The following is a 134,742-nucleotide window of genomic DNA, read 5'->3' as shown; positions in this document are numbered from 1 at the left end:
TTCAGAATTTTAATGTATTTCCACGCTGCTTCCCCTGACTTCTATTGTCATGGGTTAGGGAAGGAAGAAAAGAGAGAAAAAAAAAAATAATAAAGAGATGACTTTGAAAATGGGAAAAAAGAACTGCTTAGGAGCCTGAAGCAAGATGGAGGGAATGCAGTGCTCAGTTGTTTGCATTTCTGTCTGGGGTAGAGAGTGAGAGCAGGAAAATAGGCTGGGCCCAAAAACACAGGAAGGAGAGTGGAAATACCCAAATGACAGGAACAGGTGACAACTTCAGGCAAAACATTTTGTCTTGTTTTGATGAAGCAGGCATTGAGATTCAGACAGAATTTGGGCCATCAGAACTTGGCTGGAAGCTACACATTCTCTCTGTTCTTTCCTTTCCTTTGTATTTGTCAGATCTGCAATCAAATGAAAAAAAAAAAATCCAGTTTTAAATTCCTTAACACTTGGGCATACACAAGCAGGTTTTACCTCCTTTATATCCCTGCAGTCTTGCTAATATTTCAGCCCATGAGAATCTGAGGTCATACTTTGGCTTCAAGGAAATTCAATGTACTGAAGTACACTAAGGACATAACACCATCTTCTCTCACCACTGGAGGGAACATTTTTGTCCTAGCTTGACAAAGAACTTGGGTGTCATTAAGATAAAATAGATTATGGAGAATTTGATATACGTGTAAATGCTCCCAGATATTTAATCAATGGGGAAGCAGTGGAACAGGTTTAGGCAGCCTACAGGTTGATGACCTGTTCTGATAAAACCTGGCTGGACTATTGAAGTCATTCAATATCCATCCCTGCTGCAGTTTCTCATGGCCAGACACTCACATGGAGCACAGATTCCTGATTTTATTACCTTTTAACTTGCCACCCTCATACAGGTTATTGGAACAGGATATAAGAAAGTAATCTGAAAGCAACACTGAAGTTTTACCTATCCAAAAAGACCCTCAAAAAACCTCAACAATAAAGAACCCCCCAAAAATGCTCAAAAATCCCCCAACAACATAACCAAACTATTATACATGTCCAGATTGGGATGGAGAGGAGGAAACTGTAGGAAATATTGGCTATGAGTCTTACTATATGCATCAACATGAAATCTTGGCTGCCCACTCTATGAGCTAAAAGGTTGGATAGTAACAGTGCTCTAGAAAAGATTGAACCCTGGGGCTTACTGTGAGGCAGTGATGGATTTAATGAGCTGGGTGTGTCTAGAGGGAATGAAGGAGATTCTTCTCAGGACGTGCCTGCACTTGAAACTGTGTGGGGCTTGTGCATCTGTGTTAAATGATTTGAAAAAAACTATTGTGTGATCAATGACACACACACACACCTCCTCACAACACTGCCCTGCATGCATGATATTCTTATTTCTGTCATTACAATTCCTCCTTCAATCACAACAGGCTTCTTAGAAGCTTAGTTTAATTTCTCAACTTGTTTAAACTCCTTTAGTGTTTTGTGTTCTTTACCACATGTTCAGCTGTGAACCATTTCAACCCTTTCCTGTTACAAATAGAAAGAAACCTGGCAGATTAGTATGTAACTAAAACAAAAATGCCCAGTGAAAAGGCTAATGCTATGGCTTTGCCTCTGAGCAGCAGGCTGCATTAAAAAGCACATTTCCATTTACGCAATAGAAGATTTTGTTAGTCAATAAATCCCTGCAATCTCAGAGGAAAGAATTAATCTTACATAATTGGAGTTTTGTTTCAGGAAATGAATTTATACTAAGAGATTCAATCTCTTAATTAAAAAGATTTAGTGTGTTTGTGTTCCACTTAGCAGTTTTATTTGTTCTTTAATTTGCAGGAGTCCATACTGGGAAATAATTGAATGAAAATGCCAAGAGGAAAGGGATGTGCATACCAGGTCTGTGTGCAGACAAGAACCAGAATCTCTTGAGCTTGCTACTAGTTTTGACTCTTAAAGACCTCAGAAAATCTCTGTACACTTCAGTTCTCTGTTTGTAAAATGAAATTCAGCAGTGGGTTACCTCACAAGGCTGCTGTTAGTGCTGGAATCCAAAGAACGAGCAGTTGGTAAATGCACTACTGGTATTACCAATGTAACAAAATCAAAGAGAACAGGATAAGATTTCATGGATGGGAAACACTGCCTTAACAAGAGCCTTTTTCAAATGTCTTCCCCTCCTGACAAAAGATGAGGAAATTACTTGTAATGCATTAAATTGTTTTATATGAGGGAAAAAAAATCAAGCTGCCACCTTTCTATTTTGCCAGGAGGAGAAAACTAGCATCGAGCTGTACTAGGTACAAACTGTATATTGAGAGTAATCCTGTATCGAGTTTGTGTCCCAGTGTGGGAATTTTGTTTGCAAAAGAGCTGCTGGGATTGTTCTGCAAAGAGCATCCAAGCCTCCGGAGCCCCCTGCCCTTCCCAGGAACTCTGGCTGCTTGGCTTACTCTTTGTGGCTGGCAAGTCTGAAAAGAGTTCACAGAGGAGCAACAGGATCAGAATTCCCCTCTCACCTTTTGTTGCAGAAAAAGAAAAGGGTTTGAACCAGTCCTCTAAAAACTGAACTGAACTACAAACAAGCCTGTTACACTCACAGAGCTATTACCTTCCTAACTACCGGAATAAAAAAATTTTAAACTTGCTGTTTTCAACTAAATATAGCCGAATATCTTTTAGACCTAATTAAAAATTACTCTGGAACTATCATTTGCTATGACATAAATAAGTGTTCCATAGGTTTGACTTTAGCTGCCATTGAAAACTGATGTAAGGAACCCTCACCCATGGACACAGGCACATATTTCATCCAACCCACCACTACCAGTTCCAGATCATGCTGATTAATGCTTTTCACATAAACACACTTCTTATTTCAAATGTTAATACCTTCTTAGTGCAAGGTGAAAGTCTATCCAACGATAGAATCCCTTAAGAGTGTTAATTAAACAGGACAATAATAATCCACTGGTGATTTATAGTGAGGTGGATTACCAGAGCATAGTGGTTGGTCTGATAGGCATTTATTGCCTACTTAACCATTTAAGGATAACAAAAAAAAAATCATTGTGGGACAAAAGGTGATGAATGTTTCTGCTAAAACAGTCCATTAAGATGATTCATTAACATTACAAAGAGGTCTGCAGCCTGTGTGCCACTTGGAGCCTTTAAAAGTCTGGGAAAGTGAGAGGCATTACCATAGGAAATGCTTTATGCTAAATGTGCGCTGATAGAATCTAAAGTCCACTTTCTGCAGATAACATCACTTTTTACATTTTGCACTACAAGGTCTGAGGATGCTTTGTACTTCTCAATTCCTCGAGAATGTATCTTCCCAACAGAGGAGAGGAGCAATAAAAGTCCCAATGCTCTGGCATACATTCGAGTCCCTCACACTTCCCTTTGAACTAATGGGCCTGGAATGCTGAATCGCTAGTTGCACCACTGCGGAATGACATGGGAGCCATGAGTTATAGTCACAACAGCTTCAGCTTTATTAAATGCACACCAAATAAAGCTCCTATAATGATCTTTTCAGGTCAAATAACAGCAGATGCCTGCTGTGCAACTGCAAGGCGGTGTACCAGCCCCGACTGCTACAGGAATTGTAGGAGGGTTAAATCAGCGTGTAAATGTATCCAAAACAGCAAAAGAAAGTCTTCAGTATTTTCCTAACAAATTATTCCCTGAAAGTGGAGCTAATGAAGCTTGGTTCTTCATGGATTTATGTTGCAGCTCTTACATCTCCCTCTTGGAATAACCCCACTTGTTCTCCACCATATCCCTCCAGCCCCCTTCATCCCTCACCTCCCCCCTGCAAGAACATATGCAGGCTCCCTTATTCCCCGGGGAATACCGTAGCATGCCTTGGCATCTTCTCCCAGGCATTCCTTGAGTTTTGTTTTTGATTTGGCAGCTGAATGAAGCAGTGTTTTCACCAAGGAATATCAGAGCAATGTGCAAATCAGTCGAGAATCTTGCTGCTGTCAAACACAATGAACAATTGCTAAACTTTCCCTTCTCCCTCAGTGGGAGAATTAATAAGGATTCCTTCCTCTCCTTAGATGCTAATTCTTGCAAAACTGGTAAGGACAACTGGTAAGTGTCTCCAAATCATCTACATAACCTGTGACAAATGTGTCAACATCTTGGAAACTGGGTCAGACAAATAATTAGATTGTGTAAGTGATTTCCCTAGGGAACCAGACTAAGAGGTGTGATAGGATCTGCACTGACCAGAAGTCAGTAGAATCTTGTTTATAGTGTGTGCAGCACCTGTCCAGACTACCTGCATGGTCTCAAAAACAAGCTGGACCAGGTTGTAGGAGCACAAGACACTTGCACCAGACCTAATAAATTCTGCCTCCCAGTAGATAATTACCCTGGTTTATTTTTCAGACAGTGAATTAGCACAGCTACACCAAATTCTGGGCTAGAGATGACTGAGATAGATGTCCCTGCATGGCATGAATTTTCACTTCTAGATACTTGAATTCAAAGTGAAACACTACAGGTACTGAATCTGGCCAAGGGAATGGAGCTGAGGGACATGTGTGACATCAAACACATCAAACATAGCTCCCTCCAATACCGTTCAATATCTTCTAACTGCTTGGGGAGTTTGGCAAACAACATTTAATGTCTGGTGCCAAATATATTTCCACTTGATTCTTCTAGGGAACAGGGCACTGAGTGCATTTGTGATCTGTGACCAGGCTTTATTACAAAGTGCCCTGCACTGCACCAACCTCATCTGCAGAAACGGGATAACTGTTTCCAAGCAGGGCCATTAACCCAGTAGTGCAAAAACCAGTCTCAGACGTGGTAAACATCTTTCAGATGAGCTCTGCTGACTAATGGAGAGTGCTGAGGTGTGGAGCTGTGTCTGGTGAAACAGATGCTCCCCACCTCTGCAAATGCCTTTAGAGTCCCCTGGGACACTTGCAAGTCTCAGTTCTTAGTCAAGAGTGCCCAAGGGTGCCCAGCGCTGGGGAAGAGCCTTTGTGGGAGGGTCAGACCTGGGTGTCAGACAGACGCAGGAAGGGAGGAAGGAATACAAAACAGTGGGAGGCTGGCAGGAGCACAGGCTCAACCAGAAAGAGAAGCTGAACGTGTGTGTCCAGTGGCTTGATGAGATTCAGAGTGGGAACAAGGATGAAAGGAATGGATTGAAAGATCTGTGTTTGCAAAGCAAAGCAGAAGGGTTGAAATTTCAGCCTTTCAACACATTTTCTGAATTTTTCCCCCCACATGCTGAATTTAACCTAATTTCAGTAATAGCTGAGAGACAATCATCAACATCTTTTTATATTTGACTCTTGATATTCCTTACCAAGTTCCCACAAGCTTACCCACCAGATTTTTCCACCCCACTCCACACTTCACTTATGATCTCCTCTTCAGCCTACAAAAACACTGAAGGCAAATACCTCACATTCATAGAATACAGAAGTAGATTTCACCTCAGAAAAGCTGGTTGAGAATTTTTGGACAACATGCTTTTTCCATCAGAAAATCCTAACTTAAAAAAAAATAAAATTAAAATATTCTACTTTCCATGGAAATACAGTTAGGTAGGTTCAGATATTTCCATCAGAAAAAAAAAATCTTCTGAATAACAATTAAGTAGAAATATGGGTGGTACTTTATTAGACTCCCAAAGTCAGAAGAATACCCAAATATATGCTAGCACCCTATGAAACACAACAGAATAACTGTCTATTCTCCATGCAGCTACTTAATTTTATTTTAAAAACTAAAATAAAATTCCCCAGGCTGAAGAAAAACTGCCTGATGAAACAGCTGGTGACTAAGTCTCACCTACAAAGCACAGGACTCCAAGCAAGCTCTTTTTCAACCCACTACAGAGCCCAAATTTCAGTCTGACAAAAATAATGTTGAAAACATTATGTCAAATGTCTGCTCCAAATCCCATAAAGCACTCCTTGGACAGGGCCCAAGTAAATACCCTAGCCACTGGATGTTGGCTATTCTGGGATGTCTCATTCTTTCTATTCATGTTTTGTTTTTTAAATCATTCTGTGACAAATCTAAAACAAATGTCAAAACCGTTAATTTTTTTATACACTAAATTTTTTTTCTGTTTCTGGACAACTGCAATTCTCAGTGCACCACCCTTAACTCTTCAATTCATTTCTTCTTTTATAATTTGGTCCAACTTGCTGGCTTTTAGAAGAGTGAGAGACACTTAGCTTTTGCATAGGGAAAATTAATTTGATTTGTGCATTCTGTATTGTCCTGTATCACTGTTTCTTAAAATTACTTCACGGGCCATTGGGGCCCATGAGCTGCTTTTACAGGGATCCAAAAAGGTAAATAAGACACATTGCTTTGGCATGACATAAAGAATTGGCTGCCACCAAAGCCTGCAAATTACAAAGCATTAAAGATTACTGCTTTATACAAATATACCTGCACCCTACTGCTGTTAGTATAGGTTGAAAGCTTGCAATAAGCTTTTCTTTGCACTGGGATGAAAAAACTATTAACATTATTAAAAACTAAGTGAATCACAACATTTTTTGGAAGAGAGTAAGAAGAATACTTTGGCTCAGGAGATACATGTATAACCAGATCCATCACTTTCAAGAGAAAGCAATTTTACAACAGTCAAAGTTAATATAAAGTTCACGTTGTTACTTTTTCCTCATGTAGCCCAAAACTGGAGGAAATTATCAATTGACACAATTGTTTTTCAAGATTAAAAGTTATCACATCTCTAATGTGATCCTTACACATGAGAGTGGCTAATCAAAACACTGAGTAAAATCTGCTTTACGTGGCATTAAACAGTTAAAAATCCATTTAAATATTTTTCTGATTGATTAAAAAAATATGTTTTTTTTCTTTTATCTATCTGCTTCAACTTCTCTGAGGCAACAAATTTTAGTCAGATACAATTAATATCTTGTTCTTATTAATTTTTAGTAAAAACTGTCTTCAAATGTGTATTTTTGAGAAAAGAGGTGGCAAAACAAATACTGTACCTTCATGCTATCCCATTGCAATTATCATATTTAATCCTGAAAACCAGAGCTACCACACTCTGCATCATGCATACATGTGTACAAATAAGAAAAATAAAATCAGATTCATGGAAACACGGGCACGTGGGGCTGCGAAAACAGAATTTTCACAAAAGACACGGTCACAAAAGCTGCTCTTGCTCAGAAGTGCCCTTTAACAGGAGCATTTTCTCTACCCCCAGCACAACAACGAAGTCAAGAGACAATGAGGCTCTGCAGTTTATGAGCTCCCTTGATGGCCAAAGTGCTCTTCCATACCTACCAAATATAGTAAACAGTAAATGCTCAGCTTTTTGTTCTTGCCTCAAGGCTTAGAAACAACTTGTAAATCCTCTCAATTCCATTAGACTTGCTAACAGTATCTTTCACAAAGATTCTTTTGTTTCTACTGAAAATCTCTTAAAGATTTCTTTGACGTTTCTCTTTCTCTCAGTATCCTGTCACAGGGCGCTGGACCCTCATCCTGGGACTTACCCAAATCCTTCCTTTTTCCAAGACGCACTGAAACCTTCCATCCCACTCTTTTACAAAGGAAAAGTGTAGGCACTGTCCCAAACCAAACCCCAAAACCTTAGAGCTATGAACTGCTGAACTCCTCCCAAAAATGGCAGAGTGCCCTCAGACCCCCATCACACTGTGGAATTTTCAAGACGTTCTGAATATTGTTATTTTTCTCCATGATTTAGCCTTTACTCAATATGTCTTCCTGTCTTAATGGATGTTCTCTTTTCCTTCCTCGATGTCTCCCTGTTTCCAGATAAAGCAGTAGCCTATGCTTTAAATTAGAAATACCTTTATTAAATCTGATATTAGAACACAAACTCCAAGTTATTTCAAAAGAAATTGGCATTTCTACTTGCAAAGGTGGCCCCCAAATTACCCAAATTAGGGACTTTTGCTGTCTGACTTGTCATCATTTCCCAATTATAGACAGTAATGCTCAGGTTTTTGCTGAAGTGGAAGGTCTGTGCTGCTCTCCTCGTGTATCCAGGACATGGAAATAGGGGCAGGAATAATCAGGAAGTGATTCAAAATCTCCATAGCCCTCATCTGTGTGAGGACACTGCCTGTGCTGCACGTACCCTGCAGTTACTCAGCTGGAAGAACAGGAGTTTGGTCCTGTGTGGTTTCAGTTTATCATCAGAACTTCAATTTCTGTAGACATTAAACAACTGAAACCTTTTCCCTGCTCATGATAAACATGTTATTCACAAAGATAGTTTTTACCCCCAAACCAAATCTTTCTGGAATGTAAAAATCTTAACTTCTCTGGATTTTACATTTTCATGGGCTTAACAGACAGCAACTTAACCCAAGGAAATAAGTTACATTTTTATATGAAACCCTAAATAGTCTCTTTTATAGTTCCTTGATTTAAATAAACAAACAAACATACAAACTGCTTCCTTCTGCTCTTTCTCCGACCATCCAAATATTTAGTACTCTTTATAGGATGCTAACAGTGGAAATCCATGCTTTTAAATTATGCTTTTTGGGTGCCTTGAACAACAAAAACAACAGATTCTCTCTTGCGGTCAGACCACCAGAGCGGAGTAAAGTGCAGTAACTCTGAGAGTTTCTGCCCCATGTTCTGCTCTGCTTGTCCTTTTGAAAGGGGGCTCAATGCAGAGCCTTGTTGAGACCTCCGCTGGTGCCACTGTTTATAGAGGGGGTCATTAGGAACAGTTTAGTCAGAACAAAAGGGGTTTTGTTTCTATTGTCCCGCTTGCAGTTTGACGATGTCTTAACTGAAAAATTATCTTAATAGTCTAACAGTATATATTCGCCTATGGGGCTCAGACAACTGCAGAAAGGGCTTTGGATGAATGCTGAAAAGATGCACTTGACAAAGCCAACTCAGTGCACGCTGAGCACCATTCAGCAAACGCGTTTTTTCTGACTGAAAACTTAGAAGTGCCAGTCTCGGAAAGATAAACTCCTACAGCACTGCACTTACAATTAAAGCACCCCCCAGGAGAGGGGCAGCAGTGACACCAAGCACTCAGCACCCAGCCACTGGGTGGGTGGAAACACGCACACCTCCATCTGCTCACACGGTGCTGCACCAGCACACACCAGCACAGCAAATCGGCTCTTCACATTATTTGAAAATGCTCCTGATTCATCATTTTGCTCTGCTAAAGGTCTGGGAGATTGCTTCACGCAGCCACTTGTGGCAAACCTCCTCCCTCGGCCGGACCGGGAGCTGGAACCTTCCCCCAGCCCCGGGGAGCCAAGTCCTGCTGCCCTGCTCTACTTGGGAGGGGATTCTTGTGGCCAGGGCTTTAGAGAGTCAAATGAATCTCCAGCTTCCATCTTCCTTCAGACTGGTTCACAAATGCTGCTATAAATCACCGCAGATATAAAGAAAGTTATTTTAGAGGCAGAACCAGAGACAAAAAAATGCACATTGTGTCTCTGCAGCCCCATGCAGCTTGAAGTTGGCAGCTCAAAGCTTCCAATTGGAGTGGCTCTAATGTGTATTCAAAATAAACTGTGAAAATAATTGTTCCTATGGAAATGAAATATAAATAAAAGTAGGAGCTGAGACCATAAAAGATAATGTTGGACCAAATTCTGTTTCCTGCTTATTGAAATGCACGAGATAAGCCTCAACAGGAGAGGAGCTGTGGGGTGCAGCTGTTGCATATAATCCTGCTTCCTACAGACCTGTAAAACCAGCAGTCTCCAAAGATCTCTCTGCTCCAGCAACACGAGTTTTATGATTCAGGGGCATGGTACATATGGTTTAGCATACACACCCCAATTTTCCATGCAACCTCCCCTGTTAGGATTACTAATACTTGTGGCATGAGTAGTTTGTACAGCAGCTGTGCAAGGGTTATGCAAGCATTTATGTACACATTGGAATAAAGGCACAAAATAATGGTTCTTTTGAGGTATTGCTCTGCACCTGCCTGGAGAGAAAAAGTAAAGCCATCCAAATTCATCCCATTGCATTTGGATCAGTTGTGTTGTTCCCTCTGAAAAAAAAAAAAAAAAAAATTTATACGCTTTTTTGTTCAGTATAAAAATAGTAAACATCTCTGCCTTTAGTGAATGCAAACAGCAGAAAACTGAAAAAGACCTAAATGTATGTTAAGAAGAGGAATCCTGAATGTCTGTAGGAGCAAGGATCACCATTTCTTGTAAGAAAATGTAACAACTAAGCAGATTTTCAGAGGCACATTTCCAGGGTGCTGCAGCGTGACTCAAATCCGCTCCCAACAGTGACGTCCGAGCTGGTGCTGGTGCTAGCTTTTCACAAATATAAGCCTGGGATCTCAAATGTTCAGATTACAATGTTACCAACAGAGGAAATACCTGGGCTTGTGCCAAAAGCGTCAACCAAATCGAGTGTGCACACAATAATTTAATAGTACAAAATTTAATTCAGTTTTCTTACAGCTGCTTAGGCAATATTGGAGTATACATTAAACAATACTCCCATACTCTCTATGCTGCAGAAATACATTAGTTACATTAAGTTTAAGGGGATTATTGAAGTACACTGGTGTATGTATGTATGTTCATACAAATATATAAACATATATAGAAAATATAGCACAGGCCTATAGCCAAATTGTATATAAATCTATGATAAAGGTAACACTGCAAAAGTTTCAGTGACATGAACTCATTCCTAATGTTGTCTGAAGTCAATAGCAGTTAAAGGATCCCAGTGGCAATCCAGATTTATGAAGTGAAGGGCTGAACTGTGAAGGACTGAGCTCTATCACCTTCCTCAGTTGACGAACATTAAATTCAGTGCCATAGCACAATTTCATAAATCCTAAAATTCTATTTTAGCTTTCACTGGCATCCCCAGAGGTAATAATGCTTTTTTCACACCCTAAAACACAGATTTCATTTCTGACTCTCCTTTGATCAGTAGCATTGGGAACCAACACTTAATTTATATAACGTGATCAGTATTGTCCAGCAGAGCACGGCTCAACTCAGATCTGTTCACATTCCTGGATCAGAGCTAATATAATGGCTTTATCCATAATGTGATTAACTTCATGTTGGTGAATATGTTCTCAGTAATAATACTGGAGGTGTGACCAGGAACTTTTGATAAGAATGATCCAATACAGCATAAAAAAATACGTGAGCTAATGATACATTCTTATACAAATAATAATGCTATTATTTTGCTGTATAAATGTTTTTCGTGCAAAGGGCATAGACAAATAACTCAAAATTCCCCAAACACATGCTAGTTTAGTGGGACAATTTGGAAGGAGAAAAAAGTTTGCTATAATTTAGGACTTGCACTTTGTTCAAGACAAATGAGGGAAGATGCAAAACAGAATGGAAAAGAACCATGGTTAAAGTTAAAAAGAGTACATCAAAGTAGGAAGACAAGGAGCTTGAAACTGAATCAGCAGAAAAGAGGACAAAATGCTTTGTGTCTAACTTTTGAAAAGTCATTAAATGAGTTTCTGAGCAGAACCCACACTTTTTACTGCCCATTTGGTAAAACTGAATGCAAATGGCCAAATTCTGCCCCTGCCATGTGCCTCAGATGGACACATGAGGGTGGCAAATTCACCAAGCACAAACCTGCACATTTTTGTGCATTTCATGTTTCTAAATCAGCCCCTTTATCTCCTAAATACATACTTCCAAATATACTGACTTCCACACAAACAGAAAATGGTATTAAACTCAGGTAAGAGCATGTGCACCCGGCTCACAGAGATCAGAAAGTTACTCAGTTGCTAATGTGGCTTGTGCAGATCCCCAGAAACATCGGGAGTGTGTTTTTACAGAAATTATCTGAAGCAGCAAGTGCCAACAAACAGGGATTACTTCATCACAAGCACTTAGTTTTCCTTCTCAAGAAGAGGAGGATACACAAAAGAAGTAGAGAAGACTAAGAGGAAAAACTGGTTTCTTAATTGATCCAGGAAGGAGGAGGAAAAAGACAGTGACATGAAGGTGCCAATATTTCAGCAACCTGTGTGGAACTGATCCTACAGGAAGCAGGATAGGGTTTACACAGCAGGCAGGAAAGGAGGGAAGAGAAAGACGTTGTCCATGAGAAAATGTACAAACTGGATTGTCTTTCTGTTTGAAAGGTATTTGAAATTCAAGCTCAGATCTGAGGGCTGAACCACTGCAGTTTGAGCTGCATCATCCCTTATTGTATCCAGCAGGATAAATGCTGCCCTTTGTTGTGTCCCAAAGCAAGATGAAGGCAAGAGCTGAGGACTTCACATCAAAAAAGTTATTCTTTAACAAATTCACTTTTTCATCCCTTGCTGCTTGCGTGGTTTTGTTACGCTGTTTAAGTTACCCCTGTTGCAAACTATCATGCATTTATTAAAAGGTGCAGTGGTGCAGCAGGATCAGAGAAAATACTGTATAAAAGAGAAAACTTTCCCAACTGTTCCTATAAAAATACAGGATACAGTTGTAACATTGCCCCTCCTTTAAGAGTATATCCTGCATTAAATCAGAATATAGCTAAATGTGGCCTAACCCAGACCACTCAGACAAAACAAGAAGGAAATAGCTTCAAACATCACTTTTTCAAGAAATTTGTCAAACCAAGGCTTTCAAGGTTTAGTTTTTGTCCTCTGCTCTTTCTCCAATGGCACCTACAGCTCCAAGAGCAGTTACCTAAGGTGTTAATGAGTGAGCAGAGAAACCTCCCACACTTTTCTTTCCCTCAGAGCATTCCAGAACACAGCACTGACCTGAACTTTAGTCAGTTTTTAAATGGGAGCTACAAGCAATTCAAGTACAAGTAATTTAGGCAGCAGAGACACCTGCTTTCCAGCCCACTGTTCCATCCTTGCAGACTTTTTAATCTCAGATCCATGCCAAAGGCAAGGCTCCTTGTCCTACTGCTGCATGATGAAAGGCCAACACTCACAACTCTGGAAAAACAGTCTACAAGGAGCAGAAAAGGGAGAGAATCAAGTTGTCTGCAGCAGAAAGGGAGAGCAGAGAGATCCCCAATCATCTGTCTGCCCTTCCCAAGGCAGCCCGACCCAGACACCCTCTCCTTGCCCCCAGCTGTGCATTCCTGTGGCCTCCCTCGTTCCACCACAGCATGGAGTCAGTCAGAATAAGAAGCTGATCCAGCAGAAAATTATTTCAGCATAAACAAATACACAAAAGGTTTAAAAAAAATAAAGATTCAGCTTCCTGACTTGTGTGTAAGTGTTGGTACCAGCATTAGATAGGGGTGGGGTTAGACAGCTGAAGGTCCAGGCTGGGGTGGGATGAGGAAACAGATTTTGCTCAGGGGGAGCCTGGCTTTAAATCAGCTTAAATTGATCTAAAAACCACACCCTCGGTGAGGAAGAAATATAGGCAAATATATGCATAGTGAAGAGCAGGTTAGTGCTGCTCCTCAGGAAGTACAAAAGATGCTGGGGAGTTTGATCTTAACTGGGCAGCCAAAATTCAGCAGCTCTGGTGTTTCCATCAGTGGGGAGCACTGGGAATGCAGCTACTGGGGGGATTTTTGAGCAGCCCTGTTAGCATCAGTGAGTGTAGCAAGTGCTCTCATGTTACCAAAGGTGGATGTAGCTCCACAACCTCCCTGCTCTCTCCATCCTCCCAGAGCTTGAGCCATTCCTAAACATGTGTTAGGTCTGAGCTGAGGGTTTAATGTTGGTTCCACCACTATTTCAATAGTGCTGTGAGTCATTTCTATGTGATGCCTCAGTTTCCCTGTTATTAAGGGGTGCACATGTATGCATACAAACACATTAAATCATTCATCATGATTCCCATGCAGTTTTTTGACTGGCTACCTGATGTTAACGCCAAGATTTGAAACATAAAACTAAAAGAAGTGCTAAATATTAATTTCCAAAAGAGTTGCAGGATCTGGTGCTGGATACTACTGGATATTGCTCATCAGAAAATATTAGATGAATAATCAATCAAAAAAACACCCCCCAAAAACTCTGACCTCCTTTATCCTCCACCCTCTTCTTCCTCCTTTGCCCAAGGAATGAATCTTAATATCAGCATAAACTTAATGTATATATGTATGGTTTCTGAGGTTACCTCAAGCTGGATTCAATGACCCAAACAAACCATCCTGGCTTCCCCTTCTTTCCAAGTAAGATTTGGGAAGCATTAGTTTACATTTGTCATCTGATATTATTATCATTATTAATGACTGTTTATTATTTATTATTAGATGTTGTAGCAGACATCTGCCTGGGCTAATTGGGACTGGGGCTCCATTACTGTAGATGTTGCTCCCACTGAGTTAAAAAAGTCCCTGCTTTAAGAAGCTGACAGTCCATTTCAAGGCATTATCCCAGAAATGGCATGCACCAGGAGCAGAAGGAAATGGGAAAGCAAAGGTGCAGGGTAAGGAAGGGCATGAACCACCCGTGTGCACAGGTTCTTGCTTTCATTTCAAGTAAATATTCCTGGTTTTAGCATTCTTAGAGAATATCCCCCTCTCCGGATTTTTAACGCTTCTCCATGAACTCTCCCCTCTGCCAGCTGGAAAAAGTGACCCGGGGCTCTGTGCACTGAGATATACGTACGTGTCTATGTACGTGAATATATAATCATCACGTTTTAAATTATTTAATGGAGTCGGTTTTGTCACGGACACTCTCTTCTAATGTGTACTTCTTAAAAAAGAAAAAAAGAGTAGTAGGCAGGAAAAAAAAAAAAATTGTGTACGCGTGCTTGTGCAGACAGCCGATGAGCTCGCATCTATAAAGTCTGTGGGAGTTTGGGCCCCTTCCTTATTCATAAACCGCCCTCCCTCCTGGGGTGTCTTCTCCTTAATGACGTTCGCGGTAATTTAGGCGCTCGGGACCGGCTCAGCCTCTCGCCGAGCCCGCAGCCTCCACAAACATCCTGAAAAGCAACCTGAGCAGACGTCCCTCCTCGAGGCAGTTCCAGGGATTTTCTCTCCCGAGCGCTTTGGAGCGGGCGAGCGAGAGAGAGCGCTTGGGTTTTGCTGCCTGCTCCTCCCACCAGAGACACCCTCCCGCCGCTCCCCGCCGGGCCGCGCCGCTCACACGGCTCCTCCGCGCCGTGCGGGACGCGGGCACAGCGCTCCGCTCCCGCTGCCGGGGGAAGCGCCTCGGGCCGCCGCCGCCGCCGCCGCCCCGTCCATGGGCCGGTGCCGCTGATCAGCCCCGGCCGCCGCCTCGGGCCATGAGCGGGCTGCGGCGCCTCCGCGGGGGCTGAGCGGGGGCCGCTCCGTCCGTCCCCCCCTCCCCGCGCATGCCGGTGGCGGGGCGCGTCCCGCGGCGGGGCAGCCCCGCGCCCCCCGCGCCGCCCCGCAGCCGCCGCCGCCGCGCCGCGATGCCGGTGGCGGGGCGAGGGCAGCCCGCCTCCTGGCTGCTGGTGCTGGGCGCCGCCGCGCCCGCCCTCTGGCTGCGCTGCGTGCTCGCCGACTTCACGGTGGACAACGAGGTGCACTCCAGCTTCATCCACCGGCGGCTGCGCGGCCCCGAGCGCCGCGAGATGCAGCGGGAGATCCTCTCCATCCTCGGCCTGCCGCACCGCCCGCGGCCGCACCTCCACGGCAAGCACAACTCGGCCCCCATGTTCATGCTGGACCTCTACAATGCCATGTCCGTGGAGGAGGGGGCGGCGGGGGCCGCCGCCGAGGACGGCGAGGGCTTCTCTTACCCCTACAAGCCCATCTTCAGCACCCAGGGGCCGCCTCTGGCCAGCCTGCAGGACAGCAACTTCCTCACCGAGGCTGACATGGTCATGAGCTTCGTCAACTTGGGTGAGTGCCGGTCTCGGCGGGGCAACCGGGCAGGGAACCGGACCGGGGGGAGGCTGGAAGTGCCCACCGACGGGAGGACGGGGGCTGGTGGCGCAGGTGGCACCGGCTGGGAGCGGTTTCCCAGCGGGTCAGGTGGGTGACAGCCCATCTGGGCAAGGAAGGGCAGGTAGCGACCCTCGGGAGGGCTGCTTTGCCAGGCGGTAATTGAGTGGCATCGACGCGGAGGGGGCTCTGACTTCCCATGGCAGCATTTGGACAGCCACGAGCTCTCCCCACGCTCCGCACGCACCGAGGTCTCTGTCTTCTTCTCCCTTTGGTAGTTGCTGCACATCAGAAATGGGATTTGCAGGCAGGAGTTAAACAGGACGATTAGGGTCTGCCGCACATCCCACACCGCCGAGGAAGACACGAAAGCCGGGCAGGAGCAGGGCACGGCTCCCGGTGCCGGGATGCGGTGTGCGGGATGCAGGATGCGGTGTGAGGGATGCGGTGTGCGGGATGCGGTGTGCGGGATGCAGGATGCGGTGTGCGGGATGCGGTGTGCGGGATGCAGGATGTGGCGTGCGGTGTGCGGGATGCAGGATGCGGTGTGCGGGATGCAGGATGCGGTGTGCGGGATGCGGTGTGCGTTGTGCGGGATGCAGGATGCGGTGTGCGTTGTGCGGGATGCAGGATGCGGTGTGCGGGATGCGGTGTGCGTTGTGCGGGATGCAGGATGCGGTGTGCGGGATGCAGGATGCGGTGTGCGGGATGCGGTGTGCGTTGTGCGGGATGCAGGATGCGGTGTGCGGGATGCGGTGTGCGGGATGCAGGATGCGGTGTGCGGGATGCGGTGTGAGGGATGCGGTGTGCGGATGGTTGGGATGGTTCCTGCGGCATCCCAGCGCCGCGCTCCCTCGGCCGAAGGGGCAGAGCTGCTCGCACATGTTTTGCTAATGGCTTGGGAGGGATTCCACAGTAAACCCTTATTTACTCCTGCAGCTTTTCCTGTTGACCCCGGTCTATGCCGCTAACTCGCTTCTTTTCGCAAGCACATGTGGATGGGTTTATGCAAACGATACGAGAGCTGGCACGCTTTGTATGCGCCTCACTAGGCCTCTCTAATTGGATGCCACGGCCCAATCTCATTTCTATTTGCTCGCTGTAGATTGCACACCCGTGTGGACTGACTTGGCCGGATTTGAGTAAAACATTGTCAGGGTGCGCATTCTATTTTAAATATGTAATTACAGACCTGGCTCGCTCTATCCGTTTTTAGACCTCGTCATGTGCGGCTCTTAAACCACACACGTACAGATTGGGTGCCTGCAAGTTCAAGGCAGAACTGAATTGTATTTCCAAAACAAGAGCGGTTCAGACCTTGTCCCAAACAAAGGGAAAGGCAAAGTGAGAGAGGAGAACACCTCTGGCACATAACCTGCCAGGAATTACAAACCCCCGTCTCCAATAAATCCATTAACACCTTTATGGATGTCACTGTTCTGGACACTTCCACTGTATGGAGCTTCAGAGGCAGCAAAGACTGAATCACCACCTAAAGCACCACCTCTCTAATCCCAGCACTTTAACCAACTCGAAAAGATCAGCAGCTGGAAAGGCTCCGTGACACACGTTAATAATTATTAGACACGGTAGCCATCCCGGCACAATTCTTGCATGATAAGGAGCCACGGGACGCTGTGGGAGAGCTCTAGCTTGCATGAGCTGCGCCTCCTTATTAACTGCCATAAGCTTCACAGTGGGAAGCTCGGAATTACATCTGGCCCGGGGGCTGTGCTCTATGAGGGCTGGTGCTTTCCATTTGGAATTACAGTGTTTGTCTAGTCACTGCTGGATACTTGAGCCGATGAGCAATGATACATTTAAAATCAAATATTTGAGCAGTCAAAAGTACCAATGGCAGTCAAATATTTGACTTTAAAGATAAGGGTGACCTCGCTAACGCTGTTCTCCGTAATTCTTGGGTCCTGCACTGAGTGCAAGGAGAGCTCTGAACAGAAGACAAAAGATGTTGAAGTAACAATAGTGAAATTTGCGCTTCGCTTTCCATTTCAGTAGAGAGAACCTTATGAAACATGTAAGTACATAATGGGAGGGAGTTCAGCTCTGCTCCTCAGGTGTAGTAATTTACTGAATCATCAGTGAAACTGCAGCGCTGCTGTCCCACACTGCCAGCGTAAGGCAGAGTCTCCCTGTCAGCTCATGCAAGAGTTATAAGAAAGAATTAATGTTCAGGCCATCGACTATTTCAAATACACGGGAGCGGAATCGATCCGTAAATGTGAAATAAAAGTTACATTTTTGAATATGTCTGTGTCTACATGAGGACTTTGTATGGAGCAGGTTTCACCTGTAAAAGCCATAACCCCTGATAATCAACATCCTGCCGTGGCTGGATGACTGCAGTGGATATATTAATTCGTTTCATCCTGCCAGGGTTTGTTGCCAGCTTAGAAATCCAAGAGTGTTCTTTATGCAAAATCCTAAATGATAATTTTATTTAATTGCTGTCAGCATAGTCAGGGAGTAGTAAAAGCACAAGCAAAACCCAATAGTTTTAAGGACAGGTGGAATTACTCTGAGCAAGGCACATTTTGGAGGTTTATCTGTGCTGTTTTGTTCCCTTGTCAACAGTGCATGCCAGGACGAGTTTAAAAAGGACATAGATCTATAATAGCTTTCTTCATCGCTGTGCACACCTTTCATCCCATTATAGTCATTCCTCTTTCATCTTTATAGGACAAAGGCAGGCCTGTTTATGGAGGTTTTAATGAATTAGAGCAGCCACTCACTCCGTATATAATCAAACACAACACCTGCTTTGAGACGTACAGTTTTCTATGACATTCAGGGAAAATTAGAAGATCTATTGTAGAACTGATTTTTTTTGGAGACTTTCTACAATGATCCCTTTTAAAGCACAGCTGAATTCCCAAATGCAGACTGTAGTAAACTGTGTCCTACTTTTGTAAGAGATACTCTGTGAGCATTGCATTTCACAGGTAGGCTTTTATTACTATAGCAGAGCCATCACAATGAGGAAGTGTCACAGCATAATAAAGTTTCATTTTAGCATGGAGGAAGTAAAAGCTAGTAAAGAAATAATACTTTGAAATTTCAGTCAATAAAAAACAATAATTACAGGCTTCCAAATGCTAATCTACGAGAGCACTTTTTTTTTGCCTTATTCATATTCTGCATCCATCTAGTTGAACAACTTTAGAGGGAATGTTATTTTTTAAAAAACTACATTGCAAGATTAACTGGGCTACATAGTAAAAACCATAACAAAAACCCCCACACATTGATTTCTATGGAGATACAGTGTATATTTAATCCAGAGAATTTATGCTGAGTATTGGTAGGGAGGAACCAGAATACAGGTGCTCTGATATTAAAGAGCTTTGTACCAAGCAAAGTTTTACTTACTGTAAAATCCTGACAACTAATTAGATTTAGATTTATAACCAGTTAATTTACAGGCTACATTTTGTCGTAGCTTTCACCTGTGCTAAGATGAATGGGGAAATGGAGTTGTGTCAAGAATGAAGTTATATGTAAATTAAAAGAGAATTTAGCCACAGTGGTCTGACTAAGTTAGCCAGTTAATTACTGGCTAATTTTGTAAAATTTATTACTGTAATTTTAGCATTTGGAATTTAATTTCAGATCCTGTCCCATACAGTTAACAAACGGATCCATTTTAGGAACTGAAAAAATGCAAAGCATTTTCAGCACAAGTTTAATTTCAAGTTTATAAACAGCAGCTAAGGAGTAAACATCCTCTAGATGACTTAGACCTTCTCTTCTAAAAATAATTGTGTTGTCTTTATGCCGGTAAACTTGCCTTGGTAAACAGGCTTGCTTAGAATATTTTTAAAAGAGTCGGCACAAGTGATATGCAATTTGTTAATTTGTCTCGTGGTTGATTATAAAATGAACAACATTGTTTAATCCTGGCAAAAAAGAAGAGGGGGGGAATTAGTCATTCTTGGAAGGAGCACTTGAAAGTGGCTTTTGTTAATATAAATCAAGAAGCTGAAGAGCCCCCAAGTTTCCTTTTATTTCATACCATCTGGCTATCCTTTTTGTTGACAAGTGTTTGGCATAGAGAACCATCTCTTTGCCCTTTAATAACAAGCTTTAACACTGTAGGGTATTAGAAAAAGATTCTATAACAGTTAAAAAATTTCCTTCGGGGAATACTTTATAAAGTGAGCACGGGCTGCAGGCATTTGCAGCTGTAACCTGGCTTGTGTTAAAATTTGGAAGGGGCTGCCTTGCATTCCAGCTCACTACAGGCCTTCATTGGTGTACAGCCAAAGGTTAATATAGATGTCACACAGTTTTTCTTTGGAGAGCCTCAGATATAAGAGTACGCGTACAGCTGTGTTTTTAGTAACCCTTTCATAATCACTTCTTTTAAACCTCGTTTTCCTGCTTATATAAATCAAAGATTTTTCGAGGATATTTGACCTGGATTTGAACTTATTTGATCTTCACATATTTCCCACTTGAAACAAAGCAGATTAAAAGTTAGCCCTGGATGCCTGGTCCCGATCACATGGTTTGTCCATACATTAGGCCAAACCCTCAGCTTCTTTTTTTCTTCTCTTCCACCTAACGCTGTTAAAAGCTCTCAAGCCTGAACAGGTACATCCCATAATTGTTTTGTGCAGTGTGGATATGTGCAGCACTTGTGGTGTAACGCTGGCTAAGGCAGAAAGCTCGCAGCCAAATAAAGTTATGAAGGACACTGACCGTGCAGCAAGTGACCAGTGGGTATTCTTTGAATGCACAGACCCATCCCAGAGAGAATTTAATGAATTTTCTAATTTCCAGGTGTAAAACAGCAGAGCAGGACAGGAGGTATTTACCTCTGCCATGTGGGTGTGCTGGTAGCAGAGGAAGGAGCAGCCAAGGACAGATGTCCTCACACAAGGAAAAAGCACCTGGAAATTGTCCCCATCGGCTCGCACACAGCAGATTTATCCCAGAGCAGGCTCTTTCCTCTGTTCCCACACAGGCTGGCCTGGGGGGGTGAATCCCCCTCCTGAGCTGCAGTTTAGAAGCCAAAACACAGCAGCTCTTGAAGGGCTGTGAAGGAGACAAGCCTTGATGGCCAGGTCTTGTGATAACAGGAGCTGGGCACCAGTGGAGCGTGCAGGACCTGCTCCCAGTGCCCCCAGTTGTGCCATGCCTGTGTCTCTGTGTGTCTCTGTGTGTGTGTGTGTGTGTCCCAGCACTCCCCCTGAAAAGGAGCTTTAATGGTCTCTGGACAGGCAGCACAAAACCAGGCGCTACATTCCCTGGAAATAAGCCTGAAACACATTTTCGGGTCGGCGGGGAGAGATGTGTGAGAGAAGGTTACACAAGTGGTTGGAAACATTAATTAAAAAAAAAGATTATAACTATTAGAGCCCAGTCAGAGCCGTTGACAGGCTCCTTTTAAATAGGACACTGTGATGTTTTAGTTTAATACATTCTGGCAGTGTCAGCGGGGTTAAGGCTAATACTGGGATGTGTGGATCCTGTCATGTTATTGTCAGGAGGAATGCAGGGATTAGGTTTGAGAGTGGTGGTGGGTGAGTGCTGCAGCTGTGTACACTTATTATAAAAGATTTAAGTCCCACTGGTAAAATCAATATATTAAATTGCAACAGCCCCTGTTTTTAATTAGTTTAAATCAAATATACGGTTAGTGCCATTAGGGCTGCTGTCCTTGAACCGAGTGAGGAAATGCTAATATTTATATGGAAACTGTTAATTCGTGGTTAAAATGATAACACATTTAGTTTTATGCCTCTAAATTGTCCTAACTGGATGAATACCAGTGAGAAGTCACAATGATGGATGAAGCCATCTGAGCAAGAACACAAGTAAGCAAATTTTGATAGTATGCCAGATAAAGAGACTACCTGTTGATATACAGCATTAAGAGACCATGATATTTTAAACCTTTTCCAGTCCTCCTCTCTAGGGCCTACATCAAAGTGCTTCTATGAATTAACCACATATATACATCAAAAATACATATCATTACTATATATAAATAAAATATGCTCTTTTATATATGTATATTTCTTCTCTAAATGGAAGAAACTTCTAAAGAAATGAGAGATCTGTTTAAATTATTTTCAGGATAAAGATTTTCCCTCACAACTGTTTGAAATAAACGAGACTACACACAAGGACTAATCACATGGATAAAGTTCTGCACATGCTTAAGTTTGGAAAAATGGAAACCCAAGAGAAAATTCTTGGCTAGGTCTTCATTGGTGTAAATTGTCAAATTTCTACTGAAGCTGGCCCCGTGGTCTCATTTATACAACTCCACGTCCAAAGTAATTCCCATAAAGTCCCTCTTGATTTACACGAGCACCACTGAGAGCAGAATTGGGCCAAAGAAGTGCCCCTGTGTTGAAATAATGAGCAGGCAGTAGTTTCTGCTAGAGCTTCACAGAGTTTTCTCTCCTAATCTTGAAATTGTTTCTGAGGGAAGTTTCCTTTGCTGCAAACAATCAAAACATGCACCAGCTCCTATTAGTCACTGCTTATCATTATTAGCCCGATCCTTGTTGTTGAACTACAGCTGAATTCCCATCCTTGCAACAAACAGAATTTAGCAAATAATGTTTGACAAAAATGTGAAACTGATATTTCTTAATACAAGACATATTTCATATGGAGAAACTTCAGTGCTGAAAGATTCCTGGTATCAAAATATCTGAATCATAGTACAAATAAACAGCGCCTTGTAGAGGCTGCGGGGCCAAATTCCGTGCTGGAGTGATTCCACTGAAGTTAGTGGAACTGTGCCAGGAGATAAACTGCCATCTAGATTTTTTTGGTGTTGAAGATTTTGTCAGTAGAAATCTTTGCTACAAAAAAAGGTTGCAGGTAGCAAAGATTGTAACCATTCTAATTCAAAAAGCCCTTTTGGGAATGCTTGTTCTATTGACGAGGACCACAGAGTTTGCTGAGCCCCCCCCTTTATTTGGGTGTATGTTCTACAATCCCATTATTTATACATAAATACAGCTGTTTTCCAGCAGGTAACAGAGAAGCCATCATGGGTGCAATCCCCACCACACTGTGCCTTACCCAGTCTTTTAAACATTTGTGTCATCTACATCTCAGAGCCAGTGAAAATCCTTCAGAGATCCAGACTGAGTGGACTGAATTAATGGCAACTTTGAGACTACCAGTTTTAGTGTAATTGCTTTATTGTTTTGGAACCAAGATGCTTACAATCCAGTTCCTGTGCAAACATGTTTAACGTGTGTTAATGTGTTTCAAAACCAGACCCTCTCCGCAAAATTCTGCTTTTCATTAATTGACATCAGTAGCATGGTACAGTATTTCAAAGCACTGGCCAAATATAAACTGTGTTTCTAATTTCCTTACTTTCCTGTGTTTGGAATGCCAATGTTAATTTGTTCCCATGGAAGAGTGAGAGCTGCCAACCACAGTTTTATATAAATGGCTTTACAGTGCAGGGCTGCCAACATTAAATGATACTTAGGAATTTTCATGACATTTTGTATTTAATGCTGTGTGTGTGAGAGAGAGAAATTGAGGGAGATGTATGGCATGTTGAACAGCACAGGCTCTGATGATCAAGGCAAACATTTAAAGAAATTTATCCTTTGAGGAACTCTTACTTAATGCTTCTTTTTATTTAGGATTTTTAAATAATCTGTCAGATATTACATAGTATATTCCTTGTGCCTAGAAAAAAGCTGTTTTGCAGGGAACTTTGTTGCTAACGATCCAAACAATTCCCCCTCACCCCCCAATAATTTTAGTTATTTATTAATAGATGAGCAGATGGACTTTAGTTTGTGTTGTTCCTCTGATCATTCTGAACCAGACTGTAAGAATGTGATATTGCTCAACATGAGAAAATGCAAAAGCAAGAAAAGCTGCCACAACTCAGAAACAGGGGAATTAACTGATTTTGGTTAAACTGCCAACAGGTAATTTTTCTTTAGAAGAATAGGAGCAGCTAGATAAAATCATTTGCCTTTCTGAAAGAAAATCAAGCATTATCATTGTTTCTTTAGTGGTATGTCTGCCTTTGTACGTAAACCAAGTGTGAAGTTCCCTTTAAACAAAGTTTATTTTAAACTGCTAATGGTAAAAACAAAGTCTGTTTATGTATTTCTCCTTTTACTCCTGGAAGATATTCAAAATACAAATTGTTCATGTTTCAGTAGATTCCCCTTAATGAGTGCTATGGTTTATCTCTCCATTTCCCCAGTTTATTGGAACAGGTGCAGTGTCTGCCATCCGTGCCAGCCCTGTGCTATACCAACAAACAAAGTGTTGTTTTGGTTCACTGGATTTAAAAGTCTCCTGAGAGTAAAGAAATGAAAGAGAAAGAATTTAGAAAGTGCCTAGTGAAGGAAAGGCACTTCAAGTAATGTGCTTTGTCACTCAAGTCTTCCCGTAAATTACCTTAAACTATTTCTAAACTGTTTGGAAAATATTATCGGTGGAGGATTAAGTTTCTGTTGCATCTCGGAGGTTCCACACTATTCTTTATCATCTTTATCCTACCACAGTAGCTTCCAAGTTAGAGGGTTTTGTTGGCTGGTTGAATTAAATTTTACAGGAGCAAAACCTCTTTTTTCCTTCTCTCAAAGTGGAAGAACTGTGAATTTTATTTTTTTTCCCCCCCAGTGTTTCTGCTTCCACCTCATTTAAGAGATACTGCAAATAGCCATCCAAGTTTAAACAAGATTATGTTGTAATTAGACAGACAAACTCATAATTATTTCAGGGCTAAACCAACAACAACAACCCTTTCAGGTTCATTTTGACAGTGTTTATCCAGTGTATCTGGAAAGGCTTACAATTAAAGTGCCTGAAGGGTGGGGATGAGATTTTTCAGCATGCAGTCAGTGCTATCGGGTCCACCTGGCCTGGGAAACTATGCAGGCTTTGTAGCAGAGAAAATCCCTTAACTTAGATCTTCATGGCAAGCTCTTAAAAGCCACCTTCTTTAAAAAAAAACACGGAAAAGGAGGGGAGAGGGAAAGCAGCTTCCCCCTAAGCAATAATTAAAGCGAGCAAGAGCTCCCTGTGCAGCAGGGGAGCGGGATAATCGCGCAGAGCATCACCCTGGAAGCTTTTCCCTGGTGCACACAAGTGCCTTTCCAATGAGCACAGAGTTTCCTGGGGTTGTGGCGCAGCGCTGAGCGATGCTGGGCTGGATCCCAGCTCCGCACAGCCCCGCTGATGTCACCCCAACATCCCCAGCCTGGCCCCAGGCCACCCCGGCGGTGAAGTCACCACCCCTGACACCATCCCAGGAGCTGGCAGGGTGTCCTGTGCCCAGCCTGGGGGCTGGAAATCAGCCTGAGCTCTGGCACTGCAGCCCCTGCGCCAAATCCTGCCCTTGGCAGCGCCTCGCCTCGGCCCTGGCGGGGCTCCCTCGGCTCTACCGATTGTTCTTCCCACAGATCAGTGGCTGTAAAACTTTTTAAAAGAGACCAGAAGAGCTCTGGGAGAAGAACTTAAAAAAATGCTCATAAAATAGTACAGTATCAGTAGTTGGGAGTGTTCATTCTTATGGAGAGAAGAGTTTCTCCCTGGGTGAGATTGGGCTGGTGGTATTTCCCTGGAACACCCACTGCCTGAAGTGAATCCTTTGGACTCAAGGAAAAGCAAATTCAGGTCTGTCATTTAGATGGAAGATTAAAAATTACTGTAATTCAGAAATTCTGGTGCTTACATTTGAGTATTGTTCTTTTGTATCCATGTTTTAGCAATTTATTTACATAAGACAATTATCTGTAATGCCACGAATGATAACCAGTCATCACCAAGAGGAATCCATTCCTAATTGTATTTGCTCTGCCATAAGCTGCTCTTCCCTTGGTTCTCAAGGTTAAAGCTAATTGCTTCTTCCATCACTAAAAGAATTCTGAACAATTTAATCTTGCTACTTTTATTTGTTTATTACTCTGCAGTCATTATAATCCCACAGGGACTTTTTAGATGTTAATAAAGAGTACTGCACATCACTTTTCCTGAAGCTTGTGTGGCACTATAAACATCATGCTGAGTTTAGGTTCCCCTTTCTGACCATATCCTTAAAAAATCTTGCATTTGTTAACAGAATGGAAGGGATTTTTTTTTTCTTTTCTTTTTAACCAAAAGAAATAAAAGGGGGAAAAAAAAAGAAGTAGCTTTAGCCTCAATCTGCTAGCTACACAAAACAGTAAATGTTCAGTTGAGGCAGGGAAAAACCAGAACTGCTAGAGACTGGTTGTTTCCTTTTGGAGGAAACAATAAATGTGCCCACTTGTATTTTAACAACATTACTACAGGGCCCCCTAATTACACAGATATACTTGTAATAAGCTGCAGGAGTGAAGAACTGAAAAAGAATCATTCATCACAGATCTTTCTCCTCAGCTCAAAAAGAAACTTTTGGGTAACCACTCTTAATCTTGGCCCAAATCAGGAGGTGAAGATATTTCAGCACTGTGTGATGAATCATTTGTCTCCTGAGACAGGTGAAAAGGAGAAGCAAATCAGACATGTGGTATAAAACTTCTCTCATTGGTGTGGACACAGCTTTGACCTCTGAATACAATAGTTCCTGCAATCCATGGCATGCACTGTAATCAAATTACCAGAATATTAGAGTCCATACCCACGGAAATCTCTGACTGTTCCGCTACATTAAAGCCTGACACAGGGAATACAGAAATACACCAAAGAATCCAGAACGATGCAGGAACGCATTCAAGCAAACCCCAAATATTTCTTCAGCAAACAGGCACTGTCATTTTGCTCATTACTCCACAGCTGTGGGGTGAGAGCTGCTTCACTGGAAATCCTGCAGAGGAGGAGGGTGAATCTAAGCCAGTGTGGCTGATACACCAAGAATCTTTCCTCTCTGCAGCCCAACAAGTGAGCAGAGCCTGCTGGGCAGGACCCCGAGCTGGAGGAGAGTTCTGTGTGCTCCTGCTCATCCAGAGATGCTTTCACAAACCCCACACACTCATTTCTGAGCTATTTTTCCCAGTTGCAGGCAGCAGGACGTGAGCTGCGCTCCCTCCATTCATACCAGCCCCATGTGGGGACACCAGGGTGGATTTCAACAGCTGATCTTTTACCCCAGAGCTGCAATTGCAGAATTGCGTTTAAAGACACACAAAAACCAAAACAAAACAGAAAATGCTGTTGTTAGGGGCTGACTCAGGAGGCCTGGATGGCCCAGCCCTAGCGAGAGGCTCGGTGTCAGGAATCCAGCAGGGCTGTGGTATGCAGGGCTAGGTGCTGCTGATGTCACTGATGGGCTTATCTTGTACCAAAAGAAAATTCCTCTTGTATAATAGGGATCGTGGGTGGGAATTAAACTGCAAATAAATCTTTGCCTCACCTTCAGATGCCGTTATGCCTGGGGCATGGGCCACCTACGTTTAAAGGGGACAGACACGTGCACATGCTCTGTACGTGGATATATCATGTTTATCTTCCTGAGGACATTCCTGAAATAACAGTTTAAACTTGCCATCTCTCTGAGACACCAGCATTTCACATCTGCCAACAGGGGTATATGTGGATGTCAGCAACTCACAGGTCTTTAATATTCATAGCTCTCAGGGCTGTGTAGAGTTAATAAAGAGCAAACAGCCGCCTGCCTATTTCTCAATAAAATAAATGTGTTGCACAGCAAATATTCCTAGAAAGCAGCAAGCTCCTATGCATAAGCTGTGAGTCCCACCACAGGCTGAAGGACAGTGAGAGGATGAGTGGTGCTGGCAGGGAGGGTCATTCCAGGCAGTGACCTCCTCTCCAGGTCCCTTGTCCCAAACCCAGTGCCACACCTGAGCTCGCCTCTCTTGGCAGCACAGAGGAAACATGATGATCTCAAAGAAAAATGTGAACTAGGTCACGGAGTCACACTTGCATGAGGAAGGGCACTCCACAGTGTCTTTGTAAGCAGTAACTGAAATTTCTAGTGGTTATTTTCCAAAACATCCCTCCAAATACCTCATTTCTGTCTAATAACTATAAACTGTGTTAATACCACTGGACCTCCCACGTACAGAACACCTGAGAAAGAGGCAGTGGCTGACACAGGCTGCAAGGAGAGCACTGCTCTGGCAGGGATTTCCCCTCTGGGGCAGCAGGACCTTTCCCCTCCATGGTTTGCTGTCCCCTAATCTCCCAGCTCTCGCCTGGCCCGGGGCTGCAGATGTTTGTTAGTGCACAGACAAGCTCCAAAGGCCCAGCTGGTTGTGGGGCACAGCTCGGTGTGTGCATTCCAAGCTGAGATTTTGCTGATCACAATCAAAGGCTGAGATCCTTATCTGGTGGCCTCGTGCCTGATATCGGCTGCTTATTTTGTAATATCCCACAAACTGCTCTCTCAACTCCAGAACCTGGGATTTCAGCTGAGAAACCCAGCAAGTCGAATGGCTCCAAACCTGGGAAACTGGTTTTTAATTGTTTTCCCTCTATCCCAGTAAACCACAAGAAAGGCTGGATTCCCTGGGCTCCTGCCGTGCTCCTCCCAGGGAGCCTGTGCAGGTGCAGGCCCTCACTCCTGCAGCTTTTGGGGGCACGCTGGAATTGTTGTGGCAATACCATATTAAAGGAGGATTAAATTAGATTTATGCTATTTATTTGGGCAGCTGTTCAGCAGATGAAAGGAAGTCTAATGCAAATGAAATGAATAAGCCTTAAGAGGCCAATGTCCAGTCACTTCTCCACTCGTGTCCCTCAGCACAGCTGCTGCAGAAACGGGCACATTCCTTTGGCAAAAATGAAGCATTTGAAGATTTCATCAGCTGAGCTTTCTCTTTCAAGTGTTGCCAGTAGATGCACAACATATACATGTGCTTTTAAAAGACTTTTATTTTGAACTCAAGATGTGAATCTATGGCATTAAGAAAAGCAGAACAATCCTTTATTTAGCTGCACCTGCACCTTAATGCCTAATGAGTTTAGTCTGATGGAATCCAGACCTCAGGAAGGATTATAAATTCTCATTTGATTTCATTTACTTCTAAAATACCTTAAACCAGCTGTACCAGGCCAGAATCCAGTCCTTCTTTCTCTATCATTTATCCAAGTGTCGAATCTTTTGCTGTCTTAAGTAACTTTATGCTACAGAATGAAATTGCAACAGTAATAAAAAACAGAGAGCAGCTTGAAAAAAATCATGTAGTAGAAGATAATTAGCATATAATCTTAAAAGCATTAGATTATGAGCACAACTTTCATAAAGTTCTTTTGGCCCTGGAAGGAGGATTTGGACTTGGTCTCCAGACACCAGAGGTACCTTTAGCCATTTCTGTCTGTTTTGTGTAAACACATCAGAGATGCTCAGGCAGTGCCCTTCCCAAAATTCCTGACTCAGGCTGTTTATTATGAGTAGTATCTGATTTATCAAATACATTTGAAGACCTATTACTTTGCCCCAGTGTAGGTACTGGAATTCAAGGGAAAAATTTGATCCTGTTACATCTCTGCATGACCGAATCATTGCACTGAAGAGTTAGTATAATATGATTTGATTTTAATTTGTATGTCCTCTGCACATGCCACTTGCACATTGAGGTGTCTGTGCCCCCAGCAGGCTCCCATATTCCTCCAAGTCCTTCTTTTGTGGGCTTTCTTTCCCTATTTTAAGTTTACCTAAATGTCTCACACTGCCTCTTATCTCCCCTGGCTGAATACACTTTATTTCTGAGCAGATCTGCTCAGCCACTTGTCTCTCCTTCCTTGGGCCTGGGGATGTTTCCATTTGCTCAGGGCTGTGTGTACAAGCACTCAGAGCAGGCTGCTGGTTTTTGCATCAGTGATATTTTGAGATCTGCTCAGTCTCAGAGCAGGTTGCAGGAAGCACCTTGGGCCCCATTTGTCGAGTGTCTGGACTGGGGGATTATTTTTCTCAATAAACCTTATTGCCACTTAACCTTTCTCCCTCTTTGTGCTCTGCAACTTCTTCCCCCTCAAGACACCCATCACCCTCCTGCTTTCTCCTCCTCCAAACCTCCCCTTTTCTGTGCTGTGGCAGCCTGATCCTCATCATGATTCCTCCAGACTGCCACTATCTCGGTGACCCTTGGGTGCACTGGCAAAACCTGTGACTTGTAATTCACACCTAAGGCTGGCACAGCTTTCCTGGGAAGCTGGCCTGGCCAGACACAGCTCCCTGATCCCACAGCATCAGGGAAGCAGCATTGCTGTCCCCTGAGTCACAAAGAGACAGTGATGTAGCTGTCATCTCTGCTCAAAGGGGGAAAAGTGTGCTCCTGCATCTTCACATACCTCCCACTGCTGCTCCCAGAGGATTTAGGGGATGTGTTAGCAGCAGCATGCCTTTGCTCCCAGGCTGTTTTATTCCACACTGTGCAGATAGAGAAAAGAAAGCAGGAGCAATAACAAGCTTCTGCCTGTCATTTTGCTCACTGCTCAGTTTGGCTGCAGGGACTTTTCTAGAGCAGGGTGTGGAGCAGAGCTGGGGCTGCCTTTGGGTGCTGTGCTCTCACCTCAGTCTCTGCACCCCTGGTCCCTGCAGGAGCCCCTGGCTTGGAGCTGCTCTCCAGGTGCTTCCCATCTCTCAGTACACAGACACAACAGCCCTGGTCTGTCAGGGTGAACACCAGCCCCCGTTATCCTGCTCCCAGTGCCAGCATGAGAGCTTGGGACATCTGTGGTGGCCACTCTGGCCAGTGCGGAGGACACAGCAGGAGCCACAATTTGCAGCATCACCACAGTCCCCAGCCTGCCTCTCTGGAAAACAGCCACCCACAAGGTTTTGGGAATGAGAGAGCTGGTGGGGCGAATCCCCAGGTCAGCACTGTCCTGAGTTCCCTCTTTGCTGTGAAAGGAGGAAGAGAAACAAGATCTGAGAGCCTGGAGAGGGAGGCCCTGCAGGAGATTTCCTTATAGTGGATTCCAGGAGGATGAAGGTAGAAATAGAGTGAGTCTGTCAAAAGGAACAACTTCATGAACTCCCATTTTTTTTCTTTCCCGTCACCCGCCCCAAATTCTCCATTCCCTCACACCACTCAAATCCCACAGCAATCCTCAGTGCATTGGAGCAGCTGCAGATGGATTGCAGCTCCATGTGCTGCTGTGTTTCACGTGATGGGGCTGTGAATAAGGTATTCTGCAGAAACACAACTCTTCCCTGCTTATTTAACTTTGCTTTCCCCAGATACATATGCAGACACAGCAAACAGCACCAGGAGTCACACCACCATCGGTCTGTTTACTATTAGGAGAATTTTGTGTTCGTAGAGCAGTCCCACGTGTAAATTTTTCACAAAACCTTTCATCTTGTCTGGCTCTGCTTTCAGCAGAGAAACCACAGCCTGAGCGGGTACCCATCAGGGTACACTTGGGAAAGAAAATGGATTACCTGTACATAACCTGCCCAGATACTCCATGGATGTTCTTTAAAAAGAAATGGTTTTACCATCCAGCATTACCTTAAAGTGTCAGCAGAGAAATCCCAGCAGGGAACGTGTCTGAATTCAGACAGCAGCGTGCACGATTCTCTCTGTCCTTTCCTTCCCAGTGACTGCTTCCCTTTTACCATCAACCATACTCAGGAATTTTAAACTTAACAGGCTCCTGGGTGACACATGGGGTGAGAGGATGTGGTGACTCACAGCATCCTCTGGTCCCCACTCCACGTTCCATGGTGGCTCCGGGGGATGCAGGTGGCTCCAGCGCACTGCCTGATGTGGGTACAACACCAACCCCAACACTGCAAGAGCACCCATTTAGGAACACCAGGAAGGGAGAAACACCCAATTTCTGTCCTGAGCAGCTCTTGCTAGCTGAAGTTTGACTTGGTCAGGAAGAACTTGCTGCTGTTTGGGAGATAATTAAACCCATCTTCCCTCGCCTGGCTGTTTGCACACGCACAATGATGCCATTGTTCAGAGTCATGCAACACATATGCTGACATTAAAGTGTTTAATCTTGTAGTACAGTATTCCATTATTTTTTGGACATCTGTACATGATAGAAAGGCTACGTATTAAGGGATTTGTTGACAAAGAAATGGCTAATGCTGATACATGTGTGGACTGAAAGGATCTTTCCAGGTTGTGTTCTGCAGTAGGGAGGCTGCTGTTTCCCAGTTCTGAAGCCTGGCACAGATGTGATATGCACTGTTGCTATTACCACTTCTCAATTTATAACAAGGAGTCAGTGTTTAGAAGAATTTTGGAAGCTCCCTGCTGGGTTTGTGGCTAGGTGGTCTTTCTGGCAATACCAGCTCCATGCTGAAAGCTGAAAAAATGAAGTGATGGCTAAAAGGAGAATATTAACTCCAGAGGGATTTTTTTCCCTTTTCGAAGCAAAAATGCTTACCCCAGATCACTTTGCAGAATGAGCACTGCAGAATTTCCAACCTCTGGGTTTGGGGATGGGGATTTATGGAGCCTGGTTTTCATCTTCATTGAAATTAGTGCATTAGTCCTGCTCTCCACCCACGGACGGGGCAGGACTTTGCCCTGGCACACACTGAATTTACCAAGCAAGGAACTGTTTATCACCTTCTCCTCCCTCTGCCTGGCTGTGAGATGGGTCCATGGGCAGGGAGCAGCTGGGTGCAGGTTTCCCCTCTGCTGAGCTGTGCCTGGGCTCAGAGCAGCCCCTTCAGCAAAGGGCACACGGGGACGAGGCAGCAGGACAGGGCAGATGGGCCCAGAGCCCCCAAATATCCGGGGGTGCTGAGCCTGTGGCTCAAGGACAGGTTGTGTTTTTGGAAGTGGCAGGATGGCAGCAATCCCTGGGGATGGGATGCATTAATGAGTTATGAAAAAAGCGCAGGCTATTTTTCTAGTAAGCTTATCTGACAGATCAAAATCTAGGCTGTATTTGGTTTTTCCTTAGGTTTTTCCAAAAACAATTGCACTAGCTTCTAAAGGACTTGGAGAGCTGCAACTATTCCATGTGAAAGGCCCTCCAAATACTGTTTTTATCACTCTTTTAAAAAAATTTAAAAATATATCCCATCACACCCCCCAGGACATTTGCTCTATTCCATTTATAGAACTCCCAGTATATATTCTTCAACTATTTCTTCAAATATTTGTGTAACTGCTGCTTTAGCTGTCTAATGTCAGCATGTAAATCATGAAGCCGAGGGAATGAAACAAATGAAAACCAATCACAGAACTTTGCATTCCCAAATTCTTGCCATTATAAATTTCCTGCCACTGCCCCTGTAACTCTTGCTGTCAAGCACAATGAGGAGGGAAACATGTGCCTTCGCAGACTGTGGCCTGGCATGACATTATTGCAATAATCTTTATTATAGTCCCCCTTTTCCTCTGAAAAATATAAGGACTGACCTTGCATTTCTTGCTCAATCAGGCGTCCTGCTGAGCCCAGTAGGCTCTCTCAGCTGCAGAGACCGCTGGATCCCTCCCATAATTGGTTTCCTCCTTCTTGAACCTCAGCAACATAAGGAGAAAAGGCCTATATTTCATAAGTGCCATGGTTTTATCCACCAATTTTAGAGACAAAGAAGTGCAATTTATAGAGGGAACATTTAATGCCTGTTAATTAGAAGCCCATCAAGAGGTCTCGAATTTGGCATCCCGAATATTTACAGCTCCATTTCACAAGCCCCGAGCCCAAGGGGTGGCCCTGGCCTCCCTCCCGCCGTGCTGGAGGTCCCTGCTCCTCCTGCCACGCTGCTCTGGGGAGCTGCCATGGGACAGCATCCACCCAAAAGCTCATCTGGGGAAGGGAACATCTTTTTCTGGCTGAATACACTTCCCAAGGGAGACAGGAGGGCGAGACAGGAGATAGGAGTGGAGCTTCCCTTGAAGCTGGAAGGGCTGGTGGGGCCCAGGTGGAGCTGGTCCCAGGGCAGCTGGATTCTGGGAATCTCCTGAAATGATGCAACAGGGTTTCTGAAGCTTTGGCTTCCATCTCAGGGGGTGATGATGGAGGGAAATAAAGGTGAAGTTTCTTGGAAAATTCAGATTAGATTTTGCACTGCTGGATGCAAATGTGTCAGTCAGAGTTTAGTTTGATCTTTTGTGGGAATGCTGAGGCTGAGATTGATCCTCTGGATCTCAGGACAATCCAGGCAGCCCTCGGCCACCTCTGAAGGAGCAGTGCTCGTTTTCTGTAGCTCTGCAGCTGTTGCAGAGAAAGCAGATAAAGACTTTCCTCCCCTCTAAACTCACCTCACAGCTAGACTCCGAAAACCTGTTAGATCTTAATGCCAGAGTGTGGCAGAAGGTTTTTTGGCATCTGAATCTCTGAGGGGTTTCTCAGGCAACTGCTGATGGCTCAGAGAAGCCTGGCTGAGAGGCTGAGGGAAGGGGGTGTTGTCTTTTGGAATCTATTTTCTTTGACTTATCTTTCAGACTCAGGAATTCAGGACCTTTAATCTATTTGAGATTAAAGTCCCTTACAAATCCCTTCTGGCCTTTTTTGGGAGTGAAGAAGTCACAGACATCCTACTGCACATTCCTTCTGGTGCTTTTTCCATTGTAAATGAGAAACAAGTAGCTCTAATTGTTGTAAGCACTACAATAAATGAGACAACTGCTCTCAAAGTGCCTTATAAAAACAATTAACATATTATCAGGTGAAAGCGTTAACAAGAAAATTTTAAGTTTTTACTTGTTTATATATTCAAAGTCTGTTCTAAGTGCATCACCCAAATGTGCCAGGGAGGAAGAGGTGTGGAATTATCAAAGCTTTCCCAGTTTGGCAACCTGAGAACAGAGTCTATTCATCTGCTGTTGAGTTTTGTTCTGAAAAGCAGTTTTCTGCATCTTCAGAAAACAAGAAAGCAAAAATACCTAAGCAGTGAGATTGGCCTCCCATGAAATCCATTTAAATAAGTGAAAATATTTCTGTTGACTTCCCTGGCGTTTAGATAATCTTTTTAATGCTTCAGTAACAATTATTTTTTAACACAGTCATTCTTGGGGAAAAAAACCAAAACATCTCTAGCTGTGATTCCCCAGTGCTTTGCTCAGCACATGGGGCTGGTGACTGACACTGTGCTGCTGTGCTGGGTCCCAGGGCTGAGCTGGGACGTGCTGGGGGAAATAACAGCCCTGCAATCCTCACCAGGATCCTTGTGTCATGTGTCAGGCCTTGCCTACCATCAACCCCTGACACAACCCCAGGGTCCAGCCAGTGTTTGCAGAATTAGCGTTAGAAAATAGCTCAGGTTGGTTTTGCAGAGATTTACAAAGGAGCTGCAAACAGTTGGGGTGCTTATTTCTAATCTCAACATACTTTGCTGTGAAAATGACCAAGCATGGGATCAGTTTAAGTTCCCAGCTTTATGCTGATGTGTCATTTGCTTTGGAAGCTTGGGCACCTGTGGTGCTACATCAGGACCACAAGATCTTCTGTCCAACACTGTTTTTTTTGGTACTGGCTTTAACTGTACTGCTCCAAGTCCTAAATATCAACAGCTACACCTTTTCATCCCTGTGTGCTAATGTTTTTAAGTTCTGTATCTTCAGCACAGGTCAGAACAAGCACCCAGTATTTGTTGACATTTTATCTCCAGCTTTCCCATATTTTTGGATCTGATATCTGGCTACTTCACACCTGAGCACATGCATCCATCCTGTTTTCTTTTAACCATCCCTGTCAGTTGCACAACTGTGTCCTGCCCCCTCTTGCATCACCTTCAGGCCACAACAGAGGTTTGGAGAGACAAAGGACTTCAGAGGGCTGGGAGCCCTCTGTGTATCAGATAGAGCAGCACTCAGATCCTGCTCAGATAGGCAAGGCCAGCCTTTCAGAGGTGTTGATCTCACTTGCATATTTGTGACAGGTGTGGCCAAGTTACTGATAACCACCGGCCTGAGATATTCCTTGTTTTGGCTGCATCACCTTAATTGTCCCCCCACGATTTTTGGTGTCTTGCTTATTTTCTCATGCATCTGATGCTCTCCTCCTCCATCCCACAGCTCTCGACTCCCATCATCTCCACCTTTCCCAAGGACTGTGCCAGAGGGAGTGTCTGATGATCCCCATCCACCATAGCTTTAATTAACTGCCACACTCACCATGCCAGGGGTTATTTTACACATTTACAAATTCTGAACCATTTGTTAAATTAGGCCAGAATTTGTCTGCAGTGGTTGTGCCTCCAAAATGCAATAATGCCTCTAAGGATGAGGAGAGGCTCGTGTTTGCACATGCATCACCTGTGAGTGACTTTGGATTGTTTTTTAAGGAGAGGAAATGCCCTGGTTTCCCACAGTCAAGGCACACAGTCTGTTTCATAGCAGAATTATTTTTCAAGGGTGTTCTTCCTTTTCCTATTTTACAACCTTTGATTGCACATCCAGAGCTTTGGCTTCCTCTCCAAGCAGCTGCCTTGCCAAGACATTTGAATTGTGAGCTGGAATTTCCAATGTTTGAAATTAGCATCTGGGCTAAAACCATTCACCAAAGCCTTTGGGTAGTAGATCTGTGAGAACTACGAGCCTGGGACAAAGATGAGTTGAAGTTCTGTGGGCAGAAGGGCTATGAAGCATATCCAGAAAATATTCAAAATGCTTGATGTCTTTTAAGGGATCATTTAACATTAATTTAACATTAATGGCTAACAAACAGCTGAGACTAAGTCCTCCAAGGATGACCAAAAGGTTCTTGTGGTCATTGTGTCAATAGGGACCATGGATTTTATAAATCTAATGGAGAAACTACAGTCACATCCAAAGAGCTGCAGGAATTCTCTTGCCCATTTCAGCGAACACTTAAAATATTCCCCCATGGCTTTTTTTTTTTTTTTTTGAGCTCTCCCCCTCACTCTCCCCCTTCCAGCTCCTCAGGTAATTAACTGGAAATGACCCAGTTGCAGCACTGTCAAAGGTCTAACACCCATCAAACCCAGGAAACTCAGGCTCCTTGAATGCTCCCCTGCTTACCCCGTGCTGTTGTGCTTAAGGTATTACAGGGGGGGCTGCAAAAAGTGCTTGATCAGATATACTGTACCATATGTTCCCAAACACCAGCACAGCAGCATGACTTAGGGATAGGATTTCAGCCTTCCTAATGAAGAGTCTTGCTTTTATGAGTTCGAGTCAGACCCTTAACGTTATTTTAACATAGATTTTGGTGTTTAATTATGTAATAAGATTTACTGCAGTCATCTAACAGATGTTGATTCAGGGTCAGTGTTTCTCATAAATTAGTTCTGAAAGGATTTGTTACTTCTGGGTCAGCAGATAGGTCCAGAGTGCAAAGAAAAAGGGGAAAAACAATAAACACTGAGTTGAAGGGTTTCTTGGGATTCTTTCTTCAGTTACATATCCACATATTTTCATGATCTTAATGACTGTAGCCACAGGAATGTTTGCTTTAACACTAAAGATGGCTCAGGCCAAAACCCTATATCCAAACATCTGCAAAGCATGGGAAAGTTCAAACTTTGGGGCTCTTTATTTTATGACCCTGGCTGTTAATTTTTCATACTAACACGACACATTTTTTCTAGGGCTCAGCAGTGGGAATTGCTGTGAACTTTAGCAGCACCCCAAAAAGTTTCATCTTCATGTGCTTGTTGTCAGACCTTGTGTATAAAGTGCAGCTAAAGGCCAGTGTTGGCTGATGTAGTTGTCATCACACATGTACAGAAAAACTGCACCCACCTTCCCCTGGAAGTTCAACCTTCCCATGCCTTTGGAAGCAAATCATATTTGTACATCCTACTGCTAACAGCTGCAAATAAAGCCACACTGCATTATACTCATACTTCTACATTTGTGGTTAAAGGAGTGATATGTAAATACCATATTAAGGTATTTTTTTGTTCCCTTTTAATTTAGGTGCAGATGAATTACTTTAAAACCGAAATTATGCCCTTTATATCTTATTCTATTAGGAGTACTTTGGAGGAAAGGGATTGTGGCATGTTTAATAGTGTTGCTAGCACGTCCAGGGCAGTTGTAGCCTGCCAAGTGTTTTACAAACACTGGTGAATATTCTCAATATTCCTCCACCTCAGGGTATGAGACACTAAAAGTTGTCCCTGAGATGTTTTTGTAGAGGAGCTACAGAGACTGCTCGACATAGAAAACCATTTGCTAAACTTAATCACCTTTGTCCTGGAAAGTTTAAAGGTTTCATACCTCAAAAACTCCTCTAGGATGAATCCCAGCTATGAGTAAGAGCTCTGCAGCTTTTCCCTGAGCAGCAATCACACAGTGGCAAACTGGACTCCTCACAGAAGGGATGTGAGAGAGGAGGAAGAGTCCATGGCCAGCGGCTGAGCCTCGGCCAGCAAAGCAGCGCTGAGGCTGCTCCATGCTTGGACACAGCTCTGTTCCCAGAGCCTCCCCACGCTCTGTCCCTGCCACGGGGACACCCTGGCCATGGCTGAGCTGCCTTTGTACCCTGCAGAGCTGCAAATACCAACAGCACTGTCCAAACCCAGGCTCGAAACTCCTCTTTTTCAGGAGTAATTCCCTTTAAGTCAATGGATTTACACAATGGATTTGCTGCTGCCAGAAGAAAATCAGGCCTGTAGAAAGACATACATTCTTTGCCAAGGAAATCTCAGAGCTAACTACTTGAATTGTGCAGTCAAGCTGCAGAGAGGTCAAGTGGACAGACGACAGGACTGGGACATATAGGAAGTGGCTGGTTCAAACCTCAGCTCTTAAAATGTCATGCGTTGTGACCTTGGGCGAGTCAGTTCATCCCCTCATACCTCCATTTCCCCCTTTTCCTTTGTCTGACTTGTCTGTTTAATTTGGAATTTGTTCCTAGAAGGGTGCCTTGCCTCATGTGTTGGGCTGGGGCACTGACACCTCTCCTCCCCCTCGCTGGAGGACTGGCTTGAAGCCTTTGTTTCCTCTCAGCACTGACCCCCTGCTTCTGTACCCACAAACAGGGTTACATGGGACCACCAGCTGTCCCTGTCACCCCTGGGATAACACACACACCCCAACACTGCCTGTCCCTGTCACCCTGTGGGATAACACACACCCCAACACTGCCTGTCCCTGTCACCCCTGGGATAACACACACACACCCCAACACTGCCTGTCCCTGTCACCCTGTGGGATAACACCGACTGTCCCTGTCACCCTGTGGGATAACACACACCCAACACCGACTGTCCCTGTCACCCCTGGGATAACACACACCCCAACACTGCCTGTCCCTGTCACCCCTGGGATAACACACACACCCCCCAACACTGCCTGTCCCTGTCACCCTGTGGGATAACACACACCCCAACACTGCCTGTCCCTGTCACCCCTGGGATAACACACACACCCAACACTGCCTGTCCCTGTCACCCCTGGGATAACACACACACCCAACACTGCCTGTCCCTGTCACCCCTGGGATAACACACACCCCAACACTGCCTGTCCCTGTCACCCCTGGGATAACACACACACACCCCAACACTGCCTGTCCCTGTCACCCTGTGGGATAACACACACACCAACACCGACTGTCCCTGTCACCCCTGGGATAACACACACCCCAACACTGCCTGTCCCTGTCACCCCTGGGATAACACACACCCCAACACTGCCTGTCCCTGTCACCCATGGGATAACACACACACACCCCAACACTGCCTGTCCCTGTCACCCTGTGGGATAACACACACACCAACACTGCCTGTCCCTGTCACCCTGTGGGATAACACACACCCCAACACTGCCTGTCCCTGTCACCCCTGGGATAACACACACCCCAACACTGCCTGTCCCTGTCACCCCTGGGATAACACACACCCCAACACTGCCTGTCCCTGTCACCCTGTGGGATAACACACACCCCAACACTGCCTGTCCCTGTCACCCATGGGATAACACACACACCAACACTGCCTGTCCCTGTCACCCTGTGGGATAACACACACCCCAACACTGCCTGTCCCTGTCACCCTGTGGGATAACACACACCCAACACTGCCTGTCCCTGTCACCCTGTGGGATAACACACACTCAACACTGCCTGTCCCTGTCACCCCTGGGATAACACACACCCCAACACTGCCTGTCCCTGTCACCCCTGGGATAACACACATCCCAACAGTGCCTGTCCCTGTCACCCCTGGGATAACACACACACCCCAACACTGCCTGTCCCTGTCACCCCTGGGATAACACACACCCAACACTGCCTGTCCCTGTCACCCCTGGGATAACACACACCCCAACACTGCCTGTCCCTGTCACCCCTGGGATAACACACACCCCAACACTGCCTGTCCCTGTCACTCTGTGGGATAACACACCCCAACACTGCCTGTCCCTGTCACCCCTGGGATAACACACACACCCCAACACTGGCTGTCCCTGTCACCCTGTGGGATAACACACACCCCAACACTGCCTGTCCCTGTCACCCTGTGGGATAACACACACACACCCCAACACCGGCTGTCCCTGTCACCCTGTGGGATAACACCCCAACACTGGCCTGGGAGGATGTGACACTTGTTATTTCACAGTCAGGGCTGGGAGGTGGAAGAAAGTCCCTCACTTTGAACAGTTGCTCCACAGCCTGCATCACTAAAGATCCTTTAAAATGAAAGCTTTCACCCTGCAGAGTGGAGCCGTGAGCTTGCGATGAGTTCAGCTGGCACCAAACGTGGATCCCTGGCATGAAAAGCCTCAAGGGCTGGAATTTGTGTCTATAGTGTGTGGGTATGTGTGTGTGTGTGTGTGATTGTCAGAAGCAGAGCCAGGCCAAGAACCAGCACTCCTGAAAAGCCCCATCTGTTTGTCTCAGCTCCTTCCCACAGCAGCTCGGTCCTTATCGGTGGCAAGTGTCCAGAGTCACTTGTCAAGCACAAAGCTGCCAAAAATCATTAAAACACAATGGCCCCCTGTACCAGCCAACAGCAAAACTGTTCCAAAGGCAGCCTGATAAACACAAATCTGCCTATAATAGCCCCGATAGAGGCCGGTGTTTCCTATGTGCAATCAGATATTCCTGCCCTTTTCTGTTGTGGCAACTCGCGAGCGTGTTTGATGGCGAGGGGAAGGGGAACAAAGCAGGTGGCTAATGGGCTGTTTTCTGTTTCAGTGGAGCATGACAGAGAGTTCCACCATCAGCGCTGCCACTACCGAGAGTTCAGGTTTGATCTCTCCCGAATCCCGGAGGGGGAGGCGGTGACGGCGGCCGAGTTCAGGATTTACAAGGATTACATCCGCGAGCGCTTCGACAACGAAACCTTCCAGATCAGCGTCTACCAGGTGCTGCAGGAGCACCCAGGAAGGTGAGGAGACCCTGCTGGAAGCACTGGCACTGCTGGCTCCTCCTGGGAGTTACAGGCAGGGATCCAGGGGTGCTGAGCTGGCTCTGACTGCGGGGCTGTGCAGGGAACCCCAGCCCGTGCTGCTCAGCTCAGCTCCCGTGGCTGTGACTGGGGATGGATGTCCTGGGAGCATCCCCACAGCTCCTGCTCTGCCTCTGGGAGCACACAGCAGCCTGGCAGTGTCCTAGTGCAGAAAAACTACCATAAACCAGGAATATTTAATGATTTCTGGAAGTATCTCCCCACTCCTTCCTCCTGCCTCTGATGGATCCTGAGGTGGCAAACCCAAATGCTTCCTTTGGAATTGTAGCTTAATTACTAACCCTTATTATTGAAGGCATTCAAGCTCCCTAATTAACAAAGACAGATGACACCATGCTTTTTATATTGACTGATTGTTTTGCATGTGCAAAACTACAAGATGAACTATTAAATCCCTTCCAAGCAATTATTAATGTATGCCAAGCTCCCTGACAAATCGTCCAGGGAACTTGAATAAGAACATATGTTCAATTTTCTCATCTGGTTTTAGTTCCAATTAATCAGCAATCCCAAACCACTTATCAAAGGCACTCAGTTTCATTTGCACATATTTCCTTCGCATACAAATCCTACCAAAAGTGAGATTGCATTTATTTACGTGAAAAGTATTTACAATCACATTCTAGTCAGAAGTTATTCTTTAAGACTACTAAATATGGGCCAATAATACTACAGTCCTAATTTAGATTTATGAAAAGAGAAACACTAGGGATTTAAAAAGTGAAAAGTGAAAAGGGTAAGAAAAAGAAGTATAATCAGGACTCTGGCTTTATAGTTTTATAAGAGCTAATAAAGATGCAGAAAAACTTGAAATATGTCAGGAAACCTTGTCAACCTTTTTTTAATGGCGAAAATTTCAACTGGCTTTGCTGGATGGTAAAAATATTTTAACCACTGGTGTGTTTTCTTCCACATCTGAAATTCTAATTTTATAGCTTAAAATTCACGGTTCTCCTGGCATTTCTAATGATGCAATTATTTGCTGTGTTTGGGAACTGTGCTAAAATGAATATATTTTTATCAAACAGTGGTAATTCAAACTGTGCATTTCAACCAAGTCTTCCTTAAAGGAGAAGGCAACAAGCCAGAACTGTGCACAGAACCCATCAGAACATTTCAGTTCATTCCCTCCTGGGCAACTCCAGAGGCAGCAGCTTCCCTTGGCTGTATTTCTTGAGTAGATTATTTAGGTACAAGCCTGCAGGGATGACTTTCCAGCTTTGGGAAGAGCAGAAACTGTAGATGTGTTGGCAGAGGAGGAGGCACAGGAGCCAACCTGTGTGCCAGGGCACTGGGGGATTGCCAGGAACCTGCTCTGGAGTAAATGACCTTCCTCATCAGATGCCAGGGAAGTTCTCCCTCACGTCCTGATGAGTGAGGTGCCCCCTGGGAATCCTACTGACAGAGTCAGAACGAAATCTGATATCTTAATTTTACCATGGTGCATCCAAAAGTTTGTTACGACTTTGTTTGAAGAGGATGGAGCAGCAAATGCTTCTGCAAACTGCCTCCTCCACTAATTCCTATTCCTAAAGGAAAAAAAATGTATGCAAAGGGCAGGCATATACATCAACCACTCTCTGGAAGAGGTGAGGAATCTTGCTAATTATACAGATGTCCCAGCCACAAGATTAGATGCAATTTTACTACATCATATTCACCACAGGAACACTATTTTTAATGAGTGTTCATCCATATTCCCCTTTTGCATACATTTTGGCACAGGCTATGGCGAGTTTTGAACAGTTTGTCCTGAAAAAATATTCCCGTTGGTTTGGTTTGACGAAAGGTAAAAATATTGTCACTAACATTTGTAAAAATATTTGCTCTTTTCCTGCATTTTTCCACTGACATTTTCCACCCGGCTCTGTCACAGCCCAGTCATCCAAGTCAGTGTGTCATTGGGCAAGTGGAGAAAGAAAACAAACCCTCTCCAGTGTTGATCAAAACCCACCCATTCACTTTGATGCTTCCTTGGCTGTTTGTCTCATCCTGAGCCGCTGGAAAGTCATCCCCATCTGACGTTGTTAGCAACAGGAGCAAAACAAAGCCAAACCCTCCCCCCCACGCAGGCAGGGAAACCTCTGCTGCCTTTGGGTTTCCTTCTGCTGACACAGAAGCACTGCTGGAATTGCCTTTGGAGAGCTGAAAGGAGAGGGGATTCTCCAGGCACAGCAGCTCCTGCCAGGGGCAGCTGAGCATCACCTCACAAGGGCAGAGAGCAGGACAGCTCCCCGAGCCACAGCACAGAGCTGCAGAGCTCAAGCTGAGGGTGGCTGCAGGGATTTTCCTCTGTGAGATGTGCTGAAGGATTTTTAGTTAAACCACAGAGGAGCCTCCGGTTTGGAGGGTGTGATGGTGCCCTCGGTTCACATAAAGCAGAGGTATGAGCAGCTCAGCCTTTAATGACTTCACGAGTTCAGACAGGTTGGAGGCATCTAACCAGCAACATCTCTTGTGTGCACTTCATTGTCAGTGAAAAACACAGGCTTAGGTGTTTCCAGAGCAACAGCTGCACCCCCAGCAGATTATTCCTGAAATTCTGCCCCTCAGCAGCACAAACATTTGCAGGGTGGAAACTCTCCCCCATCCACCTACTCAACCTGACAACCCTGGCAGTAAAAATGAGAGCCCAGCCCTGTCCTCTGCAGCAGAGGAGATGCCACTTGACTTGGGACTACTAGAAATTATATCTCAGTTGGACTGAAGATATTATTACAGGTGTTTGTAGGAAATCAGGCCAAATGATTCAAATATTCTTTCTGACTTTTCCAAATCTTTTTGTTGCAAGGCAAGCTCTTCAAACTGGCAACATCTCTGTGATAAAAAGGCATGCACAGCATTCCTTAGGCACACAGCATCAGTTATTCACTTTAGGCAAACAAGTACATTCATGAACAAAAATGTCCCAAATATCACACACACTGATGATGTTTTAACTGGTATAACATGTCTCTAAGCTTTCGAGTGCATAGCTCAAAGTCCAGTGACTCATGTCCAACTTCTGTTTGGACTTTGTGGCTCACTCCCCCAAAAGCCTGGGAAGGTTTTCCAAAGCCAGTGACTGACCTGAGAAGGGTGACAGCAGCAGGACATCCAGTCCATGTTGGTGGTGACAAACCCTTCCCAGTGGGAGCTGAAGGTGGAGCCGGGTGCTGCTCAAGTCTCCCTCCTGAAAAAGGAGGGAGAGCAAAGCAGATCCCAGTGCTCACTCAGGGCATCCCCCTCAGCTGATTAACCTGAAGCTGCAGAAAAAATTCAGCATTTTGAAATGGAGCTACCTTAAAGCTCAGAGCTCAATCCTGCTTTTCTGTCTGCACCTTTTGAGGCTGAAATATCTCATCCCAGAGTTACATCTCCTATTTCGCTGGACCCAGCACTTGCACTGCAGAGTGAATCCCAACCCCTTTGAAGTCGATGAGAGTTTTGTTACTGGAGAGAATAAAACCAGGTACTTGACCAGCCTTTGGTAATTGAAATGTAGTTGTTACATGTTCACTTTGTGGCCATTATGGATTTCAAGGGCTTCAAAGGCAGTGATTTGAATGCTCATGTTACCAGCCCTACAGAAAAATCAGATCTTGCAGGATGCATTCCTGGGTTTGACTTGCAGCTGGAACGCTTTAGCTTGAGCTTCAAACTACACCACTGCTGCACCAGATCAAACCTGAGCCCCTCTCCAGACCCCTTTCTGCCATTCTTTGGAGTCTGGTTCCATGTTGTGGGTTGAAACATGTAATTCTAGTACCTAAGAAAGGCTTGGGCCCACCCAGCCCATTAAGCAGATGTGCCTTCTTTTTGGAGCTTTTTTTGGCAGCAGCGTGATCGTTCTGGGGATGGCACAGCACAGCACAGTTTGATTTAATGATGTGCCCCAGCACTGTGACAGTGTCTACAAATGCTGACAATAGCTTTGATTATAATTTTTTGGTGACTTATCTGCAACACAGTTGATAACTGCATTTATCTCTCAGCCAGCAGCAAGGCAGCTGGAGCGTAGAGATCCTGCAGCTCTCCAAGAACAGAGCTGTATCTGCTTTTCTCCTTCAGACCATTCCTAAAAGCCACTGCAGCCTGCAAAAACCTCTGACAAATCCTGAACTTAGCAAGGCACAACTCTTCACTTGAGGAGCTGCAGGAGGCATTTTGCAAAGCCCAGTGGGTCCTTGCTGGGTGAGTGATGCACTAATGAACAGCCCTTCAGTGCCGAGCAGAAACAGCTGCATGGAAAGTGACAGAGATGTGTGTGTGTATAACCTCATTCCTCTCAGCACTGCTTTTACAAGAGGCTTCATGTTTAGGCAACGTTGCATCTCAGAAACAAACTCCCATTGCCATTTAATCAACCTTTGAGATCTCAGTTTTACCCTTCTCCAACACTGTGAAAGAAAAGAAAGGCAACACAGCTACTAGAAGCACACAAAGCAGAATTAAGGATCTGCCGCAATTTTAGAGTGAATTTAATTTTCCCCTAGGTTCAACAGAATTTACACAGACCTGTTTCACTACCAGCACAGCCAGCTTTCAGGCCAATCCTTGGAAAACACCTCTAGCAAACAGAATTCCTGCTGTGGACATCCCTTCACCTGGCAGAGCCCCTGGGCTGTGTTTGGCTGGTGGCTCCTGCCCGAGGCATGGGGGGAGCTTTTATCAGTGGGGAGAGTTTTTATCAGTGGGGAGAGCTTTTATCAGTGGGGAGAGCTTTTATCAGTGGGGAGAGTTTTTATCAGTGGGGAGAGCTTTTATCAGTGTTGGGGAGAGGGGAGGATAAGCAGGGGATCCCAGGCCCAGGGAAGGGAAGGTGTGGGAGGAGGGCTGAATCAGGTCTGTGTACAGAGGGTGTTGCAAACGTGCCAGGGAGAGGCCCAGGGAGATCCTGGGGCCCTCTCAAAGTAGGAAAGTCTGAAAAATATTTTCCTAAGCTTGTCTTTGGACAGCTGCAGCTGACTTTAAGCAATGACACCAAGCAAACTGGAATCTGGATACGGCAGGTTTTTAATCCAAACAGATGTCTTCTAACCCCACATCTCCTCTCACCCTCCCAGGATGCTCTTTTTGCCTTCTCCTCCCTCCACCTGCTCAAACCTGGCTGTGAATAACCCCCTTCCCCCCCTGCCAGCTCTGTCCTTGGGCTGCCTGCTGGAAAACTTGCACCATGCCTGTGACCCAAGCAGCCCCTCTAGGGTTAGAATGTGAGTCAAGAGGAGAGGATTGTGCTCCTGGCTTAAACACTGTGGTTTACATGCTGAATCAATAAGAATTCACCATATCCATGCCTCAAGTGTTTCCTACTTTAAAACAGAAGCAGGAGGCCTCACCCACATTTGTAAAGCCATTCAAAAGCTGTTGCAAGGTGCTGCTGTACGGTTGCTGTTTAAAACACTGAAATTTGTAATTCCTGCAGGTAGCAGGGAGGGATCAGGGCAGCCCTGAGGGATTTGGGCTGAGGGATTGCCTGTCCCTGATGCAGGCAGGGGTCAGCAGGACCTGCTGCTGTCAGGACAGAGCTGGGTGAGCCGGGGCTCTGAGGCTGCTCCCAGCACTGGCTGGTCACAGAAATCACCTTGTCTTACAGTGTAATGGAAATTGCCAAGAGTCACCTTCACTGCTGCTGCCTGTCCATTTTCCCATTTATTTTTATCCCACTTGGAAGTGCTCATTAGTGTTTACTACCACTTGTCAACCAGCAGCTTGAAATAACAGGGCTGACGAGCGGGATGGGTTCAGTGAGTGAAGAAAACAGACGGAAAAGCAGGGACTGTTTGGCAAGAGGACTGTCCTAAAATAGTGTGGACCTTACAGCATTATAGTCTATAAATGCAGAGTTTTATCTCCTGTTCTCTTGCTAATGCAGAATTTCTATCTCTCATCTTTTCATCCATGTTCTCCTCTTGCCCCATTTCACTCAGGCACGTGATGGGGCAGATGCAGCACCTCTCATTTTTGTATATATTTCTAGTGTTTATGGCTTCAAGCCAAACTCCATCCCAGAGACTGAAAAAGTACCCCAGCAAAAAGCAAAGAAGACATACATACTATTTTCATGAAGCTTCAGAGTTGTCAATCCTTTCTCTTAATTTAGAATTGCCATGGTGCAACAATTTCCTTTATCCTTTCCTTTCCTGCCTTTTCTGTACTTGTGTTCTCTTATTTCTGTGCTCATCTCCACAATCCTCACTTCTTCCAGCCCTTTTCTCTTCCACTAAATATTTGTGATCCCTTTCCTTACCAGCATCAGCCCTTCCACCTCCAAAGCTCCAGCTGCTTCCCAGACACGATCTCACATGCATCCTGCCCAGCCACCCTCACTCGTTACTCACCCCTGAGCCCAGAAAACAGCTCCACTAAGGAAGTTTCACAGACCACACAGCACTTCTATGACCTGCAGACAAATTTTTGGGAGTGCTTTCTAACAGGAGGTGACTCTCCTGTCTGGCATCCAGTGCTGGACACTACCAAAGACATCAGCAGGCAAATACCAACCTCCTGCCTTCATCTCAGGCTCCACTGACAGCCTGATGCTTGAGAAAACCGAGCAGAAAGCCCCAAATTTTATCACTGCTAAAAGCTCTGACACTCCCGCTGATGTCAGTTCTTTGAACACTCAGCCATTTTGATGTGGTCTCAACAGAACATTCTTGTGGTCTGGATCCAGACTTTGTAATTTATGTAACTCTAATCTAGACATTAACATTTCCATGTCCCAGCTTAATTTTTTTGTAAAAGAAGGATCATGTGCTTTTCCTATCTCTTGCTCTGGAAAAAGGCACGGTACGATTTCTTGCATGCACCAAGGTTCTAAAATGAAGGAACTGAATGCAGGGCCAAGGAACCAAAGGGGTTTTTTTGCCTCCTTGCTGCAGAGCCATCACTCACATCGCTCCAGGAACATGCTCAGTGAGCACACAGTTGGAAGGTGAGGTACAGAGATGTGCCCTAGAAACCTTTTCTCTTTGGGCTCTGATTTTTATCTCACAGCTGAAACCCAAAGCAGCCACATTAGTTAGACTTAACCAGCACTATCTTCTGTGATAAGTCATTAGATGGCAGCCCTCAGAATAAATGTTGTTTAAGTCTTAGCAGAACAACATTTCCTTGCTGTGTTTACTGTGTCTTGTCCAACAAAGATATCTCAAGGGCTGGCTATTAGCTGGTGATTTAATGCTGTTTGCCTGTCTTTGGAGAGCAGGACATTCCACTTAAAGGAGGTTGTTCTTTTTATAAAGAATGAGAGGTTTCTTTTCATCAAAACAGGAGCCACTATCTCAGGAGCCTCTGCTTGCAACACTAGTGAGGTTTTACATCCCACTGCTGGTGGGCCAGGATGGAAATCGCTAATCCAGGAGTGCTTAAACTCCTCCAAAGGGCATCTGACTCGGGGCTTTTTGGGGTCCAAATGTTCCAAGTGTGTGTGGGAAGGACATTTCCCTTCAGTGGGCCTCTTTGATCTCTCACTTCGGGCTTCCCCTCCAGGCCTATTGTTTGCACATTGCTGTAACTACAGGAAAACAAACGCATTATACAATTTCCCAGACTGACTCACCCTGGTACTTGATGCCTCGTGTTGTCTCTTACCCCGATTGCATCATGCCAGCATGGGAAGCTTAAAGGCTGTTTTTTTCTGAGTAATAATACTGCAGTTGGGCAGTAGCTAAAAACAAAAAAATTATCATGATTGCTACTATCATCAACCTGCGAACTACAAGGGGAGAAAACCAAGCAAGCCAAGTCCCTGTTAACTAAACCTTGTGTGAATCATGAGTTCCAGTCAGAGGCCATGCCTAAATAATGTACTGTGTGAATATAAAAACCCTTTCCTCCTGGAAACTTGGCCTCAGCCACTGGAAAGGGCCAATCCATGGGACTCCCTCACCCCTGGCTCCTCTGGGATGTGTTTGGTTCAGTGTGCTGTAAACAGGGAAGGGTGGGAGGTGTCCTGGGCTGTGGGGACGGGGCCACTGCTCCTGGGTGGGGATGAAACCCCAGGAATTTGTCCCCTGGTTAGAGCCCGAGCATCTTGCATTGCTGTAGCTGATGTGAGAGGGGTTTCCCATCCTGGTTAACTTCAGCTTTCCTGGGAGCTCCCAGCACCTGCACTGAGCCTCTGCATTGCTGCACCCTGGATCCTTCCTGAGCCACCCACTCTGGCTCCCAAACACCCACTGGGATATTCCCATAGGATCCCCCCTGCCTTAGCAAGGAGCTGTTGCAGCAAGTCCAGTTTCCACACCCCAGAACTTCGCTTAAAAGCAAGGACTGGTTGCACCCTCAGCAGCACTGGCTGCGTATTTGGCAGCATATTCCATCCAAATCCATCCTGCTTTAGGGAGGAAACACAGAATGCTCTGCTTGCACACCCTGGGCCGGGTGCTCACGTGCTCTGCAGCAACTCATGTCAGAAATTGAATTTCATGAAAGCCAGCAGAGGTGGGTGGTGACATCCCTTAGCTCCCGGAGGAAAGCATCAGCTCACACACACACTCTGGCCCACTGAGGTTGAAAGGAAAACTGAATAGTAAAAGCATTGCAAAACCCCCTCCATTCCTGTTCTGTGTGGGAAAAAAGCTTCTAATTTCTTGGTATGCCAAAGGGAAAAGAATCACTAAAAGCTGTGAGTCAAAAGCCCTTATGCCAGCAGCTCTCCCCAGATTCATTTCTGATCACTTGATGTTTCGTGCAAAGAGACACTGTGTGAACACAGCTAAATATGTGTATTAGCACTGACAAATCCACAGTGATAAAATTCATAAGGCCTTTTAAAGCTTTGAGGATGTGATTAAAGGGTTTTTCAAGGATAGTTCTTCATTCAAAAGGATATAATTACACTTGAACAAGTTATCATGTTTGTTCACTGCAGGTACAAAACAGCTCTTACAGGACTTGTCTAGACACTTCCACCACCATGTGTCTTTGTTCCTCTTTTAAAGTGATTTTTTATAAAAGAACTGCAACAACATCCATTTTTAATCTGACTTCTATCTCCTTTTTTTCTGATAAGACTCCTTCCTTTACAGAACCTGTGTTTTCTCAAATTTTAATTTTTCAGAAATTTGCCAGGCAACATCTGGTAAATCTGAAAAAATTTCACCATTTTCAAAAGAACAGACTCTCCCTATTTAGGATATTTTTCATTTGCTGCTGTTATTTCTTCAGCTAGAGTAACCCAGCAGTGGACTTTAAAAAAAAAAACAAAAAAAGATAAAAGATTGTGACCCCAGTGGTGCAGACCTGTGGCTGTGCAGAGGGTTATTGCCTCAATCAGTTGTCTGTAACCTCAGATGAGCAAATTTAAAATGCACCCACTACACATGTTAATGTATGCACACCAGTGCTCCAGCTGGCTTGCACCAGGCTACAGCTATGCAGGAAAGTCAGGAAATTATGTGTGGAAAGGCTAATGAGCAGCATTGTCTGCCCAATTAGCGGGTTTGCATATGCAAACAGCAATTCTCCAGATCTGTGCCTGGCAAACATTTTTTGAAGTTTCATCAGGAGCTCAAGTTTAGCTGTAGCAGCAAAGTAACTCCAGACCACCTCAGCTCTGTTTCAACCCATCCTCTCTTTTTGGAAGAGAAGAGAAGAGAAGAGAAGCTTCATCTGAGGGTGATTAGAGGGGAGCACCAGCCCAGCCCCCTGTCTGAAACCCCAACCCCACACACTGCCTAGAGGAAACTTCTGGAGACTCCAGTGGCAATCCTGGCTAACTGGGAATTCTGCTCCTTGCTTCCAGGGACTCAGACTTGTTCCTGCTGGACTCCAGGACGATCTGGGCTGCAGAGGAAGGGTGGCTGGTGTTCGACATCACCGCGACCAGTAACCACTGGGTGGTGAATCCCCAGCACAACCTTGGCCTGCAGCTCTCTGTGGAAGGCACTGATGGTGAGTGGCACCCACCAGCCAGGGGCTCCCCGTGCCAGGCACCTCATTCCCAGCCAGGGGAAGCACCAAATACTCATCTTTGCATTCTGCAACCGTGTGCTGTAAGCCCTGCAGGACTTTGATGCAACTGTGCTTGGGCAATCCTTGAGGATTTAAGTGAAGTAAAAATGAAAATAAAGCAACCCCCAATTTTTCTTTGTGTCTGCTGTTACATGAGCTGTAATCATGAAACAAATAGTCTACTTAAGAAAAAAAGAATCTTATAAAACAAAAGAGCTGAGAGCCCTTTTGCCACTCTCCCTGGCCAGGCTGCCTTGCAGGGCTTGTCCAGGAAAGTGTCAGCTTCCTTTGGCACGTTTGATTTGTGGCTGACAGGGCCCAGCTCTGTCCTTAGCAAAAGGATCACAAAACCATTAACATAATTTGGGTTTAGCAGCAGCACTCAGTAGCTTGGGACAGAATAATCCTGGATATCACCTCTGCACTTCACAGCAGCACCCAGACATCCCTCGACAGCAACAGGGGGAAAAATTAAATTTCCCACTGCCACCCTCTCCTTGCCTTTTTTTGTAAAAAATTGATTTAATTCTACAGAGAAACCTACTTATTGTCTTTTACCAAAAATCTAATTATTCTAAAGCCCAAGATGAAGGCTACATGGATGATAATCAAAGTTTTGTACAAAGTTGTCAGATAATAGTGATGGCAAGATGCAGCAATAAGCAAAATGTCTCCAAACATTTGTTTCTCTCAGCTAAGGTGTATCTGGAACTCTGTCAGCATTTCATGCAAGGCATTTTTACTTTAAGCTAATAACCTTCCAGTGGGAATTTAGTGCTCCTATGGGCTGAGTTTTATGGTTCCTTTTATAGGATCACTTCAAATTATAGGTTGGTGAACTTGAAGAAACCCCTCTAAAGAATGCAGGAAAAGTTAATGCTAAGCGGATTTGGGGTAAAATAATTATATGTAGGACTATTTAATGTAACTTTTACACACAGATGTAAAATGAAGTGTGCTGTGCTGAGCTGCCCTTGTTCTGACAAAGCAGCTTTGGCCAACAAATCCAGGTCTTTGGAGGGCTGATGGCAGGCCCAGGATGGGCAGCAGCTCTGCCCTGGCTGCTGGCACAGCTGCTGCAGGAGCTCTCAGCAGGCTGTTGTGTCTGCAGGACAAAGCATCAACCCCAAGCTGGCAGGGCTCATCGGGCGGCACGGCCCGCAGAACAAGCAGCCCTTCACCGTCGCCTTCTTCAAAGCCACCGAGGTCCACCTGCGCAGCATCCGCTCCACGGGGGGCAAGCAGAGGAGCCAGAACCGATCCAAAACACCAAAGAACCAGGAGGCTTTCCGGGTGTCCAACGTTGCAGGTACGGCACAGCTGCCTGCGTCCCCCTTTCTGCCCGTGGGGTGACCTGGGAACCGTTTCTCACACTTTATCTCTTTGCTCTCCCTTTTGTCCTGGTTTGAAAACAGTGTGGGGTTAGGGTTATTCCAAAAATGTCAGGAGAAAGAATGTTTCTTTGAAGCGATGTTGAGTTGAGGGATTTGTTAATCCAAATTTAAAAAGTACTCCAAGTGCCTAACCAGAAAAAACTCCTTCTCCCATACAAAATAAATTCTCATTTTGAAGATAATTACGTTAAAGCAATGAGCAAGTGATCAGTGGATCTGAATCCAGATGCTGTTCATTTTCAGGCCTTGTGATTTTAAGTTTAGCCCCTAAAAAGCGTAGTAGTCCCTAAATTCTTGCATGGAAGAGGAAAATCCACTCATTCTCAGGATAACCACGGCTATTCTGGGGGGAGCAGCGCTTCCTAATTTGGAAGAGAACTCCATCAGGCATTTGAAATAGAAATGTGGCTTAATTATGTGATACCTCAGAGTAACAGGCCCTTGATGATGGTCCCAGCAGGAGCCACAGCTCAGGGCTGGCTCTGCTGAGGCAGCAGCAAATTCCAGCTGCTTCTGGGAGTGCCTCACTGAGTGGAAGGAGAGCTTGTGAGGAGCAGAAAGACCAGGAAAAAAAAGAAATCTATATTTTTATAGAATCATTAATGTTGGAAAAGACCTCCAATATCATCAAGTCCAACCTTTGACCAATTCCAACCTTATCAACCAGCCCAGAGCACTGAGTTCCAGGTCCAGTCCCTTGAACACCTCCAGAGATGGGGACCCCACTGCCTTCCTGGCAGCTCCTTCCAATGCCTGACCACACTTTCAGTGAAGAAATTCTCCCTGAGCCACTCCTTCTATTTGGGTCTCTGCTCAGGCTACACATCCAGAGTGGACAAAACTTTAAAACTGCACCTATCCTCCTTTTATGTACAGGCAATAATCAGTGATCTGTGTGGTGCTATTAGGAGATCAGAGGAAGTCCAGGGAAAAAAAAAAAAAATAAAGACAAAAAAAACCTACTTCCCCAGGCCTTTTTTGGCTTTGCACAAAAAAGCCAGAAGTACATCTCATATATGTTGAACCCAGCTATTATTATATGATTAAAACAACTAAAAAAACCAAAAAGCTGTGAGAGCAGCGATGCCTCGCTCCCTGCTGAGGGCTGTGGGAGCTGGGGCAGCCCAAGCTCACGGCCACCATTGTCCCCTCACAGAGAACAGCAGCAGTGACCAGCGACAGGCCTGCAAGAAACACGAGCTCTACGTCAGCTTCAGGGACCTGGGGTGGCAGGTAAGGGCTGGCACAGGGTATTCAGGGTATTTTTCCTGAAGGGGAAAAGTATTGTATGCTGCCTTTAGCGTGTTTAAGTGCTTCTGCTAAGCTGGGTGTACAAATGTTTAGTATGAGACTGGCTGGAAGCTCAGCACACTCAGGTCCTTCTGAGGAGCTGTGGGGTGCTCTGGCAGTGCTGAAGGCACACACAGCTCTCCATTTTCATCTGCCCATTCTTTTAGACTTGGTTAAAGACATTTTGTTTTCTGAAAGCTTGTGTCTGCATGGTGTTGCTGGGTGAAGTGATCCTCGTGGACAGCCAGGAGGGCACTGCTGAATGCAAAAACAACTGAACCCAGGTGTTCAGCTGCTCTGTGGGCACACTGGCAATGTGGGATGTGTCCCTCCAGGAAGAGCAGGCACTTTAGAGGCCTGTAAGAGAGCTTTAGAAAGGCCAGGGGGCCAGATTTTTGTTTTGCTGGCTGTATGGATGTTTAGATTTATGTGCTGGTTAGCTCTTTGTTTCACTGCATTTCTGTCTTTCTCCACAATCTAATGGATTCAATTTAACCAAGGACTGGATCATCGCTCCGGAGGGCTACGCTGCCTATTACTGTGAAGGAGAATGTGCTTTCCCCTTGAATTCCTACATGAATGCTACAAATCATGCCATTGTACAGACACTGGTAGGTGCACCCTATCTCCTAACACAGGCTTACATCTACTCAGAAGTAAATTTATACACAAAAAGGTTTCCAAGCTAACAGAGGAAGGAAGATCTGCCTTAGCTGTCAAGGTGCCTGCAGCATCTGGCTCCACAGGTCTGCCTGAGTGGCCTGAATTAGTGCCAGGAATGACCCTGTCTTTGCTGCAGGCATTGGCAGGATCTCTCTGGTTTGAAAGGGCCCTGGGATAGACACTGCAATGGGGGTTTAGTCCCACTGCATGGGAAGGAAGGAGCAAGACATGAGACCCACTATCAGCATCTCTTAGAGAAACTGTGAGGATCCACTCTGTGCTGCCACCAAAAGTGGATTTGGGGTCAGTGAATCCCAAAGTTACTCAGCTCAGCTCTGTCTGGGTGAGGGTACGGGACAGGCAGAAGGTTGTCCAGGAAAGAAGAATATGGGAGAGGAGAGGGGAAAAGTAAACCTTAACATTCCTCTGTTTTCATTCCCCAGGTTCACTTTATAAACCCAGAGACTGTGCCGAAACCCTGCTGTGCTCCTACACAACTCAATGCCATCTCAGTGCTCTACTTTGATGACAGCTCCAATGTCATCCTAAAAAAATACAGGAACATGGTGGTACGAGCATGTGGCTGCCACTAGATTTGTAGGAAAGAGAAAGAAGAAAGAAGTTATTTGTAAAGAGTGGGTTCGTGTGGCTTCTGTGGGGGAGGGGGAAAGGTTGGTGCTCCAGCCATGGGTTTAAAAAAGTCCCAAACCATTTTAGGACCAGACCTCTGAAAGTTCAGACAATGGAAGAGTTTCTGGATCTTAAGAGGCATTTGAACACATTTTGTTTGAGTTTATTACAGACAATGAGCTTGTAAACTGAAACAAGCCAGAGAAACTGTTTAAAACCAAATCTGCTTACAAAATTGGCTCCTACAGTACATACTTTTGCAAATGAGTCTTTCTGGAGATTGCAAACTCACCAGTGTTGATTGTGAGTAAAACAGTAATAATCTATCCAAGGTGAGACTTGTGCTGTGACTAATAAGTGTGTGTAGTTCCTGTAACACGGTTTGCAATAAAATAAGTGAACAAAATATACCTGGAGTGAACAGGTATTTTGTTAGAGAATTATTGCTTCCACCCCTCTGCTTCAATCTCATAAGCAAAACCAAGGATAAATTACATGCAACATCCAGTTTTAAACTACAGTAGCAAAAGCTGGATGTGGATTGACACAAATTCAAAGGACAGATTAGGCAAAGATAAAACAAATCAATTGGCAAGCAAAAGAACTGAAGAAAAGTGCTTCAAAGAGCGAGAATTTCAGGGTGCACTTTTTTCCTATCAACAAGGAAGGAAATTTCCTCTTGCAGCCAGAAAGTATTTCAATTTGCTATGAACTTGAAACAGGAAAGCAGCAAAATGCTGAGAAACAGGGATTAAAGCTGAAGTTTATCTGGGGCGTCCTAAGCAGTTCCAGAGCTGTAACTGAGGATCCTGCTGCTGTGTGGAAAATGTCCTTTGGCTTCCCTGAGGTAACACGTTCCAGCACTTTTCCAAGAACATGGGGACTCAAGTGAGGAAGGTGCTGTGAGTTGGGATGTGCACCCAGCACCACACAGACTGGGAATGTGCCAGGAAACCTTCCTTGCTGGGGCCTCTGATAAACCCCCTGCTCTCTTGGCTTCGCCTCAGCAAACCCCAAAGCAATCCCCTTCAAGGGCCACCAAGAAGCTGGAGCCAGAAGCAAGAAAATGTCCCCTCAAGGCTTTTCTTTTTCCTTCTTTTAAAGTCACAGGTTACACAAACATCACACTTTAACAATTAAGGCTCAATTAAAGTTGTTGCAAAGAAGAATACACAGTTGCAGTAACCAATCACAAACCAATTCCCCGCTTTGGCATGCACAGAAACAGGATTGGCATCAATTCCACCAGGGAGATAAAAAGAAAATAATGCCCAATAAAACACAGCATCCAGCACACCCAGCTCTAAATCTCCAAACTTCAAAAAGCTAAACCTCCAACAGATGGGTCCAGGACACCATAAATCCCTGGAGATGGGTCTCTGCTCAGTGAACACATGGGGCCATGCAGCCACAGTGGGGACTTGGCTCCATGTCTTGCCTTAGAGGAGAGTTAGAGAAGGAAGATAAATGAAATTCTGGACTTCACTCACTGCTCTTCTCCCTTTAAGTCACAGATCAAATCCAGACCAGATGCCTCACTTTAAAAAGAATAAGCAAAGGAAGAAAAAAAACCCTACTGTCTATGAAATAAATTGGAAACTTGTTTCTGATGGCCTAATTCTCATCTCATTTAAGTCAATTGGTGTTTTCTCAGTAGCAGGATTAGGCTGATGGGAAAGGGGAAGGCCATCCACGACATTGGTAGGTTTTGGATGGGGGCTTTGGTGAGCAGCTGCCACGTTGCCAGATGTGCCTGGCATCCCCCCCAGCCACCCAACATCTGCAGGGGCAGCCTGGCTGCAGCAGGCACCCTCCCCAGGCAGGACCCAGCAAACCTCCCCACGGGGACACTTTGGACACACAGCAGGACAACAGCTGGAGCCAAAAGCCCTGGAGCCTGCAGACAGCACCATCCACCTTAAACAGCCAAAGCTGCCCCCAGCACAGCCCTGGTTTAGAGTGAGGAACTGAAATCACACACACAGGAAGCATCTTTTGACAATGTACACATATATACACCTTCTGTAAACCTCCTAAAGGAAGTGAAGGTGCTGCCTAGAAAGTTAAAAGCTAATCATGCCTGAACTTCCACTATTTAGTAGTCGAGGATTAGTTTTCTCTTGCGGGTGTTTCAGTGTTGGTGGTCACTGTGTTGGTGTGTTGCGTTTTTAACTTGGACCACGGTATCTTGCTGTAAAGGATTCATATATTAAATATTATGTGGGGATTGTTTCTGTTTTGGTTTTTTGTTGTTGTTTTTAAGCATGATAACAGGATTTCTGTTGCTAGGCTCAACATCAGCTTCACTGTTTGTACATTTTTCTGTAAATAGTTGTCACAAGCGGAAGAAGAATTATTTATTTCCATCTCTGAATTCCTTTTCAATCACATGCAGGAAAAATGATTCTGGGTTCCTAAACACATTTGTTTCCTTATTTAAGAAGATATTTATTAACAGTTGGCAAAAATGCATACACATTTCTGGTTCTTTTCATAGAGCAGTTGTCAGAAGCCTTTTTGTACAAACTAGTAAAATAAATCATTGCAACTTTACAAAAGATACCCCGATGACATTGTGTATCTGTGTGGTTATTCTTTTATTCAAAGAACCTTTTTTGGCTGGACAGTGTTTCATCTTGAGCCTCTGTTTTCATGCAGCTCAGTCTCTATGTACGGGCAAAACTGTCACATGTCATTATTTGGTGCAGCTCCTTCGGTCCAAATCCAACAGGGAGGGAAGAATAGCAAAAATATGGATGTGTTTTTGCAGTCTGTGCTGCAAAGATCCATGATTGAATTATAGTGCAGCTGTCAGCAGCTGTTTCAAAGAAGCAGGGGGTAAATTAGTTCTGTTTACTGCTAACATAGTTCAGAGATTTAGTCATCCCAATAAAATTATAGAGGCACAAGAAAGGAAGAAAGAAACTCCAAAGAAACATCAGCCAAGAAGCTGACATTTTCTAATTTAGATTGTTTTAGCATATTTGAGAGATGCTGCTGGCATGAGGTTTCCTACTGTGGATACCACACTGCATTGCTATGGAGGCAATGAAAAAAATAATGTCTAAATCACTCTATTAACTGAGCATTATATCTTTGGGGCACAGCAGCAGTTTTGGGGTTCTTGTTTATACTGAACTGTGGGCAGAATTGTGCCAGTTTAATTAGATATATTTGCTGGGCCAGGGGATTAAATCATCAGCATTTGGGACTCAATCTGCCATCTTCCACGAGCAATCACAAATTCATAAGTAAATTTGCTTTGTGCACTGCTCTGACAGTCCAGGAAAGCATCAGTGGAAGGACCTTTATTGATGTAAAATGAGACCTACTCAGCTCCTGTAGGCCTGGACTAATTTTAGAAGGAGGATCCTCTGGTGTTTCTCATTATGGTCCCAATTCTCCTCATTTAGGTGTAAGGCAGGAGTGGTGCCAGCAAGGGGAGAAAGAATAAAATAAATATTTTGGCTTTGCAGGGCCAGTCCTGCAGCCAACAGCAGCTTTACCACTGCCTTCAACACTTCCAGCCTTCTATCATGAAATATCTGCTGGTTTCCAGCTCTGCCATAAATACACACAACTTGCTGGATGTGTTTTGGAGCAGTTTTCCCAGCCTAGGAGCCAAAACTCCATTCCCAAGCTGGTTGCAGCCTCCCCTTGGTCTGCAGCACTCCTGTGGCTTTGTCTCCTCATCTACTGTTCTGGAAGAGGAATTCTTGACATGAATACATACACTGCCATAAACTGGCAGGGCCATAAAACCCTGGTGAACGAGCTTCCAAACAGCTAGATTTATCTGAGTAATGACATTTTAAAGCACATTTAAAGCATTTTATAGAACAGTTATTTTAACTTCCTTTCAGGCCAAACTTTGAGGATGTTATGTTTGCTTAATTGAGCTGTTTCAGATCTGTTCCAGTACTGACAATAATATCCTTTTGTTCCTATGTAGGAAACTGCTTCTGTTGCTGCCAGTGTTCTTATAATAAAAAATAATGGTTTAAATAAGCCTTAGTGCAATTTTAAGATTCCTGATTGTTCTGGAAGTGTCAGCTGTAAAGCCCAAAAGCAGAGAGGGACAGCAGAGCTCAAGGGCATGGCCAGGGGCTGCAGGATTCCCCCTGCTGCTGGATTCAGTCCCTCAGCTCTGCCTGCAATGGGAACAGATACTTCTGGATAAAAACCCCCAGAGACTCATCTTGTGAGTTCAGAATTCACATCCTCTGTATGCTTCCATCCAAATACCCTGCCTGCTGACTTCCACTGCTGCCACAAACACATTATTCTCTGTGTTCAACCTTCCTTCAGAGAGAAATTCTGCCCAATTAAGCTAAAAGGAGCCAGTTTGAAGTTTTTATTTATCAGGTAATGATTGACAAGACCTCGAGGCAAAAATTAGGAGCACTTTATACTACAGTCATTCATTACTGAGTACAAAAGCAACACAAATGGGTTATTATGGCCACTTTGAGTTACTCTGTTTTAAATAAAAATATCTATTCCCTTTTTCTGCCTAATGCTGTGGAATTTCTATTCCTAAATCAGCAGCTGAAAAGCACCAGAAGTTTAGGATAACAGGTTTAATTGATTTGTTTCCTAGATGGTTTTCCAAGGGTCCGTTTACCAGGCAATAGGAACAGACTTTTTAATTTTAATATTTGGAAAGTTGTGTCTTGGTATTGTGAGGTTTACCACTTCAGGATAAATCTGCTGTTTTCTCCAACAGAATCCTCATGTATGAATTAACTCCATAAATGAGGACGGCACAATCTTGAAACAGCCTAAGTTTGGCTTTGTATTCAAAAGGAAAACAGGACAAGCCATAGACAGATTCATCAGTTTCACACCTTTTTCCCCCAGTGAAAGGCACTGGGGAATGTTGAGGGGGAAAAAGGGAAAAACAAACCCTTGGAAAAACAACTTTGCACTTGACCAGTTTTTGGAGGCATGGTTAAACATTTAACCATTCTCAGGCTAAAGCTCTACATGAGGTGCTTGAATTAACCCCAGCCTCAAAGAATTGGCTTGCTTGTCTGCAATAAAAGCCAATCCCAGGCCAGTCAGCAGTAATTTGGGGAATGGAGCATTTGTGCTGGGACTGGGAAGGGGTGAGTGGCTGTATCCACTGCAACCTCCGTAATTGAAACCACGCTCAGAGCCCGGGAGCTGGAGCGACTCCTGAGAGAGATCTCTGTGCTGCTGATAACTTGGGGCTAATGGGCTTATTTTAAGAAGCTCTTAAGAAGAAAGGAGGGGATGCCAGGAACTCAGTGGATCTGTTGTGCTTTAGTGTGTCAGCACCTGGGGCTCCAGCCCAGGATGTTGGGGTTGTGTTAAATTTCCAGAGCAGCACCAAAGGTTTGGGATGTCACTGTGGTTGTGGAGTGCAAAAAGGGCTACAGAGGCGTTTTTGACCTGGCTCCCCACCTTCCCTTCCATTGCATGACCTCTCCACTAAGGTCCAGAGTGGACAACAGCCCCAGCAGTGGCCAGACACTGATGGTGACAGCAGCGAGGTGACCTTTGGCTTGGCTAATGAAGGAGAACTGTTGCAGGCTGCTGGATTTATTCCTGTGTTATTTGTTGCTGCTGTGTCAGGTGCTTCATATAAAATATGTGGAAGCAGAGACATTGAGTGTCTGGATTCAGTTATGAAGGGTCAGAGCTCAAAGATATCGTTTCTCAGGTCCCAACAATTTAAGCCATTTTGCTCAGTGCTCAAAACAAGCTCTAGACAGGAGCAGAGCAGTGGCTCTACAGCACCACTCAGACTCTTTAAAAACAGAGATTTGAGCAATTGCTTAATGAGAATAAATCCCTTTTTTTTTTAAGCTTCTATCTTAGGCTACATTCTAAGCACACAAGAAAGGAGAACAAACCAATATGCACTGATCCAAAACCAACACGTGAGGAGTTTTCCTTCTGATTTGTTTATACATTTCTCACAGTGATCTACTGCCACTCCTGACCTATTTTCAGCTCCTGAAGTGAGAAACCAGCTCTTAAATCCACTGAAATGAGTTGTTCTTCCTTAACAGGCAATGACCTGGCTGAACTGCAGTTTTAGGAGTTGGTTAATTACTCCAAAGTTGTATTTCATGACACCTCAGGGCTAAGTTTTAGAGCAGACAGCAAGGAGAGGTAGGGCCATGCCTTTGTGAGAAGAAAGAATGCAGCTACTGCCTTTGCAATTTACAACCAAGTTCTGAAACCCATCTTTCAGGGTTCCCCTGGAAACCCAGCCAGTGGTTTTGGGGAGAAGGAACACGACACTCACAGAGACTGGGCCACCATCAACTTGCAGCAACTTTAATCAGGAGATCTTTTTTTTCCTAACACCAAGGCAGCCTCTTTTTATTCCAGATCAGAAAAATGCACAAGTGATTCCAAGCTCAACCCATCAGTTGTTTTGGTTTCACATGACTACTGAGAAATCAACTGTAAAAGCTGGTGCAGTTATATACACACATACCATGCACAGAATGTGAACTGTAAATACTGGCAGGGAGTCTGGTTTAAGAAGCTGCACTTAAAGTTGTGTCAGAAGAGCCTTTGGAACCCCCATTTCCAGAGACTTATAGTGCAGGGGGTGGGGAGGGAATAAATCTGATTTTGCTGGAGCTTTGCCTACAACTTCTCAGCCATAAAGCCTTTATTTATGGCTGTTACACAGCATGAAGGATTCAATTTGTCCTTTGTTATGAATTTCAGTGGATCATGTAACTGTTTATTTCCAGATATTTTAAAAAAAACCCTGTTGGTATTTTTGGTTTGCAGGAACAAAACAAAGCTCCTCGAAATCTACATTAGTGGGGACGTGCTTAGACCACACTTGATAGAGACAGGGGGTCCCAAAGCCCTGAAATTTCTTCCTTGGCCAGGAATGGCAGCAGCCCCCTCTGAGAGCTGCTGGAGGCACTCCTCCATGGGAGTAGGTGGAAAAGCACAACCAGTTCAAGGCACAAACTGGATCAGCTCTTCACAGCTCTGAGAGATTTCCTGCTTCTGGTAGCAGCTGAGAACAAGATGCTCAATAAAGCAAAATCACAGCCAAAGAGAGCTGTGTGTCTCCAGTGAGCCACTGCACTGTGCAGTGGCAGTGGGGAGTCACAATGACAGCCCTATTAATTAACACTGGCTAAGCATTCCCTCTTCAAAGGGTTTTTATTGATGACAATTAAAAAAGAAGATGCTTGTATTTTGCCTTCATTTATTTCATGTTTCTCATCTGGCTCAAGAACAAGCCTTGAGAAACCTGTTTTTTGGGCAAGTTAAAAAGAGATGGAGTCTCCTTCCTGGGAGCTGTGGGAGATTGACAGCAAATAAAGCCCACGGGTCAAATATTATGTTCTCCAGATGGGAGTGACAGTCTTTGAGGAAGCAGATCTGGTTTTCTGCTGCAGCACCTCTCAGAAAATGAAAAGAAAAACATCTCTGCTGGCACTGCAGGATACTGGAGTGGCTTTTGCTTCATTTCCAGACCATGTGTCAGACATACCCTGGTGTCTCCTCAAGTCCCCTTTATCAACAGAGGTAGAAGACCAAGGGTGCATTGGGTCTGTGATTCACCTGCCTCCTCCTGAAATATTCTCAGCAAGTGGGACAGATCACAAGGATTGTCACCATCTAGGTCAGTCCCTGGCATATCAGACATTGCATTTACTGCTCCTACAGCTTAAAAAACAAATGATTTGGGGTGATCTATTGCCAGTATGAGAATAGTGACCTCGGGGGCTTGTTCTAGGCTCAGGATTCCCCAGTTTTTCAGTCACTGGCTGAAAATACACAGGTTAATTGGACAGAGGCATGGAAAACCCTCCCCAGCTCTATTCCCTGCCTCTGAAGGGAGTGCAAATGAACAACATACCAGAGGTCACACACACATTTGCAGAGTAGTTTACATTTAATCAACATCTGTCCCTCCCACCCAGCACATACGAGGATCTTATGAGGAAAAAAAAACAAAACAGTTAATCAATTCACAAAAATATTGAGCTACAGCTCTTCCCTCCTCAGTCAAATTAAAGACCTTTTCTGTGCAGCGACAGCTGATAAACGCTGAGCCCTGTACTTTAGGTCCTTGTTACTGGTGTCTACCTTAATTGCTGCTTCCCATTTGCTTTGGCCCCTTCTCAAAGGAGGCAGCACATCTAATTGCACAGGAGGGAGATGTCTGCCTCTGATCTGTCTGAGCAGTTTCTCCCTCAAGTAATTTAGAAGCGTCTCTGTTACTCCAAACCCGTAAATGAGAGCAGCTTTGGGATTCAGCCATCTTCCCCAAGCTAAAGGATTTTCCCTGTTCAGTAGGATGTTGTCACATTTGGCTGCCAAAACTGCTTATTGTGCTGTGAGTTGTCAGCCAAAATGAAGCTCCACTGCTGCCTGAAGTTGTATTTGTTGAGGCCTCCTCATCTTTGAGAGGAAACTGCCATATTCCCCTTCCCACTCCATTTTCTTCCATGGTTTACCCAGTTGCATTAACAGCAGCAGCAGCAGAAAGTTTGTGGTGATGGGACTGGAATTCCTCAGTGGAGTTTTCCTTAACACATCTAGATACCAGATATCTACTGAGCTATATTTAGAGACAGGGCTACATCTCTGAAGAATTAAAAGAAAGGCCTATACTTCTGAAAGCCACAAGGCCACAAAGATAGATTATGTGAATTACTGTCATTACCAAAATTGCTGGTTAAAGAAGTTCTAAGCACCCTGCATCACTCTAGCAGCTTGACTATAGGAACCACTGCAATTACAAAGTATTTTAAATCATGCCAGTACAAACACAATCTGGAAATGGAAAATACCATGCTAGTCATTGCATCTGGAAATTAATGGCTGGCACGGAAATGCGTGGAACTGGTTACTCATGCTGAGAAGTGGGCACGGTGAAGTCATGTCCACCACCACTCCTGACTGCCTTTGACTACAGGCAAAGGTTATTTCCAGTCTCACCCACACTTCTGGCAGCCCCCAGATCCAAGGGCTGCTGCTCACCCAGCTCTGGCATTGCTGGCAGGGACTGAACTGTCACAACATCCCCAAGTGCCAGGGAAGGTGTGACACACAAAGGGCTGCACCAGCCACATCACCCTCTCTCACAAGAGCAAATCAACATTTAAGTCAGGTAATGCACAAAGAAGCATTCTAGTGAATCTACTTGGAATAATAAATGTTAGGAACTTCTTACTAAAAACTTGTGAGAGAGGTTTGTAACAAGCAACCTCCACTCAAGAGGGGGAAAAACCAACCAACAACAAAAAAAGGTCTTTACAGCAACTTCAAGATCCAGCTCACACATTTTACTGGCAAGAACAGCTTTTCTCTCCAGCCTCTGCACAGGGAAGGAGTTGTGGGTGGGCAGCAGAGAAAGACAAAGCAGCAGCTCATCCATTCACAGCACACCTGAGCCCTGGTGCACAGCACACAGGTCCCTTCCCTACTCACTGACCCCGCTGCAGGTGGGGAACCTCGCCTGCTGCACAACATCCTGGGGACTAATCCCCAAACCCCACCAGCCTGGAGAGTGCCTGTCCTTATCTACTGCAGAGCAGCTGTTGTGGGCTCCTTCTGCCAGATCAAAGGACAGCTCATTCCAATAAGCCAGCAGCGTTCCTGGGAAAGCTGGAATCAGCCTGCTCTGGGATGGAGCTCACCCCGCCCAGGGCTGGCTGAGAGCAGCAGGATCCCTCCAGCCAGAGCTGCAGGCTGAGCTCTGCTCTCCTGAGGACAAGAGCAAACCAGCTTTCAAAGGCAGAGCATCTCTTCATCCTTTGTTTCTGCACCCCTGGTTCCAAGCAACGCTTTGGGTCCCCCCTACATGGATAGAGCAACATCCACTCTTCCCTACAGACCAAGCTACAGCGACAAAATTCACAATTTTGAGATTATTTTGTCTGCAGAGTGTGAAGGACTTGCAGGAAGCATGCCCAGCTCTGCTGTGCTCACCCCTGTCAGTGAGTGGAGCAGAGCAGGTAGCAGCAGAACAAGGCACAACACACAAAGCCAGCAGACAGATTTTGCCAGCTACAGCAGCTGAGGCCACTGCCTAAACTGCTTCTGTTACAACCAGCCCCAGCCTGCTCAGGACCAAAAAAAAGGCAAAACCAGAGCACTTAAATCATTGGAGTAAGAATTAAAATAACATTACTCTAAAAACACTACACAGAATCTCCTCCACCAGGATTCACACACAATTTCAAGCTGTTCAGTCATCAATCCAAACACCTGTCTCTCAGATGCTTCAAACCACTGCATCATTTCATTTAGGACTACAAAAGATAAATCTTACCTCTCCAGCATCAGAGGTCACCTTTCTCTTTTCTTCCACACACTCTTCACAGAAGTAGGCTGTGACATCAAGGTAGCACCAGCATTTTGTCCTTCCAGGGAAAAGAGAACTCACACCTTTGTGAAGTCACCAAAATACCAGAGCCCATAAGACCTTTCCCCTCCTTAGAACAAACTCTGGCCTCTCTAACCAAGCCCCAGAACCAAGCCCAACTTCTCAGTGACTGCTTCAAAATCCTGCAGCTCAGTCCTTTCTGGGAACTTCTGATTTTCACCTCATTTGGTGATAATTTACCCATCAGTTTTTTCAATTAGGAGGCACCGTTTTCTCTCCCCCATGTGAAATGGCTTTAGTATGGAGAAGCCTCTCTGTGCCCTTCTCCCAGACTCCATCCCCAAAGACTTTATTAATTAGGCAATCACCCCTAATCACGCAGTCACCTCGTGGATTGTGTTCTCAGCCTTTCAGAGTCCTCTGCTGGCCACAAGAAGCCACCCCCATACCTGGCCCCTCTGCCAGGGGACTTTCTGCCCTACATCACTGGGAAGAGCCTGCCTGTCCTGTCTCCCTGTCCTGGGGCTCCCTCAGCCAGGCTGACCCAGAGAATCAGGATGTCCAAGTGTGTTTTGGGCTGTTTTACGTGTCCACCTGGGCAGTGGGGAGCTCCTAGTGAAATCATTGGTTCCCTGGAAAGCCTGGTGTAACAAAGGTAGATTTTTCACATCTCATGGCTCATTTTAGCAAGGATTGCTCCCAAAACAGTCCTGTCCCAAGCTGGTCTAGGAGGGCCTCACATCTGCAGAGGGGTTGGGAGCCCTGCCCTCGTGTGTGGGTGTACAGGTACAGTCTCAGATGCCCAAGGCTGCACACAAGGAGGTTTGGTGGAGGCACAGAAACCTTTTCCCCCTCACATGTGCCTTGCAAAAGCGTCTGCTGGCTGTGCTGCCTGTCCCCAGCCCTGTGTCAGCCTCCCAAACACTTCTGCAGCTTCCTCAGAGCCACAGCTCGGGTGATCTGCAGCACTTTAATGTGGTCTTTGTTCTCTCTGCAGCTGGGTCCCACATTTAGGAATCCAGCAGGGCTGGAGTGACAGAGCCCCAGCCCTGGGTGTTTCCCCCATTCTCTGCAGAGAGATCTTCCTCCAGTTCAGATGGACAGACAGTGCTTCCCACACCTGCACAGGGCTGAGCTTTAACAGGGGGTGTGAGTAAGGATTGCAGCAAACCACACAACATCTTTACACAGCCCTTACTATAACTTAGGTGATTTACACATCAGAGAATTTCAGAGCCTACTCTGGCAAAAACTCCTGTATTGAATATTGATAATTTCATTTCTGTCCTTTAACAAGACATAACTCAGGATGATGTGGAAGGAGCTGGACCTGGAGTCTTGATTTCTGTTTCACATCAGCCACTACACAACTCTGTGCAGAAAGCCTCACCCATCAGTGCCAGTTTCCCCATCTGTAAAATTTTAGTTTTGCAGGAATTTGGAAGGGATGGCTATGATGGGATGGGCTGTGAAGGACATAAAACGATGCATGCACAGGCAGAGGTTGTGGTGAGGAGTCTGGAGTGACCACAGGGAGCAGACAGCAATGAGGGCAAGCACAGTGTGGCCACAGGTCCTGCCCATCCCAGACTGCCTGGAATGGGTCAATTCCAGAGTAACAACTGGGAAATCACACAGCAAGTCAGAAAATCGGGAAGGGCTGGGCCCCCATCCACCTGTCCTCATGCAGGCAATGCAGGGGCCTCTCTGATACTTTGTTCAATGGAAAATTTATCCTCTGCAGATATTTGTGATGTGCCACATCTCTCAGCGTGTTGCACATGCAGATCTGCCAGCTGAGGGTTTTATAGGCCCCGCAGGGAGAGGAACAGAGTGGGCTGATCCCATCGCCATGGAGAAATAATTAAGAAGGTTTGTTGAGTAAGGCTTGGAAAACAAAAAACTCGAAATGACTAAGGGTCTTAATTGAAATGTATTTCAAATTTACAGTTTTATCAATAATTTCCTTTTTCTCCACTGAGAAACACCTCTGGAATAATAATTAAAAAGCCTCTATGAAAAAGGTGTTGTATAAATAATGTACAGATGTCGGACATGGGGAAGAATTACTTTAGGTTTAAATTTGTAGCAGAATCTGAAGGAAAGCTGTGTGGAGAATTTTTAAAAATACATTCTTTTTTATTAGAATTTTGTGCTTGCCATTTTTCATCCTGTTCCCCATAAAAAAAGCAAATTTGAACTTCTCTAGAGCTGTGGTTTTCATAAGCCAGGTTTAAGAGTAGGCACGAGACAATCCCTGCAAGGGGAGGGAGCTGGGTCTGGGAAAGGCTCACACAGCTCCTCTTGCAAACTAGGGTCAGTTTAAAAACAAAAAGTGTGTTTGTCTGACTTCAGGGATGGAAGATTTTGGTTCACTCATGAGCTGTTTAAGGCATCCATTCATCCACAGAAAAAGTGGATCTGCATGGCTCAGAAAGATGGGAATTGTGGGGATCCCTGCTGGCTGTGGGCACAGCTCTAAAGATGGAGCTGGAATACCTGAAATATCTGACAAAATTAGGAACAAGAATGGCTAAGGTGATTGTAGGGTGCTGCTGAAGACATCTGGGGACCCATGGGACTTCTCTGTCCCTCCTTTCTGTGTCTGCAGAACGCTTGGGACAGACCTAACCCATCCCCGTGGATTCCGTGCTCTGCAGTTCACGTTTCTCAAAGAAAGTTGAGTCTCCTTTGAAAGCTCATCTTGTTTTCCCTAATTCAATCCGGAAAAGAGTCATATTAATACCAACAGATACCGCCCACACACAAATCAGAAAAATTAAAGGGCATTGCAAAAGTGCCTGTTTCCAGTGGTCAGATTAGCTGCAGACGGAAGCAATTGGAGCTGCATTAAACCTAACAGGCTGTAATTGTCCAGAGGCATTGTCTCACAGCGCAACACTTTGGCTCTTCACAGAGACTTCTTGGAATTTTTTCAATCGCTTTTCTGCTTGAAGTATACGCTGCATTTCAGATCTTTCCTTTCCGTGTCACAAGAGAATGAGCTAAAAGTTCATCAACAGCCTATGGCAACATCTCAGTGGAGAAAGCTGAAGTCATTTCTTAATGCCATTTCTTATTAGCTATCATCATTGTGTAAATGCTGCAAGTACAAGAGCGCAGGAGGTCTGCTGTTAATCATTATGAACCTTGGTTTCTCCCTGCCTAGCTGTTAAACCTTCAGAGTCATTTCATTTCTTTAAAATATACAGAAAACTGGCTTCTCCCAGACCCTTGGGTGTTCTAGTGAATAATACCGTGGACTCGGTTCCCAACCAGCTTTCTGTAGTTAGTTAGTTAGATAGATCTTCTATTTAAAGATAAGTTCCATCCTACCCCTCTGCAATCTGGTTATGATTACTGGTTACTGCCACCCGCAGACTGATAAACTTATAACAGCTGCATTGCAGGAAATCACCTCCAATTCAACCCTGATGTTGTAGGGATGTCTTTAGTTAGCTTAAATCGGCTTTTAACATTCATTTTTTTGTGTGCAAAACACCTATCATTAATTTTGACTCGAGAGATCAAACAGTTAACAACGTGTTGATCCTAGCTTACTTTTAAGTGATGTATTGTATCATTTCTGAGAGTTATGAGGGGTTGATATTTTCTTTTACTAATGCATCAAAGTCGATAAGTGAGCGGGGCAAACCCTCGTCCTGGGAAAGGAAGCTATTAACAGCTCTGCTCGGAAGGTTCTGAGGGCCACGTTGCGTCATAGCCCTCCAGTTTATTGAATGTTAACTCTTTTTTTTTTTTCCTTTTCCCCCCCTAACCAAAGGAAATGAGTTTCTATAATCCTCTGCTTTGAGCTGCATCCTCGGTGGGGTAATGAAAAATGACCCACGCCATCCGATAGCGCTCTGCTTTGCACACAATAGATCTTCACAAGGGCAGGCAAAACCCCGCTCCAGCTCGGGCTCTTTCTCCTTGTTGAAAAACACAATGAATTTATTTATTGCTGATCCAAAAGGCACTCGAACAGAACGGGCACGGCGGGGGAATCGCACGAGTTTAACTTGGCGTGGTAAGAAAGCAGCCCCAGAGAAAATGACCCATGTGAAGGCTTGGGAGAGCAGAACATTTTTATGAGGAGGTTCTTGAAATGGTGGGTTCGTGCACAGCAGAGAGCAAGGCAGATTGGTTCCACCAACAAGGCATCTGCTGCCTTGAAAACCTTTTTTTTTTTTTTTTTTGGCAGAATTTGTATGTGAGTTGGGCATGTTGAGTGATTTATGGGGCCATTAAACATACACTAAATCAATCTCTATTAGGGGGGAAAAAAAAGAATGTACTTAAAAAAGGCCCTTGAGCGAGATTGCTGAACCCAAGGCCTGATGTTGCGAGGCAGAGTGGTCACTGGCAATTTGGAGATGTAACATGAACTCAGTCAGTCAATTTGGATATGATAGTTTTTAATGTTCCATGAATCCAGCAAAATGTGTATCCAATTAACTACTACTAAAGGACCTTATTTATAAAATAATACTTCTGTGGTCAGGTTGCACTTTTTCCACTCATTTCTGTGCACAGTTCAGGTTGCACATTTTGTGTGTTTGATGAATCCAGACAAACATCCGTTTTGGGCTGGCTGCTCCTGGCAGGGCTGGGCAGAGAAGAGGCTTTGCCCCCATTATCACAGATTTAGGCTGGGAATGGAAGCAGGAGAAGGATTTTCTGCTGGACCTAAGCAGCAAGAACTAAAGCAAGAGGTTGTTCTATGCTGAGGGATCTCTCCAATGGGCAGATCCAAGTGCTGGAAACACTGAGCTGGCAAAACCCTCAGCTGTTTACTCAGTGCTGTTTTGAAGCTGAAGAAATTCGTAGGTGGTACAAACGTGGCCTTCAGTGCACAGGAAAAACATTCCCCTCAGAAAACATATCTGAGTTATTTAAAGGATGAGTGAAAAATGTATGAATCCCCAAACAGCCCCTTTTCCAACGTAATTTCATTTTAAGACCGTGCAGTGGGCAGACATTCACAAATTCAGGCAAAATTCAGGTTTTATGAACTCCCCTCTGAATTGCCTATGCAAACAAGCATAACATTCAAATGGAAACAGGCCAAAAGTGTTTTGTGAATAGAGCATTAAGATATTTTCTTCTTGACATGGTAAGGGATGGAAAATCTGCAGCAAAGCCCTCCAGCTTGTCAGAGGAAACTCTCCTGTGTATGTGTGTGTGCAGGAGACACAGGAGAGTGTCATGTAAAATTTCTGACGTGCTGCAAGATGGGATGGGGGAACTCAGGAATGCTCTGTGAATCCAAGAGTGTTTCTCACCCAAGTTCAGCATTTTATGCCCGTATTGTTTTCAGTTAAGGTTTTGGTTTTTTTTCTGATTTCAAAATGAAAATATTTGAAGTGTGAAATGTTTGTGTATCAAAAATGAATAAACAACTTTGCTTAAAAATTTGCAAAAAAACAGAAGCAACCCAAAGTGCTCAGGAAAAAGAGAATGAAAAGGCAATGGAATGAGATTGTAACAGAAGCTGACATGGATACAAGAGAGGACATGGAAGTGATGAGGCTTTGACTTGCACTGGAGCCCTGTTCCTCCACAAGAAACCCTTGAGCTCCACCACAGCCCAGCACCTCCTGCAGCTTAGAGATCATCTGGGAGAGGTGTCTGGAACAGAGAATCCATTTTTTGTGGAAAAGAGGCAATGGGATTTAAGTTTTGGATCCCACTCTCACGGCTCCAGGGTTCAAGGGCAGTGACAGATGAAGACAGTTAATGTAACAAGTCCAAACCAGGTAATTTGGTGATGCAGCCTAACTGCAAGGAAAACAGGCCAACACTGGATTTCCCTGAGCACAGGGAGATCATATGCAGTGTTTTCTACTTTTCTGGCAATCAAGTGCACACTCATGAGACTCACATGTCCAGAAAATACCTTCCAGGAGAGGAAGATCTCTATAAAAACCAGGAAAACTGCGACAGCAACAAGTTTTGGTTAAAGACTCACCAGAGAAGGGTTAGTGGATTATAGGGATGTACAAGAGGGTTCTTCCCAAACTGCAGCTGACAGATTTTGCAGCAGCAGATAAAGAGCAGCCCTTGCTCAGGGCACACATTTGATGGGAACAAAAGCCCTGGGGTGTCCTTGGCTCAGGGACTCAGCCCTACTTGGAGCCAACATCTGCAGCTTCAGGGTGTCCTGAACTCAAATTTTGCTGCCACTGCAGCAAATCCTGGGGGATTTTTCATCAAACCATAATTTTTCCCCTCTCCTGCATGCACAGCTGGTGGAATACCCAAACCTGCCTTGCCCATCCTCCTTGGCTTTTCTCCTCTTTTTCAGCTGCATTAAAAAGAAACAAAGCTTCTCCCCCCAACCCCAAACAAACCCCTTTTCTTCCTTTCTTTCACTGAAAAAGAAAAACCAAAATAAACAAAGAAACAACTGCGCTCTCTCCTCCCTCCTCAAACCCTCGGGGGCAGTGTGGAGGTAGAATGCCCTTTCTAATTTCATTGACAGTGCTGTTGATATATAGGGCAATTTTATCTTAACAACCTGTAACAAAGGATAAGACAGTAGTCGTCTTGCATTCCAGACAGTAGGAGATGTTTACTCATTCTCCCAGCAGACTCTCTCATCATTCATCTAGACTTTATTAGGATGCCAGGAAATGGGAAACCTATAATTTAAGAAATGGATCACACAGAGAAACTTCTTCTGTTTGGTAAATAAAAGGTACCTGAGGATCTGAGATTAATTTGCTTTTTAAAAAACTTTTCTCACCCGTTTTCTCATTTCTTCCCAAAACTTCACTTTGAGCTAAACCTTTACAGAGTGTGGTATTGAGGAAAAGCATTACTGGGCACCTCAAGAAAGACTGGGATGTGTCCTAACCCCAGGGCTCTGGAATCCTGTGCTGTTTTTTGAGGCCGTGCTGGCAGCAGTGGCTCAGCCTTCAGAGCATGAAATGTGTCTGTGGCAGGGATGGTTTTGTCTTTATCTTTGGAGGCATCACATTGTCCAGGCTGGAAACACACTCTGAGCAATCTCCTTGTGGGGCCAAGAGGAGGGGAAGGGAGAGAGAAGAAAGCACTTATTTTGCAGCAAACATTCTTATGGGTTTTTGCTTCTTAAGTGACTTTCACATGAGTGTTTATTCCTGTTTACGTAGCTCGACATGAATGCCTGGCTTTGATTTGAGGACAAACTGCCCCATAAACCCATGAATGTCTGAATTTAACCTTCACCTTTCCCCCCTAACCTTCACTCTTGCTTTCCCCTTCATAATTGGTGACATTCTCACAGCCAAATTTAATAAAATAAGTGTTGGTGAGAGTGAACTAGACTGTGAGCACAGACGGAGGGGGGAGGGATGATGTGTGATGCTGCTCAGTGCAGGGGAGAAAACTGCTACAAACCAACTGCTAGGACAGAATTCCTGCTGTTTAACACCGGGATTCCCAGTGGCCAGGAAACCATTAGCAAATGAATAAGCCCAGTCCTCCTCTACCCATCAACCAGAGCTCAGCTTCTCCCTCTGACAAGTCAAACAAACGCCCAGATCCATCAGTTCCAGGTTCTCTAAGGCCACTGCCCATGGATCAGGATCCTGCCACGCCATCCATCCAGGCTGACTGCAGGGCTGGTCAGATCAGATCTCCCAGGCACAGCATGCTCGTCCTGAGAGGAAACAAGTCACCCATTCTGGGTATCCATCAAAGAAATATTTCTCTTTAAGCTGTGCTTCTCTGAAGCCTCTCTGCCCTGCAGTTGTCAGCCAGGAGCAGGGCTTGCTCTGGCACCCTCCTGACAGCTGCCACTGCAGTTGTGTGGGCTGCACAGACTCCAGCTCTGCTTAGATTTGGCCCTGTGGTTTTGAGGCTTCTCACCCCGTGACAGATTCCCAAAGAGTGTGGTCGTTGTCATCTTCCAAGCAGCCATTAAAGCCAGAGCTGAAGTCAAGGTTGTGTTGTGCCACAAAACTTTGAAGAGCTTTTTTGCGTGCTCTGCCAAGCAGACCCAAAAGACCACTGATGATCTTTCCTGGGTCAAATCCATCTCTGCTGTGAACTCCACCTAACCCTGGGGAGTGACTGTGGTCAGCCCTGTGATCTTTAAAGGCCTCTCACACTTGGACATATCTGATCATAGCTGTTCAACTGCGTGGCACAGAAAAGAGATTTTTATTTTTTTCCCCTCTCATTTTATACATGAAGTCCACTTGGAAATGGACCTCAGCAGCTGCAGATTGCTGGAGGCAGTAATGGATGGAGGTAATTTATCCTGTGTATTTTTTTTCCCTGAAAGGAAATTTAGTTTTTAAATGCAGTCATTGTGGGGTAAGAAGAGAAGGAGGAGGGAACTGAGAGAGGATAAGAGGCGTGCCTTTAATGACAGGAAAAGAAAAATCTGTGAGCTCAAACTAATGCAACTTCCAAACTCAAATAGATGTCACCATGGTGACAAAGCCTCAGACTTCATAAATTCTTTCCTCTTCCTGTTTGTGGTGAGCTCTGGTACCCTGTTAAATACATCCAAAGCCTTTTCAAGACTCATTGGAAGCATCTGATCCAGTAGAAGATTTCCCCATAATAACACTCATTAGATATGGGAGAAACCACATCTCAAGCTGCCTTCCTGTCTCTGAACACTAAAGACATGAACTTTGGAGTTAAAATTCATGGCCTAGATGAGACTCACTTGCATAAATATGATTTCCAGCACAAAAATTCCGGGGGGGAGGCCTGTGGTAGGGTAATAAACCCCAAGATCCCCGTCACCTCAAGATCTGTTAATCAAAACCCAGGGATTTATACACGTGTCTGTAAATAATGATTGATTTAGTACCAATCCAGTGAGAAACTGGAACTTGAATCAGGCTGGTTTGCACAGCCCCAGCCCATTTAACCTTTTCAGACAGATTTAACTCCTCACACACATCCCTTCACCTCAGTCAAAGCACATCTGAGTACTCCAGAGCCATCAGCAGCTCAGGGCTGTTTGGAGAGCAGCGTGAAACCTCTTGGCAATCACTGCAGACAGCAGCAAATAAAACCAGCATTTCAGCATCTGACCTGAAAGATCTCCTTAAATGCATCTGATGGCACCCAAAGCTGAGGCTCACAGCAGGTTCTTCTGTGAAATCCAACCAGTTTTGGGCCCTGGTGTTGACCAGATATGCCTCACTCAGCGTTTGCCAGCTACAAAAATGTCATGGGCTTGAATATTTCAGGATTTACAGCTGCAGAAACTCTCCAGTGTCACCTTTCTCACTTTTTATGGCTCAGCCATAATCTTAAATTCAGCTGAATACAAAGAGCTGCCTGTAGACAGCAAATCCTAAAGATGGAGCTTTGTGTGAAACTTGGAGGGAAAAAAAGGAAGAAAAAAGAAGGAAATTATGGAGAGGGATTAATGGGAAAGACAAATATTTTGGGCTAATTTTTGCTGCTATTCTTCTACTACCTGGTTTGGGGGCTGAGCTAAGAGGCTCCTGTTTTGCCCATCCTCACACCAAAGGAGATAATTCAGCAAAGAGAAGAGGGCTGGGAGGGGATGGCTGAGCTCGGGGAGGAGCCTTTGCTGTCACACGGGTAAGGATTATCCTCGGGATCAGCACTGAAATCCCGCGCTGATAATGCTGAGGTAATGCTGATAATTACACAGCAAAGCCAGCCTGTAACCCAAGTCCTAATTGCATTTAAAGAGCTCTTTTTGTGTCCGGGGAGGTGCTGGGTTTGGATATTCCTTGGGAAGCTGAGTGGTCCCGGCTGTCCCAGACCTCCCCAGGCTTTGGGGACCTGCTCCTGTCTCAGAGCTGGAGCAACACCTGCCCAAGCTGCTCAAATTTAGCAAATTTCGAGGTGTACTGACCTTAATTTATACAGGCTGTGATCCAATTCTTCATCAGAGTAGCCTGAGGTACATCAGGTCCTTCCACCTTTTGGCCCTGGTCTTTCCACCAGGGTCAGCGGAGTTATTCCAAGAACCTGGAAATTCACCTGGCATTTTCCCTGCTGTGCCTTTCCTGAACACAGAAATGCTGCCCTCAGGCACCAATAGGTTCCCACAGGTACTGGGAGGCAGAGGAATAATTTTAACCTTAAGAAATAATTCTGTAACCACCACTGAATTTCACATAGTAACAAAAACCCTGCCTTCCCTAAATAGAGACCATCCTGCCCATGGGAGGTCAGTGACCTCCATTCCAGTTTCACCAGACAAGGGATATCTCCAGAAAAAATACACTGCCTATTCTTCCTGCCTGCATGGAATTGTCTCCCAACACTGCTGCTCACCTACCTCAGGAATTAAAATATGAAGAATCCTGAAAACAAGCTAAAATAGTTGGAAGCTAGATAAATGCATAAACAATAAGTAGACTTTTTCTCTCCTATTGTATTACTACAGTGTGGGTATGTAAGCAAAAATGAGGTTTATAGGGTTTTTTTTCACTTCATGTGTTAATCAGTTAGCAATAGGCTTAATTTTTGGTATTATTTTGGGAATTAGTATTATTAGGGGAATTAGGAATGTCCCCCATACTAAGGGTGCTGAGAAGGAAGCAGAAGTGCCCTGATGCTGTCTGGCTTTACCTCACAGCGCAGGGATCCCTCAGCACCCTCAGCTCCTGCATCCCAGGGACACTCCCAGGTGTGTTTCAGGATGACTCCAGTCTCCTCTTGATGCTTACAACTCAATTTTGGGATCACTACCCAGGACAGCTTGTGAATCCAAAGAGGGATGATCCAGCGTTTATTGGGAGACTTTTTACCCGCTGCCAGCTGCAGGATGCTGGTTTACTCTGTGCCCCTTTGATATCTGACACAAGCTGCTGGGTGGCTCCTTACCTGCTAAAACTCTCTAAAGATTTGTCCTGGTTCTTTCTTTCCTGCATATGGCTTACATCTAGGTATGCTTTGTTAATCTCTCATGGCATTTTTTAAGTAGCCCAACGTTTTTGTCTGTGTTATTTTTGGTATGCTGAGTCTAATTGGTACCTTGCAGTGAAAAGAACCTAAGCTACAAGTGAAAAATATATTCCTTACTTTAGTTATGATCAACTCTTTAACACAGAATTTAAAATATTAACACACAACACAGAGTTCTCTACAGTCATTGTAAAAGAGCTTCTGAGAGGGTAAATGAGTGTTTTCTTACAATGTTTATCTAAATGTATCAATGTAATACATAAATCTGAGATTAAAGCCTTTAAGGCAGAATCTGCAAACTTTATAGTATCACATAATTGGATAATCTTAAATTAATAATAAAACCAGCTTATTTCAATATCCTTCCACAAAAAGTAATTGTATCCCCACACTAAAGACAAGGACCTAAGACACAGTACCAGATTCTCAGGAAATAAATTCCTTTCCCAGGAGGCAGCTGAGCTTTGCTCATTTATATCCCTTGAGAATGCATTGATTAAAACACTTGGTCAATGTTACAGGACAGGGAGGAAACAGGAAAAGATGTTCAGTGCTGCTTTTGTGATTTATCCATCACAACATGTTTCCTCACTGTGTGGAGGTGGGCAAGGCAGTACACTTGACCTGAGAAGAGAAAAATCATTAATTTTTAAGTGTGGATTCAGTTTCCCTGGAGGGATCAGCCTCTCCTCCATACAGGTGCCAGCACACACAGCCTCCTCCACATCCCTGTGCAGGTGGGACCAGCTGGGGTCTGCTGCAGAGCCCTGGCACTGCAGATGAGGGAAGGACTCGTGGATGTCCATTGTGGCTGAGAACAGGCTCTGGAATGCCCTCGTGGCCCAGCACAGCCCTGTGCCAGGGGACAGGCTGGGGACAGCTTACACCAGCGCCATTGCAAGAGCTCTGCTAAGCCCTGGCCTCAGGAAATCCTGATTTCCAGGAATAAAAGTCTCTTTCATCTTATGGGCCAGTCCTTCCCTGTGGTTTAAACTGAGAGCGCCACATAATCCTGTTTTTCTGTGGGGATGTTTGTAACCCAGACACAGTGTGTAATCCTGCTGCAATCAGTCCAAAACCTGAGGGGGAGAATGCAGGGATGGTTATTTGTTATTCCCAACGCAGTGGCTGGTGAGGGCTGAGTGAGAACCTCACACAGCTGCCACTCCCGTTCCTCCTGACATCACCTTTTATTTCGGAAATCAAGCAGGAATAAGTGCTCAGACCTCTTGTTGTGATCTAAATTGTTTCCCCATAGTACAAGTCTTTATCTGTGTTGAACTTTTCCAAACCAAAATTGCTTATTCTGATTGCCAGAGCTAGACCCAAATTAGAGACAGAGAAAATCTGGGGCATCAGAATTCCACTCTTCACAGAGGAGTCATTGTGGGTGAAAGGAGGAATCTGACATTTCTGGCACTCACATGGACCATCTCACTGGGTAACACCAGAAGTTTTTCTGCTGAGGTAAAATCATCTCACCCATTAGGATGTTTTTACTGATTGACTTAAATTGAATTGAGCCAAACTGTTCTTACCTCCTAGATATGTGACTGGAATGGAATAATTTCACATTGTTCACAGAGTGAGACCACAGGAGCTGAAGATACAGAATTTAATCAAACTTAAATAGCCTTAAAATTATATATATGAATTAATAACTGAAGTCTTGGTCAGAAGATTTTGTTGCCCATGGACAGGAGTAAAGTCCCCTGGAATGGATGAAAATTTTATATTGGGTAAAAGCAATAACTTAAAAAGAAGAGCAAAAGGAAGAGAGAATTAAATGTGCTCTAGAGAGAACGGTACTGGAGTGACCCCGACAGAACCGGAGATGTCCTGAGGGGGTTCTGGCGCTATCGGGATGTCCCTGGGGGGATTCTGGGGAGCCCTGGAGCTATCGGGATGTCCCTGGGGGGATTTCGGGGGGTCCCGGCGCTATCGGGATGTCCCAGGAAGGATTCTGGGGAGTCACAGAGCTATCGGGATGTCCCGGGATGTCTCGGGATGTCCCTGGGGGGATTCCGGTGGGTCCCAGAGCTATCGGGATGTCCCGGGATGTCTCGGGAAGTGCCGGGAAGGATTCCGGGGGGTCCCGGAGCTATCAGGATGTCCCTGGGAAGGATTCCGGGGAGTCCCTGAGCTATCGGGATGTCCCGAGATGTCCCTGGGAATGAATCCGGGGAGTCCCAGCGCTATCGGGATGTCCCGGGATGTCTCGGGATGTCACGGGATGTCCCGAGATGTCCCTGGGAATGATTCCGGGGCGTCCCAGCGCTATCGGGATGTCCCGGGATGTCTCGGGATGTCCCTGGGTACCGGCGATGGAAATGCCCGCCCGCTCTCTGGCGGCAGAGCAGCGGAACGGCAGCACCGCAGCATCCCCGGGATGGAAAATGCCATCCCCAGAGCCGGCGACACCGACAGAGGGACACGGCTCCGAAAGGGACCGGCACCGAGCTGGAGCTCCTTGTTCTGCTCTGCAGGAGCAGCTGGAAAGCCAAGAGCTCAAGCGAGGAGCAGGAATAGGTGTTAAAATGGAGAGTGCGGGGCTCAGAAACACCGAATGGAGGCAGCTCTGGGGTCCCTGCCATGCCAGCCCCTCCTGCGGCCCCGCCTGGCTCCGGGCTCCATCCCATCCCATCCCTCAGCCCACAGCCGCTGCTCTCTCAATGTGAAACATAAAAAGCTCTGCGTTCCTGCCACAGGTGCTCACTGAGCTCCTCAGAGCGTCAGGCTGGGGCTCTGTAAGTCAGCAGAGCTCTGTAAGTCACCCCACAAAACAAAGGCACCCCAAACCACGCTCTGTGTGGAGCGGGCTGAGGCCACCTGAGGAGATGAGGGCTGGGGGGCACACTCAGCTCCACGGCCGGGTGTGAACCAGCTGTGAAGGGTCAGCCCTGCTCCTGGAAGGCAAAACGCCATGAACAGAGCACTGAGCGGGGCCTCTGCACACCCCTGCACCGGCCCGGAGCTTTGGGCTCGGCACAAGGCAAAGCATCACCCGCACTGCCGGCAGGGACCAGCACCAGCACCGCCTCACGGGCAGCTTTGAGCCGAGACTGTTTCTTACTTTCCTTATCAGAACTCTTTCCACCTACTCTGCTTTGTCAGCCCGAGCTAACTCCTGTGACATTTCCATAGTGCACACAGCGCTGGAGTGCAAGCTGTGACTGTGCTCCTGCATGGATGGGAGCTGCATGTGCCATTTGTATCCCATGGAAATGCTCCTGCACTGACACAGGATAGCCAGAAACAATTCCAGAACAAAAAAACTTACCTAGCCTCACCATAAATGGCCCTGCTTTAATTTAAAAATACATAGTGGATCACATTTTGTGTGGGTGCTGGATTCCTTTCACCTTTCCATCCAACACAACATCACTCAGGGCACCAGTGTGGTCCAAAGGTCCTCTCCTTTAGGCTGCTTGTCATTCCAGACATGGTGTTTCCATTTACACATACAGCTATCTATAGATAGACAGCTAGACTGATCTATATGTGTGTTTATCTCAATATTTACATATATGAATTTTCTGCTGAGAATATGCTGTCAGCCCTCTCTCTCCTCCCAGCAAGAGGATCCCCGATCCACTGCTGAGCTGTGCCTTTGTCCTCACGCACCTTCCAGCGGGAACCCACAACCCTCTCCCCTCTCTGAAATGCCTTTCCTGGGCATTTTCCCGTGTGTGTGGTGAGGATGCTCCAGATGCGGAGCTGCCTTTCCGGGGCGCTGCTGGGAGGGTCCAGGGGCGCTTTCGGGGGGCACGGCCGTGCTGTGGGCACTCGGACAGGATTGTCCCCAGCCGCCTGTCCCCTCCTCAGAGCCACCTGCGCTCGCTGCACGGGGAGATGTCCCGGAGAGCGGAGCTCTGCCGGGCGGGAGTGCGGCGGGATGCCGGGAGGAGGCGCTGGAGCCGCGCCGGGAACCGGGAACGGGGAACGGGGAATCGGGAATCGGGAATCGGGAATCGGGAATCGGGAACCGGGAATCGGGAATCGGGGGTGGGGCCGGGAGCCGGGAATGGGGCTGGGGATCGGGAATGAGGCCGGGAACCGGGGATGGGGCTGGGAGCCGGGAATGGGGTCGGGAGCCGAGAATGGGGCCGGGAGGTGGGAATGAATGAGGCCGGGAGCCGGGAATGGGAATGCGGATCCCGGCCCCGTGTGCGAACCGCAGCGAGCGGGACACACAAACACCGAGAGCCCAGCCCGCTCAGGCCCTGTACAGTTAATTGCTGTTAATTTGGAGCCCAGGTCCCTCCCCAGCTCCAGCCGGGATCCCAGCGCTGCCAGAGGCTCTCAGCAAGGATTCCCTTCCAGAGAGAACTCCCGAGGATGATCCGCTTTTACACCCGGCTCAAAGGTTTACGTTTCAAATGAAAATGCAGTTTCAAGGACGAGCATCTCAAACTTTTCTTGGAGCAGCGAAAAGAATCCTCAGTGACCTCTGAGCCATCTCCGAGGCCATCAGTCTCTCATCGCTGTGAAAAGGTTCTTAGCTGGGTTTTCTCTTTGAGATTTTCAGCGGAGTGACTGGCTCGCACCTTCTCTGGCAGGAACACAGCCTTGCTCACACAGAAATTCCTTGGGGTGGGCAATTTTATCAGATAAATACTTCACAGGACTCAGTTCTGAGTTCATGAAACAATAGCAACAGGGCTTGGTTATGCCTCCCGATATCTTCCCAAACACATCCTTTATGTGCTATGGTGCTGATTTAGCATTCCCAAATCATTAACGTTTCTATTTTAGCATCACAGAAGCTTAATTGCTGAGCATTTAACTGAACAAGGAGTTCCAGTTACAAAATTCTCCCATACTCACAGGATTCTTCATTTTTGAAATTGTATTTTATTGCCTTCATTTTGAAAACTGCAAAAATACAATTTTTGCTACATTTTGCAATATTTTGCGATAGTCTTTGGATAGATCCCTTTGAGATCCTGCAGATCTCTGATCTATTGCATGACAGCTTGCCCTCACCTGTGGACCACCCTGGTCTCTCCATGCCCCACAAACACCTCCATCCCTGGCAAAATAGCACCACAAAGCTGTCAAGTATGTTCAGTTTTCCCTCCAAATCTTGTGCATATTTTGCTCATTTCCTAAGCTCTGCATAATTTTGTGCCAGGCTTCCCCTCTCCTTCATATCCCAGTCTTACCCCTGCCTGCTGCTGCTGTCTCTGCTGCACCTCTCCCTGTTTTTACACTATTCCAGTTGTCTGGAATAACCTTATTAAAATGCAACGAGCTGTCTCCAGCTCCTTTACAAACTGTATGAGCATCCACCTGTTCCCCTGACAGTAACCATATGCCTCTGGATTTATTCTGGAGTCTGGGAAGCTGCTTTGTGTGATTTGGGCAAGATCCAGCTCCCACTGAAATTCAGGAAAAAATTCCTATTGATTCTGTGGCTCTTGTACCAAAGCCTCAGGTTGGAAATTTCATGGGAAGCTTTCCTCATGTTTTGGTTACTGCAGCACACCAGGCACGTTCAGGATTCTGAATGCAGTAGTTTCACTTAACTGTAGTGATAAAACACCAGGCAAAGAGGTGAGGCTGGGTTTTCCATTTCAGAAAGGCAGCAGAAAATCACTGTAAAGTGATTTACATAAAACCCCTTCACATGGCAGAGTTTAAAGCACAGCACACAAGGAGTTGGAGGCACCTAAAGATCCAGACTCAGCTGGAGGCAAATCCTCCCAAGTTCAGCTCTCTCCTCAGCGATCTGAGCACACAAACTATCTCTGTATCAAAAGAACTCTGTCAACACTATTTGTGCAGAATCATAAACATAATAAATCTTGCCAACTCCTCCGTGGACTGGCTATTTATTGCACTCATCTCCAAGGCTTTCTGATACCGGAGCTGCAGGCTGCAAACATAAATACTGAAATGATGTGTTGCATATGCCGTGGCTTAATTTGCTGTGTTTGATTTGAGGCTTGGTTTTGGAAGCCCCTCAGTGGTAGCCTGCAGTGCTCCCTGCCTAGGCTGAGAGATAACAGAGATAACAGAGCCTCGTCAGCCTCTCTGACAGCCTCAGGAGTCAAAGTGATGGTGTGAGCGTGGCAGCACAGCCAGACTGAACTTCCACAGCCACAGCTGGACCAGCATGAAGGGCAAAGACAGAAAATCCGACCCAGAACCATGTCCTGAGAGCAGAGAAGGTGGAAAAACGTGTCCCACCCTCACCATCAGGTGGTGGTGGGAGAGCTCCAGTGGGGGAGTCTGTCTGCATTGCAAGCATGGACAGGACTTTTCTTCAACCCTGACACCAAACCTGATTTGATGTGCTAAGAACTAGACCCAGGCAACCCCTCTTTTTTCACGTTTCATACAAAAGAAGTCTTGCCAAGATGGGTGTCCCCCACCCAGGGAGATGATTCCCTGTTCCTGCAGGTCAGTGATTAGAGCAGGCACAAGGCAGGGGCAGATCCAGCCTCAGAGTGCTGGGGGGATGTTGAAATCCACCTTTTATCATCTCCCCCTGATTCAGTGACCATTTAAGGAAATGATTTAGTGGAACAGTTCCAACAGGAGCTGTTTGGACTCCTGGAAAAGACAGAAATAATCTGATGCTAGAGGTGGTTTCTGAGTCCAGCATTGTGTTTGCTCATCAATTTCTTTCCCAGAGAGAACAGCAGAGATGGAGCTGAATGCAGTTTTCCAGCATCTCTCATACCCTGAATTTTGGAGCAGACAAGAACACATTGGCACCTCCAGCTGTGGGTCAGCAATGCCTGAAGCTGGGCTTACATTTTGGCCATTTCTATTCTTATAGAAAATTCTTCATGAAAAATCTTGTCTCAAAGAACTAACAGATCTCAGCGAGAACAGAAATACAAAATTCCTGTTTCCAGAGAGGAAATAAATATATTTACCCTGGTTTTATATGAAAATCCCTTCTTCCTCCCTCCTTTCCCTCCACATTTTAAGTGCTGCTTCTAACCTGAATAAAAGGTGATAAAACTGAAGCAATAATTCTTTATACATCTTACAATACACACAGAAATTTAAAGAAGGACTTTATATGAAGTGTCTTGCACAGTTTTGTGTCTACTTACATGATGCATCCAGCTGGAAGTTAAATGTCAGCTAAGGAAATTGAGAAGGATGATGCCAAGTTGAACTTGTCCTTCTAACCCTGGGATCCAGGAAGTGATGGTCTGTCTGATAAACCTGAAAGAGGAACAGGCAAATTCATCCAGCATTCTGGGGGGATTGGTCTGCACACCTCTTGCAGTGGTGTTCTTTTCATGTGAAATTCTTCCCTGCTTTTTGCTGCTGCTGCTGTCTGGCATTTTCTGTGCTTTAAGAACAGGGAGAGATTTTAGGAAAGCAGAGGGAGGTTGCTTGAATGAGGCAGAGGGTGTTCATGCTGCCCAGTTTTAACAAAAGTCATTCATGATTTTGGGTGCTGGATCTGACACATCCCAAAGAGGCTGCATGTGCAATAAGGTAAAAACAGGATGCACTCTTTTGGATAAGACAAGAAGTGACTTCAACTTTCATGGCAACTGAAATCAAACCTGACAGCACATTTAAACATTCTGTTAATTTAGAAGAGGGGAAAAAAGGCAAAATGAAAATCCACTTTAGTGTGATCTTTTCTCTGGGCATGAGGGAGAACCAAACCCTCGCACCAAAGCTGAGGTTGAGCTGTGTGATGGTTAAACCTTCACCTCTATCAGTCAGGGATCTGTGCACTTGTGAGAAGCACGGAGCAGTCAGGGGCTGCTGGATGGAACCTGGGGCACCACTGCCTTCTGCACCTGGGCTGAACAAACCATCACTGACCCAATTTCTGCAGCCAAGGAAAAGGATTGACTGCACCAAAAACATCAGTGAGGCAATCTCATGTGCAGGGCTGGCTTTTCCTCTGGATCAGCCCTGCTCCCCATTCCATTCAGCACATCCATTCACTCAGCACATCAAAAATTGCCAAATTATTCACTTTATATATACATATATATCTATTAACATACATATAGAAACCTCCCCTCTAGCTGCAATAAAGTGGTTAAACAGAATGTAAACTGTCATTAGCATAACATGAAATTCTCTATAAAAACCTGGAAAAGGATGGATATAGTACATCAAATATATTTTTATTGGGTTTTTTTGAGTGAAATACTGCAATCCTGTTGTTTCCAAATCAGAACATTTTAAGAGATTTGTTTTACGTAATTGGTGTAATTGGTAGCTTAAAATACAGCCTAGTGCAGAATTATCTATTTTTTATCTCTGTCAATTTCCATGTTACAGGTGCCCAATCTGTACTTTACCTTTTTATAAAATTATTTATTACTTCCTGATCTACATTAGATTTTCCTAAAAGTTCAAAATACTGGATCTAAATAATGAACCTTCCAAAGATCTTTTGTAATCACTTCAATTCCACCTGTGGACACAGCAGAGGGCTGGGAGTCATTAATACCCAAAGTCTTAATCTTAAACTCTGCCTGTAATTTGCTGAATTACAATTGGTTTAAATCTTTCAATCTGTGCTTAACTTTGAGTCCCAACAAGCCCTGAGCAGCCTTTTGGAAGACACCAAGGCTGAAACCAAGCCCTGGAGGAACAAACACAGATTTGCTACTGACCTGACTGGGTTCAGGATTTCTCCTCACATCCTGGAGATGTGTAGTTTTGGAAAAAAGAAAGATGCTCCTGCAATGACCCCAGGAGCACTGAGGCACCCCAGGATGCTGAGCTTCTTCCTCCTGTCTCCAAAATGAACAGCCAGGCCCCTGCACTTTGTAAAGCCTCTGAATTTTTAAAACACTGGAGGAATTTTGTCGTTTTGTAAGATACAAAAAAGTGCACAAACTGCTGATGTTTTCACTATTTTAATAAATAAAATTAATTAAGTCCAAAAAGCAGAAGATTTCACAGACTGACTGTCCTTTTGGTCCTCTTTAAATGTCCCTGCCATTTGGTCACACAGGGCACAACTTGACTCCTCTCCCTTTTAAAATTCTCACTAATCTCCTTGCCACTGCTGTTTCCCTTTTTTTTTGTTTTCATTTTCCCTGATTAAACTCCTGACAGCTGAAGGGCTGCTCCTGGGCTCAGACCACATGAGGAAACCTCAGCTCCAAGGAAGATTTTCAGACAGAGGAATTGCCTTACTGTGTCCAAAGACAGATCTGTGAGGACACGTTCACCATCACAAGAGGCTCATCCTGGCTCTCCCGGCCCAGAGAACACACACAGCACCTCAATCTCCCACCCTGAACTCTGGTTTAGGATTCATTCAGCGCCTCTGAGTAAGATGTCAGGGTTATTTTATCAATAAACCTCAAGCAAAGGTCCCCCACAGACCAGTGTGTTACAGAGGGATGTTGGAGATGGATTTTACATCAACACAGCGAAAACTCTGCAGCTTTGCCTCTTTCAGCTCTGTCTGAGGATGGGTGGCAAAGGAAATGCATTTAACAAGAAGAAGACGTCATTAAACATCAAACATCCCTTTGCTTCTGACAATTAATTGAGAAGAAAACCTCATAATCAGTTGCAGACTCGTCTCAGCATCGTTAGCGTGACTCCGCTCAATTACCGCGCCCTGGTCCAGCGCGAGGGGTTTGGTTCTCATCTTTGTGTTACGTGAGGATGGGGAGGCAGCAGACAGGGCTGAGAGGTTAAAGGTGGCAGGAGGAGGTCACCAAGGGTGTCACTGTCTCTGAGTGAGCCATAAATAATAGGAACCAGTGTGGTCTTTGGTTTACAGGCTGGCTCTGAACCCAGGCAGCACGGGCACAGAGAGCTGTCCTGCACCAAGGCTGGGCCAGCGGCTGTCAGAGACATCCCCAGGAACAGCTGCCCAGGGAACTCAGCTGTCCCATCCCTGGAAGTTTCCAGGGTCAGGTTGGACAGGGCTTTCAGTAACCTGGCCTAGTGAAGCTGTCCCTCAATCTGTAGGTTATGTTTGCTTTCACCTGAAAGCAAAAAAACTCTTACAAGGAAGCATGCAACACTCTAATCTCTTGGGACAGCACTTGCATAAAAGCAAGTGTTTACATAAATGATGCCACTCACTTCAGGCTGATTTTAATCATCAAAGGAGAAAAAGCACATTTTGTTTGGTCTTTTACTAGTCAAAAATGGCTGGTATTTAATAAGCCCTGGAGCCAGATCTCAGTAGGACAGGCTTTTTATGGGCCAGAGGCACCTACTATACCGTCCTTTCCACACACAGCCACTGACCTATGCCCAGCTGATTTAAATTTACTTCCTAAATCTGATGCTTCACCCAGTTAGATCAAAAAAAACAAGAGAGAAACATGGCATTTCTAGACCACAGTTCTTGGTGTCACTACACATTACTGATAATTTAGGAATGCTACAGAACATCTCAAGTTTAAAGTACTTTCATGGTTCCAACGGAGAGCTAAAACAGATGGGGTTTCAGCATGACCTTTCAACCTAGCAGACACTGCTGACCCAGATCATAGTTCAACAAAGCTGCTCCTGGATTCATGTTACATTTTGGGAGAAACACCAGGGTTACAGTGAGAATGGATACGCTGCCCAGAGGCAGCTCGGATGGCAGCTCGGGAGCCACGGGATGGGAATGGTGTGTCAGTCCTACTCCCTGTGCAGACATCTTTATATCTCTAGTGGAGAGAGCCTCTGCTCTCTGCCACAAAATGCTGGGAAAATAATTCAGGGAGAAAGAAATCAGAGAGATTTCACTGGAAAGTCAAAGAGAGGATAAAAAATGAATAAAATGGGAAAACATTCCTGCTGAAAACACTCTTTTTTCCAAGCTCAGGCTTCACACCAGAAAGCTGAAGCTGAAGATCTGATTGCTGTCAAAGAGACCAGGTTTTACCACAGAGGTGGCTGCATTCCAGCAGTGGGGAAGGATTGCTGGTCCTGCCCACCCAGGATGGACTCATCTTTCTGAGCTCAGCCAGCTGGGAACAGGAGTGGGACCATAAACCACCAAGCACTGCGGCTTCCTATTGCAACTGATGGAGTTCCTGTCAATGAGCTGTTATTTTAGACATTGCAGCACTAAAAATAGTGCCCAGAATTTTTTATTTTAGCAAGCTTGTTGTTTTCAGAAGCTCTGAAAATATAAAGGGTTCCATAAGTCTCAGAACAAGCTCGTGAAGTAGTCTGTTGAAAATCCTGTTCATTACATTTCCCTAGGAGATCAGCAATAAGATGATGCAGACCATTTTGCTAAATCACTGGGCACTTTACTTAAAATTTATTTTATTCTAAGAAAATCTGGGATATCTACCCAGCTTTTTTCTATTCCATATGGCAGTAAGAAATCTGGGTTCTCACAAAATCTTTCCAAAATGCTATCACCATGCCAAAAGCCTCTTCAATCTCCTTGCCCCCCTTGACAAAATGCTGATGATCCAGACCTTAATGATGTCTGTTTGTAACAACAAAGCCAGACAAACAAACCTTATGTCCTTCAAGTGGAGATCAGCTGCACGAGAAGGACCAGGCCCACCTTAATCCTCAAAAGCCTGACATCTGTCCTAAATGTGAAATCCAAACAGCGTTTTTAAAGCAGCTTTTGAAGGTGCTGCCCACGTGTGTTGGTGTCTGCTGGAGCCTTTGCCCTGCCAGCAGCAGAGCCACTGTGGGGGCAGTGCCCCATCCCTCCTGTCCTCCCTTGGGATAAAACCTGAGGCAGCCAGTGGGGAATTTCCTAATGCATCATCCCAAGAGAGCTTGGTGCTGAACAGGTAGGAGCTCATCACCAGGTCACTGCTCTGCAGCTGGAATGGGATGATGATGATGATGATGATGATGATGATGATGATGATGATGATGATGATGTTCTGGTACCTTGCCAACCTTTGGTGTTGCAATGTTTTTGCAGGTTATCCCCTAAGATCAAGGTGCTGCATTTAGTGGGTTTTGCCAGCTCAGTTATTGTTTGCACATTGTGCCAAGTGAGTTTTGGGCTGGACTTTGCAGCCCCTTTCATCCAAAAATTTCAAAGTGATTTGTGCATATTAGTGAGGTGTCCATATTGGTGAAATCCCTGTTTGGGCTCCCTAAGAGCATCAGGATGGATGCAGGGATCCCAGCTGAGGCTCTGTGGAGCAGTCCCTGGCACTGGGCAGTGACGGCTGCCCTGCCTGGTGGGGAGCATGGGAATGCTGCAGGGTGATTCCAGGTTGCTGAATTTTGAAGCCATCTCAAGTTTCAGTGTTCAGTGTCTGCTACCTGTAGCTCTATGGATTAAATACAGAACACGTTAAGAAGAATCTCACTCTCCTTACTCTGAATCCACCACCTGCTCATTTAATTTTGATATCCTCTTGTTGCTTTCTTGGAAGAGACATTCAAGAACATAAAAAACTTTTTAGGACTGACTCAGAAGTGTCTGACACCCAATACTCACCATGCATTTATGTATTTATGTGAGCTGTACCTTCCTGCTTTGACCAACACACACCTGCACAGAAATCACATCTTATATGGCAAAGCAGTAATCTATTCAGGTTGTGTGACATGAATTAATAAGACTGACACTAATTGCTAGATTTGTTGCCTCTCCAGGCCTGCACTGCCTTGTTGCCAAGGGACATGGAGGATGGGGAGAGGCAGAGATCAGCATCCAAAAATAGAAGAGGTTTGTATTTAGATGACTGTGAATGTACACAGGTACTCCTTGCTCATCTTCTTCCACCACTTATTTTCTGGCTTTAATGACTTTAAAAACCCTCATTTTAAAAGACCATTATTTTTTAATCAACTTTTTTTCTTGCATTAAACGAAGGTTTAATGTTCCAAGTCCAAAGGAGACAGATTTTCTGTCCCCACCCAAGAAGAACAGTTGATTCACTGCAAGCCTTGCCAAGGCCATATGCAAATGGTGCTAAGAGGAGCAGCTGCTGGCTGCACAGCCCAGGGGATAAACACAAGTTATGCTCATGCTGCTGCCCCAGCTCACACCCCCAGGATCACGCTGGGCTGAAGGGAGAGCACCGTCCCTGTGAGCTCTCTGCAGGTAACTGCGAGAGAGATGTTGTGCTGTGCACACAGCTCAGGCAGCAGGAGGGGAGCCTGAGCAGGAAAATGTGTAGGAAAATGTGTCTGGGCTCTCCCACAGCAAACTGGCACTGTCCTTGGGTGGCTGTGCCAGTCTGCAGCACATTAAGGTTTGGCCCGTGCTGTCTGTGGAGAAAAACCCATCTGGATCTCATCCTGCTAAGCCCCACGAGTGTGTGCTATTTGTGTATGTTCTACAACTGACAGGGTGTCCTACAGAGTTCTGGGGTAAGCACAAGGATGATACCTGGTGAAACTGTTCTGTATTCAACACAAATGACAGACTTTCTGCTTTGCTCTTTTAAAGCTCATCTGGCACAAATATCTGGATGAAGCTAAGGAAAAGAAAGACTAAGCCAAGGCTGGTGAAAAATGGGAGAGCCTGGATGAGCTGAAGGTTCACTTCCTATTTTTCCCCTTCCAAGAGCCCTCTGTCCCTGATGCTGCCCCACAAAACTCCAGGGCATGAGCCCAGAGTGTCACTTTTAAACAGTGATCTGTTTTTAAGAAATCCTCTTAAAAATCCTGTATTAGGAAATTATCTTAGCACTTCTGAATTTCTTTGGTGGAAATCAAATGTCCCTGAATTGTTAGCAGGGTGTCAGGCAGCTAAGACTGATTTCATTTTGTAATTTTGAAAGTGTATTAATAAGTATAATTAGAAAGTGTTAAGATGGCCTTTATCATCCAAGGGACATCACTGCACTGCCTTCTGCTCCTCTCCTGTTCTCAATCCTAAACCAGTTATCCATGCTTCTCATTACTTAAATAAGTCTGGATTTTTGTAACATGTTTTGCTGTGGTCACTTTATCCTTTGATTTATTTATTTACTTGAACCAGGAACCAGAGCCAGATCAGCCTCCTGTGCCCTCCAGTCTCGTTTGCTCACACATCCCATGAAGGAAGAACAGGTTTGAGAGCATCCCATGTACCTGGGGCACATTCCCAGAGCTTTTCCCGGGATCCCATCCTGGAGGGGGCAGGAATGCCCATCACACCCCGTGGGCTGCAGCTCGGGTGGGCATCCCACATTGTGCCAGCCCACATGGATCCTGTGCAGCTTTGGAACAGTCTTCCCCAGTAGTGATTTAAAAAAAAAAGTCAGATGAGAGAGATTTCCTGTGATTTCCAATATTTCAGAGCTACTTCAAGGAACAGGGCTGCAATGATTGCGTGACTCCAGATGGAGTAAGGATGAGGTTGAATTTCTTGGAAAATAAATAAATAAACTCTTTTTAGCTCTGGAGATAACAAAATCAAAAAAAGAAGCACGTCCCCCCACTTTTCATTTCTCCCTGGATCACATAAATTTGGGTGGAAGAATATTATCAGTGTGAGACACAGTGAGAAGTGAACGTACAAATGTTCAGAATGGAAAACTTATTTGGGGATCATCTCCCCTGCTCAAACCCCATCATTCTGCTGCCTGAGTAATGGTTTGCAACCATGTGTCCAGTAGGTCTCCACATCTGAGGCTGAATTTAACATTCCACTTCGGGTGCAATTTTTAATTCCTTTGAATGCTTGAGAGGAGAACAAATATTCAGCATTTTTTTACCTCCTCAAAATTCCTGCCTTTGGCTCCTTTTAGGACTCTTCTGACCATCATTCTGGACTTCATCTGAAGCTCAGAGTTCCAAAGTTTTTCCCAATTTCAGATTTTATAATTAAAGTTTTGCCAGATTTACATTCAGCTTCAGAAGATGCAAACCATTTTTACTCCAAATTTAATGAACAATCATCAGACAAAGAAATCCTCTTCCCACCTCAAGAAATTACACTGTTGAAATGGGAAAAAACCTGTTTTTGATTAATAATGGAGCATGAAACACATATAATTTACAGCAAGGGCCCTGGAGAAAAACTCTACTGCTGTCAAATTATTTCAGCAAGATGATCCATAGAATCAAAATTCCAGTCCCAGCAATTTGAGCTATTCTAGGCAGTAATCAGGAAAAATAAAATGGCTCCACCTACTCACCAGTGAAAACAATACATCCCCTGAAAGAAATCCTCCAACTTTCAGTCCTTCTGGGTCTTGTGCAATACTTTGTGGCTTTTCCTAGCACTGTTTTTACGATGTTGACAATCAGATCTTCAAGTGACATCAATACTGGTGGGACAAAACCAGAAACAAAATGAACTGGTTAGAGCATAGATGTTCTGGAAAGTTACAGCAAATAATAAATTCAAAAATGCACTGAAAAAACCCCATAGTGGATCTTAATTAAGAGCCTGGCTTTATTATGGCAAAGGCAAACCATCAACAGCTTGTGTTCAAACTTCTATCAATATTTCCTTTTTAAACAGCCCAGGAGTGCAGGTAACAAAATAAAGTGTGGCCACATGCAGGATAAACGCCATCTTAACTGGACCAAAGTGCCTTAATGGCTTCTAGCTCAATACCAGCAAAAGTCCACCAAAAAATAGCCACATAATTCACCATCTGAACGTCAGCTCTTCCCTTAGCACGAATCAGAGGATCCTACAATTGCTCCCCAGTGGCAAAACCACAAGCATGGAAGTAAATGAACCATGATAAGAGTCTCTCATATTAAAAGCATCATAAAAGCCTGAGCACAAAGCCGAGCAAGAAATGTCCCTCTCCACATGGCCCAGCTCTGCGCTCAGCCCCCGGGTGCCGCCTCTGCTCTTGGACGCGCTGGAATCCAGCCGCTCCGTGACAATGTTCCAGACATGGAATTAACACTTCTGAAAGCTCTTAGGCATCAAAGGTTGCCCCCTTCTCAAGGTTTTTCATACCGAGGACATGATGAAGTAGTCTGGCTCTAGCTGGAGAAATAGCTCAGATGGCACCCGAGGGGCTGTGGTGAGAGGAGCTGGCTGGAGAGCTGGGGCCGAGGTTGGCATCAGCCTCCTCTGCCCTCACAGCCATGCAGAGCATGCCTCTGCCTTCCAGCCTCGGGGTCTGCTGCAAAAGCTGCCATGGGATTTTGTGGATGAAGCCCCAAACACGACAAAAACTCCTGTTTGCCCTGGAGTTATCTCGAAGCGCAAAAATTGCAGGGAGCACGGAGGAGCTCGTTGGAGAACACGGAGCTGCAGCAGAAGAGGCCTTGTCTGGGTGAGGGGAGGGCAGCATCCTCCCTGGGACTGACACAAAGTCAGCCTGGAAGCTGTGCAGACAGACAATGATGTTTTTATAGGTGACACATCCAGAGCTAATGCAGTTTCTCAGTTCCCGCGACAAAATGTGCTTGTCACCGCTCGGTCTCTGCTGGGATGGTGAGGAGAGCTGCTCTGCCGCCGGCTCCAGCTGCTGGGAGTGCTGCATTCCCATCCTCTGCCATGGGAATTAGGTACTCAGCACAAGACCCCAAATGACTCAGCCATCAAAGCCGTGTTTGCAGTGATTTTTCAGGAGTTTCAAAGACCCTTTTGAGAAGATGTGCCTTATTCCTTTAGGCGCTATCAAAAATGCTGCCTCCCCTGGGGACGGCTGACTAAACAGAAGTCTGAGCATTCATGTCATAAATATCTTGAGACAAGCCTGTTGATTCAGTGAAATGTGTGGTTGGCTCCTATTGTAAATGCATTCACAGAAAACCTCACAGTGCGCTGCCGCTTGGGATTACTTGTGAGCAAAATAAATGACAAACATTTTGGGGGGTTTTTTAAATAACATTTTGATACATTACAAAGTGGCTTTTCTTTTAATTTTACACCACATCGTTTAAGATGACATGAAGCAACATAATTTGCTGAGACAAGATACATACAAATAAATAAATAAAAAGGGATTAAAAGGAAAGCCAGCTCTGAAAGTCTGTGAGTTGGAAAAGGCTGTAATTTAAACCAGAAGGGTCTGGATTAGATTATCCTGACAAGCTAAAAGGAGGCAAAAATTCTGCTGTGCATTTATGAAGCAGAAATTAAATGGAGGGGAAGCAATGGCTTCAAAGTGAAAAGGTAACTTACAAAACCATCACATTCTGGGTTTGAACCCATGTCTGATAATGTTTGGTAGCTCCAAGCAAGCCATGGACCTTCAGAATTCAGAGTCAGTGATGGACCAGGCCACAGAGCAGCAGGACAACCATATCCCTCCATGGGAGAGTCAAACCATTACCCAGCAGATCATATTTAAGATGATCTTTCCATGGAATAGTACCTTGGACTCTGGGAAGCAAACACAGCCATTGATCACCTCTAGGAAATGTAAAGATCTGGAAATTCCACAAATGTCTTCACTGTGACTGCAAAGCCACAGCACTGATGGGACAGATTTACTACAGCAAAAACACAAACCAGCATCTCTGACCCCAGCTGGTCAATCAGAAATCAAACTCACCCAGAAATCTGAATTCTAGCAGAGAACAAAGCCCAGCATTACCAACCAGAGCAGGGCAGATCCAGCTCATCTGATAGCTCCAGATACATCTGAATTTACAGAGTGCCAAATCCCAGAGCCTCAGCTGAAGGCTGTGGGCAGAGGTTGAACCAGAGACCTTCACCCTCCCCTCAATTGCACTGGCTGGGATCTGTATCCCAATTTTTTTCCTGAAATTTTCCAAAATTTTACCATGACGAATGGAAGTGTCACTGGAACAAATATTTTACAAGGAGAATCACACATTTCTCAGGGTCAGTATTTCTCACTGGAAACCTTTCTTTTAATAATAAAATTAATTATAATATGGATTTTGTGGAGTAATTTGAAGAAAAAGAACATTATTAAAACAGTACTTATCTAATACAAATAATTACTATAATAAAACTTAAAGGAATAGATGATTATATTTACATTATTCTATACTTTATGTCTGAAGGTATCCTACACAAATTTGAAAAAGGATGTAGTAGAGAAGTACAGTAACTTCTGGGTCCTAGCAGCTCTGCTAACCCCTCTGGGCTCAGTGTCAGATTAAAAATAAATCTTTAACTTCCTAGAGGCCTAAAAGTGTAAATACCCAGTTTTTCACAATGACACCCTCCTTGCATGTGTATAATCTGGGTTTATGCATAAATGGCAGAAGAATCCTGGCACTTTAACCAGGAGAACATAAATACAACCACGCCAAAAACGAGCCCTGTGCTGGGAACAGTCACAAATCCAAACTCCTGGGCAACACTTGAGCAAATTCAGCCCCAGCTCTTCCCCCAGTCAGGGCAGAGAGTCCCTGCTTGTCCATCCTCAGGCAAATAGAAATGTAGCTCCTACTTGCTGAGGTTTTAATGTCATATTCTTGAGAATCTCGATACATTGAGCATGAGATTCAGCCTCCTGCCCCATGCCCTTCAGCTCATGCAATGCCTCTCTTTACAGCTTGCCTACAGATATATTTCAATTGGCAATATTTGAAATTTCCAAATGGAAAATAGCTCCTGGTGTGTGAATACGGCCAAATCACAGGATAATTTTATTCCCACCAGTTGTTGCCACGCAGAATGAAAATTACAGCTCCTATTACTCCATACCATGGCTTGCAGAAATTTGGACCAAAACTTTAAAAATATTAATGTGTATGCAAATGGAGTCTTGCACATAAATCAAGCACACACACTTAATAATCTGCTGCTTTGGCTTTATGAAATGATAGATCAAAGCAGAACAAATGAGAAGATGGAACCCAAATTAACACATTAACTGAAACAGAGTCCTCTCAGATCCTGGAAACCACTCTCTGTCTGGGTGTCACATATCCAATTACATTCCTCGTAACTCAAATGACAGAACAGACCGAGAGAGGCGAGGATGCCGATTCCTACTCATCACCAGCTACTCATAGTAATTTTTTTCAGAGTACTAGTAATTATCCTTACAGGAGAACAATTAAAATCCAGTGTAATTGGAAGTCTGGTTATGATTACGGATGAGTCAAAGTGCTTTGGAAAAGGAACACAGAACTGTTTGGAGCTCCATTGGTATTTTATTAATCATGTCATTAAAATGGATACATAAAGTGGGTGTAGCTATACAGTGGGATTTTCAAAAGCTCTCAGCACTAGCCACACTCTGCTCCCAGTAAAGTTGGTAGGAATTTTATTCCTTGAGTTTAATGGGAGCAGAGTTACGCCAGAACAGGGCACTTTTATAGCATCCAAACCTTATTGTTCATAAGCAGCCAATTCTCTCGGCATTTCTTTAATACTTTCTGGTGATCCCATAATCCTGGCATTATTTCCCTGTCCCAGTGGCAGCCCCAGGACTGGAGGTGCTGCAACACCTTGAGCCTGGGGAAATTTGGGGCAGAAGATCTCCTCCCTTTCCTCCCCACAAGGGTGAGAACCGGTGAGAGCTTTGAGGGGGGATTTGGCCAGGGTTTGCTGCTGGGGGCAGAGTGCCCTAACTTGGCCTTACAGATCTCAAGAGTGACACAGCAATTGGGAGCAGATGGCTGGCATCAGAGAGCAGCTTAAAGAGACAGCTCTGAGAGTGGAGAGCTGAAAAATAACATAACAGGAGATTTATTTGTGGTCTTTGGTCCGGGGCTGTCTAAGAAATATAACGAGTGGTTGGTACTTTCTGCTCGTCACAGCTAATGTGGGACCTTGAACCAAACAGATTTGGGCTTTCTATTTTGCAAAACCAAAGCCTGATCTGGTAAGAATAACTCTAAACAAAGCATGACCCTGTCACACTGCTCCTCTGATGTGGCTCCTTCGAGCACCAAAACTCCAAAGCAGGTCCTTAAGGAGGAGTGGGAACGTACCTCTAAACACAAAACTCCAGATTTGAACACTTCCCAGGATTTTGCTCATGAATCTGTCTGCTGACACAGGACTGAACCATGCTGGAAAGGTGGGCAATCATTTGTGCAAGGCAAAGGTCAAGGATAAGCAGTGGGAATGCAGCAGTCTGCTCTGCCCACTGCTTTGGCCAGCTCTGGAGAAATCCCTCTGCATGCATGGACAGCCTGGAAAGACACCTAACAACACAGATAACTTGAAAACTATGGCTTTAAATTCTGCCTTTTGTTTTGTGCAACCAAATCTTCATTCTAAGAACCTGCCTACTGAGATATGATTTATACCAGCCATAGAAATGGCATTTAGAAGGTATCAAATGCTCTCAAACAAAAGCCAAAGAATACACTGAAATGCTGTTCTAAGAGCTGAGAGGATTCCCTGCATAAGATGCTAAGATCTAAATTTTCATTTTGTAATTAAAAGGAAAAAAAATCTGCTTGTAATCCTCTTGAAAAGTGATCCCCTTGGAATGAATTGTCTTAATGTTTTACATCTGAAGGAAGCAAGGTAAGGCAGCACTATACTGCATTTTGTTCTATCAGAGGGAAGCTGGAAATAATCTGGAGGAAAGATTATTTCCAACTTTCCAGCTCTTTTTCTATAATTAACAGGATGTAAGACATAACAAACAGAGGCTGAAGAAAACCACAAACTCTCCATATGGGGTTCAGTTCCTGTTTACTAGTATCCTGTTTACAGCATAGTCTTTGATGGTCAGATAATCAGGCCTCTCATGTTCCCAGAATGACCACACTTATTCTGTACTTATTTAAGGCTGGGAAGACTTTTTAATAAAAAAATATGTCGAGGAAACAAAGCAGAGAGATTATAACAATATGCATCACTACGGAAATACCAGACTCATTGTTATAGAATACAAAATTACCAAATACCCTTTTGTGTGAAAACAGAAGGACGATGTGAGCTGCCAGTTCAAAGGGAGGCGAGGAACAAAGTCCTTTCCCTCTTGCTGCTGCCCTGGTCCATGTCTGGGTCACGTAACTCAGGTGGAGGAAGGAGAAATATCCATTTCCCCATGGCCCAGGGCTCCCTAGGGCACGAGGCAGGTGCTGCTCCCCAGCCAGCCCTGCTCAGCTCCAGGCACAAGGAGGACAAGGGGCTTCAGCTGCAGTTTTGGCTGCTGCTTTGCCCCTCTTGAACACAGGAGCCAGATCTTGGCCCAGGCTCCAGGCTGGAGATAAACCTGAGTGGCACCAGAATAACTAAAACCATTCTTATACTCAGCAGAACAAATTCCCACCCTGTTGTGCCCAGCTCTCTTTCAGCTGGAGAGTGAAGTGGGTACAGGACTTATCCCAAATAAGAAAAATTTTGCAATATCACCCCCTCTTGCGATATCCCTGTGCCCCTGGGCATAAAGCTTGGCTTTGGAGACAGTTCTTTTCCAGTTGTGATCTGAACTGGACCACAGCTGTATGGACACTTGGGAACACCACGGGAACCTGGGGTGGCTGTAACAGTTTTGGTACTTCTTGCTATGATGTCATCTTCCACTGCCTTCTCCACAAAGGAATATTCCCTCTTCTCTACACAGCTTCTTCCCCTTTCTTTGTAACACACAGCTTTTAGAAACTTCACTCCTCTTGGAACAGAACAGATTTCTGTCATGTTTTTGTCACAAATTCAGCACCACTAATTTAACTGCAAACTTTTTTTGACACTGCTGGTTGTGTACACAGTGTACAGAATGTACAAAAATGGGAATTCTTTATATTTTTTTTAGTTGAAAGAGGGTTTAGAAGTGGAGAGGCCTGCTGTAGGAGAGTTTCCTATTTTCATTTCTTCTTTTGAACTTGTGTTATGAGAGCAATAATTTAGAGAAATTACACCTGGCAATCAAGATTTTCTCATCACTTTGCATGTGCTAAGAAAAGTTGCAAGTGTTTAAGTAAATAAAATTAAGAGTGATTACTAGATAGTCACTGAGGAAACATTGTATAACAGCTTTTATCTCTAAGAGAACTAAAGTTTTATTATAAATAAAACTGCTGAAATTATACATTGCAAATAAATAAGGTTTTGCTTATTTAGATTTTTCTTCTGATATTTGTTTTTCCATAAATACCTTTTCATTTTGCTTTTAAATCTGTTCAGTGTTTAAAATGGTTTACATCCTAAGCCATGTTGCTATACCAGATTTACTGATGTCATCTATTTGCTTTATGCATTGAATTCATAAAAGGACAGCTCATCAGAAAGCCAGGGGAATTAATCTATTGAGATCATCTGAAAGTCTAACCCTGACAGGGTTCTGCCTGTATCAGCTAAAACCAGGTGAATTTATAGGCTATCACTCCTCCAGCCCATTAGCAACACTCTTTGGATTCTTCATTTATTTATTCTCCCCAAAGAGCATCACTCAGATCTTATGAAAGAAGAGGAAAGTCCCTGTGACTCATAGCAACACCTTAATTAGTGCAGTTGGAAAGGAGTGCCGGTCAGGATACGCTTCCTCGGGGACATGGTCCCCTGGGAAAATGGCCAGTGTTTAAAAATTTCTTGGAAAAAAGATGGAAAACAGATGGAAACTTTTTCAACTGTTTTGGTATGTAAATTATTTCAGTGCTCCCAAAGAGGTTGAGATTAAAAGCTTCAGAACCTAGTTAATTAACGGTGATAATCTTAATATAGTTTGCACCATAAATATACCTGGCCTTTAACCCAGGAATAAAAGAGAAGTTTGGAGGGGTATCATGGGTGTGGGAGATTTCAATCTTGTTTAGCCTGAGGTTGATCTGAAGAACTGTCTTGGGCCAAGATCTCCTTTCACAGTCTCCTGGTTCATACCACTATAAACGAGGCAAGAATCTGGCCCAAAAATTTTATCAGGTTTAATATCATCATAATTACAAAGAGCCCATTACTGTCAGTAATTACACCTCAGAGATGGGAGTTTAACTCCATCCTTACTCAGAGATGTTACACTTCCAGGTGATGCCTGTGGCACATCCTTATGTTCAGCCACACATTCCACCCAATATTCCTTAGGACAAAGGTGATTTTAAGTCATGTTGAGGACATCCCTTTGGAGCAGAGCCCCTCCACACAATGACCTGGAAAAGTAATTTTTCAGGAAGAGTTAATAAAGCTGGATTTGAACCCATACCTGAGAGCCAGGAAGCTCCATAATAAAATAACATTCCCAAGGGCTTTTCAGCCTGCAGGAAAATAATTTAATTTCACTCAATTCCTTCCTAACCATGAGAAAGTCTTAATGATGTGTTGGTCAGGCACTGTCACCTGCTCAGCCCAAGCTTTCAAACACAGGCATAATTTCATAAACCTGGCACAGGGAGCTCAGTGCCACGTTCATTACTCAGCTGCTGCTCACAGCACCTCAATATTGTTCATCAAGGTCAAATGAGTCACTTGACACCTCTGCAAGGCAGCAGGAGATGGAGCAATAGAGGCCAGTCCTGACTCCCTTGATGCAACCAGATAAAGGTACTTTCTGCACCACAAACACACCACAGCTGAGAAACCTCTTACCAGGAATTAGGACAAGGCTGTGAGTTGCTATGAAAATACAGGGTTTTTTGGGGTATTTTATTCTGGGGAACAGGAATATCAAAGATCTCTCATTATTTTTAAGGGACCAAGAATTTGACTTTGCTGTTCTGAACTCTGTGGAATCCATCTTACAAGTTCAGCCATCTGCCTGCCATGGGCCATGAGCAGCTGCCTTTTAGCAGAAAGTGAAGATTGGTCATTGTTTTATTATTATTGAACACCCTTTATGTTGATAATAAATCACTTTAACAGCTTTGTCACTGGAAGGCTCTGACAAACCCGCTATTGCACAAGATGTTCCACCCTCTCAATCCAAGTGTTTTGGGGACACTGCTGCCCCAATTTCAGCTCACTGTGCTTTCTACATCCTCTGGCAGCACGATCCCCTGACCAGGAGCTTCTAGGAAGTGCAAAAACCTCCTCAGTGCTCATTTTCTGAGGTGCCAAAAGGCCAGGTCTTCAGCTGAGATATTTATCACACAGCCACGATTTTCTCAGTAAAACTGCTCTCCAAGAAATCCTTCTCATGGTGCCTTGCTGAGAAGATTTTTCTATTCTCTTCAGTTATCAAAGAACAATAAATATTAAGTAGAATTGGTCAATGCTTCTTAATGTGGTTTCTTTTTATTGCTGGAGTATTTTGCTCAGCTCCAAACAGATATAGTTGGGAGGGGCAGGATGGCTTCAGTAGATTTTTTTCGTTTCAATTATTCTTCTAAAAACAATGGCTTTGAAATGGTCAAAGAAGCTTTCTTTGACATTTTCAGAACTGAATAAAATCTTCTTTATTTGAAGCAGCTTTTCATTTTCAAATATAAATTGACTTATCACCAAAAAAATCTAAAGACAGAGATGAGTGGTTTTTTGTTGTGGTATGGGAAAAATATCTGAAATCTTAAAAGATCTCAAGGTACAATGAACCCATTTTTTGCTGAATTCTAAGACAAGATATAAACTGTATATGCTTGTGGATTAACTGACAGAACTATGCTTTCTAGAGCATGCCAACAGACCAAAATCTAATTAACTATGAGACATATTGACAATAACTGCATTAAAGTGAAATTTCCTTGATTGAAATTAGCTCCAAAACATTTACTGAGCTGAAAAGATCAGTCTGGATGTATCACACCCAGCTTCTTCTTTTTCTGTCAGAAGGAGCCACTGGGCTGAATCTGATCTGATTCTACTCTCACCATCAGTTATGGTTCCTCCACTCCAGATGAGACAACTTTACCTCTAAAAAGCACAAAGAGAAAATCTTCAATTGTCCTAAGATGATTTCAAGACACTGGAGTTAGAACTGGAAAATGGGCCCTTTTTGACTGAGAATGTGACCAAGAACAGAAATTGGGAGAGAGAAAAAAAAAACCCCACGTGCCTCTCCAAAGCGAGTGGTGTTTAAATATCAACCATCAGCCTCTTCTCATCAATGTTGTATCAATGGCTCACTCAAGTAGTACAAATATGTCTTTTAGTAAAGTATTAACCCTACTAGAAGGGGCTTTACAACAGAGAAGTGGTGGATCAAACCCTGCTCAGATAACAGCTCTCCACCACGCGCTCCCTTGGGAGAAGCTCTTGAACAACACACCACATCTCCTAGGTAACTGCAGCGCTAGATGAGAGCTGTTTTATTAGTTTCCTAATTAAATTTCACAAACTTCATAGCAGTGACAGACTCCTGGTTATCTCTGCTGCAGAAATTCAGATGGGATGCCAGAGGGAAAGGATGGGGCCGCTCGTCTTATTGCCTGCCAAGATTTTGTGCTACCGGTTTCACTCGTCAATCTCTATCTGGAGCAGTTAAGAGCTATAAAGAATTCATTAAAAGGGCTGAGATTTATTAGAGGCTCCTCAAGCTCATTAAGGATGCTGATGAAATGTGAAGCCCTTGAATCCACACGCCATCTAAGAAACGCTCAAGTAGAGCCCATCAAGTTTTTGCAGAGAGGGGGAACAATTTATTTTCTTTTAGAACTTTTCCCCCAGAAAATAAAATCTACGCCATGTTTCTAATTTTTTGTTATTCTTGCTAGAAATTCTACTTTTCAGCTATGTCTGCTTCCTCCACCCCCTTCATGAATATAAAATGACTGCAAGATTTGGGTGTTGCACAGCCGGAAAGATGGGAGGAAGATAACAAATATTAGAATTTGGTATAAAATGTGGGAAAAGCAATTAAAAGAGGGAATTAGAGGACTCAACCAGCAACTGCTGTGGAAAAACCAACTTTCCTCTCAAAATACTTCCAGGGAAATACTGGAATAACTAAAAATAGTGAAAACACGTTTGTTCTCCTCCATTCTCTGCAGGAATTTCAAGCGTTCAAACATTTCAGTTCCACTCAAAGCTCAGAGGTTTTTGGACTGAATAATGTTTTTTATTTATATAAACTAAACTGTTTCAATTTTCACTTTTTCCATGGAAAAAAAAAATGTTTTTGCAAAAAACCAAAAAAAAAAAAAAAACCAACAAAAAGGCAGGTAGTTTCTGCAGAATTCTTTTGTTGCTGAAAAAATCCCCAAAACCATTTACCTCTGTAAATGCCAGATATAATTGAAAGAAAAGAGAGAAAGAGACAGATGAAAGGAAGGAAATGGTAAAAAAAAGGAAAGGAAATGTGGAAAATTTTCACCCCATTTGAGCTGTAAAGAACGATGCAGAGGAGATGCCAGGTGTTGATTTGCCTTTAGTCCATCTCCAAAGCTGAGCACTCAGCTCATCCCTCCTGCACATCACTCAGCTCAGTCAATAAGTGCAGACCAAGCCCCAAAGAGGCTTCTGGAAGGAGGGGAAAAACCCCAAGCTGCTCTCTTTTACAGCAAGCATTGGCAGAGTTCAGCTCAGCAATGACCTCCAGCCCAGCTTGGTGTGAGATATTTTCCACAGGGTCTTGTAAATGCAGCAGCTCTGCCTCAGAGCTTTTCCTCTGCGCATAAAGACTGAGATGCCAAAGGCACAGGGAGTTTCTGTAGCCAAATGAAATTAATTTTGTGCACAAGGCCTCCCCCCCAGGGAGGGATTATAGCCCAGGTAATAAGAGAAATTCTCTAACGAGTATGCATGTGAGAAAAAGCAGAGTCTGTGTGCAGGGTGTTGGATTTGGGAGTGCTGTCACCCCATGCACGGGCAGCCCAGCCCATGGTGGCACGTGCAGGGCTGGAGATGAGAATGCAAAAGACAGAGAGTTCCCTGAGTGCCAAACGTTTGTGTTTTCTGTATTTTGTATATCTCGGAATGCAAATACGGTTGAGAAAATTATGCTTTGCATCTAGATGGAGATTGAAATCTGAGGTTCCCACAGAGGTGTTCTCATTCAGGCCATTCTGGAGATATATGGAAATACCCCATAAAGTTATGCTGTAACAGGAGAAATGTCAACAGAAACCTTACCAAACACACCAGGAGAACATGAGTCTACAATGCCTTCTTTTCTTTGTCCTCCCCCACCTTTTATGTTGAAATAAATGCCAATTCCTGTAGGTTTATGTAAATTCTGATTAATTTTTTTTCTTAAATCACTGGCAACAGAACAAATTACCTCCCTGACCAACACCTATTTCAGGAGGATTTCTTCTGACCACCAGCAACAACCACAGAGGAGTTTTTTGTGTGTTGAGAGAAGGAGCCTTGGAACTTACGGAGAAAAATCAGGGCTGACCCAAGAAGATCAGCACCCATAGAAACCCAGAAAACATTTGTAGAGAATCATGAATCCACAGTGTAATCAGTGTTCACATGTGAGATCTCCCTTGGCCAGGCAAACACGTGTCCCTGCAATCCACACACAGGAACACGTGAAGAGTCGGTGCCAAACAAAACCGTAACAAGTTTTTGCAATGCCAGTGACTAAGAGTTACCTGAGTTAGATAAGGCAGGGAAGCTGAATTTCAGCTTAAGATGCATCTAAGGAAGGGAAGGGTTTGTACTGTTGTGACTGTTGTTTCCAGGTGCAGAGATTCATGTCCTGTCCCTCTCCCTGCTCCCAGGAGGATTCAGGGACTGAGTTTCCCAGCAGCACAGAGGCTCCTCGGTGCCCATCAGTGATGCTGCTCAAAGGAGAGATTGAGCAGGAGCCAGGCAGCAGCTGGTAAATGGTGGGAATCACTCCAGAGGTGGCACACACATCCTGCTGTCCCACCAGAAACAGCCCCTGGCCCTACAGCCACACAACACCTGGGTGCAGATGCAGACACGAGCCTGGATCTGTGGTTCTGCCCCTCTTTGGCCTGGATGACAGAGCCCAGCAGCCTGTGAAGTGCAGATGTCAATGAATTCTAAACTCAGACTGCTTCTTCAGCAAGGGTTTATGCAACAAGTCACAGCAGAGATACGGCCCTTTCCAATCATCACACAGAGAATCAGTGACAAAGTCAGCCCAAAGAGCTCTCATTTTCTAATTCTGTCCTTAAACTGCAGGAGAACCTTAAGTCCTCATGCTGCAGGGTGGGTGGCTCAGACTCACAGATATTTATGTATTTCCTTGTGTTTTTTTAAGTGTGTGTGCCTTTCTTAGAAAGAGAGCGATGGAAAAGCCACTGGTTCATCTCCCCATGTCTCAGTGCTGAAGAAAAACAGTGGCAGTACATTAAAGACCAAGTTGAGTTGCACTGGGGACCCAGAAACCCTTAAGCAATCAGGAAAACTGTTTGTGGTTTTCGTGCCTTCCAGTAACACCAGCATCAAAACTTTTATTCTCTTCTCTAAAAAGGAGTGGAACTCCAAACTTCTGGGCTCACTTCTGTACGAGGGTCAGGACATTTATGCCCTGGGACCACCTGGAAAAAATTGCTGACGAGTTAGAGCAGTGCTTTCCTCAGGAAAACAGACACCAGCCTTGATGCTGCATTTCTCTTTAGCAATATCAGCGATCTAGGTGAAGACATTGTTATGCCAGCATGGATTAGTTACACAATCACTGCTTGTGCAGGGTGTGGGAAGCTCATTACATCCCTACAACAGACAGCAAAAAGATAGAGAGGAGGATTTTTAATCCACAAGACTCCAAACAGAAATAAATACAGCCAGCTCTGGAGCCCACCAAGCAAGCAGGTGAAAATACATTAACACGAGCATTTACTGTAACAAGTCTCTTTTTTCCCCTCCGGACATTTCTGCTCATTCAAAATGTGCAGCGATAAATCAAATTAGATCAAATACAACTGTCTGAAAGGAAGCCACACAATAATCAGTTTTGAATTTTCCCACCCTTCTCCCATAAAAAGCCAGTGCAGTATTACAGAAAGTTAATATGTGCATCTTGCCCATTATATCTGGCTTGAAACTGTATAAAATGACATCTGATAGCAGCTTGTATGGACAAGCTCTTATTAAACATAATTACTCAACGAGGTCTATCCTAAATCAGTTAATGATCGGCAACAGACAGAAATTTACTGGTATTCCCTGACTTTGCATATTAGGGGAGTAGTTTTTAATATTAAAAAGTTCATATCATCCCTACTACGCTTTGATTTACTACTGATGAAGTGAACGCAAAATCTGATTACATTAATTGAGCGTGTTGTCAGATTGTCACTTTTCTCCTTTTTAATTGCCTCCCGTCTCCTTCATTATCCCTGACAAGCCACATTTTCAGCCCAGCATCCCGCTTTGCATGCCTGCTTTTCCCACATGCATTCCCACATCCCCGCTCCCTGAGTTTCCCGTTGGGGTAGCAGGGATGCCAGGTGAGCCCTGTGCTCCCTGCCAACACCCAACAACGCTCTGTGCTTCCTGCTGCAGGGGCACAGAAATGGAAAAGTAGGAAATTGTTAGGAAACACGAAGCGTTTCTGAGCCTGTGTGTGATGGTTTGTGCTATCACAGGGATTTACAGACTCCTCCTGTCACCTAATGGGGGGATTAATAATTCCTCACGTGTGTGTGCACACTTCAGCTGCTCTAACACGAAACGGTATAAAAACTGTCTCAAAGCCCTGTGTGGCAATTCAAGGGGTGGTTTTACATTCTCAGGGGTTATTTAGAACTCCTCTTTCCAAGCTGCTCAGCAGCTTTTCCCTCCTCTGAGGAGCACTGTGTGTGTTTTACTGTCAGCTTGCTCCTGCAACGTGGGAATCTGTGCAGAACTGAGCAGCAAAAGGCAGAAGAAGACCCAGTAAAACATTTCACCTCCTTTCCTCTCTGAATCCCCAAACCACACAGAAAGAATTCTCCCAGTAATTGAATTTTACTCTAAACTTGCCCAACACAGTTTTAAGTTTCTTGAGACCTTGATTTCCACAGAACTCTGTAATCTGCCTGGGAGTTAATCAAGGGGTTAATTAGCTAGGTAGTCCCCTTACACCCCCGCTCTATTCATTTGTTTTAGGTGAAGTTACACCTAGTTTTAAACTGCCACTGTAGGAGAGTCCCAACTTGTTTTGCTATCAGTTGGCTTTGATAATTTGCCAGGGAGTTAATCCTGCCTGACACGCAGCTCACAAGATCCACCTCACCTGTGCTTTATCAAAGCAGCTCTCCCCTGCCCCAAGAGCGCTCAGCCTAACCCTGCCCTGGGTTGTTGCACCTCTGGAAAACGCATTTGGTAAATGATTCTGCATGTGCTTTTCAATTTTTTATCCCCTTCAGGAGTTCTGTCTCTCACATTACAGCTCTTGCTGTGTTTACAGAGTCACCTTCTCTCCTAGAAATTTGCCATGTTGGGACACAGGCCCCCAGCAGCTGTGGGGCTTTGGAAGGGTGACTTCACTGCGAACACAAACACATTTGCTGACAGTGTAATTACTCCCTTGCCCAGAATTTTTCCTTGCTTTCTTAAATGCAGGACACCTACAGTCACAATAGCAATATATCACTTGCCTGTAGCACAGCTTTCTTTCCCCTGTAAAGCGTTAATGAAGTTCCTGTCCTTGTTCCCCAGTAATTGTAAAAGCATGTTGGGTAATGTACTCGCCACACTTTATTAAAGCACTGGCCACACTTTATTAAAACCTAACACTCCGATCCCGTGCTCCCTGCTAAGGAGACCTAACTCCAGCTTCATTTGGAGTTCATTTCAGCCTGCTCAGATCACACACTTGGTTTTAATTCTTCCAGGGCCTGATCTGAAGACAATGTGCCCGGCTGCAGCGTTTTCAGCTGGTTCACATTTGGCTGTGGCTGTGTCTGCACGGCTTTCTAATGCAGGGACTGATCCTGGAAGGTGCTGAGGCCACGGGGGGCTCCTGCAGATGTCCAAGGGGACACCAAGGCAGTTCTGGGCCCCTCAGGATGGGTGGCTCCAGGCTGGGGCAGGGAGGTCCATGCAGACCTCCAGGATGCTTTGGGGACAGCGTGACTCAGCAAGGCAGTGATTTGAAGGGGACAATGGAGGGGGTGGTGGCAGCTAATTATCTAACAATTATTTCTCTTGAATAATTCCTCCAAGAGGCATGGAGGGGGATGAGTCTCAAGTGCTTGGTTTTGGTTTTTTTTAATTTATTTTTTCTTTCTCTTTTATTCTTTTCTCATGATCCTAACATGTGAGCCTTGCACAGGCAGAGGTGGGGCGAGGTGGTGAAATCCAAGGGTCCATTGGGGTTGTTTTTCTCCCATTGGCACTGCCATGGCAGGAGAGCACACAGATATTAGGAGCAGATGTCCATAGCACTGGTCATCCAGAGGCCTCAATCACCACCATTTTTCCTGTGGGGAAACTGAGGCACGTGATGCCTTCTTTGGTGTTACAGACCTGGAGGTGAAACTTCCCTAATTAACTGTCCTTGAGACTTAGTGTGCAAGCCTCTGCACAGGATAACTACAAATCTGGTGCTGCTGTTAACCACATAATTTCATCTCTGTGAAAAGTATAATTTCTTCATTCTCTTTTGTGTCTTTCTACCTACAAAATCATCACAAACTGAGTGTGGAAGCACATAGGTGTCTGTGTACAGAGAATATCTCATTATTTACGAGATGCAAAGTACATTGTTGTATTATTTATGAGGTAGAGGTAACCAAGCCATCAAACTCTTGGGTGTTACGGTACAAGAAAAGGAGCCTCTTGTTTGAAATCTCAGAAGAAGAAAGTGCATGTTAGAGGTGTAAAGTGCAGACTCAGGTGGTGTGAACTTGGACAGTCCAGGCATCACCTCTACAAATAATCCACAACATTATCTCATGTCTTCCCTGATGACAAGGCTCTTTGATTTTCTGAAGGAAACATCATTGAAAAATGTGTGGTTCCTCCTGCGTGTGATGAAACCATTAAAAGAATGGCCACAGTGTACAGAACCACTCAGAAATGTCATGGCAGATGAGCACCCAAATACTTCTTTGGCAGAAAATGATTAGCTCAGCTGGATTTCCTGGTTAAATACAAGGTTAGATAAATACTTGAATAAACTTCTTTCAGCACGGACAGGATTAAGGAGAATGTCTTATTCTTGTGCTGACAAAGTTATGGTGTTTGCAGACTGATTGTATCTTTAATTTAAGATGATTATTTTCCATTTTTAGTGATTCACAAGGGGAGAGATTCCCTGACTGCTTGTCCTGCTCGAGTCATCAGGAAGAGCAATTCCAGCTGTCCCTGGAGACCATGGGGAGGTGGTGGGTCAGGAGTGGAAGGGTTCAGGTGGCCTCTGGTGCTGTTTTGGGGGGATGCCCACGGGGAGAAGGGTAAGGATTGCTGGCAGCTCTCTGACTGGGCAGCCCTGGGCACTGCCAGACCTCTCCTGGCATTACACTGCCTCCTCCTTTGGCCCATCCCTGCTGTAGGGATGACCTGCTGTGGGGCAGGGAGCCAAACCTCCCACCAGCGGTGCTCCAGATTGCCATGAGCAAACTCACTCTTAAAGCAACTTTCTTATTTCAGCTTCTCCTCAGCTTGTGGTCCACAGGCAATGCAGCAGCTGACAGTGGACTCGAGCTGCACGATGTGTTAGTTACAAAATATTGTTAGCATCTAATTTTAAATTAGGAGCCCTGCCATGGCAAAAAAAGAAAAGGGAAAGTTTTTTTGTTCGCACTTACTGGAATGAGAAACATTCATGCAACTTTTTTATTTTCCTGCATACTGCAAATACAAATGGAAGCATTTGTGTAAATACTTGTGCAGTGAGTGTGTGTGGTTAATGATTGTTGGCTAATGGGCACCACCATAAAAGAATCACAGAAACACAAAATCTCTGAGGTTGGAAAAGACCTCCCAGACCATCGAGTCCAACCTATGCCTGGTCCCCACTTTGTCATTAGCCCAGAGCATGGAGTGCTACATCCAGTTTTTCCTTGGACACCTCCCCTGACAGCCCCTTGCAATGCCTGGCCACCCTTTCAGTGAACAAATTCCTCCTGATGTCCAGCATGAAGCCCCCAAGAGCTCAGTTCCATTTACTGCCTCTCTCTAATGCCAATGGTCCAACCCAGAGCAGCTGACACTGACAGTCTGGGACATGAGACAGATCCCTGGTTCTGTCCCTCATCTTTTAATTTAAATTTAATGTAAAGGTCAGGATTCCACAGTCTGCCCATCAGATGAAATGTGCTGTGCAGGAGAATGCTGGGAAGGCTACAGGTCAGTTCAGATTTGCTCACAGACAATCCTAGACTGGCATATTTCCCTGGTTTATAAGATATGCAGTTAGAAAATGTTATAACTTCAGCATGTAAGGAGTTATTCAGCATCCAAGGCAAGGAAATGGCACAGAATGAAGCCTCGGATCTGAGTGAGAAATAAAGCAAAAACACTGCCATAAAAATAGAAGGCGCAATAGTCTTCCACATTGCATCCTTGGAAAAGATTAATTGGTTTGGCTGCAGTTGTGAAAGCCCCGATACAGCACCAGGCTCCAGCCAACTTCTGAACTCAACAGAGCCACAAAAGGGCTGGGTGCTGAATAACTTTGAAGAGCGCAACATCAAACCAGCCTCAACTTGAATTTGAGAAGCATCCCAAACCAAACCCAAACAATGCTGCTGAGTGAATGATTCAGGGCATTGGTACGACCCTCCACATTTCATGGGGAGCAGCGGGAAGGCTGATGATAAAGTGCAGTGGAATACCTCTTCCCAGCCCACAGCAGAATCACAGAAAATAAACAGATTTGTCCCTGGTCAGGCAGATTTAAAACCACCCTATTTGAGGCAGGAATGCTTTGCTGTCCCTGTTTCCTGAATGAAAATCTTCACCAGGGTATTTAAGTTTCTGGCATGCACAGATTCTGAATCATCCACAGCCTGACACTGGGAGGGACCTCATGGAAGGCACAAAGCCTCTTCCTGACAGGAAAAAATTCAGAGGGGCAAAGAACCTGGCAGTTTGCTCCTTTGCTTCACCATCTCTCTGTCCTCCCAAAGGTTTTAGTCTTTGGACAACCTTTCTTCCAACACAAAAAGCTTTTACAACAGCTGAAAATGGGATCCAGGCCTGCTGGATTCTGGGCCCTTGCAGCAGCCAGCAGTTCCCAGGTAAAGGTAAATGTTTGGCTGGGAGAATATTTACTTAAAATTGGCACTACTGATACAGGACAACTTTTTCTCCAAGTGCCTTGGGATGTTTGATTAAACGAGAAGTGTTGCAACAAAGCAAACAGTGTTCATAAGAGTGCTAATAATAGCAGTACCTGGAGTCACTGCTCCCATAAATAGAGACCAGCAGGAGATAACTCCATGCATTTACATCAGATCACCAGAATGTATATTTGCCTTAAGCAAAAATGATATCATGAATATTTTATCATTATCAATGCTTGCAAGCATAGGCTGTGTGCAAGGAGTTTAGGAAGATGTGCAGCTTTTCCAGCTGTCAGTGGATTACTGTGTCACGTGGAGGAAGGCAGAGATAAAACTCACCTCCTCCCTATTGTCTCAACTGGAAAAGATCAGATCCAGTCCTATGATTATTATCATACTGTGAAGCTACCAAAGATAATGAAACAGCTCACTCAGGAAGTAACATTGTACATTAATCTTTTCTTTCTATATTAATCCTACATCAAAGAGAAGTCTGCCCTGGCTAATTATGAGATTCAGTCCCAGAAGATCACTATTACACCCAGGCTATTCTGGCTTTTCCCTCCGAGCCCTTTTCCTTCTCTCAGCATCTCTGGTCTCTGAGCTCTTTACTGAAGGGAGGTGATGATGCTGAGCACCTTTACTGCTGTCACTTGCAATGATGTGGCACACATTTTAGTGTGGGAACACTGTGTAGTTATTGTGCTCTGTGCCTCACTCAGGAATTAAAATTACAAGCTACTGAATGAGGATGGAACAGCAAACAGGATTTGATCTAAAGGATGGACTTGGAAAGAGTGAAGATGAGTGAGATGCAGGTGGGTTTGGATGCACCTTTACATCCTAAACTTTACTGACCAGAGAAAAGAGAACAGAGAATTGAACAGATAGGGTGAAAGACACTCAAATGCTATTGGGAACTGATAGACCTGTTTGCTCTCCCAGAGTCCCTAATTCCCAGGTAATCCATCCTGCCAGCACACCACAGGGTTTCCTTGTGCCTACCAACATGCCAGCTGGGGAAACTTTCTCCTTGTGGAAAATTCTGTCTTGGCTTTCCCAGATGCAGTGATGGTGCCCTTGGCAGCCAAGTGATGGAAAGGGCTGTTTTGGTCTTAAAACTTCCCTTAGTTCTGCACTCATTGACAGTAGTGATATGACCAAGCCCTAAACTCTTCTTTCTTTAAGAATCACTGCTGTAGTGCAGTGGAGGAAGAAAGAAAGAAGATTTATTTGACCCGAGGCTCAAGCTCTTTTGTTTTAGATCCCAATCAATGTAAAATACCAAAGGACTTTCTGATTTTTCCACTACTTTACCTTCCTCCTCACCTGCAGTTTTTTCTTTCCTCCTTCCCTTCCCATCCCTCTTGCCTCCTCTCTTCTTCCTTTTCATATTTCTCTTCAGGTTTTTCTTTCCATTGCCTATTTCTCCCCACTGCACTTCTGCCCTCCAAACTCTCAAAGGAGTCCTTAATCCTCTCCTAATCTGAGGCATACCACCATTAGCAGAAAATTAATATTTTTCTGCCCTGTGCTGGCACAGTAACAGGAGAAGCTCCATCCCTGCCTTGCTCGGAGAGGCGCTGGATTCATGGATTAGCTGCTGCAAAACACGGGGTGGATGACAACTCTGCTGGGAAGTGGGGAAACAAGAAGTAATCTGCCTCCTCAGCTGGGTTCAAGGCTCCTCTTTCTCTTTGAGATCTGCCACAATGTCAGGACAGAAGGGCTCGATCTTGCTCCAGCCCAAGGTAGATAAAGATGAACGAGGTCATTGCTCGCAGCCAAAAGGGTTGTTGTGCTTATTTTGCTTCTTTTATCAGCTGGGAGTTGTGTGTGGTGGCACTGAGAGATGGCCCAAGGGCTGTCAGCTGGGAGAGGGGATGTGTGGGGTGCTCAGTGCTCCCAGCCAGGCACAGGCACTGCACAATCCCAATTTTCCTGCAGAGAAGGCTTGAGAGGAAACCACTCCATGCAAAAGGCTCAGTGACCACCTGGACTTTCAGCTAGGGCTGAGGGGGAAGAGGTCCATTCACCCAGTGCAAAACCACTTTTTTTAGGAAGAGATGGGGAGCTTGCACAGCAACCAAAGCATGGACTTAAACAGTGCATTCACTTAAAAACAAAAATGCAGTCTTCATGTTTGTTTTCCCTCATTAGAGTTTTTCCTTACTGCTACGTACTGACTCATTAACAAATTAACATGTTTTGATTCCACTGTGAAAGTCTTGAGATAATTGTTACAGCTATGGTCCTGGGGCTGAAGAACTGTGCTTCTAAAATGCTTTTATAGACTACAAATTGGATGCTTTTCATACAGGTTATCTAATTTCAATTACAATTTCCCCTCAGGCAAGTCTTTCTTTGCTTTGAAGTTGTTAGAGTTTTGTCATCCTTGGGGAGTGAGCAGTTTCAGATTATCATCATGTCAGATTTTATGTCCATAGAAACACTTTTTCAACAGCTCTTTTACGTGAGGCAAGCTTTCATCTGTGGGAGTTTTATTGGTCTGAAAGTTATGACAAGCAACTTAAGTGTAAGTGATGTCCTACTTGTAAGGTGAAAAAAAATCACTCTAAGCATATACATCAGCCACTAAAATAAACAGCAATTACTGTCCCTACAGACATAATTGTGGAATGTAAAAATAAGACATTATTTTCAATTAACTATTTTTTTTCCTCGAGTTTTTGACATTTTCAAGCAATATTTTGTCTGCCTGAGTCATGAACAGCTTGGCAGAAGGAAGGGGAAGCAAAGGAATACTGAAATGAGATAATCTCTCAGAAAATGACCCAGTCAAGGTACAACATCTGTCCACCAAGCCCTGACAAGACACCCCTGAGCTCCAGTATGAGTTTTGACCAGCAGGCTGCTGCTGGGTGCATTTCACATGATTAATTGCATAACACTCAGCATTCTGCTTTCATCAGGAGCAAATATGGTCCCTCCCTCAGCTGCATTAGAGGCCTGCCACCCATATATAACATGTAATCTCTTGCTCTTTATTGCCAAGATGTTTATTGATGTTTGCCAAAGCCAAGGAAAAGAAGGATTTAGCACATAAGCATCTCCTTATGAGGGGTTGACTTGTTTGTGTTTGCAGCCTGGGGCACTATGTCCAAGGGACAAGATGTTGAATTCTAAGTGAATCAGCCAGGCCTGTGTCAGTAATTTTTTTTTTTTATTTTTGACAGAATTCCCTTGATGAAGCTGTCTGGATTTTCAGGGCCAATAGCAGTGCTGGCATTACAAGGTTCTGCATCCCAAGTTTGATGGGCTGCCAGCATGTTTACTGCTGTAATGCTCTCACAACTGCAATGAAACAACCAGCAAATCAAGGATGCTTAAACCAAGCTGAGGATTCAGACCTTTAGCCTGCATAGTTTTAAGGCAGTAAGAGATACAAGAGCAAATAGTTAATAAAAATAAATAAGCAAACACAAAGCTTGAGGAGTTCATGAAAACAAGGTGTATGGGGGAGTAGAAGATGTGTGCAGGTTCTTCTCTCATCTCTGACATTCCTCAGCTAACAAACAACAGTCAGCCCAAGCAGAATCCAAAAGTGGCTAGGAAAAAGTGTTCTGTAGGATCATTGCCCAAATACAAAATTAACATTGTCTTCATGGGGATTTCTAATGATGTACGAAAATTTCAGGTTTAACTTCCCTTTCTTCACCCCCAAAGACCCTTTCTTCATACAAGAGATCTTGGATCCTGTTCACTGGAATTAAGTCAGGCATTTTCAGTCGAAGAAGATCAGATGAATTAGCCTGAGTTGACTGAAATCCCCCTTAAATTTACGTAGTCCTTTAAAATCATTCTATTTCAGGTTGCAGCTTCAGCCCAAGTTTTGCAGGTAGAAAAATTATGGGTTTTGCTGTCATAAACAGGACCTACTTTCCTGAAATGCTGGATATTGGCTGGAGGATTGCAAATTCACAAGATCTCCTAGGAACAACAACAACAACAACTCTTAAAATAAAATTAATAAATGGAGTTGGTGTTTTCTGGTCTTTCTCATCTGATACTATTTTAGGTAACTGCTGACATTAAAAGAACTATTCTAGATTTATTCCTGGAGCTCAGTTTGCAATTGATTTTTAATAGTAAAGGAAGTCATAAAGAAGACATAGTTCTTCATGACCACCAATGATTCAAGGGATTCCCCAGTTTTTAGGAAGGCAAATTGGAAGAATGGGTCTTGGAGCTGCAAGTGGAGTCACTAGAAAAACAGGTTCAGTTACTTTGGGCTGTCAGTGTAGCAGAGTGTCAGATCTGTGAGAATGTCAGGTGGCCAAAATGCCCCAGTTCTTTCAGGTGAGTGTTTCTTGCCTCTCACCAGCTCCTTCGAGTGTCACAAGTTTCCCTCTCAGGAGAAGCTCTGGCAGAGCCTGGTGAGCACTTCCAAAGGGAAATAAAGGCTTTCAAACATCAAAGTGGAGCTCACCCTTAAACCATGTGAGGATATCAGACTTTTCATGAAGAGGATTTTAATGACACAGGTTCTTTGCAGGTTTGACCACAGGGTCCTCCTTTTAACCCTCTCCTCTGAGTGGGCAATTCCAGCCAAGGAGAAATACACCTGATTTTGAGCTGCAGGAAGCTCAAAACCCCGGTTATTTTCCTGTGCCTTTGCCAGGGCAGAGCTGCAGCCCTCTGGGGACACTCCTGGTCCTGTGGCCTCCAGAGGAAGGAGTGTGGCAGACCCTCCATTTACAGCCTTCTGGAGCAAGTGCCATCATCCTGCTTCTCCCCAAAGCAGTGACATTATGGTTTTCCAGGGAATCTCAGCATCCTCAGAGATCCCTGACAGATAAGTACTAAACACTCATTATAAATCAAATTAATCATCCATCCATCAAACCAATTTATCATCCATACCATGACCCACATCTGTGCCAAAAGCACAGCAGCAAAAAAAAAAAAATCCTCTGACTATCCTTCATCATCTACACTGAGATTCGTGTCCTGCACTCCTGTCCCCTCCACTCACTGCCACTGAAGTAAAGAGGACAAAAAAAAATAAAATCCTGTAAAGTCAATATTCCCTGCATTTGTTCATTAAAATATGGTCAGCCTCCATGAGAGTTTTATTTGGAACAAAAGGACTGTTAGAGAATTAGTCACAGCCTGGGAGGCAGGAGAGGGCATTGTTTTATGGAGACAAGAAAGGCTTTGGGAAGCAGATGATTCTAATTTACCTTCTTGACTTTATTCAGCCACTTTTAAATAGATTTCTCTTCATGTGGACTGCAGTGTTTATAGCTGTAAAGAGGAGGAAGGCTCACTTTTAACCCCTGCAAAAGAAAAAGGCTGAGAAATAAGTCCTGCTGAATTCTGCTTCTTGCTCGATCAGCAAAGATTTCAGCTCAGGTGACCTTCAGGGAACAGCAGCTAACATCAAAAATTCCCTGTGAAACCTAAGTGGGGTGTTCTTGTGCTTAAAATCAAAAGATCTCTCTTTCAAAATTAAGTTCTTCTAATTTAGGTTTTTAATTGAACTGTACTATTAAAATGACTAAATTTAAAACTTTAATGTATGTAAATATTTTAATTCACTTCTATTTATAGGTTTATGTTCTGTTCTAAGATGCAAAATTTTGGGGGGGGGTAGAGTTTGAACTTTTCAGGCTGTTTGGAGTGGGACTTTGCTTAACATATCTCAGAAAGGTTTCAGGGTAGGGAAATCAGTTTTTGACAAGTTGTAGATAAAAAAGACCTTTTGAGAAACCTTATGGTTTGAATTTGTAACTTAAAATTCAAGTCTGAAAGGGGGGGTGGAAAAGAAAAAAATCAACTTTTATTCTTTCATTTATTAAAATTATGATATAAAACCTTTCTGTATTTACATGTGTATATATTTATTTAATATACATTTTCCTTAGCTTCTGTCTTAATTTCCTTAGCTCCTTTTTGTTTCCTTAGATCCTAACTTGAAAGAAAATGGTAAAAGAGAAACTCACTGAATGGTGACCTCTCATAGTCTCACTTTTTAAAAGAGGAAAACTGAACCTCCTGTAAAACTCAAATGCCTGAAGAAATGTTTGAATAAGAGAGACCTTTGCTGAAATGCAGCAGTTACATTTAAGTCGTTCTTTGCCTATCAGAACATTTTATGCAGACGTTTAAGACCTTCCCAGAGATAAATCCCACACCTTTCATTACCATACACTTAAAAAAAAATTTACTTAAGTAAATCTTCCTACTTTAGAAGTTCATAGAAGGATGAAAAGGCAAAAATCCACTTCTGCTTGGTACACATGTAAATAGATTTCTCTCTCCCTCACAAAAACACATCCCTCATGCAAACACATATTTGGATTGGCTCCGTCCTCCATCCATTTCCAATCACAAAAGCCACCACTCCTCCCAAAAGCGATCAAAGGCATGAACACAGCAGCTCTAACAATTGCTGCCATGGAGAAACAATTTAATGAAAACATGTGAATGTATTTTTAGAGCCTCATAATACAACTTCTCAACTGGAAATGGGGGGGGGGGGGGAAGAAAAAGGAATCTCATGACCATGGGTCTGATCAATCCCACCAAAAAAATGCTCAGCAGAGCATAATTTGAGAACCATTGTATCATACTTGAATCCACTAGAAACCAGCTAACCAAATGTAACAAATTAAGGCAAGTCAATTTAGAGGGGCAAAAATATCACTCCTTGTTAGTGTAGTACTCATACTCCTCAGTGATGAGCTAAATAAGCACAATCACTTTAGTTTCCAGTAATGTCATTCAAATTAGATTGTTCAGGGGATGTTCTGAACCGGTGCTGAAGTACTGGCTTGTGCTGCTGCTTTTGAAATGACTGAAGGAACAGATAAATGCAGCTCACAACCTTTTTTTTTAAAGATTTAGGGAAAAGACTGGGCTATCTTGCTGGGTGTTTTTTGTCATTTGGAAACGAAAAGCAATTATAGACCTTGCTGAGTTTTTGCCGTTTTACCTGTGACCCACCTCAGTTATGTTTGAACCCTTCTTAATCAAACGTGACAGAAGGTCAGATAAATAGCAATTTAAATTCCTCTAGTTTTTGTGAAAACATTTGAGTAGGTACAGGAGGAAGGCCTCAGCAAATACCCAAGCCAAACAACAGGAAAAGCTTCATTTAGAGCTTCCCTTTTACAGATTCAAAGTTAAATCAATCAGGAAATATGAACCCAGGAAAGAAAATCTTTGTTAAAGAAAATCTTTATTAAAGAAAATCTTTGTTAAAGAAAATCTAAAAGCAAATCTGGTGCTCGTGCAATATCTTGTATTTTTCTTCCATTTTCTCCCAGTTTTCTGCCTTGGCTACAGTGATAATTCCCTGTCCCCAGTGCCATCACTGGGGGTCTGGAAAGCCAGAAGGGAGATCTGCCCTTCAGCCCTGGCTGTGATAAAGGGAGTTGTGATAAGAGTCCTCAAAAATATTCCTTAAAGTAGCCAAAAACGCAGGAACTTTAACCTGCAGTGCTAACTCCATCAGATTTGCTCCATGAACTACCACATCCCGTGGCTGCTCCCAGAATGAGCTCCCTGAGCTCTCCCTCTTGTCAGCTCAGCCCTTGGGTTTGGTCTGGGAATTATTTGAAATCAATGGAATTGCTGCTCCTGTGCTCCTGAACCCAAACATTTCTCACTCACGCTCTCCCCCAAAGGAAGCACTGCTGGGATTTTTACACGACATCACTTCAGCTGTTCCAAAAATCACAAAATCCTTAATTTAAAACCTAAATCTATATGTCACTGCAGAGTGGTTTTCTGACCAATATTTAACACTTGGTGGCTTGCCCTTTCCATGCTGTATGGGCTTGGTGACCTCCGATCTGCACATGCCAAGGAAGGCCCTTCTGACATCAAAACATTACTCAAGAAAATTCCTTTCAACAGCAGGTACTTTACTGACCTAGATTAAGTTGCTTGAGACGTCAAAGCCCTGAAAAAAGAAAGAAGCTAAAATTGGCCTAAAGGCCTTCAGGCATAAAATCTGACCAAAGGAATTATGTCAGATGCTATAAACAGAGAGGAAAGCATGTAGGGAATATGAGGGATCAAAGGGAAAAATCAAGTTAGTGTGATTTTTTTTGTTTTTCCCAACTAAAAGAGATGCTCCTACTTGTTCTGATGTGGAAGGAAGCAATGGCTGTTGGCTGCCACACAGCTGGCTACAGAATGCTTTTATGAATGTTTTCAGAAGGAAAACCAAAAATGTGTTGACTGGAACACTCAGTGCAATTCTGGGCTTGGTTTAAAGTCCCGAGTCTCTCAGTAACAGGAATTACAAATCCACTCAGGCTCTGCAGGGCTTTCCTGGAAGCGAGGCTTTGCCCAGCGGGGTCTGTGTGGAAAAGCACGTGAGCAAACCCCAGAGGGGTGTGAGGGAAGGGATGGCCTGACCCACACCCCAGCACGTGTGCTCTCATGGGGGGCACTGCTGTGCTTCCAAAATTTGCCCTCATGTGGCAGGTGAGGAGGCAGAAGGATCTGTAAAGAGCAAATATCTGTCAAAAGAGAAACCGCTCCAGCACCTCGCACTTTCAGCCTTGAATTAACTCGTATGTTTGCAGCCACACAGCTTGTAAGGAAAACCTTCCTTGCTGAAATCCATGCTGGTTTTTGACCTCAAAACCCTACATCTATTCCAGCACCAAAAGCAGTGGCCTGACTTTTGCAGGCACTGAACATCTGAAGCACATTATCATCCCCTCCATGCACCGCGGCCCTGCTCTCCACAGCCCGGCCTTCGCGGGCAGGTGTCGACTCCAATCCCTTCACTCCGACAGGGAGGGACTTTCCTGCCCTGCAGATTCACATCCAGGCTCTTGAGAAAGGTCACATTTGCTCCATCCTCCTGTGGGCAGAGGCTGTGGACACAGCTGGGCCCTGAGTCCAGGCAGCTTCATTCCGAGACAGCCGGGAGAAACACAAAGCAGCATTTGCTCTGGCACCTCTGCCAGGAACCCGGGCAAACCAAGCACTGGAACAGGTCCAGCTAATAAATGATAGAGCTCTTAGAAAGTGTTAAAGATAGAGCTCTTAGAAAGTGTTAAAATACATGGTTTTCTGTAGAGTATTGTAAAGTTCATTTTTTTTGGGTGTATTTGGCCCGCAGCACCAGTGGCTGCAGTTTCCCCAGATGGGCACTTTAACACAGCTCTGCAAAATAAGGTTTTTAATTGGTTATTCATGATGAAAATGTTACAGTGAGCTAAGAGTGCCCCACAAGATGGATACTTAGAAACCCAGTTATTTTTGTAATGGACATAAATAATCCTCTCCACAGTACCCTGGAAAACTCTCCCAGCCTGGTTTGCTGGCTCTCCAAGCCTTGCCACCAGAGGATACAGAGGCTGAAGAGGAAAACAATGAAACTGTGAATGTCCTGGAATAAAAGGAGCTTTCTAAAATGCAAAACTTAAGGAATTGTAGAGAGGGAAGCAGAAAAATCTAATAAAATATCAGCTAGTGCATGAACCCAGGGCTCCTTGATTAAAGGAGACCCCTGTGTGAGTGGAGAGCCCCTTGCCAGGAGGTTTGCAAAGTTTCTGGGTGGAAATTTGGAGTTCTGGTTGGTACCAAGCCTGTACTCAGCCAGGAGAGGTGAGTGAGCCGTGAAGCAGCACAGTGTTGGATGGCTGCAGAGATGACAGCAGTGGAAAACAAAAATGTGACTCCTTCCAGCTCTCTTGGAACTGCAGAAAGTTCACAAAGCACATGGAATGGAAGCACCTCTGCACAGAATTCTGAGTATCTGTAAATCTTTATATGCCCTAAACCCCCTTAGAGGTGACTGCAAGCAGGATCACACCTTTCCTTAGGGATGAGCAGCCTGTGGATGATGGATTTAAAGTGATCTGCCCAGGAACTGTGACACCAAGGCAGGGCTAATCAGAGCCATGCCTTGGATCCCTGAAACCACCATTATAACAGCAAGGCCCAAACCTCAGCCCGAGGAGCAATAGGATTTTCTGCTTTTCAGTTTCCAGTTGCTGAGCTCATTCCTGACTCTTGCAGAGTCACAGTGCTGTTCCCATTAGAAAGAAAACAAATGGCTTCACTTAAACTGAAATATAAAATCCTTCCCTCGACATTGTTGCTTGTGCTGCCCTCTTTGACAGAATTATTTCCCAGTCTCCTGACAGTCCTTAAGGAAGTGCTTAAAGCCTGAGTCTGCGAAACACCCACTGTGAGGAAGGGGTCACCCAAACTCCTATCTCCTACTGCTCAATTTAGTTAAGAAGAAAAAGCCTGTGCTCATATTCCAACACATGTTTCTGCTTTTAGATCTCTGGGAACTTTATGTGTCTTTTTTTTTTTTTTTCTTTTTTTTTTCTCCCCTCTGCTCTCACAGCAAATGTCAGTGCATCCAAAGTCCAGGGAGCTCCTTATGCCCACCAAGAAACCCCAGAGCTGCACATGGGTCTGTGCAGGAGTGCCCCAGAGCCACCACTCCCAGGGCTAACTCCAGGCTTAGCTGCCAGCTCTGCTAACACCATCCCAGTCTGGACACAGGTGAGAGGTGCCCAGCTGTGCCAGGCTCTGTGCAGACCCCGAGGGGTGACCTGAGCCTTGGCAGTGCCAGCAGGGACATCTCCAGCCTCCCCAGAGCTGCTCCTCACACCAGCACACTCAGCATCCACACCACATGAGAACACAAAGTCTTTTCCTGCATAGATTCAATGCTTAGATGTGGATAAAATACTGATTTATTAAGTTCTACCTTTACAGAAATTGTGACAGAAGCCATTCCTGCCTGCTGATGCTGCAGACCGATATGATCTCGATTTCTCCTACCATTTCCTTTTATTCACCTGCTGTCTGGGACCTGCCTCTGGGGTGGGTGCAATCTTTTTGTTCTGTGTGTTGTCCAGCTCTCTCAAAGTAGATTTTCTAAATGCTATAAGGAATAAATGGTCCAGATTAATTAATCTGGAATCTAGACCTTTTCATGAGCTGGGGCACCTCTGAGATGGGCTGATTGTTTTTGTTGCTGATGAATGATAGAGATGGGCAAGTTGCTTCAGAAGCTGTTACACTGCTGGCACTGAAACCATATATAATTTAGGGCTGCCTAAAGCCTCTCTATTCACTTTCCATCTACTTCTGCCCCAAGCATGGACACAACTTTTTAAAATGGACACGAAAACATCCACAGCTGCTTCATCTGCAGCAACAGCCAGCGCTTTTTGTGTCACCGAAATGGCATAAAACCAATATAAACAGGAATAGGAAAACACTTTTGAGTGTTCTGCATTTTACAGCTTCCATTAAAATTAATGAAAATGAGATCTAAGGGTTCCAGAAGCAAATCAGCACTAGAGTGCTTAGAAATGACACCTTAAAAAATTAAAATACTCAAAGCACATGAGAAAATAATTTTTTCAAAGGAGATTTAATGAACTCTGACAGTTATTTGTATAATGTTTGTTATGTGGCATCACTAAGATTTCTCTACTGGTGAAGGTTAGATGAAAGTGTTTTGACAGCTCTCACTAGAGGGATGATATTTAATATAGAACAGTTTGCAAAACAGTATCAGGACCTGGGAATACCTTTTTGGTTAGTCATGGTCACCTCCAGCCCTGTGAAGGAAAAAAAAAATCCTAAATTCTGTAATTTCTGGTTTTAGCAGCTCATCTCATAAAGAAAGAACAACCTGAGATTTTTAAAAATACCTCTTTAAGGCAAAATGATGTGCCCAAATATTGATTTTCACAGCTTACATCAGCTGAGGTCTTGAAAACGAGAAAGCCCAAAAATGGAATCTGAGGTTGGCTTTTCAGGCAAGATTCACTAACAAAAAAAAAAAGCTTTAAAAAATTTTAGATTTCCACATGGGAAAAAAAAAAAAATTGTATTTCCTGAAGAAAAATTGTGAAAAAATATTCTTAGAAGAATTCATTGTTAGCTGCAAGTACAAATTTCAGCCAAGAAATTTCTGATAACCTGCATGTGCTAACTCCAGCCTTCAATACACTTAATTTTTGGTGATTCAAGCCTCGATGTGTGGAAGGTTTTCACCTCAGCTTGTGGTGCTGTGACTGTCTGGGGACAGAGGGCAGGAGGGAGCTGAGTCCTCATCTGCTCCTGGCTGCTGGCACCCACTGCTGCTCAGCAGCCTCTCCCCAAATTTCATTTTTCACACCCTCCAACAGCATTAAAGATGACAAGACATAAGAAAAACAGAGTGGGAATAACAATAGCAATCAAACTTGTGAAAAATCAGGAGGCGACAGTTTAAAAATTATTAATAACTGCAGGCTTGTTTTGTTACAGTTTAGCTGGAGCTTACAGAACGTGGGAGAGGGGATTTGTTGGGAGAAGTAAAGGACTAACAACATTTAGAAAAAAATATATATTTGTCATTGGGAGGTACTTTTCAACTTCAAAGCATCTTTAGTCTCTTAAAAGGATTTACATTTGAGCTGAAGGGAATTTAGGTAATGGGCAGCTCTGAGAGACATCCCCTCTAGCAGAGTTTTCACATATCACACAGCAAAGGAAACAATTCCTATTGAGTTTCACGGGATGATTTATCATCTCTCCTCTCCAAGCCTCTCACTGGCTCTTTAACATTCACTGCACACTTTGTGAAACTGGCTAGAAAATGATGGAGCTGACAAATGGTCCCCCTGTCCTGTCTGGAACTCGCACCATGCCCGCAGCCTCTTCCAAAACCAAACACAAATGAAATAATTCCCAGCTTCCCATCCAGTTACATCAATGCTTCTGGTGCCATTTGCCAAGCACAGGAGCACAGAATTCTGAGTTCATGGGGTTTATAGGAACTGGAGGAAAAAGATAAAGGGATTTTAGGACGCAGGGATGTTCCAAGGAACGAAACAAACCGCTGAAAAAACTTCCCTGAAATAGAAATCCAGACTTTTTGCTAAAAGGAATGTCTGAGTTGGAGCCCAGACTTCTACCAGCTAAACTACATTTCAACAACAGCTGAATTACTCAACATAGGGACATTAGAGGGGATATCAAAACAAAACATGGAGTCAAACTTATCCATACATTGGAAAGGAAATCCATGTGACACAGCTCCTCAGCCTCATATCCAGATTTCTCATCTTGGCTGGCACCACACAAGGGCTCAGCCAGAATGGAGCTCCTCATAAATACCACAAAACCAAGTGGCACCATGTAACAACCCCAAAAAGCTGCTGTTAGAAACACCACAGTGAGGATATTCTTTTATTTTTTTTGAATGGAGAGTATTCATCCTTATAGGAAAGGCGGTCCCAAATTTCATTTTAGGCTAGTGGCCAGATGCTGACCCGGTATAAATTCAGGATGTCTTCACTTCAAAGACCTTACTCCAGGTTACAATCCTGAATATAAAATTAGAATCAGTGTGATTTGTGGTTAATCATTTCACCTCTGAGTGCTTTTGTGGAACAATGTCGTTCTTCTGCCTCACAGAGTTTATGGATCAGATAAAAGGTGCTATAAAAATACATTTCAGAAGATTTACTGCTGTGATACACAACTTTCTGCCAATTCTTCTCAGCTGACAGAACTTTACTTTCTTAGCAAAAAGTCACCTAGAGACAAATCTCTTAAGTAGAAAATATTCACTGTTTTAGCTAAAACCTGAAGATTTGTGTGTACTGATAGTTTTATCCCAATCTTGATGTAATTTTATTGGTCCCTGGGGTTTTCTGGCAGGAGCACAAGGGGCTCTTTGAGCACTTTGAGGCTGCTCTGCTGTGCTGTCTGTGCCTGCTCCTGGCCCATGCCAAAAGCTGGCCAATTTGGGGTGGGTGTTTCTCCCACTGCTGCCCACCTTACCTTTCCCATGGCAGGATCATAATCTGGGGTTCTTCAATACCTTATGTGCCCAGACACAAGGTTTGAAAACACTTTACAAGCTCAAATGAAGGCTTATTATGTAAAGCAAGGAGGGAGTAAATTAAAAAATAAATCCATGTTTTTCCTACTTTTTTAGAACCACCCTGTCACCCTGTCACTTCAGGGTTTTCACTGGTTCTGGGAAGGGTCAGAAGTTGCTTTCCAGGAAATTTAAAATTTGGTGAGTTCTTAACAGAACCAGAAGGCAGCAGATATTTTCAGCCCCGGATTTCTGCCGAAGGAATACCAAAAGGCAACTTTTTCCCAGCTACTGTTTCCCCCAGCACCCACAACTATTTGTGTGAAGCGCTCCGAAAAAAACAGCGAGCTTTAATGTGACTTAAACGCTTAAGTGTTTAAATATTGCGGATTAATTCTTGTGGCTTAATACCAGATTAAAAATAAATGTGCTCTTTGTGGTGCTCCTTGTGTGTGACAAAGACTGGTTTGAGTCTTTCCCGGCTCTTTTGTTTCTCCTCGCTTGTAGATAGCGCTTAGAAAAACACATTCCCAGTGGCCCCATAGACTTAAATATCCTTTTGAAACGGAGGATTCCCTCCTCCTTTTTAGCCTGGGGCAAATCTAAGTGATAATGTGAAATACCTGCACAGAAACTGGCATCTTTGCTCTCTGCGTGTTGCACCTGGGGGCAAAACAGAGGTGTGTGCGCAATGCAGAGCACTTTGGCACGGATTTGAGGTTTCAGCCTCATCATGTGATGAGAGCTATTGATTCATTAGGGCAAATTAACCCTCTCTGCTCCAGCAGGGCATCTCCTGAGCGCAGGACATTCTGGGGTTAGGAGCGGGGATGGGCGGAGGGATGGACAGGGATGCTCCTGAGGGTGGGTCTGGGAAATGGGAAAGGGGCTCTTCTGCACATCCTTGGGGATTGTGTTTAACTCTCATCTGGGAGAGGGTGAAAACCCCGTTTAAATGGAATTTACACCCAGGCCTTGTGCATTGCTGTGGGGTGTGTGACCTTCCAGAGCTCCTTGGGGAGCTTTGGGATGTGGTGGCACAGCTGATGCTGTGCACTGGATATTTAGAGGAGAAAAGCGCCTTGGGCAGGTCCTTCTCAGGTCCATGCCCTCACCTATTGCTGCCAGCCCTCCTCCCCATGCTGCAGAGGGTTTTGGCACAGGTTTGGATTAGCTCAGGGGAAAAACCTGACAAAACAACGGCATGGATTGAAAATTGAGAAATTAGGAGAGCCGTGGGTAAAAGCTCCACTCTAAATCAGCGCTTCTGCTCCAGTTCCCTCACTGCAACTCTGGAAGCACCTGATCAGATAATCTTTGGGGGCTGTGTCAGACTCCTGCAAGGCAAAAGAGATTTTCTGCTGGCGTTTAGCCTCCTTCAGGCCTCCCTGCCCATGGCAGAGCATTGAAACAAGATGATCTTTAGGGTCCTTTCCAACCCAAACCATTCTATGACTCTATGATTTTATTTCAGGGGGATGTGCCCCGCTGGCTGCGATGAAAGTGGAAGGAGCAGGGAATTGGGACATGGGGCTGCTGGTGTTCCAGGGCATCCTTGTGCACAGAAATCCTCCCTTCTTTTAGGGCCAGGGATGTGTTTGGACTTCTAAGATCCTCCCGAAACCATCTGAAGGTGATCTGAATGAGAAAGGCTATTTGAAGTAAGAATTCCATGTCTGTGGAAGATAAGATCTCAGTGAAGGTAGTTAAGGTCTCTTAACTCCAATGGGCCTTGAATCACCTGTGGAAAGAGCTCCAGGAAAATACCAAATCCGACTGGAGAAGGAGGATTTCAGAGCAGTTGGCTTCCTTGAGACGTTTCTTCATTTTCCCCAGTGGCCTAATTCACACAGATATTAACAACACCACAGAGTGGTGGCAAGTGGAAATGGGATTCATCTCACCCCATGAAGGGATGGGGAGGACAGAAAAGCCCCATCCAGGCTGGTCTGGCAGAAAAGCAGACCTTGAACCCAAATTCAACTTTAAATTCTCTCTCCTGCCTTGCTTTCACACCTTTTTTCCTGCTTACCCCCACTACAGAGAGCAATTTGGAGCAGAGCTCCTCTTTGGGTTGATTTTACCCACAGGACTCAAAGGTAGATGCCAGTCCTGGATGTCTGAGCTCAGACTGGGGGGTGTTGTGTTTTCTGTGAACAAAACTAAGACACATTTCCTTTTCTTTTGCAACATAAGACGGCTTCAAATGCTGCTTAGATCCCAGTCCTCATAACCCAAGTCAACTGGTCTTTTCTTTCTTTTCTTTACGAAGTGATAATTATGACAATATGCAGCATTGTGTCTCTGTGACTTTCATATCCAACTTCAGTGTTTCCAGTGTAGCTTCAGATTCCTTCTTTCTTCTCATCCACCCAAGAAGCAAAGGCAAAGATAATTTAGAAATCTTTAGAGCTGTTTACATTCGGAATGTTCATGGGAAAACGGCTTTGAAATGAAAATACATTTTAACAAGAATGTTATTGTTTAGTTCTGTTCTGCTAAACACGACTTAAATACACTCAGAGTTTGTGTCTTTATTTATGGATTTGATTGGCAATTTAGGAAACCACCATTGGTTATTTGAAGAGGGTGTTTATTTAGTGTTACAGTTTTGGGTCAGTTCCCCTCAAAGGAAACTTCAAGCATATAGAATGGCAAACTTGACAAATCATGTCAACACTTGGAATTGGACACTGCTTTCCATTAACTCTTGGGTAAACTAAATGTATCTGCCAGGGACATTTTTTGTTAAGTGGTTATCAACATTGTGCTCTACCAAGGAATCTTGACTGTGTCATTTTCAGCTTTAAAAACCCCACAGCATTAAGGTAGAGAGAGGAGGAATGCACTAATTTGCAGGGCAGAAGCAGGAAGGCTGGGTTTGAAAAGGTGTTTGCACATGCAAATCCAGAGCAGTGAGAGCGGGGAGGGTCTGTCCTGGAGTTGAGTTCAGAGGGATTAAAGGGCAGTTTCACCTGGTTTGTTGTAATCAGCCACAATCTGGCATGCACAGCACTCACATACTTCTGCAAAATCTGCTGTCTGACTCGATTCAGCTTTCAAAACCTGTCCTTATCCCATGTGCCTGGCCTCACCCTGCCATTGCATCACCTCTGACTCCTCCGCTGGTGCTGGGATGGAAAGGGATGGCTGAATTTTGGAGTCTGAGTGTGTCATGCCCTGAGAATGCTCCTGAATGCCTCTCTGGGAACAGAGGGAAGAAAATGCTTAATTTCTGACCCCTGGATGTGGGTTGCACAGCCATGGTGCAGAAAAGATCTGCAAGAGACGTTCTGCACCCATCCTGGCAGGACACTCAAGACCCCTGAGGACCCCAGGAGCTTTCAGGACTGAGCTGAGATTGAAATGTAATTTTGGTTCATTGCTCATGTTTGTCTTGGACAAGCTGAATAGTCCCCAGCACTGCACTGAGAACATCTTTGGCCAATGCAGCAGGGCTGTCTGCAGGTACCAGCAGCAAATGCATTTTCTAGGTTTGGTTGTCATTACACCAGCAGGAAAAGGCTGATGGGAAGTGTCTGAGTTTGCTCAGTCAAGGGAGTCACTCCTGAACACAAGCGAGCTCTGAGCCCAGCCCCAAGTGATCTGACAGAACAGCCCTCATCTCCTAAAAGAACATGCTTTGTTGAACTCAAATGCTACAAAGCATTGTAGGATACCATTTCTTTTTGACAATCACAGTTCCTCTCCCCACACACTTAACCTTGGGAAAACTTCTGAGAGCTTTGGACATTTTGTTGGAGAAGTTACTAATCCAAGTGTCTGACTCCTGGGTCACACCATCTCCAAGCCAGTCCCAGTTTATCTGGGAATCTCAGCTGGAGGTTTCCCAAGTGTCTGAGATCTCTGTGGTTTTCAGCTCCATCAGGCTCAGATAATCTTTCAAACTGTTTTTTACAGCATTTAGGTACTTTCCACATCTGGCCCTGAAGCTGGAAGTGTGTGAGGCTCAGCTCCAGTAAAACATAAACTGAACTTTTATGAACCTCATAAACAAAGAATAAAATAAAACATAAAGTCTCTGTTGGTTTGCAGATTGGTCTGGTGCTTTTATTTATTTATTCATTACCCTTGCATTAAAACAACAAAAATTATTTTAAGTTCAGTAACTTCCTGAGAAATGTGGAAAACCAAATCCCTGGTTTGGTTTTGAAGCAGCCACTTGTTTCTTAATGTCCAGCACACACCACTGCAGACATTTCTCAAATTGCTCAGTTAAACCATATTCCTGCATTTTTCAGGAAGCAGCTTTATTCTGCCTTTGGCAGGATTCTTGTAAATGATTGGAATTATAATTCAGGCAAACTGTCTGTTGGAGATGGATCTTTAGGTCCTCACAGTGGTGTCTAGACCCCTGGGAATATCCATCAGATTTGTAAGTGGAACACACATTCCGTGACAAGCTGCACTTCCCTCACCCATCAGGAAGGACACGTGAACAACTGTCCCTAAGCAAATATTTTAAGCCTTTCTAAAATTCAGCAAATTCCCTGCAATTCAGCAAATCCTCTACTTTTTCCCCCTAAAATCCCTTTCTGCCTGCACAACTGCTGTTTCCAGGTGCTGAGGTTTCCTACAGCTCTGTCAATATCCATTGTTTCTGGAAGCCCTGAAAATCCCAGCATTTCCAGCTGCTAAGAACCAACACACGGAGCCAAAGCTCATGAATTTTTAAATGTACAGTTTTTTCTATTGACCACTCAATGAGTTTTGGAGCCACAAAAGTGTTGTCATTTTTGCCTAAACTCTCTGTCCTCTTATAACTCACCTTTCAAAGTCTGACCCCTACAGAGGCAGTTCCTTCTGGTATAAAGCTTTTATTCATTCATCCATGTTTCTGTACAGAAATCCACTCCACCTCTCTACAAATAATTCATTTTTCCTTCTCTGTCACACAAAGGAGAGCATAAACCTGCAAGGCAACAGCTCTGCACTTCCCGAATTTTCTTCCCACAGACAGCCCCAGAAGGGATCTCAAGCAGCAGGAATTTGTCTCCTTTCCCAGCACAAGGACACGTTCCCAATGGATTTGCAGGAATCTGGGAGCTCCATGCCCTGGTGAACATCTTGGAGTTCAGCTGGAAGTCCCAGCACTTTCTAAGGATGAAATGCAATTTAAAATATCTAGTGCTTTTCACAGGGATGTAAAGATACCTATCATGCAAATTTTAAAAAGTCCCAAAAGGAATTGCCTGAAGTAGTTAGAGAAGCTGATGAAGTGTAATAACCATGGAGATTTTTCCTTGCTCCCCAGTGGCTGCCTGAGCTCCTGACAGTGCCAGGGATTTCAGCAAGGACAGGATTGCACTGGAAATCACCTGCTGGGAACAGAGGCTTGGTGTGCCCAAAAGGAGAAGGCAGTCCCAAGAGTGCCACAGCACGCCTGTGCCCGGGGAGCTGGGTATTGCTCAGTTTCATAGCCAAGGCCTTAGGGATCCATCCCAAAATCTTCCTTGATATTTAAAGCAGCAGCAAATTAGCCCAGAAATGTTGGTACAACGAGCTCTAATACAGCAGAATGTTTCTCACAGACAGGTTATAAAGAGCAGGAACATTTTGCAAACAGACTAATCTTAGCTCATGCAAGGCTAATTTCAGTATAAAAACTGGGGGGCACCAAACCCTGTCACCACTAAATTCCATTTTGATTCAAGATGACATCTCCTAAAGAAAGATCACAACTGACCATAACAAACACAAGACAGTAAAATAAATAATGCTATTTCTAGGAAGGAATTTATAGTCCTGAAGTCACTTAAGAACAGAAAGAAGGTCAGGAAGAAGGATCACATTATAAACTGAAAGCTATTCTGATCTAATGAATGGCAAGGAGACATTTTGGCCACCTCCTAGGGAGCACTGATTATGGCCACTCAGCAACCTCTCTAGGTGGTAGTTAAAACATCTTGTTTCTATTCATTAGTTCAGCGGTGTATTCATTCCACAACAGAGTTTAGGAATCCCTCCCTCCTCCCCTGCAGCACCCCTGGTTTGCAAATATGTCCTCCACAAGCAAAAAAAAAAAAAAATAAAAAAAAATAAAAAAAAAAAATTCCAGAATTGCACTTCAACACACCTAAATCTTCATTTTTGTGCTTCTCCCCCTCCCCACTCCCTTCACTCTTCAAAAAATTGCAGTGAAGCCTTTGTGTGTGAGAGGAGAGAGGTGATGCTGAAAAAGGTGACTCCAAAAGCAGAGCAGGAACGTGAGCAAGGATGGGAGGCACTCCTGCTTCTGAGCCCTGCTCTAACGCTGCTCAGGGCCTGGACTCAGGGCACCAGGGGGGACAAAGCTGCTGTGGGGTCAGAGGGTGCTCTCAGGGGGCTGAGAGGCCCTGCAGCTCCAGGGGTGAGCTCTGTGTGTGTCAGTGCAAGTGCAGAGCAGTGAGTGTGTGACACACGTCCCTGCCAACACCATCCTGCGGGGCAAAACCCATCCTGAGCCACTGCTCTGCCCCTTCCCATCTCCATCTCCTAACAAAACCCATCCTGAGCCACTGCTCTGCCCCTTCCCATCTCCATCTCCTAAAAAACCCATCCTGAGCCACTGCTCTGCCCCTTCCCATCTCCATCTCCTAAAAAACCCATCCTGAGCCACTGCTCTGCCCCTTCTCATCTCCATCTCCTAAAAAACCCATCATGAGCCACTGCTCTGCCCCTTCCCATCTCCATCTCCTAAAAAACCCATCATGAGCCACTGCTCTGCCCCTTCCCATCTCCATCTCCTAAAAAACCCATCCTGAGCCACTGCTCTGCCCCTTCCCATCTCCATCTCCTAAAAAACCCATCCTGAGCCACTGCTCTGCCCCTTCCCATCTCCATCTCCTAAAAAACCCATCCTGAGCCACTGCTCTGCCCCTTCCCATCTCCATCTCCAAACAAAACCCATCCTGAGCCACTGCTCTGCCCCTTCCCATCTCCATCTCCTAAAAAACCCATCCTGAGCCACTGCTCTGCCCCTTCCCGTCTCCATCTCCTAACACAGCTCACAGATTCATCAGGGCATCCTAACAGTGCCCTGGGGAAGGTGTTGCTCCTGTTCCCATTCCTTTTCTTGGAAGAAAACCTCCCTGCCTTTATGGCTATAAATCTTCTTTTCCCTTCCAGCTCCAAAGAGCCCTGGCTAGTCCCTGCTCAGTAGCTCTTGCACTAACATTTGTCATTTAGCTTAAAAATACTCCCTCACCTTTTATCTTCCTCAGTCAAACCCACCTCCCTTTCACATTCATATTGCCAAGACAAACACACCAAGCTCACTCCTGCAAATAAAGGTTTTTGCATCCTACGAATGGCTCTGGTCCAATTTGAATTAATCTTCCCCAAATCCCTGCCATCAGAAAGGTGCACAGCATTTACAGCTGACACCAAGAGGTGACAGCCTCCACCTCTGCATGGTGAATACCCCGGGACCCAGGGCTCTGCTGCTCCACTCCCAGCTCCAGGATTTCCCTGGGAAGAATGCAGACAGGCGCCAGGCAGCAGGGCCCTGCCGAAAAATTCCCCAGCCCCTCAGCTGAACCTTTAGAGATGTTAAACAAGGCCTTTGAAAATCGGCCCTGCATGGAATTATCTCCAATTTCACAGAGATTTGGGGAGCAGTATTGTTGCACCTTGTTCCAGTCAAGCTGGCGTGTGCTGGCCCCTGTAATGGCTGTGGAGTAGATTTAGTGCAAACACAGGCAGATGCTGCTTTTCTGATAAAAACTATGTTTTAAACAGCATGTATAACACCTTAACTGGCTGCAAACAACAAGCAAGTTATAAAATCCACATGCTAGAGAAGTATCACCATTTAAAATATATTTTCCATGCCTGAAACCAGAAGATTTCTTTTGAACAACCAGGAAGAAAAAAAATCAGCCTCTGCAAGACCATCACAACCACATTTCCACAAGGTCAAGAGACATTTCTGTCTGCAGTACCACCTGCCTGTCATGATAAATAATTTTTGTTCTGATTTGTGAAGTTTGCTGCCGTGGGAATGAGCCCATTTGCTCCTTAATGTATGTAAGATGTGCAGCATGACACAGAATTGGCAACACACAGCCAGGTCAGAGAGCTTCTACATCTGTCCTCAATATTTCACTCCTTGGAGATGTCAGCTTTCCAAGTGCAAGGTTTCCAGCAGGACTGATCCTTGACCAAGGTGTTTCCTCAAGGTCCAGGCACTACAGAAACTTTAGCACTTGCACCAAGGATTTCTCTCCAGCAGAGACCATGTCTGTCACTGAGAAAAATGCACTTGGTGCTCCTGCCTTTAAAACAGATGTGTCCCAAACCCACTGAGTGTTGCAAAGTCTTGGTATCTCACACGTGTATAGCCATGCAGAACCCTCGTATCAATACTGCTGAGCTTAATGAGTAACATGGGCACTTTTGTAAAGAAAACATTTCTAGGGATGAGGCCCTGGAGCTGTGTGTGAATGAGGCTGCACAGTTCTGCATTTGGGGGTGAGCACCCAACTGGGAGCACCAGTGCAGCCCTGAGGAAGATGCATCAGGATGAGATTTTGGTGAGTCCATTGTGCCAGCTCACACTTCTCTCCTTATGTTACTCAGTGCTAAAATTTCCCATTGAAACACTGCTACTCCAGTGTGAAAATGCAAAAATGAATGTGCAAAATCATTCTGTGTAAAACTATTAAAAAAAACCCACAAAAAAGTGATTGCTATGATTTTATAACCATTAAATATATGTGAGCAACATTAAAAGATTGTAGAATGGCTCTCATGGCTGTAGAGGTGTTTGTGGCGTGTTTTCAGATATATTACCACTATTTATTTATTTTGTCTCTATATTATAGCTATAGAGAAGAAATAAGAAATGCCTCAGCTGCTCTCTGCCTGACAGCATCCCTCATAGACGTGGAGATCTGGCTGGTGTCTCAGTGGATGCCTCAGTGCTGGGCAGGACCCCAGCCTCAGCAATCCCTGAGACTCACCCAGAATTATGAACAAAGGTCCATCTGTTCCCATCTTAAGCAATGTTACCTCAGGGATGTTGGAAAAGAAAGGTTTGGAAAACCTAAGCAGAAATATTCCAAGTATTGCATCTGCTTGTGTAACCTGGCAAAATTTTCCAAATGCAAATCCTCTTAACAACGATCTCAAACCTTTTTTGAGGTTTGGGAACTGTCTGTGTTTTCCACTGTTCCCTGAAGATCAGGAACATATTCACACGGGTGAAGCAATCCTAGATGTCCTGATCCACCAAAATACAGGGCTCAGCATGTTGTTTTTTAGTCTGTGGCTTTCCCTCAAGTGGGTTTGTACAGAGAGGTGCAGCAGTGTCAGACTCACCCCCACTGAGTCACCTGTCCCTCACACCCAGGGGTCTCCTAGGACTGGCAGAGGAACACATTTGGGGTTGGGTGAGAATGCAGGAGATGCTGGATAAACCTTGCTGAGCCCTCCTATTCACCAATATCCCAATTGTTGCCTTCCCAAAGCCTTTCCTTGTCTTCTTCCCAAAAACGGAATCCTGGGAGTGGGATTTTCACTGCGGCACAATGCTTGAGGTTGTGCATTAAAAGGATTTGTGTCATTTTATCAAACCAATAATATTTTTGACACATGTACACTGGTTTTCTCTTTGTGCCAGCCTTTGTCCCAGCCTGATCCCATAGTGCCCACGCCTCCCTGCAGACAGCACGAGCCATCCCGTCTGAACTCACCACCACTCGCTCACATTCTCTTCCTCTCCCTCCTCCAGACATTCTTTGACATGATTAGTGGCTAAATCAGATTCTTTAATTGAAAGAAATATAACTGAACTTTCTTCTGTTGGGAATGTGCCAGAGGCCACATCATAAGCAATGTCAAAGAATATTGGAAATGATCTAGACCTCTGACATTTGTGTTTAGCGATTCAGCATGCCCCAGGTGGTTTGTTTGGGATCGGAATTTGTCACTGCTCTGAGGAGATAGTCTTTGGTGGTTGGGGCTTAAGGATTGCTGCAAAGAGATATAAGAAGATATGTTTAAACAAGTCACTGGAATGCTTTGCTTTAATCTCCTACAATGTTTTGCACAGCCATGTCCAGGAGGATTTCTCTGTGAGAGACGTCCAGGATTGTCTTATTCTCTCTGAGATGGCAGCAATTTTTAAAATACCCATTTTTGAGAGCACCTTGCAGCTCAGATAGGAAATATTGAAATGTAACAGTCTTGTTTAGTGTTCATTCCTTTGTTTTTCCATCTCAGCTTCCAAATACCAGAAAAACTGTCAGTTGCTCATTGAACCCCCTTCCACAATTGTGCAAAACCTAAATCATCTATGGGATCCCACAAGTGGGCCTCATGTTACACTTTTCATGTAAGATTTGCATCTTCCAGTGTATTTGTCTTCTCAAAGAATCACTGGGCTGGAATGAGTCTCCAGAGGTCACCTAATCCGTGCCCATGCCCTGAGGATCCTCGTGTACAGTACAGCCTTCTGGAACCATCTCAACTCCGAAATGTTTGAAGCCCAGACCAGCCTTGTTACATTTTCACCTCATTTACCTCTCTAATGTTTTCAGATTTCTCAGGAGCATCCAGTTCACACTCCTCAGAGCTGGTAAATGGCTCAGCCCTGACTCTCCTGTGTGCATTCCCCACCTGGAGAGGCTGCATGGAGCAGAACCAACACTTGAGGATCTGTAGGTCACTGGAGATATAAACCATGGGGCTTGTTACACTGAGGGCTACTGTAAAGCCAAGTAATTAAATTACAAACAAATATTATTTTCTTCCCACATTCCATGAAACTCACTTCCCAAATCCATACACACTTTGGGCACAAAATGATTTTCCCACCAGCCAAACTCTTGAGAGCAGCAGTTTGTTCTCCTGTCTTTTGGGGCCTCTACTGTCAGCTTCAAAGGGATCATTGTTAATTGTTCCAATTGATTCCCAGCTATGTCTGATTTATTGCTGTATG

The 134,742-nt window shown here is 44.5% G+C and overlaps 1 protein-coding gene across 1 annotated transcript; it reads left to right on the top strand.

The window, feature by feature from the left end:
* The first annotated feature begins 14,882 nt into the window (after window positions 1-14,882).
* Window positions 14,883-55,415, top strand: BMP7 (bone morphogenetic protein 7). Its single transcript, XM_058850727.1, has 7 exons — window positions 14,883-15,771; window positions 40,810-41,002; window positions 50,814-50,962; window positions 52,134-52,331; window positions 53,573-53,649; window positions 54,207-54,317; window positions 54,813-55,415. Exons 1-7 carry the CDS (start codon window positions 15,258-15,260, stop codon window positions 54,960-54,962), a joined length of 1,392 nt encoding a protein of 463 aa, XP_058706710.1. The 5' UTR covers window positions 14,883-15,257; the 3' UTR covers window positions 54,963-55,415.
* Window positions 55,416-134,742: the final 79,327 nt, after the last annotated feature.

The sequence above is a fragment of the Poecile atricapillus genome, chromosome 15 (genome assembly GCF_030490865.1).
Source record: "Poecile atricapillus isolate bPoeAtr1 chromosome 15, bPoeAtr1.hap1, whole genome shotgun sequence".
NCBI lineage: Eukaryota > Metazoa > Chordata > Aves > Passeriformes > Paridae > Poecile > Poecile atricapillus.
This window is presented reverse-complemented; position numbering and strand designations above follow the sequence as displayed.

Coding starts and splice junctions, on each gene's coding strand:
- BMP7 (XM_058850727.1), top strand. CDS start 15,258: ATGCCGGTGGCGGGGCGCGTCCCGCGGCGGGGCAGCCCCGCGCCCCCC. Junction 52,332..53,572: donor CCGGGTGTCCAACGTTGCAG/GTACGGCACAGC, acceptor GTCCCCTCACAG/AGAACAGCAGCAGTGACCAG. Junction 54,318..54,812: donor ATGCCATTGTACAGACACTG/GTAGGTGCACCC, acceptor TTCATTCCCCAG/GTTCACTTTATAAACCCAGA.